The sequence below is a fragment of the Sorex fumeus genome, unplaced genomic scaffold, assembly GCF_029834395.1.
Source record: "Sorex fumeus unplaced genomic scaffold, SorFum_2.1 ptg000072l, whole genome shotgun sequence".
In the NCBI taxonomy this organism is placed as follows: Eukaryota; Metazoa; Chordata; class Mammalia; order Eulipotyphla; family Soricidae; genus Sorex; species Sorex fumeus.
This window is the reverse complement of record NW_026606129.1, coordinates 41,949,746-42,093,924: the sequence shown is the minus strand read 5'-3', so window position 1 is coordinate 42,093,924 and position 144,179 is coordinate 41,949,746. Positions and strand designations below refer to the sequence as shown.

At 41.9% G+C, this 144,179-nt stretch overlaps 1 protein-coding gene across 1 annotated transcript; it reads right to left on the bottom strand.

Annotated features, from left to right (window-relative positions):
* Positions 1-98,777: 98,777 nt before the first annotated feature.
* MOBP (myelin associated oligodendrocyte basic protein) lies at positions 98,778-142,602 on the bottom strand. Its single transcript, XM_056129885.1, has 5 exons — positions 142,524-142,602; positions 118,809-119,018; positions 108,752-108,971; positions 99,186-99,267; positions 98,778-99,087 (listed from the first exon to the last, which is right to left on the bottom strand). The coding sequence occupies exons 2-3, from the start codon at positions 119,012-119,014 to the stop codon at positions 108,932-108,934; spliced, it is 246 nt and encodes an 81-aa protein (XP_055985860.1). The 5' UTR covers positions 119,015-119,018; positions 142,524-142,602; the 3' UTR covers positions 98,778-99,087; positions 99,186-99,267; positions 108,752-108,931.
* Between the last annotated feature and the right edge of the window lie 1,577 nt (positions 142,603-144,179).

Here is a 144,179-nt window from a genome sequence, read left to right as displayed (position 1 = left end):
CTCAGAGAGCCCGGCAAGCTACCAAGAGTATCCTGCCCACATGGCAAAGCCTGGCAAACTCCCCGTGACATATTCAATATGCCAAAAACAGTAACAACAAGTCTCACAATTTGTTGTGAGACTTTACTGGTGCCCGCTCGAGCAAATGAATGAACAACGGGAGGACAGTACTACAGTGCTGCAGTGCTATCTAAAGTTCTTTGATTTTTCTAAATTACTACAATTAGTTTAATATATCAAAAGTTCTTTTAATTTTTCTAAATTAAAAAATTTTATTTCCTTTTTTTTGTGTAGGGAACCCACACCCAGCAGTGATCCTTACCCCTGGCTCTGTTCTGAGGGATTACTCCAGGTGGTTCTCAGGGGTCCATATAGGGTGCCAGAGATTGAATGTGAGTCAGCTTTGTGTAAGGCAAAAATGCCCTACCTGCTGTACTATTCCTCTGACCCCTCGAATGTCTTATTTTCCAGTCCTTTGTTAGATTTATTACAATATGCTTCATATTTTATGTCATTGTCAATGGCTTCTTAGTATATATGTACAGTTTAACTTATTTGGGAGTTAGCTATGTTGGGGTGAACTTCTTGCTAATTGCTTGGCAATTGCTCTTCATGGCACTCTGGGAACCATGTAGTACCAGGAATCAAACCCAGGGCCTCACACATGCAAGGCAAGTGTTGCAACAATGGATCACATCCAATCCCTAAATAGCTTTTTTTTTTATCATGCATGCTGGTCCATACCCAATCCAAATTGTGTTGATTTTTTTCATGTGTCTGCTTGCTTACACTTGCACTGCAATTCTGTTATTCAAACACTAAGTGTTGCCATGAAGAGATTTTGTAGATATCCCTAACTGATTTTAATTTAAGTAAAATAAGTATTTTCTAAGGATCAGTGAGAGAGTTCAATGGGCTGGAGCATGTTCCTAACATGCACAGAGCTCTGAATTTGATTCTCAGTACCACCTGGCCTCCTGAGTTTCATTAGATATAACCCTAGTGGTCCCCAACACCACTTGAGAGACCCAAAGACATAAAGAGAGGGGCCAGAATAACAGTGTAGGAGCTAGGCATGTCTCTTGCATGTGGTTGAACAAAAATCTCTGGGAGCGGCCACTGGGTGGGAGGGAGGAAGGAAGGAAGGAAGGAAGGAAGGAAGGAAGGAAGGAAGGAAGGGAGGGAGGGAGGGAGGGAGGGAAGGAAGGAAGGAGGGAACTGGCAGGAGGGGAAGGAGAGGGAAAAGAAGGGGAGAAAGAAGGAAGAAAGGAGAAAAGAATAAAAAGAGGGAAAGAAAGAAAAGAAGGTGGAAGGAGAAAGGGAAGAAATGTTGGTTACATGAATGGTTATAATTAAGAGAGACCTTTGCAAGAAGATCAGTCTACTTGGAGGGTGGTTCTTTTGTCAGCCTTCTTTTGAAGAAGAAACACGTGTTTATGAATACTGCAGCTGTGATAAATTAATTCTGCAGGAGTGTGAAATGCGTTTCTGAGTTTCAGATGAGACACAGTCCTGGCTGATAACTGCATTGAGAGCCTCAGCAGGAACAAACTAAGCTATGCCTGGGTTGCTGGCCTCAAAGACACTGAGATCCTATTGGGTACTTTAAGGTTATTTTAAGCTGTTAGGTGTGTGGTCATTACACAGCAATTAAAAAACAGAGGATTTAGATTCTTAGAGTCAAACATATTTGGGGTGGAGAAAACCTTGTAAACAGTGTTCAAAGTGAACACCGGTGATAACCAAGTGTGAGGGAAATATATATATTATATATATTATATAGGTAAAGGCCCTCCCGTTGATCATCGATTTGCTCGAGCGGGCCCAGTAACGTCTCCATTGGAGACATTGTTGTTACTGTGTTTGGCATATCGAATACTCTTGGTAGCTTGCCGGGCTCTCCGAGAGGGGCGGAGGAATCGAACTCGGGTCGGCCATGTTGGCCGCTTGTAAGGTGAACGCCCTACCCGCTGTGCTATCGCTCCAGCCGTAGCACTGTCCTCCCGTTGTTCATCAATTTGCTTGAGCAGGCCCAGTAACATCTCCATTTTTGAGACTTGTTGTTACTGTGTTTGGCATATTGAATATGTCACAGGTAGCTTGCCACGCTTTGCTGTGATATATATGTATATAAAATATATATAATAAATCTTGCAAATATGAACTTAAACCACTTTTGGTCAATGTGTATTGCAAATTTAAAATAGTACAGGACTCAGTTCACTAAAATTTATGTTACTGTGTCTTTATTGATAAATTAGATTTCCTTGAACTGCAGAGATAGTAAGAAGGATAAGGCGCTTGCCTAGCTTACAGCAGCAGCCACAGCACTAGTTTGAATCCCAACAACATATATGGCTCCCTAAGTAATGCCAGGCATGGCCCATAAACACAGCGTCATGAGTTGTTCCTAAGCACCTCTGGGCATGGCCTGAAAACCAGCAAAAAATGTGATTTCTCTACACATTTATTTCTTATAAGACCTCTATTGGATTTGGGTATGAAGGTTTGGGTGGCCTCATAAAGTAAGTTGGGTTACATCTCTAAACCTTAATGGACTCCTGATTCTCAGTTCAGTCGTTTTTCAAAATCTTGTCATTTCTTATCTTTAAAATTCTTTCCCTTTATTCTAGTCTTCTCATTGTCTTCAGTTTGGGCTCAGGGGAGAATCAAACAACTTATTCTTTTATGATCAAAAGTGCAAAGCATTTCAATTTTTACACCACCCTAAAACATATATTTATTTGCCCTGTCCTGTATATTTTCCCTTTGTGAGTTAGCAGTCTAGGTGTAAAAGGGACCAGGATTCATTTGTAGTCTCATATGGCAAGTGCCTTGATGGGTTGCTGCAATACATAATGCCACATCTCAGTGACTTAGAGAAACCTCAGTCAGCAGCAGTTAGACAGGAAAGGGGAAAGAGCACTTTCAAGAGAGGGAGCAGGTCTGCAAAGAACTGGATCTGAGGAGAGGTGGCTTTTTGGAACATCCCTAGTTCAGGCTGGCAGGAGGGAAAGGATCCAAGCAGAGAAGAGGCTGGGTCCCAACTGAAGTACTGGGCTACCATACGTTTTTATTGGCACCTTATTCTCAAGGTGACAAGGAATCTCTGGTGAGTTCCTAGCAGTCGCTTGATATCATTTGACTTTCCTAGTTGTTTGGAGCATAGAGAATGCATTGGGATAAAGTAATGAAGGTGGAAGGAGTTTTGGAGAATTAATAGTGACTTGCTTTTGAGTAGTGCCACAAAGTTAGATAGGAATAGATTGAGTCATGCGGTATTTCAGAAGCAAAAATTGGCAGTCATGAAATCAGAGGGCAGGGAGAAAAAGAGCACAGCTTTTCTAGTTTAGATAAGAGTGTTGGCATGGAGAAATGGAGCCAGCCCTGTTCTTTCAATTGCAAAGGAGAAATTTTGCCAAAGACCAGGTGAGCCTGTATTTAAATAATATGAGTGATTGACTTTTCTAAAATAGATTTTTTAAAGTAATTGGTTGACTTTTGATAGTCAGAAATGATTACTCTGGACAAGAACTGAGTGCTGAAAGAAGATAAAAGAATTTATATGATAATCTTTCAATATCTGTGTTGCAAACCATAATGCACAAAAGGGAAGAAAGAGAGAGAGAGAGAGAGAGAGAGAGAGAGAGAGAGCAGAGAGAATGGGGTAGAAGAAAAATGCCTGCCATTGAGGCAGGCTGAAGTGTTTGGTGTGCGGCGGAAGGAAAACTGGGGACATTGGTGGTGGGAAATGTAAATTGGTGAAGGGATGGGTGTCAGAACATTGTATGACTAAAACCAAATCATGAACAACTTTTTAAGTGTGTACTTCATGGTAATTCAATTAAAAACAAGAAAAGATAGTTGGTCGCTTGATCTGGTTTCTTCATAGCTTATTCTGCTCTCTGGACACAGAGCTCAAGAAGAATCCACTGTTTTCAATTTGCATCATTCAAAGCCACCTACAATCACCAACCAACATCACCAACAATAATGACCCAATAGCACCCCAGCCTAGCTCAGGGTCAATTAGCTGAAAGTCAATTTGTCATAAACAAATAGTTTTTAGTTCATTCATTCAATTACCTGCTAATCAGTCAATGGTATTTTAACTAAATAACAATTGCTCTCAGGCAAAGAAGCTGGAGTAAGACACCCCTGTGGGATTTTCAGGGAAATGCAGAAGACACAAAAAAAAGTACTGTAAAACACCATGTCTTTTGCTAAAAAAAAATGTCATCCAGTTCTATACAAAGTGTAGAGGCAGTAAAATGTAAGTGTTGGAGCATATGCCTGGCATGTGTGAGGCCCTGAGCTCCATCCCTAGCACCACATGCTCTCTCCACATCCCAAGTACTGAAAAGAGTAATGCCTGAATTTGGAATTATTGCAAGGAGTAAATAGAAACTGCTAGTTCTTGTGCTGAGCACAAAGAAGGTGATCAACGAAGACATGATAGCTGATACCACAGCTCAATAGTATTTTAATTGAAGATACAAAAACCTGACTGCCAAACAAAATCAATGAATGAATGAATGAAGACTGACTTTTATCTGTGAGACATTCCTCTGAGCTCCCTAATCAGTTCATTATTGTATGGTATCATGTCTGCTTGTAGGTGAAGGATATGAGATTTAAACCAGTGAAATGTGTCAGATGGTAAAGATACTGCCCTTTTGACCAAGGGATAAATCCTAGAGCTGCTTCACATGTCAATTAAGTCATACTTTAGAGTTAGACAATTCTGTCTTCTGTATTCCTATAAATATTAGCTCTTTTCCTCTGAATAGTTTATTAACTTTGTGGAGTTCCAGCTTCCAGATCCACACCAGTGGTATCACCACATCCGTCTCAGAGCTAGTGTAAGGTGCCAAGAAGAAAATGGGGGTGTAATTTGGTTCATTATGTGGAGTCTCAGTTTAGCATACCTTCCCCAGCACCCTGCACATAGGCAGACACGTGTGTTCCCATCAGGGTAAAATAAGCTTTTATCATCAACAGGCTGTTCTGTCACTTCATCTGTGAGTGGGAGATCATGGGTGTGAAAGAGTGTTGGCCTTTTCAGCATTTCCTGGGGATGTTCAGAGGCAAGTGCCACCTCCTAGTACCAGGTCCAGACCCCTGTCATATATGCAAAAAAAAAAAAGAAAGAAAAAAAAAGATTGCTCCAACTTCCAATCAGATTTTTGTCCCCAGCTGATTCACAATGACAAATTCACTTCCTCTCCTTTGTTTATCCATGGTAGGACCACGCAAATCCCAGGATTTTAAATGTGATCCTTTTCCTCAAGTTCCCATCCCCATGGTCCTCTGAAGTGCTCCAAAGTCAGGAGTCTTTCTTAGCTAAAAGACTGGAACCGGGGTGGCGAATGATTCATGAGTGTCAATAAATAACAAACAGATTTAAGAACTCCCTTCCACACAATTAGGAACTTCTGACTCCTAATATGCCCTAGAACCTTTCTGTTATTATTATATGGTTGAAAATAAAATGTGGGTTCATTTATGCCTGCTTTCAACCTTTTACAACCTGCAGACCAGTAAAACAGGAGCAATATTTTGTAGACTACTTGGGGAAATATAAAAATATTATTTACAATAGCAAATAATATTGTAGTAATAGTATTTCTGTAGTAATGTTTAACGTTTTAAAATTTAAAAAAGCACCGTTAAGGGCCAATAGCTCCCACAGAGCATCAGAAAATTTCTGCTGACCATCACATTTGAAAACTATTGTTGTACACTAACAACAACCTTGCAAGGAGCTAGCGGACAGTGTAGTGTACATTTATTTGAGAATGAGGAAACATGAATCATAAATCTAGGTTTTGCAACAAGACCTTCAACAAGTCACTTTATTTCTCTTGATCTTTATTTTGTGAAAATAAAACACTTTGAGAATGTCCATCCTGCTTTATGCAATGAGAATGGGTCTGAAGGGATCAGGAGTTTGTAAGGGTGTGTGGGGAGCAGTGGTGAGGGGGGTCTTGATGGTGTTACCCTCAATCTCAGAAGCATCACAATTAGAAAAGGTTTTCTTCTGATATGGAGAGCATCAGACCAGAAGGGAATTCAAAATTTGTTCAAGTAGACAGAAATTTATGGAAGCCAATTAGCAAGAAGCAGGAGGGAATGTTCTGGAGCCATTTTTAGCAGGTCTAGCACAGACTTCCAAAAATTATGATTCTGAAGATAAAGCATTTATAAAGTTCTGTGTCAGCAAAAGAAGTATATCTAACAGAATGGCAGTTGTCCATGACAATGAGGAATTTTATCTCAGCACAGTAGTAGGGGTTCACAGCATTAAGTAAGGGAGAATATCTGGACCCTGATTCTTGACTCTGAAACTGCTTTAAAACCAATATTGAGTATACTAAAAACAAAGAAAGCCCAAGAGATATCAATTGCCTAAAATGCATGTTATATTATTCCAGTGAACTGAATCTTCTTGTTAATTAAGGATTGAATGTCAAGCCTGGTTTCAAAAATCACAGAACATCAAAATTTGGAGGAATCATAGCAAACCTTAAGTTTAGAGTACTTGAAAAAGACATCTCTTTTACATAAAGCCACAGTGATCAAAATAACACAGTACTGGAATAATTATACGCTCTCTGAATGGGTCAGAATAAAACTATGGTCAGCTAATATTTGACAAAGAAACTAAGGGCATGAACTGGAGTAAATACAGTCTCTTCCCCCAAAAAATGGTGCTGAGAAAACTGGATAACCATGTATAAAAAGAATTAAAGTTAATCCATACCTCACACCTTTCACATAAATAAATTCAAGGTGGATCAAAGACTTTGAGATCAAACTAGAATCTGTAATAATCCATCACTTGATCACTTGGTTTGCTCGAGCGGGCGCCAGTAACGTCTCCATTTGTCCCTGTCGTGCGCTAGTGTAGCCCAATGGCGTCTCTTCGCTCTAGGAACATGAAGAGCCTCAAACCGATTGTTCATGATCTTGATGAAGAAGTCTGACCATCTGGTAGGTGGGCGGCCACGCCGTCTTTTGACAACCCGTGGAATCCAGCCGGTAACAGCTCTAGTCCAGCGGTCGTCTTTAAATCTCATTACTTGACCAGCCCATCTGATTTTTGACACCTTGGCAAACGAGACAGCGTCCCTGATTCTTGATCGTCAACGGATATCAGAACTCTGGATTCTTTCTCTCATTTGAGTGAAACGTGATATTCCAAGCATAGCTCTTTCAATTCCTCTTTGGGAGACCTGAATAGCATTCTCATCCTGTTTGCGTAGAGCCCAGGTCTCTGAGGCATATGTTAATGCAGGAGGACAGTAGAATCAAAGAGATGTGCCCGGAGCCTGAGGTTCTTTGTCCTCTTAGCAATTTATTCGACGCTCTTGAAGGCATTCCAAGCCGCTCTCTTCGTCCTGCGCAGCTCGGGTGCCAGGTGATTTGTCATGTTGACTTCTTGACCTAGGTACACATAGCTGTTGCATTCGGAGATGATCGTTCCATTGAGAGCGAATGTGGCATCAGGAACGAGGCTGTTTCTCATAAACATTGTCTTCATAAGATTCAGCTGTAGACCGACCTTTCCACAGTCACGGTCAAAGTCGGCCAGCATTTGTGCCGCTTGGCTGATGTTTGGTGTTATTAAAACAATGTCATCAGCAAAGCGGAGGTGGTGTAGTTGCCGACCATCTATCTTCACTCCCATTCCTTCCCATTCCAGTCGTCACATGATGTTCTCGAGGGTGGCACTGAAGTTTCGGTGAAATGGTAACACCCTGCCGAACCCCTCTCTTGACATCGATGATCACTTCTTTGTAGAATGGTGAGATCCTGGTAGTGAATCTGCAATACAGCTCATGGAGGATCTTGATGTATTGAACTTGAATGCCCTGATTGGCTAGGGCCTCAATGACCGCTTCCTTCTCAACAGAATCAAAGGCCTTCTTTAAATCAATGAACGTTAAACAGAGCGGCATCTTGAACTCCCGAGAAACCTCAATGAGCTTGGTTATCGTGTGGATATGGTCGATGGTGCTGAATCCTTTGTGGAACCTGACTTGCTCGCATGGCTGTCCTTCATCTAGTGTTCTGCCAATCCTATTTAGGATGACTCGAGTGAACAACTTGTAGATGACAGACAATAGGCAGATCGGGCGATAGTTGCCAATGTCATGGATGTCTCCCTTCTTGAACAGTAGTACAGTCCTGCTGGTTTTCCATTGGGATGGAACCTTGCATTCAGACAGGTAGCATGTGAAGAGCCGAGCCAGTGTATTGATGAGTACTGACGGCAGGTTCTTCAGGTGTTCAAGTCTGACCTTGTCTGGGCCGGGTGCTGTTCGTTTCCTTACTGACGAAATGGCGTGTCGGATTTCGGAAGGGAGAACGTTGGGAAAGACATATCCATCCTGTGGAATTTGGTATGTTGGCAAGTGGACATGGCTATCGAAGAGATTTGAGTACAAGTCATGGATAATCTCCATTGCTGTTCTGGAGGATGTGATAGATCCATCAGGATGTCGGAGGGCAGTCATCTTGGTCTTGTAGTTGGTGAAGGACAGGTGGGCGTTACAAATACTTTTCCCGGCTTCTGCCGCATCTACCAGCACTTCTGCTCTTCTCTCTTTGAGGTCTTCCTTGATCGCATCTCTGCACTGCTTTGCAAGCTCGGACGTTTGCTTGCGGTTGCCTGAGGCATGCGCCAAACCACGTTGGTGAATAAGCTCAAGAGTTTTCGAAGACAGGCATTTTTTTTGTGGCTATCTCTCTCTTGGCGTTCCTCGCACAATCATGGAGGTGCTGAACCAGTCAATTGTATTCCTCGTCAATGTTGTCAACAATGGCATCTTCCCATGTTGCCTCAATAGTGCCAAAGAGCTCCCAGTTGGTGGTCATTCTGGGAGTTCTCTTTTTAAACTTTGCAGCCCTTTCTCCCCACTCTGTGAAGTAGAATTTTGCATGAAGGAGACGGTGGTCCAATCCCGTTTGGAATTTTGGGACAACAGCGACATCAGTCAGGCAAAACCATCGATTGAATATGATGTGGGCTATTTCATTGTGGAATCATCCACCGGGAGACTCCCATGTCCAACGTTTAGATTCAGCCTTCTGGAACTGTGAGTTACCATGGATGGTCTTGGTCGACATGATGAACTCAGACAGTCTCTCACCTTGTTCGTTCCATTCTAGGCCATGGGTCCCAATGTGAAGATCTTCAGCTGATCTTCTCGGTCCTATCTTGGCATTAAAATCACCCACAATGATCTTGTAGAAGGTGTGGTCTTCTTTATAGAACTTCTCCAGCTCCATGTAGAACTTGTCAATTTCTCCTTCATCATAATTAGATGTTGGTGCATAGACAACAAAGATAGAAACTGCCAGCAGTGATCCCAGGGACAGAGATTCTCTGCTCGCTCCCACCAACCACAGGTGACAAAGGGATTATAATCATGAGCCCCACCCTATCCTGCCCTGTCTGCTTCCACCAACCACCAGGGATCGGATTGTGCACAGAAGACCCACTCTACCCCTACGGGAACCAGATAAATACCTCACTGACAGACCTCCACTACCAACACTACCTCCACTACTCAGCCGCCGCCACACTCCAGGATGTTTTCCGGACCCGCGCGGCCGCTTTGTGGCCGCGCGACACATTATAAGACACTAAATACACATCTTCCGGAATTGCCATACCATATTTGTTAGGGTTCAAATATGGTAAACCTACGAGGGCGATTAGAGGTCGTCCCAAAAGCCTCTATCCCTCTTGGAAAGACTGGCAAGCTACCGAGAGTATTCTGCCTGCACGGCAGAGCCTGGCAAGCTATCCATTGTGTATTCGATATGCCAAAACCAGTAATTACAATGGGTCTCATTCACCTGACCCTGAAGGCTTCAACAACATGGCAGCACTGAGAAGGATGAGAAAGGAGAGGCAGATAAAATCTCAAGGCCGAACTAGGCTGCCACAACGAAGGAAGACAAAAATGATCGTCTGTACTTTTATTTATTTTTTTTATAATTTATTTCTTTATTGAATCGCTGTGGGAAAAGTTACAGAGCTTTTGGGTTTAGGTCTCAGTCATGTAAATATCAAACACATTTCCCTTTACCAATACTTATTTTTAACCGCGAACCCCAATAGAACCCCACCTCCCACCCCTTCCAATTCCTGTGAGGCAGATGAGTTCTAGTTAGTACTCTATCTACTTTGACTAGATACATTGTTTCGATAGAAGATGCACAATTATTGTTTAGAGTTTACGACCCCCCCCCCAATCAGACATGCTGAAACAGCGTTGTGAAATGATTTGCTTTCTACAACTTGGCTTAAGAATAAAATGATGTCCCGCGCGGTTTTGGATTTCTGCTATTTTACTTATTAACCCTGGAAGAATTTCTATTAAAAGTTAGATAGTTAAGAGATTGGTTTCTGTGCTCTGGAGTCGTGGCCGTGCCGCAGAGCCGCTCGTGGGGGGCAGCTGGCGACCTCGGTCGGGCGTCAAGGACGGCCCATTACGCCCCCCTTCCCATGAGGTCCCTGCCACTCCCACCCCCGGCTCAAACCTGCTGTCCACAAGGCTCCCGTGTGGCCGCCATCTTTCTTTCCAGAGAGGAGCAGGTGAGTGGGTCAACAGTCAACACACTTTCCCCTCCGGGCAGGCATGCTGGCGCAGTTTAACACATAGTCCATTTGCTTTTCTGCTCCAAGAGGGTGGCTCTCTGTGCTAAGTCCTTGTGCCTCCGGGGCCGTGGCCATGCCAGAGAGCCGCTCGTGGGGGGCAGCTGGTGACCTCGGTCAGGCGTGAAGGATGGCCCAGTACGCTCCCCTTCCCATGAGGTCCCTGCCGCCCCCACCCGCGGCTCAAACCTGCTGTCCACAAGGCTCCCGTGCGGCCGCCATCTTTCTTTCCAGAGAGGATTGGGCGAAATCCGTCTGTACTTTTAATGCACATACACTAGCATCAGATGCATTCATCGAGGACCTGATGGTACAAGCGCGAAAGATCAAGTACGACATCATTGGTCTGACCGAGACAAGAAGGCACCAATCTCATCATGCCGTTTTTGACACTGGAGAAGAATTGATCCTCGGAACATGCGATAGAAGAGGTTTTGGAGGCATCGGTGTCCTTGTCAACACAAACTTGGCCACGAGCATTGATTCATTCGAATGCCTAACAACCCGAATCACAGTAATCCATACATTGAGGAAAGTATAGGCAGAACACTTTAAGGTCTTAACCCCAAAGTTTTCTTAAATGGTACAATGACACTGGCAAAGGCCCAGAATCAAAAACCTTTAAATGGAACTATATCAAATGAAAGAGTTTCTGATGGCAAAAGAAACATAGGCTAAACTAAAAGACAGCTAGCTGGGAAAAAAAGTTACATTCAACACATCAGATAAAGGATTGATATCCACGATATATAAAGTACTCATAAAGATCAATAACCAAAGATCAAAATTTCAATCAAAACATAATGGGGAGGGTAAATGAACAGGAACTTTTCTGAGAAAGACCAATGGGTGGCTAACAGAAACATAAAAAATGTTTTTCATCACTTATTATTAGGGAAATTCAAGTTAAGATGACAATGAGATACCATCTCACATCAGTGAGTATGGCAAATATCAAAAAAAAATTGGGAACTGTGTTGACAGAGGTGTGGTGGAAGAGGAATTTTCATCCTTTGCAAGTAGGAATGTTGTCTGATTCAACCTTTATGGAAAATAGTATGGAGAGATCTCAGTAAACTAAGAATTATGCTGCCATCTGACCTATCAATTTCACGTCTGGTTATCTACCCCAGAGATATATTCACTCAAAAAGATATATGCACGCCTTTCATTCATTGCAGTATAGTAGCTAAGCTATGGAATCAACCTAGGTGTCCAATGATGCATAAGTGGATCATGAAGATGTGGTATATATAGACAAAGGATATTAAGCTGCTGTAGTAATCATGCAATTGACTGTAACTGGAAGATATATTGTTGAGTGAAGTAAACCAGAACATGGGATAATCTCACTTATATGTGGTATATAGAATAACTTAACGAGGGAATGCAATGTTTTAAAGGAAAGCAGGGGTCAAGGAGATCCGAGTACATTGGTGGTATAATCCAAACCACAGCATCAATAACACTAAAAACAAAAGGTCCAAACTCTTAACAACTGAACTTAAAAATGTGCCTGTCAAGGATGCAGATGGGGGTGTGGGAGGGAATCTATGGACACTGGTGGAAGGAAGAAGACACTGGTGGAAGGATTGATGCTGGGAAATGGTATGTCTAAAGCCCAATTATGAATAACTTTGTAAATCATGGTGCTTTAATAAATTTTTTTAATTAAGAAAAAAATGTCTGTGTAAGGAGGCATGCTAAGGAGGAAACCGGGGAACACTGGTAGAGGGAAGTTGACACGCCTAGTGGTATTGGTGTTGGAATATTGTATAACTGAAACTCTATTGTGGGCACAATTGTAAGTCACAGTACCTTAATTAAAACTTTTGTATGAAAAATAAAAGAATAGCAACTTCCCTTAACAGCAAAACCTCTTTGCTGAAGGTGCTGCATTGTGATCTTCATGAAAGACACATTTGCAAGAGGAAAGGGAGGGGTAAGGATGAGGGATAGAAGATGAGGAGGGTGGGAGGGAAGTGGAGGGGAGAAGAGGTAAACTTAATCCCTAGAGGTGATCCTGATAGTCTCAATCTGGAACCCTGGGGTTTGGGGGAAAGTGAAGGGAGATTTGGGAGCTTCTCAACTGGTGAACACATGAAGATTTCTGGAGCCAGAGCACCTGAGGAAGGTATGAAACCTGGGAAAGGTAGTGCCTTTTCCTCATACTTTACCCTTCTCTGAGTTACATCCTATTGCAAAGCTTCAAAGTTTCTTAAATTATTTCCATTTGCAACCAATACCTGAGAAATGTTTATGTAACCCCAGGCATATGGGTATATAAAATGGGTCTACAGAACAAACATATACCAATAATAATTCATGAAAAATTATTTTAATATCAATTATTTAAAACTATGAGACCTGCCATGGGGTCATGATCTACACTTTCAGAAGCTAGACTCTAATGAGTAAACAGATTTCCTAGGTTCTGTGAGGTGTTCCAGCAAAATAAGTAAACCTAAAGAGGGGGTCATAAGAACCCCAATCCAGGTAAGTCTATACTCTAACTGATATCTAAAGTGGAGGATGGTCCTGGGAAACTGAACCCTTCTTAATCTATGGAATCTCATGCTGTCTCCAGGTACATAGTATCAGAATTGAATGGACACCTTGAAAAAGCAAACACACATACATACACATCTAACCTACACGTACACTCACATATATACTCACCCCTTACACACATGCTCATAAAACAAACACACACACGTGCGCGCGCGCACACACACACACACACACACACACACTCATGTTGTAACTGAATCTAGAATCTCTAAGGAATAGACCTGTACCCTTGTTCCACACTTGCCCCTCCAGAAAGTGTGCTCTGCCTAGTCTTCCTGTCATTCGTACAATCTCTACTTGGGGTCCTACTGACTCATTGTTGTGCTAGGTCACTGGTGACTCAGCCTTCTTCCTTTTGTTAATCTAATGAGGAAGTCTCTTCACAGAGTCATGGTACTCATTTTTAGAAGAAAACACACTGAGATTAGTTGATGAGTACATTTTAATTCATTATGGAGAAAGGTCACTTAAAACAGAAAACTAGAAAATCAGAAACTATTTCATAGGTACATCTTTTTTCTCCCTGAAGGGAACAACATGATGCCTAACATAACCACGCCACTGGACTCTGTGTCAGGCTGCTTTACTTGGGGAGCCCCAGAGAGGGGGGCGGTTGAGATCCCTCCCTGCCTCAAGGGACCCAGCCCCAGAAGCCGAAAACCCCCACAACCCAACCACCGCTATGCTCAAGGCCGCTCCCCACACACTTGGGCTGAGTCTCACGCATGAGTGAATGTATTCCTGGACCACGAGGCCACCCCTTACCCATTATCAAGAGTACCACACCGCATTTGATGGGGTTCAAATACTAGGCAACCAATCATAGAGGGAAATATACATATGCATATAGACATATTTTCAGATATATATACGAAAGCTTACATCACTCAACCTTTAACAACATGTTAGTGATATCCTAAAGAATATCTTAATGGTCCCTGCTGAAATAGAACAATCTTCACAGTTTCCTCTATGGATTTTTTTGTAGCACTTTCAGCGATTTTTCATAACAGACAATACAAAAAATATTATTTTGGTTGTGCTTTGGGACAGGGATTGGGGCTTGGGATGGAAACATCCCAAATATGGTGGTGGGAAGGTGTGATGGTAGAGGGATTGGTATTTCAATATTAAATGTAATCAAATATTGTGAACTACCTTATAAGATAAAAATAATTTTTTTTGCTTTTTTGGGTCACCCCGGCGATGCTCAAGGGTTACTCCTGACTTTGCACTCAGGAATGACTCCTGGGGGTGCTCGGGGGACCATATGGGATGCTGGGAATCGAACTCGGGTCAGTCGCATGCAAGGCAAACGCCCTACCCGCTGTGCTGTTGCTCCAGCCTTGATAAAAATAAATTTTTTAAAAAGAAACTATTTCACAGGGAGTCAAATAGACCAACATGTCCTCTTTGAACAAAACCAAATTATTCTCCTCAAGTGAGAAGTAATAACTTCAGAAGCAGATGAATTATTGAACTAGAAATGCCACTGTAAGGTGGGAGCATCACAAAAAGCTATTAAGTGTGATTTTAATCTCTGACACACTAACAGGAATGACACCAAAAGTGAATAGCTAATAGTTACACATTTGATTAAAATCAAGCACCTTCATTTGAATTGTTGATGAACAAACTCTTTCTTTTTGAAATCTGAACATTGATCACCATCATAAATCACCTGGGGAAAGCAGCACTGGACCACACTTAGTTCTCAGGGGCTATTTCTCATTCCAGAGTCACTCCTGTCTCTGCTTAGGGACTACATGTGGTGCTGGAGAATCAAACCATGGTCAGCAGATTCAACGCAAGCACCTAAAACCCTGTACTATCTCTCTGGCCTCTAGAATAAAATTATTTGAGGGGTAAGTTTACAATACGAACACAGCATTGTTTAAACATGGGAAGTCAAAAAGTTGGTATCTACTTTTTTGAAACTCACAATTGGCTGGGTCCCAAATCCCTGGACACATTTCTTCATTTGATACTTTAGAATCACCCAGGTAGCAAATGTGCTGAAGGCAACTTCAAAAGTAAAGAACATGCTGTCTGCTGTCACTGAAGCAGGAAGGGTCTCCTGTTTCAGTCACGTTATAGGGTGTCGGCATGGCTCACAATATCCCACACACTTTTTTGCATTACCTGATTTGGTTTTTATAGGACAGTGATGGAGGTGTTGTCATCTTGTTGGAGGTTAAAAAAAAAAAAAGCAAACTCAAGATTGAGAGATGTGACCTTATTTTCTCAAAGTGATACCAGCCAACTGTCAAGTCTGGGATTGAAAACCAGGTTGTCTCAACATAAACCCAAGTTGGTTTTTCTCAGTATGCCCTACTCTATCACTGGAGTGATAGCACAGTGGGTAGGGTGTTTGCCTTGCACGCAGCCGACCTCGGTTCAATTCCTCCATCTCTCTCAGAGAGCCTGGCAAGCTACAGAGAGTATCCTGCCTGCATGGCAGAGCCTGGAAAGCTCCCTGTGGAGTATTCAATATGCCAAAAACAGTAACAAGTCTCACAATGGAGACGTTACTGGTGCCCTACTCTAGAGATTGTTCAAGGAAATTTTCTAAAATGCATGGCACTGAGTTCAAGTGGAAGCAGCCTCTTCCCTATAGCTGCAGAATTCATTACCCTGAAAATGAAATCAAGTCAGGTGGGTATTTAAGTCACCAGACTGCCAGGATATGTATTGTCAGTGCTTCAGAATATCACTGTACTGAATGGCAACACCAACTGAGGTTGGTGTGATGGTTAATTGTATGTGTCAACTTGATGAGGTTATGAGGGTCTCCTGTTACCTGGTCAGATATTATGCTGGGTATTTCCATGAAGGTATTTTCGATGAGATTAATATTGAAATGATAGACAGAATAAAGGAGATTGTTCTCCTTCATGTGGGTGGGCCTCACTCAATCAGATAAAAGCCTGAAAGGAACAAAAAATCTGACTCCTCTTCCTACTCCCCTCCCACTTCTCCTGCACCCAAGAGAAAATGCCTCCTGACTGATGCCTTTGAACTGGGGTATCAGCTATTTCTCTGCTTTGGGACCCAAACAAAAAACTTATTCCTGGGATTTGAGCCTCTAGTTCACAGGCCTCCTGGTTCTCGGACCTTCATACTCATCCTGAGCATGATGGCACCATTGGTTCTCCTGAGTCTACAGTGTCAGCACTTGTCAGTCTCCATAGTTCCATAAGCCAATTCCGTATATTAAGTCCTATACATAGAATGTCACCACATTTATTGACATATTTATTTGTTTTGTTTCTCCAGAGGACCCTGACTAAGACAACAGAATAAGCTTAATAATAAAGAAGAATTGAGCTAGTAACAGAGACAGCTAAGCCAGAGGAGAGCTCTTCAGTAGCTTTTTCTGTGATGATAAAATATTCTCTATCTGCACAGTTCAATACAGTTCAATATGCTAGCCACAGAAGGATATTGAAGCCATTAAATTACCAGTGTGGGAGAGCAAAAATTTGTTATGTTGCTATGTCTTTGGCAAAAGGATATTTTCGTGGAGATCCTGGAGGCATGATGTAGCTTTACCTTCAAACATTCTTGTTTTTAGTTGTGGTAAGATTCCCTTACAAGATTGTTTGTATCTTAGGGGTGTGATGTTATAAACTTCACCTTTTGCTGCATCATATGCTAGAACTATTTTTAATATTTTGAGAGGCCTCTGCACTACTTTTCTTTGAATCTGAGCCAATTTAGATTCCTACCAATAGCGGATGAAGGTTCATTTTTCTCTGCATCCTCAGCAGCTACTGCTTTACAAGTAAGCTCTCTTGAGGGCATCTCTTTCACTGTACCAAAGAAGACCTAACCCCCTTATTTATTTTCCATGGAGGAAAGGAAACTTGAACCTTCAGACCTTTGTTCTATTTTATCTTCTTTAACAAATACTCTGGCTGTTCCATTCCTTCTCAATCTTTAACTTAGCTTTGTCTAAAAACCATGTGCGTTACTCAATTTTGCTGGGTCTCCCCCATGTCTGTAGCCAGCATACGTGCTCTCAATAAGTTTTTCTTTTCTCAATATGCCTGATGTATGTCCTGTATCTGGAGAACCTAGGGGACTTCTGGATGACTTCTTTTGAGCACTGACACAAATAAGACCAAGAAAATGATTTTTAATGTAATGATAACTCATTAGATTAATGATTTAATTTAATCGATTTGAGTCTTTTAAATTAATTTGAATGTTTACATTCCTTTGAATGTTAAAATAGTACTTCAGGCTCATTGTCAGCAAATGCAAATCAAAATCACTAGGAGATAGCACCATCAAACAATATCTGAAAAGTGGCTCATAGCAAAAAAACCAGAAACAAAAGACCTAAAGAGAAAAGGAATCCTCATTCATTGTTTGTGGGAAATTTAAATGGTATAGCTCTATGGAAAATAATATAAAGATTAATTCTCAAAATTTTTTTTGATTTTTTAATCACCATATAATTACAAAATTATTCATGATTGGGTTTCAGGTATACATTGTGCCAACACTGATACCATCACCAGCATCCACTTCCCTCCCCCAGTTCTTCCCTCACCCCCCTCCATTACCTCCCACCAACCAGTCTGCCTCTACAAGAAACACTTTTATGTATATATACATATATATATATATATATATATATATATATATGTTCTTTCATTGTGCTTTACTCTCCTGTTGCTGATTGGGTTTCATACAAAATACTTTGCTGTTTTTCAGCATTACCACTTCCTTCCATGTAATCTTCCCTTTACTATAGTCATGGCCCCCTCCCTATCTCCCAGCAACCTCAGGTGATATGTTTCCTACTGACTATCAGTTCTCAAGGTCTTTGCTTCCATTATCTTTTGTGGTTGTTCTGGAGGTTGGGGGTCGCCATCTGTGAACCAAGGGTCCCCTGGTGCATTCGGGACTGATCACCATCCCCCCAGCCAGCCAGTGATGGATGAATGAAGGAATGGGGGTCACCAGGCTGGTTGGTAATCAATCAGTGGGCATTAATTCAAGTCTCACAACATTAGTTATGGAGAAACTGTGAAGGGTTGGGGGGTAGCAGTTACACATAGATATGGTTGAACATTATCATAAACAATGAGTAGATGTAAAACCCTTCCTTCAGGGGAAGTTCTTGTAGGAGATCCACTCATGGACAGAATCTCATCTAGGGTCTGCACTCTAGATTCCTGCTTACGAGATCCTCACAAGGGCAGAATTCCATCCAAGGGTGTATTTCTTTCTCCTTTACTTTGCTGGCAATCTATTTAAACAATCATATTAAATTTACTTCTTAATAATATTTCTCATCTCTCTCTCTCTCTCTCTCACACACACACACACACACACAAACACACACACACACACACACACACACACACACACCCTATGTCCAGCAAGTGTGCTCCAGGATCTAGTCAAATAACACAAACACACTATTTGAGATTTGAGAAAGAAGACATATACACACCTGTGTTTAATGAATTTCTAATTTTAGTTGCCAATTTCTGGAAATAACCCAAGTGTCCAATAACTGGCGAGTAGATAAAAAATACATGGGTCTATATACACATTGAAAAACTAATCAAGTATAAGATAAAAATCTTGCCATTTGTGTTAAATAAATAAATCAAAAAGATAAAAGACAGATAGTAGATCACAAAACCAAAACAAAGCAACTCCTTAGGGCCAGGTGGATAGAACAGAGATGAAGACACTTACTTTGCATGTGGTCAACCCTGGTTCAATTTCCTTCACCACATATGATCTCCAGAGGACCACCAAGAATGAACTTTGAGTATGGAGTAGTTCCTTACTACCACTGCATTTGGCCCCAAAACCAAATCAAACAAATCTTGTATTCTGATTTCAGAGTGGAAACTTTTAAAGGGAAGAGAGTTTTGAAAAAGTGGAGAGTATCCAATGAATTTTTGTGGAAGTTACTTTGATCGTAAGTGTAAAGTGGCATCATACATCTGACGAGATTTGAAACTTTACTTTTGACCAGTGAATACCATACTGGTATATAGAATTTTATTTTTATTTTTATTTATTTATTTATTTTGCTTTTTTGGTCACACCCGGTGATGCACAGGGGTTACTCCTGGCTTTTGCACTCAAGAATTACTCCTGGCAGTGCTCAGAGGACCATATGGGATGCTGGGAATCGAACCTGGGTCAGCTGCCTGCAAGGCAAATGCCCTACCTGCTGTACTATAGCTCCAGCTCCAGTGTATAGAATTTTGACACTCCTTATTAATGATCCACATTAACTAGGAGTGTAAAATATTATCTTCCTATAAAATAAGGACACTCAGAGAGAAGGAGGTTGTCATTTACTTTTGTTTTTTCTCACCAAAATATAAGTTCATTTAAAGAAAAGAAGTTGTCTACTTCATTTCTTACTCTATTCCCATTACTTACAATAGGATCTTGAAGGAAATTTATCTTAACAAAAACTTGTTGGAAACTAGTGTTAAGAAAACTAGAAAATGGCAGATAGGACCCTTGCCTTGCATGTGGCCAACATGGTTTTGACCCCAGGCACCCTGTATGATAAACTGAGCCCTAGCAGGAGTGATTCCTCAGCACAAAGCCAATAACTAAGCCCTGGGAACTCACAAATGTGGCCCAAAAAGAAATAAATTCTACTGAATAGGAATAAATATTTGTATACCATACATCTAACAAAAGGCTAATATGAAAAATATATAAACAATTCACAGAACTCAAAATCAAATAGCACTATATTTTTAAATGGGGAAGAAAAGCTAAAGAGACATTTCTACAAAGAAGACACCCAGATCTGCACCAGGCATGTGAAAAAAGACAGAGTACCACTGATTATCAAAGACATGAAAATCTCAATAACCATGAGATGTAGCCTCATACTACTGATACTGACCTATATGCAGAAAAGCAGGAACAAGTAATTCTGCCCAAATGCTGGAATCTGAAGGGAAAAAATCTTCACTTAGAACTGGGGGACATGCAAACTGATTTAATCTCTATGGAAAACAATATGGAATGTTATCAAAAAATAATTTAAAATAGTTTCCATATAATCTAACAGTTCTACTTACAGGTATTTACCCAAAGAGACCAAAAACACTATTCAAAAAATATGTGTATGCCAATATTCTCAATTACAATAGACAAGCTCTGGAAACAATACAAATGTTCAATAAGTAATGAATGAATGATGTGGTATATCTACACAATGAAATGCTGCTCAGCTGTTAGTCTTGCTTCTTTATACAATGTTGATGGAACTGGAGAGTGTTATGCTTAAGTGAAATAAGTCAGAAGGATAACTACAAATACCAGATGATCTCACTGCTGATCTCAATTCAGTGTCTAAACAAAGTGCATAAATTTAAAAATTCTATATATTTATGCACAAACATAAATATACTATGTCCAATCTAAGGTTACTAAGTTGGAGCTTTGTGGTAGGCTGAAAGAATCCTTTAGTAGAGGAATATAGGCATTTTAGTGGCGGACATGGTATGACACTATTGTATCCCTAAAGTATATGAACATTTACATTCTTTCACCAGTGTTACCTCAATAAAAAATAAATTTTAAATATATATATATTTTAGTTATTTGCCTTTAGGTACTTAAAAACAATTAAATGCAAATATTCTCCAACTGCCCAGAGATTAATATTGGTCCAATGAACTGTTTTAGTTAATGCCGGGCTGGAGCGATAATACAGAGGGTAGGGTGTTTGCCTTTCACCTGGCCAACCCGGGTTCGATTCCCAGCATCCCCTATGGTCTCCTGAGCACCACCAGGAGTAATTCCTGAGTGCAGAGCCAGGAGTAACCCCTGTGCATCTCCAGGTGTGACCCAAAAATCAAAAAAAAAAAGATAGATTATTAATGCTTATGATTTCCCTAATTTTGCTTGACTCTGAGTCAACCCTCTAGTTTGTAAAATTTAACCAAAACTTTGGGATCTTCAAAAGTGAGATGATATTGTTAGCAGTGGGAGCTCTGAGGTCAGAAAACATTTGGGGAAGAAGCCCAGGGACCTATGCACAGCCTGGAGATTGTAAACCTGAGTGCTGGGGATTTGGACTCCACCTCTCAATGAGAAGAGTAGCAAGTCATCTTTGACAGTTTTTCATCGGCCAACTTGGTGACAATTTAATGACTTATCTTCTGAACCTGTCATCTCTAAGTGGGTCTATTCTTTGCTTGGGGGTCTAGTAAGGATCACCCAAATGACTTGTGTTAAATGGAAAGACACACTGCAGGGTTGCCTTTCCATTTCTATGTGAAACACAGGTTGAGTCTGGGGGTTAGAGTCGAACAGAGCTCTGGAATTTCTTCCAATTCTCTTTCCTTAGCATGGGGGAGGATCAAAAGCCAACACAACTCCCCAAATCCTGGTCCCAATTTTTGTTGACTCTCCTTAACCTACCCATTTTTGATTTTCCCATCCCTGCCAGGAAGAGGATGGGTCACTGCTAAAATCATCTTAGGCACCCCTGGCTTGCTTTCTCCACAAGCCCAGGCATGAAGAGCTGACGCAGAGGGCTGCTTTGGAAAAGAAGAAGCCTGCCTGCGCTTTTCTCCATCCGACAGAGCCCGGAGGATTTTGCTAGAAAATGTAAGGCAAAATCAATAGAGCTATTTCAAGTGTAGTAGTTTCAGCTAAGCAGTGTTCTCCAACAGGGTTGGAGAATTCCATGCCCAAACCTTTGGCGATGTAGGAATGTTCCGGGAAGCAAACATCTAGAAAGGTGAGATGCATCTGTCTTCCTTTTAGCCTCACTTCCCGGAAGCTTTCTAGTGGGCTTGCCTGTAGGAGCGGCAGCAGCCGCAGCTCTCAGGCCTTCTTGTAGGCTGCTGGGTCTATTCAGCGTCTACCCTGTCCCGGAACACACACGGAGCACGTCCCACAAACAGAAGGCAAAAATAAAATAAAATAAAATAAATAAAATTCTCCCTTGTACATTTTAGGACTCACATACTCAGAGAGATTACGCAACTTTTTCACCATCGCACAGCTGGTAAGCAGCAAAATTCAGCATACACTGGGTTCTGATTTTAGAGTGCCAGCTTTTTGCTTTTTTGCATCTCGGCGGGGAAGCTCCAGCAAGAGTCCCCAGAGGGCAGGTTAGCAGGTTCTCTTGAGTGGGACTTGCTTAGTACTTCTGGGGATTCTCTTAAGTATCTCACAGGGGTGTTGGGCTGTGATTCAGCCCTTGTGCTACTTTTTGGGGGGTCAATTCACTAATTGGCAAGAAAAAAAATGGGTGCATGAGGTCTAGGCTGCACAGTCCTTGGTGATTCATTGAAGTTGCATAAAATTGGTGGTCCGAAGAGCCATTAATCTGTTTCCCCTTTAGGAGGGGACTGGTGCATGCTGGGAGTTTCACATCCGACAGAGAATTTGAAAGGAGACTTGAGGTTCTTTCTTCCACCTGACTGCTTTTCCCCCATCACTATAAAGACATTCTGAGCATGAGGCTGACAGTAGGAGTGAAGAGAAGGTTAGAAAATAGCAGCAAGACTGATGTGATTTCAGGCAAGAGAAAGACGGAGGAGAAGTAAAGGGCAGAGCTGGGGGAGGGTGAGTACCTGCTTTAATGCCTCCGGGGGCTGAGGGGGAAGATAACTGCCATGAAAGCACTGAATCAGAGTTTGGGAGGGGTTCCATGTGTGACTGAGAATTCTTGTTGTGAAGCTTATCATTGGAATTGGACTAAAGGCTCCGATGCTGTGTTATTTTGATGTCGCACCTTCCTCCCCCCCCCCACCCCCATTCCTCGTAGTATTTACAGTGTTAAGTTTTTATCAGGATGGATGTCTACAGTGATGAGCCAAGCATACATATGGAGTGGGAGTATCCAACAAATCCCACTTTGAACAATTTCATTTCATTTACATCATCATTATTATAATTAACAACTGAGTTGCCCAGAACACCAGTGATGCTGTTAGGAGTCTGTGTCCATTTAAGATAGCTGCATCGAGATGTGCTTTCCAGAGGACTCCCAGAGGGCAGGAGAAGGTGTCACTCCCATCTTTCCTCTGACCTCTGGTGTGTCACTCATTCTGGGCATTGATTGCTTGGTGTGCCCCTTGAGTGAGACTTGAGGGATTTCTGGGGTGGAGCGGGTGAGGGATTAGTTATGGCCCTAGATTCCCCCAGCCTAAGTGTCAGGTTCCCCAGACAGCTTGGGGGAGGAAAATGATCCCCCTTTCTTCTCTGTGGTTATAGAGAACCCAGGGGCGCTCATTCCTGCAGAGGGACCTGCAACTTGGGGTGTGGAACAGCAGTAGGTCTTACAGACATGAGAGACAGAAAGTAGATTTCCTGTTCGCAGAAACAACAAACTCATTTTTCTTAAGCCCTGGGCCTCGTGGGCCTGCCTGAAATCTACCTTTAATCCCTCCCACTAAATCCATGAGGGCCATAATTTTATTTCTTTTATTAAAAAATTTCTTAAAATGTAGTGTTAAAAATCAACAATGCACCAACAAAAATGTAACCACATCTTCAGAGCACAGGTGAGTTCTGTTAATTCAATCCCATTGCTTAACGATCAGCACAATCCACGTGTCCAGAACTTTCCAAACTGAAGCTCTAGGACTGGTTCCACCCCAGCACTGCATATGGTCCCTGGGCATCACCAGGCATCATTCTGGAGCACAAAGCCAGGAGTATCTCAGTCAGTATGTGACCCAACATATTTCCTCCATGTCCCCCCCAAAAATAATGAAACTCTGTCACCACTCTGAAGTTCACCCAGTCTGTTGCCTTGATACCACCCCCAACTTTCCGTCTCTTAGGGACCATCGGATGCCTCAAATAAGAGAGACACACAGTTCTGGCCTTCCCATAACTGGGGTGTTTTCCTAGCATACTGCTCTTGGGCTCCTCCTGTTGCTTACAGTTTCCTTTTTTTTCTCGTTTTCTTTAAATTTTATTTTAGGCACCATGGTTTACAAAACTGTTCTTGGTAGGATTTCACACATAAGGGGCTGGAGTGATAGCACAGTGGGTAGGGTGTTTGCCTTGCATGCAGCTGACCCAGGTTCAATTCCCAGCTTCCCATATGGTCCCCCTGAGCACTGCCAGGAGTAATTCCTGAGCACAAAGCCAGGTGTAATCCCTGAGCATCGCCATGTATGACCCAAAAAACAAAAAAATAAAAAAATTCCAGCATCACATCCTCCACCAGAGTGTCCACCTTTCTCCACAACTGTCCAGTGTCCCCACCCCATCCCCCATAATAAGCTTCCTACTGAAGACCAAGCTCAATTTCTGCTGCCTGTGGGCATTTGTTATTCCCCTCTATGTTTATTTATATCCCGCATAAGAGAGAAATCCTCTGTGTCATTCCTTTCTTCTCCTTCTGACTAACTTCACTCAGCATGATATCCTCCAGATCCATCCACTTAGCAGCAAATGGCATGATTTTGTCCTTTCTTAAAGCTGAGTAGTATTCCATTATGTATATGTCCCATATACATATTATGTATATGTTCCATATAGTGTCTTTATCCAGTCATCTGTTCAAGGATACATGGTTTATTTCCAGATTGGACTATTGTGACTAGTGCTGTAATGAACATAAGAATACAAATGTCTTTTCTGAGTAGAGCTTTTGGGCCCTTCTGGTAGATGCAGATGCCAAAAAGTGCAATTGTTAGATCATAGGACACTCAATACCTAGTTTTTTGAAAAACATACATATTGTTTTCCAAAAAGGCTGGACCAGTCAACATTCTCATCAGCAGTAAATTAGGGTACCTTTTTCTTCAGATCCATGCCAAAACTGTTTTTGTTTTATTTGTGATGTGTGCTAGACTCAGAGGTGTGAGATGATATCTCATTGTTGTTTTGATTTGCATTTCCCTAATGATTAGTGATGTAAGCATTTATTTTATATACCTTTTAGCCTTCTGTATGTATTTTTTGAGGAAGCTTCTATTCCTCTTGTCCTGAAATTTTTTGATGGCATTGAGTTTTTTCCTTGTAAAGTTCTACCAATTCTTTATGTATCTTGGTTATCAGTCCTTTATCAGATCAAGATTTAGTCTTGCCATCTGCACTTGTTTGTTCATTGCAGCACTCTTTACAATAGCCAGAAACTGGAAGAAACCTGAGTGCCCAAGAACAGATGACTGGTTAAAGAAACTTTGGTACATCTACACAATGGAGTACTATGTAGCTGTTAGAAAAGATGAAGTCATGAAATTTACATACAAGTGGTACAATATGGAAAGTATCATGCTAAGCGAAATGAGTCAGAAAGAGAGGGATAGACATAGAAAGACTGCATTCATCTGGGGGATATAAAGTAACAAAGTATGAGATTAATACCCAAGAATAGCTGAGATCCGCACCAGGAGGATTACTCCATAACTTAGAGGCCAGCCGGGTATCCTAGAGGAAAGGGCAGTTCAGATAGAGAAGGGAGCACCAAATAAAGGATGTTTGGAGGATCCTCCCAGGAGGGGAGATGCATGTCGAAAGTAGACTATGGACTGAACATGTTTGCCACTCAATGCCTCTTTTGCAGACCACAACACCCAAAAGGAGAGAGAGAACACAGGGGATTGCCCTGCCACAGAGACAGGGGGGATGGGGGGATGGGGGTGGGAGGGATATTATCCATGGTGGTGGAAAATGGGTACTGGTGGAGGGATGGGTATCTGATCATTGTATAATTGAAACCAAAGCACAAAAAATTGTAAATCTACAACTGTAAAAAAAAATAAAATAAAATAAAGGGAAAAAAAAGTTAAAAAAAAAAAAGATTTAGTCTTGCATCTGTGCCACATTTTGTGTACCCATTCAGATGAATGTGTACCCATTCAGAGACACTTTTTGTGTACCCATTCAGAGACACTGGTGTGAGCGCCCCCTTAGGGGTATCGTGGGGCTCCCTGACTAAGGTATGTGGTGTGGTTGGGTTTCTATTTTTACAACAGAGGGCACCAAGCTTCAGAAAGGTGGGCCAAAACCTGGAGAAATGTTTCACCTATACAAAACATAACACAAAAATGTGAAAACCTCAAAATGACCAACGAGCAAAGTCCAGCTACTGTTCCCTGGTGGCCCAGGTCTCCTGGAGGGATCAAAGGAGGCAAGAGAACAATTTTAGGAGGCAGGACAGGATCTGGCTTCTATAGGTGTTCTCAAGGGCTTTATATTTCCTTCTTCTGCTGCTCCTCCTCCTTCTCATGGGTGTCGTTCTCTCCCCCAACAGCATTCATAGCTCAGCAAGGAAGTAATGGAGATTGTGCCCAAAAATGTCCAGGCCCCTCCTGAAGAAATAGGGGGCCCCTCTGAGCATCTATTCAGGGGGTATGGACAAAAGTGGGGGAAGAAAGGGCGGAGGCAGGAAAGGGCTGATTCTTGGCCATCATGGCCACTGTTGGGCACGGGGCTGCTTTGGCAGGTACAGGCTTTGCAAAAGCTGCTGTGTCTTCACCAGTTTTAGATGAGAAAAATAAATCGTGGAGAGGTGAAGTGCTTCTTTACCTGGTGTCACACAGCTAAGTGTCTCAGCATCTGGGGATTGGTTCGGAAATGAGATTCCTTCTCTCCCTGCTTATAGTGTCAGGTAGAGGCTGAAGTCTCCGGGTCAAGACCTTGGCCACACGATTTTAATTTTTATTTTATTATTAGTGAATCACTGTGAGGTACAGTTACATACTTACAAACTTTTGTGTTTGCATTTCAGTCATACAATGATCAAGTACCCATCCCTCCACCAGTGCCCATTCTCGACCACCAATGATCCCAGTATCCTTCCCACCACCACCCCCCGCCTCTGTAGCAGGGCATTCCCTTTTGTTCTCTCTCTCCTTTTGGGTGTTGTGGTTTGCAATGGAGGTATTGAGTGGCCATCGTGTTCGGTCTATAGTCTGCTTTCAGCATGATTTTAGGACTTTGGTTTGCAACTGTCAGTCTGAGGACAGGTGCAGGCTCACAGATATGTTCTGTCATCTGAGAGTTAGTTATTCAAATAAGTTTTGCTGATTAAAATTTCCATTTAATAATTTTATATTTTAAAGTGAACACACAAAGTACTATTGTAAGTAGTGGTTTGACTTCTGTTCTAAGTGTCATGATTGTCAATACTGTTACTGGCATGGTTTTATGGGTACAATGTTCCAACACACACACTCTCTACCAGAGTACCGACTTCCCTCCTCCACCATGATTCCAATTCCCTCCCCATTTCCAACCCCCCATACCGCAGGCTCAGTTCTGTTGACCAATCTCAGGTTCTATTGTTTTCGGGTACTTGTTAATAATTTGTTTTTATTTCTGTCTGCAAAACATTTCTCCTAGTTTTCACCAAGAAGGGAATCAATGAAAACTGTGGCCAAAATGACCAGGCCCCATCTGGAGAGACAAAGGGTCCCTCTGAACATTCCCTTCAGGAGGTGTGGACAGAAAGGGAGGCAAGAAAGTTTGGAGGCCATGGATGGGCTGACTCTTGGCCATTATGGCCACTGTTGGGCCTGGGGCTGGTTGGACCAGGTGCCAGCTTTGAGAAATGTTTTGAAAAACATTGAAATTGTTGAAAATTTTCCTCAGACATACAAGGTCAGTTGTCTCTCCAGGGTCAGGAGTTCAGTGTGTGTGTGTGTGTGTGTGTGTGTGTGTGTGTGTGTGTGTGTGTTTTTAAGGATGTTAAGTGTGAAATAAATCTGCACTTCATCAATTTCCTAGTTCCAGACGCACATGCATCACCCAGTGAATGGGCTGGATGAAGACACCGAACAAAGCACATGTAAGTGGGCTCTTCTCTCCTTCCAGGGAGTTTGGAAACACCATGATGCTGCTTCCACCTTCCCTGGGGTGCCTGGGGTTTATGCCACCAGAAACGGTTCTTCCTTCAACACATTAAAAATGCAAGTCTTCAACAAAGCTTTATGTAGTCTAAGAATCTAAAGATTTGTTCCCATGAGAGCCTACCCACACCTTAAGCACACACATTTTTGAAAGGAGGTGTGATTCCCAACAGTGCTGAGGAAGTCCAGTGGTTGGAGTCTGAGAGCAGTTTTCCACTAGCCCAGCCCACAACTCAGTGCAAGGTGCCAGGATGCAGTGTTGCTCAGGCCCTGTAGTTCTCAGGGTACCACTAAGAGCTGGAGACCTCCAGAACACACCCAGCGGTCTGGGGCCTCCAGGCTGAGATGCTAACTGGAATGGGCTCTTTCCTCCTAACTGCGTACTAATTCCCAGTCCTTCCCTAGACACTTTTTTTGGTGAGGGGTAGGAAATGGGGTACTCAGGAACCAAAAACAAACCAAAACAATTAATAATTATAGATGTCCTTTATTTGTCCTGGGTTTTGTTGTAATTTTATTTGTAAATATTTTGTAATTTTATTGTAGTTTTATTTTGTTGTAATTTTATGCCATCTTCTCTCCATGGTTTCCACACTTCTTTCCTACTACAACAGAGGCAATCCCTGTGTGGATTGTTTTTCTTTTCTCCTCTCTAGTCTTCTTCGAAGAGAACTTTCCTGTCTCTGAAGATAGGGCTGGAGGAGGAAGTGTGGGGAAACCTGTAAAATTCCCACCCCCCCCCCCCCACACACACACACAACTTTATCTTCCCTTTTTTGTGTGGGAAATCATCCTTTAAATGCAGGCCCTAAGGTATGGACAGTATTCTGGGTTAAGCAAGTTTAAGGGAAAGCTCTGGCCTCAGCAGGAAGCATCCTACTGGAGTGAGCACAGGCTTAGACAGACTTATGGGAACCGTGACTGAAGACAGCTTAGCAGGGAAAGTCCTGCCAAGAGCAACAGAGCATTCTCATAGTCTCAAGGCAATTCATTATCTATCCCGTGCCCCCCATGCCTACACCTGCACTAACAGTTTATCTTTTGTTCTGTGCACTTATTCACTACTAATGGTGTAAATGATGAGAGGAAAGAGGGAAATGGTGGTTATAGCTAGTAGGAAGGCCATCGAGTCTTTTATTTGGCTCTGTGGAAACTAGCTTGTGACCAGGACAAGCAACAGCTTCTGTCTCATTCTCTGCAACTGGCCAGACTGTACAGAGTTAAAGGTGCCAATCCAGTTGGCTTTATTGTAATGGTCCCCACAGCTATGCTTAGAAGACAGTCCACATTATAAGAAAATCTCTTTATAAGAATCAGGAAAAAGGAACCCCTAAAAACTGAAAAATATGGGGATATGCTAGAAAGAAGATAACATTTCTTTGGAGCCTCTGCCTGGTGGTGAAACTATTTGGTTATTTCCATTAATTTGTGTAATTTCTAAGTTTAGGTTTTTAAAGTTTCAATTTGCATTTCCCTGATGTTGTGTGTATTACTTATATAGCAAAAATTATAAAATTATATATAAAAGAAAAATTTAAGTACATCTGTATGTGTACATGATGAGAGGAAAAAGGGAAATACATATATGTGTGTATGTGTGTGCTTACTTAACTTTTGCTTTTTTATTTATTTTTTTATAATTTATTTCTTTATTGAATCACTGTGGGAAAAGTTACAGAGCTTTCAGGTTTAGGTCTCAGTCATGCAAATATCAAATACATTTCCCTTTACCAATACTTATTTTATTTATTTGTGTCCTTTTTATTTTATTTATTTGTGGAAGTTCTTTATGTTATGTTTAAATGATACATTGCAAATACTTTCTCCAGCTGTCTATTGATACTTTTTCACTTCCTTAATGGAGTTTTGATGGCTTAGAGTTCTTAATTTTATTTATTTTTTTGATGTGGAGAGATTAAATAAGAGCACTCTTTAAAAAGTTACCTTCAAGAATTCCAATTGATTCATCATTTCCTTAAGCATCAATTCTTTGCGTGTTCCACTGAAGACACTGCCTACTCTGACATCATGAAGGTGTTCTCCCAGGCTACTGTCCACAAACATGGCTTATCATTCACACTGATTTCATCAAGTAATGAATATATCAATAATCTACCAGCTGTAGTTGTTACAAAGTCAAATAAGTCACTTATTGAAGAGACTTGTTTACTGCAGGGAGCCAGTGTTATCTTGGAGACAATTGGGTGGCACCTATGTATGGATCTGTTTCAGCCTTCTCCCTTCTCAATACCCTCCAAATTTATTCGTCAAAATTGAATGGCTATTTTTGTCTCTTTGTTTTTTTCTTATTACACTTAAGTCAAGCCAATTTCTCCTAAGAAACATCAATCTGTGATTTAATATCCTTCTATTTGCTTTAAATCTATTGGCCATATGGGGGAAGAACTGACATTTTCAACTATTGAGTGCTCTACTTCATGAACATTGTATATTTCTTCATTTTACAGTTATGCTTTAAACTCTCCTATAGTGGGCTGGAGCAATAGCACAGCGGGTAGGGTGTTTGCCTTGCACATGGCTGACCTGGGTTCGATTCCCAGCATCCCAAATGGTATGGTCCCCTGAGCACCGCCAGGAATGATTCCTGAGTGCAGAGCCAGGAGTAACCCCTGTGCATCGCCAGGTGTAACCCCAAAAATTAAATAAATAAATAAATAAAAGAGTCCTCTATGGTGATTTTCAATTTTCAATATTGAGATCGTAGTCATCTTTCATGATGTTTATTCCTAAATCTTCAATATTTTATATTATAAATCATATCTGTTAAATAGGGCTGGAGCGATAGCACAGCAGTAGGGCATTTGCCTTGCACACAGCCGGCCCAGCCCAGCCGGGTTCAATTCTTCTGCCCCTTTTGGAGAGCCCAGCAAGCTACCGAGAGTATCTCGCCCGCACGGCAAAGCCTGGCAAGCTACCCATGACATATTCAATATGCCAAACACAGTAACGGCAAGTCTCACGATGAAGATGTTACTGGGCCCGCTCGAGCAAATAGATGAACAACAGGAGGAGCGTGACAGTGATCTGTTAAATAGAACTTTTACTTAATTTTTGATATATTTTTTTGTATAAAGAGGCTGACATTTTCTTTTTAATTTTATTGAATCACCGTGAGATAGTTACAAGCTTTCATGTTTGGGTTATAATCACACAATGATCAAACACTCATCCCTCCACCAATGCACATTCCCCACCATCAATATCCCCAGTATACCGCCCCCCTTTCCCAAACTCCCCCTGCCTCCATGGCAGACATTATCCCCCATAATGTCTCTCTACTTTGGGGCATTATGGTTTGCAATACAGACAATGAGAAGTTGTCGTGTTTGGTCCTTTATCTTCTTTCTGCACACATCTCCCATCTCAATCGATTCCTCCAGCCACCATTTTCTTAGTGATCCCTTCTCTATTCCAGCTGCCTTCTACCCTTTGCTCATGAGGCAGGCTTCCATCTATGGAGCAATCTACCTGTCCTGTGTATCTACTATCCTTAGGTGGAGGCTGACATTTTCATAGTGACTTTGTAGCCCAATGACTTTATAGATTTACTTACTAATTCTAAAAATTCACTTGTTAATTGTAGTAATTGTATACAATTGTATACAATATTGTATAATTGTGTTAATTATACATCTCTATCTTTTTTCTTTTTTTATCCCTAATCCCTGATCCATGCGTTAAAAAAAATGAAACAGTTCAACTTATCCTATATCCCCTAATAAGTCCAAAGAATAATGCCTGTTAGAGAAAAATATCGTCCAAAATGTGTCTGGAATTAATGAACACATTTAACCTGTGTGTCATATTTTATTAGTAACTTATGTTAGGGATTGAATTTCTGGGGTGGCTATTTAATGCCCTCTGGTGTGATATGGAAGATACTTGGCCTGACTGTTATTCTTAGATTTTAAAAAGAATTGATGAGGAATCTAAAAGAGATATTTGGTAACTTGATGCTGACACAAATATAAAAGCGAGTCGCCCTATCCACGTGCTGCAGATCTTCACACAGATTATTGCTTTAAATTGGCTGCAGGTTCCCAGCTTGCACAGATTCATTAGCGGAAGCAGTCCAAGCACATGCAATCCAAGCTCTAATTTATCTCGGTCTGTTGTCATCCTGTGATTCAGGCAAGAGGCTGCATTTCTGTTTCCAATTAAGGCTTGATTAGCTCCTAGGCAAGAAAACCAATTGAAGAACTAGTACTCGACCAGCCAGAGGAGAGCCAAACTGAGACCTTTAAGCAAGCTCAGGCTATTCTGCATCGGGGTGCCCTGTGCCTGTGGCTCAATCTCAGAACAGCAATAGGAAAAAGAGCAAATATGAATTTTTCAGTCTCCAGGATAGTTCTGCCCACCTCTTCACTCCCCTGCACCCCCATCCATAAGCCATTCATAAATGTTTGTGTATGACCCAGAAGTTGGGACACAGTTGTATAGTGGAAAGGACTATAGTTTGGGGAGGAAAACTCTTAAATTGGTGTCTGACTTCTTACCTATTTGCTGAGTTACTGTGAACCCATTATCTGCTTTCCCTGAGGCTGTTCCTTCACGTTGGAAGGGTAACAGTGATAATGACAACACCAGCTCCACACCCCAATATGGCGCTTTTGGGCAAAAACTGAGTGTTAGCTTGAGTGCTGGGTCTGCTTTTACTTGTCCCCATTGGCTTCTGATTCTTCCAGAATTGAATTTTGTAAGCCCTGACCTTCTCCAAACACAGTCATTTCTGCTTCTGTGAGGAGACTGAGACTTAAGTGAGAGGGGGAGTTGATTGGCAGCAATGTTTTTCTCAAGTTCTACTTAAAATAGCCTCATTATCTATGCCCACTGCTTGTGGGCAGAGTGTCAGGAAAAAGAGTCTTCCTGAGAATCTAACTTAATGGTGACCTCCAGTCCAGGTATCAAGGAAGTTTTGTTAGAAATGTGCATTCTCAGGCCCCTTCTCCACTCCGCTGAATGAGAATCACTAGGAGAGTAAGCAGGGTATCTTTGAGCTAGCCATCTGGTCACTCTACGTCATTCTTTATAGAAGATGAGTGGATAAAGAATACTATTCAGCTATTAGAAGAGTTTATATTGGAGATGTGATCTTGCACATGTGATTTTAGATTGTGGTAAGACATGTCACTGTCACTGTCCTCTGGTTGTTCATCGATTTGCTCGAGCAGGCCCAGTAACATCTCCATTGGAGACTTTGTTGTTACTGTGTTTGGCATATCAAATACATCATGGGTAGCTTGCCAGACTCTGCCATGCAGGCAAGATACTCTCGGTAGCTTGCTGGGCTCTCCGAGAGGGGCAGAGGAATCGAACTTGGGCTGGAGCGATAGCACAGTGGTAGGGCGTTTGCCTTGCACGCAGCCAACATGGCCGACCCAAGTGGTAAGATGTACAAATATAAAATCTGCTCCAAACTTTCACACAGCACTGGCCATTCTCCTACCTCAGATGGAAATTTTTGACACGTTGCTGTTGTAGCAGAGTTTGCTTAGTCAATCCCATTGTGACTATCTTGGGCAAGAATGTAAGGAGATTTAATTATTTAATTTCAAGACAGATTGCAATGAGGCAAATCATCTGAAATTGTGGTCCTGAGCAGAGTGCCCGAATAGAAAGATTTCTGTCAACATAGCAAACTTGTAGGACAAAGAAATGCAAAAGAATGGAGTTTTTTAAAAAAAATTTTATTAGTAAAACACCATGAGGTACAGTTGTATACTTACAAATTTTTGTGCTTGGATTTCAGTTATACAATGATCAAATACCCATCCCTCTACCAGTGCCCATTTTCCACCACCACGGGTCCCAGTGTCCCTCCCCCCATTCCCCACCTCATCCCACCCTGCCTCTGTGGCAGGGCATTCCCTTTTGTTCTCTCTCCTTTTGGGTATTGTGGTTTGCAAAAGCAGCATTGAGTGGCAATCATGTTTGATCTATAGTCTACTTTCAGCAAGCATCTCCCATCCTGGGAGGATCCTCCCAACACCCTTTATTTGGTGCTCCCTTCTCTATCTGAACTGCCTTTTTCCCTAGCGTGTGCGGCTGGCCTCCAAGCCATGGAGTAAACCCCCTGGTACTTCTTGGGTGTTTGTCTCCTATTTTGTTACTTTATATTCCCCAGCTGAATGCAATCTTTCTATGTCTGTCCCTCTCTTTCTGACTCAAGAATGTAGTTTCTTGATTGGTTATTTGGTGACAAAACACTGAGGCAGGAGGAACACAACCAAAGCAGAACTTAGAGTGGAGTGTGTGGGGGGGGGATATTCCCTTGTTTCTGGGAATCTTTGTAGTGGGTACCTTCTATTTTAGATCTCTTGTATATGTTTATTAATCTACTAACTATTTTGGTGACCCCGCTCCCCTTCCCACCTAGGTAACAGGTTGGTTTGGGTCCCTTTTATTCTGTTCTGAGTCATAACTTATGATTTATGACCCATTCGTTGCTACCTCGCCTCTAGAATGGGTTACTCAGAGGTTTTGTCCCTCAGTTATCTGCCTAGCAATTTGTTTATGCCCCTAACTTTCCTACTGCACTCATATGTGATGATTTAAATCAACAATGCATTAGGATTTTCTAAGCAAAAAGTAACAATATTCAAAGAGTACCTGAAGATGAAAAACTGCAATTTTGACTCTTCCGTATCATTACATCACAAAGAAACCTTAAGGATATTATGCCAGCTGACATGAGCCGTTCACAAAACCACAAATACCATTTGATTTCACCTAGATGAGGTATCTTGACTAATAAAATTCACAGAGACAGAAAGTTGAATGGTTTTCCAGAGCTGGAGGCAAGCTAGACATGGGGAGTGATTTGGGGCAGGGGGATGGGGGCAGTGAGGGGTGGTGGCACACCCAGCTGTGCTCAGGGTTTACTCCTGGATCTATACTTAGGTATATTCCCTTGTGGTACTTGAGGACCATATGTACTGCAGGGATGGAACTAGATTGGCCTTGTGCAGGGCAGGAGCCCTAAACCTCTCTGCATCCCTCTGATTATTTAAAGGGGGGCAAACTGTTAGTTTCACAGTGAAAAGTGTTGAAAAGTGTTCTGGAGATGAATGATGGTGATTTCAACAGCAATGTGAATGTGCTTCCTGCCACCAAATGCACATATATAGCAGGTGAACAGAGGGACCAGGAGATGAGACAGCAGTTAGGGCTCGTGTGTAGTATGCAGATGGCTAGGGTTTAATTCTGACATCATATGGTATCCTAAGTAGCACATGGCAGTACCAGTACCACAAGCAGCTTTGTATTCTTGGGCCCACTGGTGGGGCCCTTTGGGCCTCCTAAGTTCAAAATAGCTGTGAGAGTAAATTTGGTATCTGCATGTTTCACCACAATCTAACATCACTTTTTAAAGGTCAGTGCAAAAATGTTAGTGTGTGTGTTCAGAGAAATCAGTGGGAGAAGAACAAGAGCAGAAAGCAGGGACACAGACAACCCAGTGCTCCTGTGGGACTCTCCACGGAACAGCCTTGGGGCATCGCCCAGCTGACCAAGGACTTATTCTTCAGGCTCACCGATGCTGGTGGCCAAGGGACAGTCTCCAAAATGGCCAGAACAGTGATCAGGGGGAGCTTCCTCAGAGTGGTCTACCGACCGCACAGCAGATTTGTTGTTTGGTATTTGCATGGGTTCCTGAAACGTCAAACTCACCAGAGGTTTGAGTGTCCCCCCTTCCTTCTTTGTGTTTGTCCTCACACAGATCTCAGTACTCCAGCTTCCGACCTTGCTTGCCCCCAAATGCAGCCACTCAGAGTCCGACAACTACAGCAGCTCTTAGTCCAGCAACCCACTGCCCGGCCCCTGAGGCTCCTGGTCTCCATTCCAGAGGGTCACATTATTCATTACAATGGGCCAAAGCACATTTTGGAAGGTAAATGCATTTTGCCTGAAGGAACTGCAGAGTTGACACTTAATTAATTAGAAGTGTAGATCCTGGCATTAAGCTTCCAAAGAAATCCATTAAAACGTATCTAAATATAATCCAAATGCAGAGAAAGAAAGAAATACTTTCAGTGGAATTCCTGCAAATTCATGACCTAAGAAACCAAGCTCTGTATCCTGCCAGTGGCTCTTGTCCATAAATGTAAAGGGCCAGTTTGCTTAGTCCAGCACTTTTTGTTTTGAAAAGTGTAGCTATTTATCTTAAAGGTAAAACATTTTTATTTATGGTATCATACAATTCATCTATTTTTAAAAATAAATCAACAGGCACTGAGATAATTGTGTAGGAACGCAAACACTGGTGGGTTGGAATTCTGTACTCATGAAACCCTATCATTAACATTATTGTAAATCACAGTGCCTCAAATAATTTTTTTTAGTTATGCAGTCTATAAAAATATAAAAAAAAAATAAATGGATACTTCTTTTTAACATCCTATTAATTCCAAACATGCTAGGTAGCAATAAATGTCACCCATTTAAACAAGCTTTTTTGCAGGCAGTTCAGATAAAGAAGGGAGCACCAAGTAAAGGGTGTTGGGAGGATCCTCCCAGGATGGGAGATGCATGCTGAAAGTAGACTATAGACTGAATATGACTGCCACTCAATGCCTCTTTTGCAAACCACAGCACCCAAAAGGAGAGAGAAAACAAAAGGGAATACCCTGCCAGAGGGGTGGAGTGGGATAGGGGGGATGGGGGTGTGGGAGGGATACTGGGAGCACTAGAGGTAGAGAATGTGCACTGGTGGAGGGATGGGTACTCAATCATTGTATAACTGAAACCCAAGCACAAAAAATTGTAAGTCTACAATTGTACCACATGATGTTTCACTAATAAAAATGATTAAAATAAAATAAAATAAATTAATTAAAATTAAAACAATAAAAATAATAAAAAATTTATGTCACTGTGAGAATTAATTGTACGAAAATGTAGTTATTAACATAAAAAACCTATGTTGGTGCCTGGAATGTATTAAGTACCTAATTATTATTAGTTTTCATTGTTCAATAAATAGTGAAAAGGAAAAATAAATAAATAAATAAACAAGCACTTTTGCATTTTCAATGATTTGTAAGAATTAAAGGGGTCCTGAGGCCAAAGTTAGGAAGCCTTAGTGAATCTGAGTCCAGGAAAAGAGGAAAGATGCAACTGAACATGCTCGTGGTGAGCCCCCAGATTATGCTGGCTGTAACCAGAGGAACAACGCACCTAAGATGTGAGAAAAGCCACACTGGACACACAAGGACAGTTGGGGGATGCTGGTGCCTGTAGCCCTGCTTGGATAGTGAATGTGGCCGGTCAGTCCTGCCTGGTGTTCCATTCCCTTTAGCCCCCACCACCACTAAAACTAATGGCTGAGTCCCCACTGCCCCCATTATCACCCCCTAGAGAAATCCCTAGATCTTGCCGGTCTCCTCTCTTAGGGGAGCATCTGTGTGACCTTGGCTCTGCAAAGACCACTCTCTTGGCCTTTTCAGCATGCTCTGCAGTGCGAGTGGTCAGTTACTCAACAAGAGACTCATTATTACCCCTATCCTTGTTCATAAAAAATAACAGCCTCTCACGTGGTTTCCCATTGTTCAAAATAAGGGCAGTATCCCTAACTTCCATTTCCCAGGTGAGTTCAAGGAATATGCTGGTTAATGTGGCTGTTCCTTGCCCTGCCCCTGAAAGTGACATGAGATTAAGTTCCTCTCAAAATCAAACCAGCTATCTTGGTCCCTGGAATGTTAACTGCCATGATTTACTAGCAAGCTAAGCTGCAAAATATTAATGATTCTCAACGCCAGCACACATCAACAGTGGCCCATGCTTGGATGTGGCTTAATTAAGCCACAAAATTGCTGTGCTGGTGTGTGTCAACATACAAGTGAGATTAGTATAGAGTACTGCACACATTCAATGGAAACTCTTTCTTGTAACAGGATAGAGACACCTGCAATCATCATACAGCTTCACTAGAAAGATATCTCTCAGTTTCTGGTACTCTTTGCTCTATGAAGATGGAATAAACTGATTACCAGGTCACACCGGGGCCAGAACAGTTCCAATCTGTCTCATCCTGCACACTTCCCCTGTCCTCTGGCCCCACTTCCATGATTATCCATGTTGATTCTTCCCTGCCTGGAATGCTACAAATTAGGTCCAACTTCAAACACAGTTGCTGCTGACCATGAATGGATGGTAAATGAAGAGACCAGTTCTAAAATTTAAGATCAGAACATTCTAACTAAATTCTGCATAGCTCTTGCCTACTGCACTTGAATGAAATCCTCCTTCCTATTGGCTGTAATTCTACTTCACAGACACTCCTGGGGACCCCGCACCCTTGAGTAAATAAACCAATTCCATTTTAAATAGAAGAAGAGAAATTTGGCCAAGACAGGAAGGAAACTCGTCAGATAAGGCATTTTCTTCTCTATTACACTTTTCCTTATCCATAATCATCTCCTTAATGAGTAAAAGTGGAAGAGTTTTGTAAGATCAGTTTCCAAGAAAATCTTCTGCCAGGTCTCTGGGAACTGGAGCTTTTCAGGCCAGCTGCTTGGGAAAATGCATTTTCTGCACAAAGCAGAGAGTAAACTGCACCCTGTCTTGTGGGAGCTGCTAGTTTCCTGAGAGCCAACACCACCCTCTTTGTACCAGCAGTTAACAGTAGCAGTGTAGTCACTGATTATGCTCATTCAATATCTCCTCACTTGTAAACTTGGCCACAGTAAGTGACAGGGCCTAGCCTTCGTCACTCAGCCCATGTCCACACAGCTCTTCTTATCACATAGATGCCCTGGAAGATCTCCTTCCTGTCACTCTTTCTACTGACCACGTGGTGGTTGACTTGCCAAGTGTCCATGACTGTGTCTTCGGTTCCAGTTCTCAAAAACTCACTAAGCCCCATATACCAGTTTGGTAAATACCCTAGTATCAACCCTAAAGAGATTTGCCTTTTGTTTTTATGTGTCTTTTTGGGTCACACCCGGCCACGCTCAGGGGTTGCTCCTGGCTCTTCACTCAGGAATTACACCTGGCAGTGCTCAGGGGATTGCATGGGATACCAGGGATTGAGCCTGGGTTGGCTGCGTGCAAGGCAAATGCCCTACCTACTGTATTATTCATTCCAGCCCTAAGATCTATCTTCTTAAACAGGACACTGGAGCCTCAGCTAAATGGTTTGAAGAAGACTAATAAATTTGCTCATCATCAGAGCAACAAAGTCACACCGTGTTTTGTAAAATTCAACCCTGGGTACCAGAGAGATAGTACAGGGATTATGATCCTTGCTTTGCATGTGGTTGGCCAAGGTTCCATCCCTGGTACCCCAGATTTTCCCCCAAGTCCCACCAGGAGTGATCCCTGAGACAGAAATAGACTCTTGAGTATCATTAGATATGATCCCGAAACCAACAAAAAGTAAACTTTGATCTAGGCCCTGGGATGGATTCCCATCTGTCCCTATGGCACCAGCAGCCATCATCATCATCAATATTATTATTATAGTTGAGGTATCATGGCTGGAGCAATAACATCACGGGTAGGGCATTTGCCTTGCAAGCGGCCAACATGGCTGACCAGAGTTTGATTCCTCCGCCCCTCTCGGAGAGCCTGGCAAGCTTCCTAGAGTATCTCGACCTCATGGCAAAGCCTGGCAAGCTCCCTGTGACATATTTGATATGCCAAACACAGTAACAATTGTCACAATGGAGATGTTACTGGGCCCGCTCGAGCAAATCATTGAACAATGGGAAGACAGTGACAGTGACAGTGACGTATCATGCTTATAGTAGTGTTAAAGTTTGTGGCAGTGATGTACACGGTCACTTTACCCAATGACCACCCAACTGCCCATGATCCTCCACCCCATCCCTATGTCAAATCTGGTCCCATCTTCATCACTCCCTCAAAGTCCCTCAAAGTCCCTCAAATTTTGTGAAGCAATTTGGTGACCTAAAGCCACTGGTGTATCATTGTTAGGTCCTGTCTGGTCCAGGATGAGGCATCACTGCAGAATGATGGCTTGGATAGCCTGGCACTGCACTCACCCTGGATTTTCTCCTAACCAGGGCCCCAAATAGGAGCTGGGATTAGGTCTCTAATCTTGACTCCTTTAGTCTAGAAGTTTACCTACTGGTGTAGAGCAGCATGCCACACTCCCCGAATGGGGAGAAGGAGGGAAGGGGAGACAGGAGCTCCCACAAACTGAAAACAAGAGAATGGGAACAACTCGCTCACTTGCATCTCAGATCTGACTGACTCCAGTGCCAAGGCCACAGAGGAGTTCCATGCTCCTCATGCAGAAAAGAGCTGCAGTGCCAGACAGGCAGGCAATGGTTACAGAATTCTCAGGGTCCCCAAACCTGGACCCTAATCCACGCCACCTGCCCTTGCACATTTCTGTGGTCATTATACTTTCCTTCCTTCCTTCCTTCCTTCCTCCCTCCCTCCCTCCCTCCCTCCCTCCCTCCCTCCCTTCCTTCCTTCCTTCCTTCCTTCCTTCCTCCCTTCCTCCTTCCCTCCCTCCCTCCCTCCCTCCCTCCCTTCCTTCCTTCCTTCCTTCCTTCCTTCCTTCCTTCCTTCCTTCCTTCCTTCCTTCCTTCCCTCCTTTCCCCTTTCTCCTCTTGGCTCCTTCCTTCCTTCTTTCTCTTCTTTGTTTCTTGATTCCACATTCCTCTACCTGCTCCAAACTTCCCTTTATGAACAAGATCTAGATGAGGAACAGAGAAATAAGTCAGGAGGCGTAAGGCAACCTTGGATGCCCATTCCTCCTGCCTTGGAGTGCTCCACTCTGAAAGGCATCACCAGTGTTAAAGAGAGGAAGTTCCTGAACTTCCTCTCAGGAACTTGATCATAGGTTGTTCCAGGAATTCATTTTCTATGATCTTGCCAAGAAGAATCTTTCCACAAGAGGGGTTCCCAGGGTCCCTTAGAGCCCCATGAACGCATGGCCAGGGGATGGCAGCATAGTCATGGCTGACAGTTAGGAATTCTCACCAAACTGTCCCAACTGGAAAAACCTGAGTTGACCGGAACAGTCAGCATCTGCAGGAAACAGGGGTCTGTCTATTGGGCTGAAGCGAGTCAGTTTGGTTTCTTCTCTGTCAGCAGGGGGAAAAAAAGATACCATGAGTAAAAACCAGTCTTGGGCAGAGACAATCCAGGGAACTAAGGCAGAATTCCAATCATGGGCAGGGGTCCTGGCTAAACCATCTGAATGGTGATGATAATCTCTTGGGCCTCTTGGTTTCCCTCATGCAGCATTCTTTGCAGGCAGGGAGCTGCCAGCAGGCCAAGAGGCCACCATTTCCATCCTTTTCATGGAAAGGAAGACACACTGGATGTGGGGACATGGCCAAGATGATCATAGATCTGTTACAGAGGCAACTTCCTACCATAAGGCTGAGGCCCTAATTAACCATGAGCAGTCCCAGGACATTTGCTAGAGATGCCACTCATCCTGAAGAGGGCCCAACTGAAGAAACACTGTGAGAAATTTTTTTCTAAAAAAAATGAATATTTTAGAGCTGAAGAAGTAGTGCAGTGGGTAGGACACTTGGCCTTGCACACAGCTGACCTCAGTTCAATCCCCTTGTGGTCCTCCAAGCCCACTAGGAGCTAGACCTGAGCATAGAACCAGGAGTAAACCCTGAGCACAGCTGGGTGTGGCTGAAAAAAACAAAAAAGTAATTTAAAAATCAATAAATATTATAGGGGTTAGAGTGATAATACAGCAAGTAAGGCACTTACCTTGAATGTGGCTGGCCCAAGTTCAATCCCCAACATCCCATATGGTCCCCTGAACACCACCAGGAGTAATTGCTGAGCACAGAGCCAGAAATAAACCCTGAGCACTGCCAGGTGTGGCTCAAAAACAAAGGAAAAAAGAGGAAAGAAATATTCTGCTGTTGGGGTTGGAGTGATAGCACAGCAAGTAGGGCGTTTGCCTTGCACACGGCTGACCCGGGTTCGATTCCCAGCATCCCATATGGCCCTCTGAGCACCACCAGGGGTAATTCCTGAGTGCAGAGCCAGGAGTGACCCCTGTGCATTGCCGGATGTAAACTCCCCCCAAAAAGAAATATTCTGCTGTAAAGTTTACTACACACTGATGCACAACATGGAAGTAGACACACACACACACACACACACACACATCCATCCCACTCTCACTTTACCACCATCCTGGCATAATAGAATTCCAAGTGGAGACTCTGACAGACGGGTGGTGGGCTGTCTCAAATACATCTTTCGGTCCATTGGTAAAACATTCTCTGCCTGATGGGTTTAGAAAGGATTATAGCAAACAAAAATTAGTCACATTGAAACTAAGAATGAAACCAGGCCCATGTCCCTGCTTCTCTTTCTTTGTCATCATCAGGCATTCAGTGGCCACCACAGATAGGCTCCTAGGGAAGTTGAGATTTTCCTTAAGATTAATGGTCAGACTCTCCAGTATGGCTATGCAGCATCTGTGGGGGATTCCCATCAGAAGTGAAAGTTATAGCACTCCTGTCCTGGGTACGAAGTTGTTACCTCTGCACCCACCTCACTTGGTGGTGAAGAGGAGCAATCACCTTCATAATCCCAACTATGAGGGATAGTCTACCATTGGCCCATTCTTAACTAAAGATGGATATTTGGGGTGGCAAAGGTTGGAGTGGAGAGCAAATCCATGAAAATCCTTGATTTGTCACCATAATATGGATTTATTCCTGAGTTCATGAATCCCTGAGTATTTTGTCAACAATTCGCATACAAAGCTCCAATGCTTAGGGTTGTAGTTTGTTCCGTGGTATAAGTAGATGGTTCCACATCCCTTCCTAGTGCCCGGGTCTCTTACCTTTTATCTACGTGCTTCTCAACTTTCCACTTGCCTTCATTGTATGTTGGTCTGTTTCTCTTTCCTCATAGTTCTTGGTCTAGTGTAGCCTTCTGGATCTGAAGTCTGGAATCCGGTAACTGTGTCCCCTTGCTGAGTTTGCTACTGTGTATTCTGTCACTGGGCCTCTTAGGGTCTCCCTGTCCACTTACTTTTCTTGTTCCCCAGTCACGTGACTCAAGGATGGGAGCCACTGCCTTCTCACCATCCACGTTGCTTGACTGGGGGCTTCCATTCATTTCTTACTGTTTCACACCCCCAGCTTTCCCTTAATCTATTTGGACTGGCTACCTTATTAATGGGTGGGCAAATTTTTTAGATAATTTTTATTTAATTAAAGAACCTAGATTTACAAGCTTATTGGTAGTTGAGTTTTAGACATATATTTCAACACCAGTCCTACCACCAGTATCACTTTCCCTCTTCCAGTGTTCCCATACTCCATCTCCCCTACCCCTGCCTGCCACCTTAACAAGCACATTACAAAATTTGGTGTTTGGAGCTTAGAGCTCCTGTTTTCAGGGTTGCTGAGTCTGTGTTTTATGTACCGTTCACTCATATCACTGGTATAACTGAAGCACCAACTCCTGTTGCCCCATTATGTCTCTTTCTCATCTTCTTAGCCACCTGATTTCTTTCCTTCTGTATCCTTCTCCTAAACTCTGGGGTCAAGGGTGATCTAGGCCCCTCCCCCTTTTACTAGATTCCAATGGGTGAGAAATTTAAAGTCCCCATCTGATTCACTACATTCCCTGGCACCCCTCTCCATCACTCATCTTCCCCCATCACACACCTTTGTCCCAGTGTCCCTTTTCCTTCCCTACCCCCTCTCTGTGATAAGCTTCCTACTTAAATTCTCAGTTTCTGTTGCCTTTGGGCATTTGTTATTTGCCTGCTGTGATTCTTTATATTTCACATGTGAGAGATCATTCTCTCTGTTGGTCCCTCTCCTTTTGATTGATTGCAGACAAACAAAGATTACCAGCAGTCCATAGGAAACAAACCAAAAAAAAAGCCTACTTAAAAGCCTAATTTTAAAAATCATTACAATAGAATAGAAGAAAAGGGAAAACAATTCAGGGACTCTTAATACCAGTTCATATCTTTAACTTCATATACCTTTTTGTGTAAATTTACTAAATACTTGTTTTTCCATTAATTAAATGGCATATTGTCATCTGAAAATAAGGGCCCAAGTCATTTGGCTGTCTTATTCCCCAAAAAAGTTTGCTACTTTTCAGAAAGGTTTTTTTCCTTGAAAACAAAGTGTTAGGAAACATCTGAGCACCCCACTGGACATATTCTAGATAGTGGACATTCAGTCTCCTATCTGTGTTGCCTCATGAAGCACCAGTGCAATCTTGAAATTATGCTCTTTTGGAAACACTAGAGATAAAACTCTTCATGCTTGTCTCAATGTAAGATAAAGTAATCTATGAGTTTGCTTACTTTTCTTGTAGAGCCCTGCCTTAGGGAGGTATTAGAATTGGTGCATAATTTGTACATCCATTCACATTTTGTACACTTTTTCTCATTTGCCTTTAGGTTTTAAGTCACTTTATCGCAGAATTTGAGCATAATCCTGCTTGATGAACTTATACTGGGTAAATTGACAGGTAAATTTTTATTTCAAAACTAGGTGAATGATATATTTGTAAGTATATTTTATTCTAAAATGTAGTAATATCCAAAGCACTTAAAATAATGAAATGTACATTTGAAATCTAGAGCTATTAATAATTCAGCAGAAATCATTTTTAGTGTATAGCTCTTAAGGATTTTCTTAAATTCATTACAAGAGATCAAGAATCAAGGATTCCTAAGGGTAGCAGCTATAGATTCTCATTAATCACTCACTAATGGATTATGCTCACTAACCCATTTATAATAAATAGATGTTGGTTAGATATTATGAATTATTAAACACATAAAAATAATGCACATGTGCAGTCTCTTGCCTTGGAACAACTTAAAATAGATTCACAGGTGTTGATAACATTAATATTAATGATATTCATACAGGGATACATGCATATAGTGCAAATAGCACAGCATTAAGGGGCTGCCAATTCCTCTGCAGAGGAAAAGTACCCAGCCGTCATTTCAGAGCACTGGATTCTGGTTTTGCTAATGTCATATTGTATAACTTGAAGTAATAAACAAATGCTATGTATTTGTGTGCCTGTGTGTATTTCCCTGTATGTATGAGTAAATTTCTCAAACTGTTGAAAGATACCATACAATTTCCCAAAGTGCTCTGTAGGGTAAAATTAATTCAGATGACAGATAAGAACATATATAGGAGATGACTAAAGAGTAGGACTGCACTGTAGTACTGTCCTTCCGTTGTTCATTGATTTGCTTGAGGGGGCACCAGTAACGTCTTCATTGTGAGACTTGTTGTTACTATTTTTGGCGTATGGGCTGGAGCAATAGCACAGTGGGTAGGACGTTTGCCTTGCACATGGCCAACATGGCTGATCTGGGTTAGATTTCTCCACCCCTCTCAGAGAGCCCGGCAAGCCACTGGGAGTATCCCGCCCATATGGCAAAGCCTGGCAAGCTCCCCGTGATGTATTCGATATGCCAAAAACAGTAACAAGTCTCACAGTTTGTTGTGAGACGTTACTGGTGCCTGCTCAAGCAAATCGATGAACAACTGGAAGACAGTGCTACAATGCTATTTTTGGCATATCTAATACCCCATGGGGAGCTTGCCAGGCTCTGCCGTGCAGATGGGATACTCTTGGCAGATTAAAGAGTAAAATATTACCAATGTGGATGAAGAACATGGGGATTGCCTCATCATTTAAAAGCACAAAGCTACTGTTGTTTTCCCAGTGGCATGAGCTCTCTCCCTGGCCTGGATATAAGGATTTTAAATGCCTTTTCACTGAGATGAAAACACTCCATGAATGTCAATACATGATCAGTGGTGTTCATGTTAAACTCTCCTCAAAATGAAGTAACTTTTCTTCTTTCTGGGACTATATTCTGGGATCACGACATTATCCAAAATGTAGCACTTGAGAAAGAGGAGCTATACTGATACTGGTGAACCAAAAAATCAAAGTGTTTATTTGATCATATGTTTTAAAAAGAAGATAAAGCCACTTCTAAGAGGGAACACTGACATTTGCTGACAGCATGATTTGTGTCCTGTCTTGACTCTTGACATCCTCACCTTCACTTTTACCGTTGAACAAAGTAAAATTCAAAGACAAGTAAAATCAATCTGTTTGCCTTCCCCTGAGCAGATCTCCTACTAGCTTTGAGCAGCTCCGAGCTCCTTCACGTTGGAATGTGTCACAATCAGTGAAATCCCCTTAAAGGAAAAGTGAAGAGAAGACAAAGTCCATTCTTTTGAAAAACGTCTGTTTCCCTCTAGAGACTACTGTCCTGTAATATTACTGTAGGTCTTCTTTTCCCATGCCATGCACTATCTTGATGTTTTCAAATTCCCGTTAAACTTGACCTGTAACACTGTAGTACTGTCATCCCGTCCCATAGATTTGCTCGAGTAGACACCAGTAACGTCTCCACTGTGAGACTTGTTACTGTTTTTGGCATTTCAAATATGCCATGGGAAGCTTGCCAGGTTCTTCCGTGAAGGCAGGATACTCTCGGTAGCTTGCCGAGCTCTCTGAGAGGGACAGAGGAATCAAACCCAGGTCAGCCGGGTACAAGGCAAATGCCCTGCCCACTGTGCTATTGCTCCAGCTGAAACTTGACCTATTTATGATATTTTAAAAGTTAACTTTGAAGGGCCCGAGAGATAGTACAGTGGTTAGGGCGCTTGCCTTCATGTGACTGACCTGGGTTTAATACCCAGCATTCTATACTCATCCCTCAAGCCACCAGTCAAGCCATGAGACACCAGACATGATCCTTGAATGCAGAGCCAAGAATAAGCCCTGGCACCACCGATCACCACTAGTGTGGCTCAAAAACAACAAAAGTCAACTTTGAGGTTTTAGCTAAAATCACCCCCGTCGACCTTGGAGAAATATTCTGCATCAAGAAAAGATCCCCCTAAAATACAGCCCAGACCAATTCTCATACAGTTCACATCTGTGAATCATGGCTGGGGGACAGGGCGGTGGGGGGGGGGGGGGGGGGGGGGGGGCGTGGTGGAAGGCTATCTGATCAATCTGACAGTGGTAGTAAAAAGTAAAAAAGAAAAAAAATAAAGGAAGAAGGAGGTCAGCATTGTATCTACTGTTTAGAGTGGAGAACTTTATTTTTTTATTTTTTATTAAATCACCAGGACATACACAGTTACAAAGTTGTTCACAATTGGGATTCAGTCACACAATGTTCCAATGTCTAAAGTGAAGAATTTTTAACAACCGGGTCTGGAAAGATAGCCCAGCTGCTAAGATGCTTGTCTTACACACAGCTGGCCTGGCATCACTTCAGGGTTCCTGAAGCACCATGAGAGTCAGGAGTAAGCCCTGAGTACAGCAAGTACAGGCGGTAGGAGCACATGCTTTCAACCAAATAGGAATGAGGGAGTGATTTTTCCATGCCCTTTTTTTTTCTCCAAGACCCCAGTGAGCTCTCCCACTAAGAAGGGTATGATCAGTGGTGCTCAGGGATTTCTCCTGACTCTGCACTTAGAGATTACTCTTGTGGGGCTCAAGGAACCATATGTGCAAGGCAAGTGCCCTACCCACTGTACTATCTATCTGGTAACACTGCTTGTTTCCCTTTTCTGTCTACACCCTTCCCAATTACAAGTTTCCCATCTGCATGAGGGTCAGTATTCCTTCCCTGATAAAATACATTTAGAAGGAAAAGAGAGATTAAACTAAACTCCCACACACATGCATGCCTTTAGTGAAACCAGATTAAGGTCAAAAGAAAAGACAAAAAGAAGTGGTAATACTAGAGGGGTTAACCAACTTTCTAAGTCTGCATCGGTAGTATGTGAATTTGAAGTATCGATATTTCATGGACAAACCCAGGACATTCCTGGGATAAATGGTCATACACGTACAGGTGTCTACCTTATAGGAGAAAACTTGGTATATTCCTAACTATTGCTGACATAATTGATGTTAGGACTTAAAAATAAACCATGCCAGAAATATAGTACAGGGGTTGAGGTACTCGCATTCTGCCAATCCCAGTTCCAATCTCTGTTACCATGGCCAGGGTTCACTCCAGAGAACAGAGCCAAAAAACAGACCTGGGCACTGCCCAAAACAAAACAAAAATCCCCTAAAAATAAACCAAAAGTATTACCTTGTTGTTTTATAGGTTACATATATGAGGTGAGGACCAGGAGAGATAGTACAGTAGGTAGGACATTTACTTTGCTTGTGGTCAACCCAGATTTGATCCCTGGTCCCCCAAGTCCCACCAGTTGTGATCCCTGAGCTCAGAACAAGGAGCTATTCCTGAGCACAGCCAGTGTGGCCCCAAAACAATACAGGAAGAAAATAGGGAAGAAATATAAGCTGACCTGGTTGGGTTTTCTGCTTCAGGCTTCCTAAGTCAGAAAACCAGGTGATAACTGAAAGACATTTGATGGGAGGCTCTGAAAAATATCCTCCTGCAGGCCCAGATTGTTGGCAGAATCCAACTCCTTGCTGATGCTAGATTGAGGTCTTGTGTCCTCAGTGACTGTTAGCTGAGTCACGCACACCCTTAGTTCCTGAGAGCAGCTTTGGCATGTAGCCCCTGTATCTGAGAACCAGCAAAGGGCATGTTTCTTCTCTCTGATCTCTCTGACAGCTCTTTCTGCCCATCTCTCTGACTTAAGCCAGAGAGAGTCCTTTTGCTTTTAGATGTGCATGTGATTTACTTGGGAGAAAATCCAAGATAATCACTCTAATTTAACATCTTAACCTTAATTACATTGTGAAGTCCCCCTGGGCATAGTCACAAATTCTAAGATATTATTCTAGGATGTGGACCTTTGGGCAGAGGGACATTCATTGCTCCCATACTTCTCATTCTCTGTTTGCCCAACATCTTCCTATTTAATTTGAGCCTGTTAAAATGCCTCCTCTCTCCTGAAGCAAATCCTGGAGTCCCCAGGACCTTGGCAAAATGGTTTCTGTGAAACATTAGTTAGTGTCTTGTCTTTTGCAATTTATGTTCAGGTCTTATCTGCCCAGCTAGTCTGAGCTTTCCAGAGGCTATGCTGCATCAGCTCAGTGCTCAGCACCTGGCATGGTGCCTGAGATGAGGGGTGCTGGGTCAGCACCAGCTGAAAGTCACCGAATAAATACTTCCTGCTCCCCATCTGCACTGACAGGGCTGACTTGGAGCCTTGCGGGCCTCTCCAGGGCTCAGACCCCTGCAGTGCCCCTTGGGGTGCACTTGCTGCCATTTTTTTCTCTCCATGCCCATTTCCTGGCATCAAAGCTTGTCTTTCTTCCAGTAATCACTCCCAACTCTGGATTCTCTACCCTCACCCAGTCAGTTTCATAAATTGCATTTGTACAAGTCTAGAAGTTTGAGTTTCCAGAAAGCAAACAGAGCAGAGAAGCCAGACGCGCCATCTCTCCCACATCAGACCTAGCAGAAGTCTGAGAGAAGCACCCCTTAATTAATTACTGTTGGGTTTGATGCTTTAGCAGGGGTGGGGGCAGGGAGGCAGGGAACACCCAGAAGTGTTCAAGGCTTACTCCTGGCTCTGTGCACAGGGATTGCTCCTGAAAGTGCTCAGAGATCTTACGTGGTGTTGAAAATCTAACCAAGACTGGCTGCATGCAAGACAAGTGACTTCCCCACTGTACTATCTCTTTGGCCCAATTAGTTTTAATGCATGATTACAGGGCAAAGTGAGAAAGAGACTGTAAATTCTCAGCTTCTCTGCCTTCCCCTTAGCAGGCTCCATTATTATGCAAAAGAGAAGGCAGAACTCCAGTCAGCAGATCATTGCCATTGTTTTTTGTTTGTTTGTTTTCATTCAACAGCCCCCCACCTTCAGTATCCTAAGACCCAAGTTCCATGCTGCTGATGAGCAAGTAATCCTCTAAGCAAGAGAACCAAACATGCAAATCAAGACCAAAGGTGCTAGAATTTAGGTCCATCTTTTGCTATCTGAGTTCTGTCTTTGCTCCCCACAGGCTCGGAAGGTAAAGGTAAAGGTAAAGGCCCTCCCGTTGATCGTCGATTTGCTCGAGCGGGCCCAGTAACGTCTCCATTGGAGACTTTTGTTGTTACTGTGTCTGGCATATTGAATACTCTCGGCAGCTTGCCGGGCTCTCCGAGAGGGGCGGAGGAATCGAACTCGGGTCGGCCATGTTGGCCGCTTGTAAGGCGAACGCCCTACCCGCTGTGCTATAAACGCTGGAAAAATCACTTAGCCTTTCATAGTGTGTGTGTGTGTGTGTGTGTGTGTGTGTGTGTGTGTGTGTAGAGAGAGAGAGAGAGAAAGAGAGATAGACAGAGACAGAGAGAGAGAGAGAGAGAGAGAGAGTAGACTTGACTACCAACATGAAGTTCTCAAGTGTATCTATCCTGTATGGAATGTGAGTCTCAGCTGACATAACTGATGTGCAAATATCTTGAAAGCTGTTGGGACCACACATGTTAAGAAAGTTATTTCAGTCTCAAGTTCACAGAGAAAGAGTCCAGAAGTTGCTTTCTGGATCCCTGAACAAGGAAGATGGAAAAAATGGTGATTGGGATGGGGCAATGAGGGTATAGTCAAACAGACAAGGTTCCTCATAACAAAGCAGTCATGCCTTTGTAGTCCTTGATTCATGCCTTTAGCTCTGAGGCCACTGATGTCTCCTATATGCCACTTTTCTAGCTGCCAAGAACAAATCTAGGCATTCCAAAAGAGGTGGTTTCTGTCTTTTAGAGTGACAACGCCCTGAGAAAAATGACTGCAGGACTGAAGAGCAGTACACAGAATAAACTCATAGTAGGGAAGTAGAAGTAACAGTGTGGACATTGAATACAAAGGGGACATTGGTAAAGGAGGAGATGAGACCCATTGTCTGACTTGAGCAAAGGGATAGATCATAGAGCCAACCACAGAGAAAGAGAAGCACTGTGTGTCAGGGAATGTGCTGCATTCACATGAGGGTCTCAGTTGAATTTTAATTTCCTGCCAACCTCAGATGGTAATTGTGTGTTAGAGGACAAGACCTAGAAATTAGAAAAGTAACTGGATTCAGCAGAGATATTTTGAAAAATAGAAACATGTAGGTGGAAGTGAAAGGGGCCATCCACTGGGTGTATCAGACAGAGAGATACAGGAAGATCTCTTCACTCCATAAGTTCACAGACTTTTCTAACATGATAATTGTACAAGGCACAAAGGGAGTTTCAAGTATTGTGTCTTAGAAAAGAGATTTATTGATTCTGCTTTGAAAGCTTCCAATAGAATGGATATTTATTCTTAACCGAAGGGTGTGTCAGAAGCTGAAGAGACTAGGGATAAAGAAGTGATCAAAGAGCCAGAAGAAGAAACTTAAACAAGAAGACCAAAGCAGTGTTGATCTCCATGGCATTTATACATATGCTGGGGGTTGGAGGGTTGGAGTCAAGAAGGTACAAAATGGAAACGTAAAACCAAAATGGGGCACTGGAGCAATAGCACAGTGTGTAGGGGTGTTTACCTTGCATGTGGCAGACCCAGGTTCGATTCCCAGCATCCCATATGGTCCCCCAGGCACTGCCAGGAGTGCATGAGCCAGGAGTAGCCCCTGTGCATTGCCGGGTGTGACCCAAAAAGAAAAAAAAAGATGGGAAAGGCATATTGAAATCCAGGTACTTTGGCAAAGGAATGCGGTGGTGATTTTGTGCCCCCTGGAGATTCCTTTTGTTTTATAATTTTAATTTTAATTCATTTTGTAAGAAATCAACAGTCTGTTCTACTTCTCCAAAAGATCACCCTGTCAACACTATGTAACCTGGATTAAAGAAACAGAGTTGGTCTGAAGAAATGGTTCAGAGGCCTTGAATGCTTCCCTTGCAAGTGTTTAGTCTATAGTTCAGTCCCCAGTGTCAGCACGTATGCCAAGCATGGTCCTGGGAGCTCTGCTGTCTGTGGTCCTTGGTGATACAAGCAATTTTGGCCATATCACAACCAGGTATATACAAGCCCCTCAACAAGTGGTGGCTGGCCCCCCGCAAGTTCCACACCTAAAAGATGTGTGAGCACGACAGCCAGTCAGAGTAACCCTTGAAAAGTACATGTGTAAGCACTGAAGCAGCCCCTGGTGAGCACTTTAACAAAAATATGAGTGAGCACCACATCTAAAGAGTATGATGCACAGTGAACCTATGGGCATGCCCCATGGCTAAAGGGGTACAGCCTTGAATGCCATCCCAAACCGTGGAAGCACAGTAACCTGATGTGGGAAACATGGAGAGCATCACAGCTGGGTGTGTATACGAAGATGGCCACTGACGCAACAAAGGGAAGAGGGGATTAAAAATAAATAAATAAGAGTTTAAAACTGTGATCTATGTGGTCTTCAGAATCTTCAGAGTATCATCTCCCAGATGATAGTTCGTTGAAAGTAGTGAGGATGCTGGCACTGGAAAATATTCAGGGAAGAACTAGAGAGATAGCACAGGGGTTAGGCACTTGTCCTAAACTCAGATAACCCTAGTTCAACCCCCAGCACTACTCATTCTCCCCAGAACACCATCAGGAGTGACCCCTGAGTGCAGAGCCAGGAGTAAGTCCTGCACTGAAGGATGTGGTCCACCAGCTCCCTATCAGTGAGGTCTTGGCGTGGAGGAGAAAAGAGTGATGAATATCAACTCCTCTTCTAGAGGGCTTTCAAAGGGACTGAAAAGTAATTCCATAGGAAGAGCAGTGTTATATACATTTGTCAATGTGTGAGACTATACTTCTGAAACTTAAGCGTGCTATCAACCAATGTTACCTCAATTAAAATTAATTAACTAATTTATCTGGAAAGATTTCATACATTAAAATATGCCAAATTGCCTCCCCAAATTACTAATATTTAAAATAATTGATAAATTAGAGCATTGATTTTCAACCAATTTGCTATAATGCCTAATGAAGTTAATACAAGAATTGAGAAGCTAAATATCAAACACTTGATAATGTTGACTTATCCACCGGCCTGCTCTACTGATTCCCAACTAAATCTCCAAGCAGCCAAAATTCATGCAAACAACTAAAAAGCTCTTTTCTCCCATAGCAGAGCTAACCAATGAAAGTATAATTCAAAGTCATGCGTCATGTTTCACTTCTTATTCCCCACGTTTTTTAGAGTAAAAAGAAATGGGTGAATCCAATGTTTTATTTAGTAGAATATATTCAAAATATTATCATCTCTTGGACAATGCCTGATAGTGCTCAAGAGTTATTCTTGGTGAGATGCCTTTGAGTGGCCCAGGTGGTGATCAGGAAGGCAAGCAGTGCTGGGGATGGAACTTCAATGCCTTCAGCCATTTGAGCTAACTTCCCAGCCCCATCAAAGTATTATCACATCAACATGTAATTATATGTTTAAATTGTTAATGAGCTTGGTCACAATCTCTATACAAAGTCCTTTAAATCTGATGTGTATTTTACATTAAGAGTATCTCATTTAATGCAAGCACATTTCGAATGCTCAGTAACCACTTGTGGCTTGATTCTTGGTTCTCTCAGGCACAGCTCTAGGTTGTATATAATCTAAGTCATCTAGTGATAAAGCCACACACTCTACTTTTAGAAATAGATTATCTCACTTTTTTGTAGACATAACTGCAAGTTACTTATATTGCCTTCCAAGCAGTGACTGTTTCGGGGGATATTCATAAGTGTGACTGGACATGCTACAACTCGCCTTCTAATTAAAACATATCTCATGGAAAAGAAATTGTGCTTCAGCACAGGAGATATGACTCGGTAGTAAAATGCACACATGTCTGAGCCCTAGGTTACATAAAGAGAGAGGAAAGAAGGAAGGGAGGGAGGGAGGGAGAAAGGGAGGGAGGGAGGGAGGGAAAGAAGAATTGTCTTTCACTCTTTCATCACTAAGCCCAATCCATGTTTAATTCAGAAATTGGACATGAGAGTGGGTTTCTATGTTTAAAATATGATGCAATTAATACATTAAACAAAATAAATTATCCTTTTTAAGGTATTTGTGGCTTTAGCTCTTACATCCCCAATCCCATCTCAATTCTACTCTTCTGTCTTCCCAAAGAGTTAATTTACAATTTTTTGTTTAACATTTTTATAAATAAATTTTTCTCACACACAATATTGCTCCAGTGAAACATCTGTCTGGGAAAGGCGAGGCTATAAATAGCTCTGTGTCAGTTCTAGTCAGGTTCTCCCCCAGCGAGTTTAGCTCAGACCAGCTAAACAAGCTTTCCAGAGAACCTTTATGGATTTTACAATTACGGGCATTTCCAAGTGTTAAACCTTTGAGGAGGATTATAGGAAAATCCACCTCACATGGCTCAATAACTCTCCAACAGTCACTGCATCATTGAACCTAGTTATAGGGCGCTACTCTTTCTTCCTCTCCCGTGCTCAATCTGGTCACTAAATTTTGGTGAATTTAGCCCCCTTTGTACTTCTCTTTGCTCATATGGACTCTCTGGTTTTGCTTTCCTTTGTCAGGGTGTTCAGAGGATGAGGAGATAAAACTACATAATGAAATCTCCCTACCTACTCCTAAGCCCTGCATTTTTGTCTCCTGTGTTCTCCATGTCTTGATACTTTGCTTTCTGTATTTTAGGGAAACTCAGCCAATGCTGTGCAAGTCTTAAGGAAAACTCAAAGAGATCTTTCAGGTACTGTTTTAGCTGCCCACTATAGACTCAGTGCTGCTGCTCGTGGGGGTACCCTCCAAGGTCAAGAATCAGAATTGCCCTTCAAAGATGGAGTGTGACTGGGGCAATAGAGTATTTGCCCTGCATGTGTGAAGCCCCTGGTTTCATTCCCAGCACCATACAAAGTGTTGAGTTACCACACCTAACTTGCTGACAAAAGACCTTCTTTCCGATGTTTCCTGCTACCTGGCCACAATAAGGAAATCTTTCCATTCTTCTGGGTCTGGCATTGAGTCCCACAAAGAAGGAAGTCAACGATGCCTACTCTGGGGGAAGTATAAAGTGAACCTCAGTGCAGAGGGACAAAAAAGGGGGGCTCTAAGAAGAAAGGACTAGGGTGATAGGTAACAGGAAAGTTTGAGGGTAGTGGGACTGGCAAGTCTGAACAGCTGCACCTGGGGGACCCAGAAAATGCTTCTGATCTGTTTTTATCACAGCTAGTCTCTCTCGAAGGTCAGGGCTGGACAAATAACCTGGGTGCCCTCTAAAATAATATTCTTTAAATATTTGTTTTATATGTACTGAGGAAAGGTTGAGTATGAGGGTAAGGCAGAAGGGGGAAAGGACTGGCAACATCAGCTTGTCTTACAGGGCCCTGAGAAACACAGCCTGTGCCTGAATGTTGATACCTTCTTCAGCAGAACAAAAGGTCTGTAAGTACCACTCCACCCTCTCCTTTGATTGTCCGGGGAATCTGGTGCCCCCTTACTGCCTTCTCAAATGGAACTAGATAAGTCTCTTTCCTTTAGTTTTGGGGGCATCCCCATCAGTGATCAAAGATTACTCCTGGCTCAGGAATCACTTTGGGTAGGGCTCAGGGGATCATATGTGGTTCCACCTGAGTCAGCTGCATGGAAGGCAAATGCCCCTACTTGCTGTACTATCTCTCTGCCCCTGTATATTTATTACTGATTGTTTGTTTGTTTGTTTGTTTTTTGGTCACACCTGGTGATGCTTAGAGGCTACCCCTGGCTTTTCACTAGGAATCACTCCTGGTCATGCTTGGGGGACCATATGGGGTGCCAGGGATCTAACATGGGTTGGCCACAAGCGAGGAAGGCACTCCACCTTCTGTACTATCTTTTCAGGTCCTATATATTTATTTATCTGTACTATATTTCAGGTCCTATATATATATTTATGCATAATTGATCATTATGCTTCCTGAAATGCTGGGGCAGAGAGAGACTGCCCTGTTGACCTGCCCTTATCTCACTGTAATGGTGAGAGTTGAGGGCATCAGCAAACAATATTAAATCTGGTGCTTTGTTGGCTGAAAACCAAATTAGGTCCATCATCTTTAAGTGGGTCTAGAAAGAACTGGATTGAAATTAAACAGAGAAGAATGAGAAGAGAATGACAAACTCCTGCCACTCAGGTTAAGAGCTCCTTCCTCCCTCCCACCCACCCCGCCCCTTTCTCTTTCTTTCCCTCTCCCCACTCCGGCCCACATCAGACTCAGGGTATTTGCTCTGAGGACAGAAAGCTATATGAGGGTAGCACTGTAGCACTGTCCTCCCATTGTTCTTCAATTTGCTCAGGCAGGCCCAGTAACATCTCCATTGTGAGACTTGTTGTTTCTGTGTTTGGCATATTGAATACGCCACGGGGAGCTTGCCAGGCTCTCTGTGCAGGCAAGATACTCTCGATAGCTTGCCAGGCTCTCCAAGAGGGACAGAGGAATCGAACCCGGTCGCCCAGTTGGCCTTGTCCAAGGCAAATGCACTACCTGCTGTGCTATCACTCCAGCCCATATGAGGATAGCTGAAAAAAATCCAGAACTATGTCTTAAAGGTTGAGTGGGTGCCAACCAGGACAGGAAATTGCAGGTGTGAACCAAAATCGGAGACTGCAAGGATAAAAGACTACAGGTGTGAAGCAAGATAGGAGACTGAACTTGTAAACAGGATAGGAGATTGCATATACAGAGGAGGGGTAAACAGGGGCGGGGCCCCGGCAGTGAATCATTAGACTAAGGGAAGGATGTAAAGAAAACTCCAAGGAGGGGCTCAGAAGGTGGTCAGAGGGTTAATTGCAAGCAGGGTTGGGCCTGGTTAGTACTTGGATGGGAGAAACTGGATAATATGCCCTAAAATGTAATATGACTAATAGAAACTGCAATCAGGCATATCTAAATCTATGGAAAGGGTTTAGGTGGGAAGAGGGGATATAAGGTTGGAGATAGGGATATAGCCTGGCAGAGGCCAGGTCAGGGGAATCCTGGGTGTATAAAGGTCTGTCCTGCCACAATAATAATGTCACAAATATCTTCTCTTCAGATAGAGAATAGAATTTCCTTCTGGAGAGAAAGTGACCACTGTAGGTTACCTCTAGTCCAAGAAAGGCCAGGTTATATATAGGCAGGATGGGTAGGTGACTGGTTTCTCTGTGACATGTAGCATTTATCATTGATCAAATTAGAACAAATATCCATGCTGTGATCAATTGTCTGTAGAATTCAGTAGAACCTCAAGGGAGAATTTTTCTCTTATCCTCCCTCTGAATTTTTCTCTTCAAATTTTGACTTTTTCTCTTATAGAAATAAATATGTGTGCAACATTAAAGGTTTTGAATAACTTCTGCAGGTTTTCAGGAGAAAATGTTCATTTTTGCAGACAATGTAACCAAATCCTAGGAACACAAATAAAATTGGTTTTTAAATTTTTCATGAGGTAGTCTGTTTTTTTATTTCTCTCTTGTTAACTTGGGGATTTGGCGAAGTAATCCTTGAGTCATGTTTCTTGGGCATTAAATTCATCTATAAACAAAGATTGTCCCTGATACACAAAACATTGGAATGGAGTGTTCTAACCTGTTTACAGGAAGGTAAGAGTTCTTTCTGCTCCTGATTCTTGGAGGGAAGCTCTGAAATGAGTCTTTTGCACAAAGCAGGCTTTGGTCATAGTAACGGAACAACTGAGAATAAAACTAATAGGCAAAACCCTACCAAGCCCCAAAGGGCAGGCAAAGCCAACTATGCTTGCAACAGGAAACCACTTGCACATGTTTGCTTCTGGATAATAGCATTGGTTGATTTCCCCTGAGTTAGGTAGAGAGCCAGGGATACTCTGAATTTCCTTCGTATAATCTTGTAGACCCACACAAGCCTGAGACCCAGTTTATTAAGGAGTTACACTTCATGATTAACCTCAACCAGACCAATCCACTGTGCAGCTGTTCACAGCTCAGCTTGATCACTCCAAAGATCTTGCAGCTATGGAGAGAGTAAGTGGAGAAGAAGCAAAGCAGAAATGCAAAGCCCACCCAGGGCTGATTTCTTGGCAAAGAATTGAGTGTGCCTGTGCACAAAATTTTGAGGTTTTTTTTTTTTTAATTTATGGAGACACTTGTTAAGTCATTATAGACTGATGCCTCCTTATGCTTCTCTCACTAGGCACCGAGAAACTGGCAAATGAGCAAGCAGGATTCAACCCAATTCAATTTCACCAAGTATTTGTTCTTCACAGAATGTGAAGAACTTCCTGTGATCCTTGCTCTCACTCCTGGGGCTGGGGCTAAATACAGAATGTGACACACACCGGAATAACTGACTTCTTTGATGGAGGGGGCTATTTAATCAAATGCTCCAGAAGCTCCTGGCAGGGCAGTTATGTAAGACACAAAAGGCTGACATCTGTCTCACAGGTCCCTTACATGGGGTGGCCTCAATTTCACAGCCATGAGGAAAAACTGAGGTAGATTATTTATCATATTTATCATATCATGATTTAACTTGAAATTTCAGGGCCGCTGACTCAGTGGTAAAGCACATGCCTGGAATAATGGGGGCTGTGGGGGACTGGAGGCGGAAGATAGAAAATCTTCGCCCAACCTACCACCCAATTTGTTGAGGATAAAGTCAAAGAAAGTAAAAGTGGAAAGGGTACCTTTGTGTGGTCATTAATGCTACCATTAAAAATATGTGATTTTTGTGATTGTGGAAAGGTTTCACAGATGCAAACATTTCTGTTTTGTTTTGGGGGGCTGGTTTTGTTGTTGCTGTTGTTGTTGTTATTTTGTAGGGGGTGATGGGTTGTGATCACACCTGGTGGTACTCAGGCCTTATTTCTGGCTTTCTATTCAGGGATTATCACTGGTGATGCTAGGAGAACAGTTTATGGAGCTGGGAATTGAACCAGGACCAACTGCATATAAGACAGGCACTATAGTGTCTTTCTGGTGCCTGCATATGTTTTAAGTGAATAAAATCAGGATACGAATTTCAGATAGCTTTTGAGTAATATATTGTTGTGTCCAAATTTTCTTCTATTTTTACTACACTAGATATAATAAAGATACTGAAACTCACTAACCTTTATTTTCTTATCTCTAGAATGGAAAAGGAAAAATTAATCCCACAAAATTGAGTTAAGAGTTAAGTACCGAATTAAGTGAATTAAACACCTTTTATCTGTAATGTTAGTGTCTCCAAGTCTTCCAGCTCCAAATATTTATGATAGAGTTGAAAAATTAGTACTCACTCCAGTGCTTTCCTGCTAATAACTCTGTGTGATCTCATCTTTTCTCTCCACCTCTCTTTGCTCCAAATAAGTAAGAATCTTTTTTTCCATCCATTCCTCAAAGGGCCACTAGCTGAAACCAAGGTGATCATTGCCTTGCTGAAAATTCTAGTAATAAATAGTGGATAAGGAGTTAGAGAGAGGGGGGTATGGTGCCACCAGCTGGTAAACCTGTACCTGTGGGGTGAGTGCATTAGCAGCCTGATGGTGCCTTCAGACTTCCAGATACCCCAAAATTGCTGCTATGCCTTTGGCCAGACCCCAACAACTTGGGGCCAAGTTTACCATGAAATTAAACATAAAAGTTAAATTAAACTAAAAGTTAGGTATGTGGGAGACACACCCACAAACCACCTCTGGCTCAGCTATATAAGCTCATTTATTGGCCTTATTTCAGAAACCCACAAATCTCAAAAGAGATCAAAAGATGCAGTTAGGGTCTGTAGTGCAGAGGTAGGCGGGAACCTGTAACTGAGAGCTCCAGGCCTACTTAGATTGGGACTGGGCCTCCTCTCCCCAGGTCTCCAGTTTTCCAGTAGCTTGGCAGTCATGTCCACAAACTGCCCCCAGCACCATGTAATCTTATCATTGGCCAAGACCCAGGTACTATAAACTAAAACTCCCGAAAGAGAGCACTGCAGAATGTCCTGACCCTGCACCAGGCTGTCTTCACCGGGGCACCCGGGGAGGGGGGGGAAAGTGAGAGCCCTCCTGCCCCAAGTTACCCAGCACCAGCAGCCAAAAACCTCCACAACCCAACTGCCGCCACCCTCAAGGCCACTCCCCACACGCTCAGGCTGAGCCTCACATATGAGTAAACATATTCCTGGACCAAGCAGTCACTTTTGCAGCCGCACAACACATCATAAAACACTCCCTACCCATTCTCCACAATTACCACACCACATTTGATGGGGTTCAGATATTAGGCAACAAATCATAGAGGGAAATATAGATATATATGTGTATATATATGCATATTTTCAGATATATATATACCAAAGCTCACATCGCCCAAACTTTAACAACATGTTAGTGATACCCTCCATTACCTCCACTACCTGCCCGCCAACACACTCCAGGACACTTCCCAGACACTCAGGCCAAGACTCACGCATGAGTGAAGCCCCACAGAGCAAGCAAGGGAAGCAGAACTCTGAACCTCGAACTCCAGGCTCGATGGACCCGGGAACAGAGATCCTCTGGCTGCTCGCAGCAGCCTGGCAGACCTCCATTACCTCCACTACCTCCACGACCCGGCTGCCGACACACTCCAGGACGCTTTCTGGACCATCATAAAACACTTAATACAAGATTACTGCACCATATTTGATCGCATTGAAATATGGTTTGAACCATGGGAACATCTGCAAGGACGATTAGAGGCCGCCCTAAAAGCCTCTATCCCTCTCAGAGAGTCGGGCAAGCTACCAAGAGTGTTTCATCCATATGGCAGAGCCTGGAAAGGTATCCGTGGTGTATTCGATGTGCCAAAACCAGTAAATACAATGGGTCTCATTCTCCTGACCCTGAAAGAGCCACAAATATGGTAGCATTAAGAAGGATGAGGAAGGCGAGGATGATAAAATCTCAGGTCTGACCTAGGCAGCCACAATGAAAAAAGACAAAAACGACTGTCTGTACTTTCAATGGACATACGCTGGCATCGGATGCATCCATTGAGGACCTGATGGTGCAAACGCGAAAGATCAAGTACAACATCATTGGTCTGACTGAGATGAGAAGGCATCAATCATATCACGCCATTTTCGATACTGGGAAGAACTCTTCCTCGGGACATACGACAAAAGAGGCGTCAGTGGTGTCGGTGTCCTTGTCAATACGAACTTAGCCATAAACATTGATTCATTCGAATGCCTAACAACCTGAATTGGACAATTACACTTGAATAGATGTGCCTCACTGCCGGCAGTTTCTATCTTTGTTGTCTACGCACCAACATCCAATAATGATGAAGGAGAAATTGAGAAGTTCTACATGGAGCTGGAGAAGTTCTATAAAGAAGACTACACCTTCTACAAGATCATTGTCGGTGATTTTAATGCCAAGATAGGACCAAGAAGATCAGCCAAAGTACTCCACATTGGGACTCATGGATTAGAATGGAACAAACAGGGTAGGAGACTGTCCAAGTTCATCATGTTGACCAAAGCCATCCATGGTAACTCACAATTCCAGAAGGCTGAATCTAAACGTTGAACATGGGAGTCTCCCGGTGGACAGTTCCATAACGAAACTGACCACATCATATTCAATCGACAGTTTTGCCTGACCGATGTCGCTATTGTCCCAAAATTCCAAACGGGATCAGACCACTGTCTCATTCATTCAAAATTCTACTTCACAGAGCGGGAAGAAAGGGCTGCAAAGTTTAAAAAATAGAATTCCCAGAACGACCACCAACTGGGACTGAATAGGATTGGCAGAACACTAGATGAAGGACAACCATGAGAGTAGGCCGGGTTCCGCAAAGGATTCAACACCATCGACCATATCCACACAATAACCAAGCTCATTGAAGTTTCTCGGGAGTTCAAGATGCTGCTCTGTCTAACCTTCATTGGTTTAAAGAAGGCTTTGATTCTGTTGAGACTGAAGCAGTCATCAAGGCCCTAGCCAAACAGGGCGTTCAACGTCAACATATCAGTATCCTCCATGAGTTGTATTGCGGACTCACTACCAGGATCTCACCATTCTACAGGGAGATAATCATTGATGTCAAGACAGGTGTTCAGCAGGGTGATACCATTTCACCGAAACTCTTCAGTGCCACCCTTGAGAATGTTATGTGACAACTGGAATGGGAAGGAATGGGAGTGAAGATAGATGGTTGACAACTACACCACCTCCACTTTGCTGATGACATCATTCTTATAACACCAAACATCAGCCAAACGGCACAAATGCTGGCCGACTTCAACCATGAGTTTGGAAAGGTAATACTACTGCTGAATCTCACAAAGACAATGTTTATGAGAAATGGTCTCGTTCCTGACGTTCCATTCACTCTCAATGGGATGACCATCTCTGAATGCAATAGTTATGTATACCTAGGTCAAGAAGTCAACACGACGACTGACCTGGAACCTGAGTTGCGCAGGAGGAAGAGGGCAGCTTGGAGCGCCTTCAAGAGCATCGAAGAAATAGCTAAAAGGACGAAGAACCTCCGGCTCTGGGCACATCTCTTTGATTCCACTGTTCTTCCTGCATTAACATACGCCTCAGAGACCTGGGCCCTACAAAAACAGGATGAGAATGCTATTCGGATCTCCCAAAGAGGAATCGAAAGAGCTATGCTTGGCGTATCACGCTTCACTCAAATGAGAGAAAGAATCCGGAGTTCCAACCTCCATCGACAGTGAAGAATCAGGGACGCTGTCTCATTTGCCAAGGTGTCAAAAATCAGATGGGCTGGACACGTAATGAGATTTGGAGATGACTGCTGGCCTAGAGCCATTACCGACTGGATTCCATGGGATGTCAAAAGATCTCATGGTCGCCCACCTATGAGATGGTCAGACTCCTTCATCAAGACCCTGAATGATCGGTTTGAGGATCTTAGTGTTCCTAGAATGAGCAGACGTCATTGGGTTACATGAGCATGCGACAGGGATGAATGGAAACATTACTGGTGCCTGCTCGAGCAAATCGATGAGTAACGGGATGTCAAGTGATCAAGTGAAAAAAAAAAGTGATCAAGTGATACCCTATAAAACGTCTTAATGTCTCCTGCCAAAATAGAACAATCTTCACACTGTTTCCTATATGAACACTTTATTGTAAACATGTTCAGCAGTTCTTCATAACAGACAATACAAAATATATTATTTTGTTCTGTGTTTTGGGACAGGGATTGGGGTTTGGGATGGAAACATCCTGAATTTGGTGGTGGTAAGGTTTAAAGGTGGTGGGATTGGTGGTTGAATATTGAACATAATCAAAAATTGTGAACTAACTTATAAAATTTAAAAATAAAAAAAAGGAGAAATAGCACAGCAGGTAGGGCATTTGCCTTGCATGCAGCCGACCTGGATTTGATCCCTCCATCCCTCTCAGAGACCCCGGCAAGCTACTAAGAGTATTCTGCCCCCACGGCAGAGCCTGACAAGTTCCCCATGGCATATTCAATATGCCAAAAACAGTAACAACAAGTCTCACAATGGAGATGTTGCTGGTGCCCGCTCGAGCAAATCAATGAACAACAGGAGGACAGTGCTACAGTGCAATGTGGAGTTCATACCCAGTTGAATCAGCTTAATCGATAGCTGAATAAACAGCAGTGCTCCTACATTCACTTGATCACTTGACATCCTGTTACTCATCAATTTGCTCGAGCAGGCACCAGTAACGTCTCCATTCATCCCTGTCACATGCTAGTGTAGTCCAGTGGTGTCTACTCACTCCAGAAACATGAAGAGCCTCAAACCAATCATTCAGGTTGACGAAGAAGTCTGACCATCTCGTAGGTGAGCAGCCACGTGATCTTTTGACGTCCCATGGAATCCAGTCAGTAACGGCTCTACTCCAGTGGTCATCTCCAAATCTCATTACGTGTCTAGCCCATCTGATTTTTGATGCCTTGGCAAACAAGACAGCATCCGTGATTCTTGATCATTGATGGAGGTTGGAACTCAATGAGCTTGGTTACTGTGTGGATAAGGTCGATCGTGCTGAATCCTTTTCAGAACCTGGCTTGCTCGCATGGTTGTCCTTCATCTAGTGTTCTGCCAATCCTATTCAGGATGACTCGAGTGAACAGCTTGTAGATGACAGACAACAGGGCAGATCGGGCGATAGTTGCCAATGTCATGGATGTCTCCCTTCTTGTACAGTAGAACGGTTCTGCTGGTATTCCCCTAGGATGGAACCTTGCATTCAGACAGGTAGCATGTGAAGAGCCAAGCCAGTATATTGATGAGTACTGACGGCAGATTCTTCAGGTGTTCATGTCTGAACTTGTCTGGGCCGGGTGCTGTTCACTTCTTTACGGACCAAATGGTGTGTCGGATTTCAGAAGGGAGAACATTGGGAACGACATATCCATCCTGCAGAATTTGGTATGTGGACAGGTGGACATGGCTATCTAAGAGATCCGAGTAGAAGTCATGAATATTCTTCCCCATTGGATGTTGGAGGGCAGTCATCTTGGTCTTATAGTTGGCGGACAGGAGGGCACTGTAAGTGCTTTTCTGGGCTTCTGCTGCATTGGCCAGCACTGCTGTTCTTCTCTCTTTGAGGTCTTCCTTTATGGCTTCTCTGCACTGCTTTGTGAGCTCGGACATTCGCTTGTGGTTGCCTGAGGCTCACGCCAAGCCACGTTGGCAAATGAGCTCAAGAGTTTTTGAAGACAGGCATCTTTTTTGTGGTTTTCTCTCGGCTTTCCTCACACAATCATGGAGGTGCTGAACCAGTCTATCATATTCTTTGTCAATGTTGTCAACGATGGCATCTTCCTATGTTGCCACAATAGTGCCAAAGAGCTCCAGTTGGTGGTCATTCTGGGAGTTCTCTTCTTAAACTTTGCAGCCCTTTCTTCCCGCTCTGTGAAGTATAATTTTGCATGAAGGAGAGGGTGGTCTGAGCCCGTTTGGAATTTTGGGACAACAGCTACATCAGTCAGGCAAAATCATCAATTGAATATGATGTGGTCAATTTTGTTGTGGAACTGTCCACCGAGAGACTCCCATGTCCAGTGTTTAGATTCGGACTTCTAGAACTGTGAGTTACCATGGATGGTCTTGGTCAACATGATGAACTCAGTCTCTCACCCTGTTCGTTCCATTCTAGGCCATGGGTCCCGATGTAGAGTTCTTCAGCTGATCTTCTCAGTCCTATCTTGGCATTAAAATCACCAACATGATCTTATAGATAGTGTGGTCTTCTTTATAGAAATCTCCAGCTCCATGTAGAACTTCCCAATTTCTCCTTCGTCATTACTGGATGTTGGTGTGTAGACAACAAAGATAGAAACTGCCGGCAGTGAGGCACATCTATTTAAGTGTAATTGTCCGATTCAGGTTGTTAGGCATTCGAATGAATCAATGCTCATGGTCAAGTTTGTGTTGACAAGGACACTGACACCACCGACACCTCTTTTGTCACATGTTCTGAGGAACAGTTTTTCTCCAGTGTCGAAAATGGTGTGATGTGATTGATGCCTTCTCGTCTCGGTCAGACCAATGATGTCGTACTTGCTCTTCCGTGTTTGCATCATCAGGTCCTCGATGGATGCATCCGATGCAAGCGTACGTGCATTGAAAGAACAGACAGTCATTTTAGTCCTTCTTTGTTTTGGCAGCCTAGTTTGGCCCTGAGATTTTATCAGCCTCTCCTTGCTCACCCTTTTTTTTTTATTAGTGAAACACCATGAGGTACAGTTGTAGACTTACAAATTTTTGTGCTTGGGTTTCGTTATACAATGATCAAGTACCCATCCCTCTGTCAGTGCCCATTTTTCAACACCACGGGCCCCAGTATCCCTCCCACCCCCCATCCCCCCATCCCACCCTGCCTCTGTGGCAGGGCATTCCCTTTTGTTCTCTCTCTCCTTTTGGTTTGTGGTTTGCAAAAGAGGCATTGAGTGGCAATCATGTTTGGTCTATAGTCCACTTTCAGCATGCATCTCCCATCCTGGGAGGATCCTCCCAACACTCTTTATTTGGTGCTCCCTTCTCTATCTGAGCTCCCTTTTCCCCTAGAATATGTGGCTGGCCTCCAAGCCATGGAGAAAAATTCCTGGTACTAATCTCAGCCACTGTTGAGTGTTAGTCTTCTATTTTGTTACTTTATGTTCCCCAGTTTCCTCACCCTTCTGCCATATGCTGCCATATTGGGGGCTTTTTCAAGGTCAGTGGAATGAGACCCATTGTATTTACTGTTTTTTGGCATATCATATATGTCACGGATAGCTTGCCAGGCTCTGCTGTGCAGATGGGATACTCTCAGGATACTCCTCCACTACCTCCACTACCCAGCCACTGCCATGCTCCAAGCTGCTTTCTGGATGCTCGGACCAAGCCTCACAAATGAATGAAGCCCCACAGAACCAGGTAAGCAGAACTTTGTGACCTTGGACTTCAGGCTCAACGAGACCCGGAAACAGAGATCCTCTTCCTTCTTCCACCAATCTCCAGCGACCCAGTGATCAAACCCAGAAGCCCCACCCTCCCAGTACCAGATAAATACCTCATCGGCTGACCTCCATTACTTCCACTACCTCCACTACCCAGCTGCCATCACGCTCCAGGCCACTTTCTGGATCGCGCAGCTGCTTCACAGCCATGCAACACATCATAAGATACTTAATACCCATCTTCCAAGATTACCGCACCATATTTGATGGGGTTCAAATATGGTTTGAACCATGGGAAAGCCTGCAAGGGCGATTAGAGACCGCCCTAAAAACCTCTATCTTTCTCAGAGAGCCCAGCAAGCTCTTACACTATTAAAAAAAAAGTTAGAGAGAGTACATTTTCTTATACCCTGACAGCCTCATTGCTCCCTAATCCCCTATGCGTCTGTCCTGTTAACATCTGGTCACCTTCTCCCCACCCTGTTGCTTTCTCTCCTCCCTGCTTTGTTCTCTGTGCAGAAGGCCACAGAGTTCCACACCAGCTTCATGTGTATCATGTCTTAAGAGGCTAATTAGGGAAAATGAAGATGATGTGAGGAGACAAAGGGACAGAAAGCATCAGCAATAGCAATGAACATTTACCATTCCTTAGTCATTCCCAGAACAAAAATCCAGCTGGGTTCTGCCTTTTTCCAGGGATGTTGCTTACCAGCATCTTTGTCAAGATTTTTCCACCTTAATTCTTTTGGTTTCCAGTTGCCCCCAAATCACTATTTTTCTTGAGCTGTCAAGAATAACTCCTCAATGTGTAGCTTTATTCCTCAGAGAAATTAGTTTTTCTTCTGTTCCACATTTCTAAGTTCTTCCACAAGCGTAAGACCCATCATGATGTTTTAATAAACACAGAATGACTTATATTTACACTCATCCTACTTATTATTCCTTTATACTCAATTTAATAGGACTTTCCAGAGGAATGAAGAAAACAATTGTTTTCTGTTTCATTTTTCTAGATCCTTTGTATATTATCAGGAATTTAAAATTACATTTACTCACACCTTCACAGTCATAAAAAAGACTTTTGTGATCTCAGCATATTTTATGTTATTTATTATGAGTTTGCTTTTTTCATGGTTACACCAAAGAATCTCCTTTATCCTTGGGTATAGAGTTGCCAAGTCCCATTACACAAGATACAAAGGATTTCTCAAATACAAATCTCTAGCTGAAAACTCTGGGGCACCCCAAGGAAGGGCACAAGTCAAGTCCCTGCCCTGCTAAAGCCCCAGCAGCTACATTCATACCCCCACAGCTTCCTCCATGCCAACCACCCAACTTCACTGCATCATAACTGAGCTCTGCAGAAATAGCAAAGTCCCCAAAACTTCAGGTGCATGGGTCTTTTAGCTGAGAACTCTGAGTTCGGTTCATGGATTGGGGATGGGCAGCTTTCCCACATCCCACCCCAATACTTCTGGAAGCCCTGGTAGTGACACCCACATTCCACAACCACCACCATATAACCTCACCACCCTGGTAAATATTCTGGAGTTTCTGGAACACATGGCCGCATTTGCAGCCATGCAACATTTCCAAACTCTACAACACTGACATTCCAGTGGGAGCACACCAAATTAGATGGGAAAGTAATATAAAAGCCAAGAAGCTCAATAAACAAAAACATTAACACAGTAGACTCATCTAACAACAACAGTTTAGCAAACCCTCAGACAAAGACTTAATTTTCCCTTGGTGAAATATAACAATTTCACAAATTTTCTTTTACTGAAGTACTTTTTTAATAATTGCATTAGCCATTTAGTTGAAACAAGAAATAGCAAATAAATTATTTTGTGCCTGCTAAGGGGAAAGACTGGGTGGGGGGCTGTTTGGGAACTGGAGACAATGGTGTAGGAAAGGTGGGATTAGTGTTAGAATATTGAATGCCTATAACAAGTTCATAATGAATAACTTTGTAACCCATAGTTTTTAAACAAAGAGGGTAAAAAAAGAAAACACATACCCACAAAAAAAAAAAAAGAATAGGTTTCAGCTCCCTAGGAACTCTGCTCAGGTCAGCTCAATAATGAAATCTGGGGTTGGAACAATAGCACAGTGGGTAGGGTTTTTTCCTTGCACGTGGCCAACCCTGATTTGATTCCCAGCATCCCATCTGGTCCCTGGAGCACCAACAAGAGTAATTCCTGAGTGCAGAGCCAGGAGTAATCCCTGAGAATCACCAGGTGTGACCCAAAAAGAAAAAAAGAAAATAATAATTAAAAATGAAAAAAAATAATGGAATCTGCTGTTTGCTGCTTTCCCAAGTGACATGGGGTGGCACTTCACTTTTGAGCCGATAAGTCTGATTCCTGCTTCCTGTAAGTCAGAACTACATCAGATCATCCTGTGCTGCTGTCTTCTCTGGGGGTAATTCCCATGAAGTTCTGCTTTTTAATCAGAAGAGGTCTGCCTGGGGGTTAAAGACTGGGTTCAAACTCCAACCTTGACACTGACCAGATCTGACAAGACGTTTGGCCTCTCCATAGCTCCCTTCTCTTGTGATAATCTGAGGGTTAAGTGATCTCACACAGATTTCATGGGGCATAAATGGAATAACATATGAGCCTATGTGTTCTAAGATGGATTTAGTGATAGCACAGTGGTAGGGCATTTGCCTTGCACGAAGCCTGGCTGGCCAACCTGAGTTCGATTCCTCCACCCCTCTCAGAGAGCCCGGCAAGCTACCAAAGAGCATCTCACCCGCACCGCAAAGCCTGGCAAGCTACCCATGATGTATTGGATATGCCAAACACAGCAGCAAAAAGTAACAAGTCTCACAACGGAGACGTTACTGGGCCCCCTAGAGCAAATCAATGAACAATGGAAGGACAGTGCTACAGTACTACAGACTTATTAGAATCTGGAACTGGGGGCCAGGGAGATGGCTCAAAGGACTAGAGCACACACCTTGCATACAAAGCCCTGGATTGATTTCTGGCACTGAGCTCTGATCCAGGAGTGATGTCTGAGCACTGCTGAGTATAGCCCAAAAGTCAGCAATAAAACAAGGCAAAACAGTACAAAACTGTTGCATGCCCTTTTATTGAAATGAATCCACACCAGTGTATTATGACTGAAAGTTTTTAGACTGATGCTCTTTTCTCTCTTTTTTAAAAATAATGTGATAATAAGTACTAAAATTTGTATCACCATATAATTGGTTAACTAAGTAGATTTGAAAAAAATTTCTCAGACTTTGATGTTCATACTAGTCACCCATGGATCTTGCTGAAATGAAGATTCAGATTAAGAAGTTAGAGTGGGGCACTGAGGAGATAACTCAAAGGGCTGAGCATATGTTTTGCATGCAAGAGGCTCAGGTTTGGTCCCCAGCATAATTATTCCGAGTCCCACCAGGAGTGACCCTAAGAATAGAGATGAGGATAGCCCCTGAATACTGTCAGTTGTGACCCAAAATAAAAGGAAAGATATGGTGGCCAGAGTTCATTTTTATAACTTCTGTATTATGGATTTTTATTGTTGTTCATGTCAGACAATTCAAGGGGTTCAGTTTAGATGCCTAAACTCTGCATCTCTTACATGCAATCCATCAGGCAGAATGGATCAGGTGAAAGAGGGGCAGGCTGATGCAGAGTTTGGAAGACGAAGGTAGAGAGTAGGGAAGGCAGGGGATGTGGTAAAGAGAGAGAGAGAGAGAGAGAGAGTGAGTGTTAGGTAGATTTGAGGTTGAAAGCGATAGCTGCCACTTCCTAGTTGTATTAGACCTTTAATATATTACCTAGCCTCTTGGAGTCTCAGTCTCCTTATCACCAAAACGGGTATGATCATCTCTACCTCAAAGTACTGTTTCTGAAAATTAAAAAAGACCGTATTTCCATAACTCTGCCACCAAGTATCTAGGAGTTCAATAACATGTGAGTATGGAACCAAGGCTTCTTCACTGTGCTCTGGTCACATACATTCAGTCCATCCAGAGCTCATCTGAAACAAGTGTTCCAAATCTCTTTTCCTTCTACTCCTGTTACAGCCAAAGGAAGCTGGTTCTATCTTTTGGCAGTCCTTTAGTGAGAGAATTAATGTCAACATGTTTCTGGAAGAAGTAGAAATTCTATTTAATAAAACAGTTAGATTGAATCCTTCTTCTAGAAAAAGTTAATAAGAAAAGACTTCAACAAGGCTAAGAATTGGAAAGAATAAAGACAATGAAAGAAAAGAAAAAATTCTTTCTCCTACAATGAAACTTCCTACAATCCAGCAACAAGGAAGACCCTGTGACCCCCCAATACTCATCCTTACCCTTTTTTGTTCCAATTATTACCACAATTAAAAACAGCTACAAAGCACTTTCTCTAATTCCAAGCACTGTTTACCATCTTCTGGCATATCTTGCCCTTAACATTTTTTGTCTGTGTAATATTTGTGTCAAGACTTCATTGACTTAAGGTCTAGCTAGAAAAAGAAATTTAAAGGTACATTAAATTGCTAAACACCTTCAGTTTTCATTCACAATAGTCATGCTCTTTAACAGGAAATACTAGGATGCTGAGTCAACACAACACAATCCATTTCCCTGTGTTCTGTAAATGGATTAACCTTCTGTAAATGGATTAACCTTGAAGTACCTTCCTGTGGATCTCAGAATTTTTTTTTCCTTCCACTGGGTCAGTTTCTAAACCTGGACAGGGACAACAGGAAGAGAACTAAGACTAGAAATCATGTATTTCTAGGGGCTATGCCAAATGTACCTTAGTGGTCAGCAAGGACTCCTGACATGGAAGGAAAGGTAATACTCGTGACATAATGTGCTCCCTAGATCAGAGACTAGAAACAAAACTACAAAACTTCATTTATTCAGATTAACAACTCTAATGCAATAGATGATGCTGTTTGTCTAAACTTCAGCATTGATATTGGTTTAATAATAAAAAAACGTACAGTATTTGTGAGGTCATTTAGGGTTTTAAAAATGTGTTGGCCTACTTAATTTTTATCTTTCAATCATGCTGAATCATTTCTGTTTTTTCCATTTAATTATGATCTATTATTGTAATGAACCAATCAATAAAAGCATGCAGTCTGAAATAATGAGACTATATTGAAAATCTTCATGGCTACTGCAGCTAAACTAATCTTTTATTAATAGCACAGAAAACAAGACCTGCACAAGACTTTTCCTTTTCATGAGTATACTTCTGTCTGCAAAAATCTAGGTATTTTTAATGCGTCTTGTTTACCACAGGAATTTCTTGAGGACCCCTTTTTTTTCACCTCTTTTCTTTGCAAAACACCACAGTTCTTTGCCGTATGTGATCACACAGTATATTGTCACGTGGGTTTCCCTAGCATAGATGCATCAGTTATATAATATTGCTTTGTTCTCATCTCATTAACCCAAGAAATTAAATCAAAGTAGTAAGTACATTGCTCTTCTGCAATAACTTCCACTATGTGAAATCAGTTTGCAAAATGACTTACAATTCTAAAGCCTTACTCTATGCTAATGCTTTCAGCTCCATATTATTTCTGTTGAAGAAAGAATTGTCTTGAGAACATGTGTGTGATAGTAATTAGAAGTCAACTGTTGGCATTTTGACAATATCAACCAAAAATTTATCCAGAAAGGCTTAGTAATTCAATAAAAGTTCAATGTCAGCGCTTAAGACAGGGGTCACTCAGTACTAATGTAATCATCAATACAACTCAGAAATTAAAAATGATTGTGAGTGTGATATATCATTCATGTGACTGGAAATGTGGTTAAAATAATGCTTTCAAGACCATCAGCTTTTAAGAATATAAACATTTGACAAAAAGTGCCTGTATTAAAGAAAGTTTAATTCTAGAATTCTCTCTTTACAGAAATCAGTGTGTGATAAACATTAATATCCATTACCTTTATTAATTCAGTTAAGTAAATGACCAGAAGACAGAAGGAGCTGACTGAACAATGCATAGCTGTCTCTTGAGACAGTCAGTTGACAAACCCCATGCTCTAAGTATTCCTTGGTTCCTCTACTCCAGAATTCATTTATTCTCCTATTATATACACATTAGCTATAGAAAAGAATACCTAGAAATTTCTCATTTAGATTTAGTTTTGCTTTCAATAAGTTTTCTGTTTGTTTGATTGGTCTGGTTTGGGGGACACAACCCAGTAGTGCTCAGCATTTACTCCTGGCTCTGCACTCAGGGGTCACTCCTGGTAGGGTTCGGGGGATCATATGTTGTGCTGGAGTTCAAACTCAGATCGGCTGCATACAAGGCAAGCGCCCTACCCACATTATTGCTCCTGCTCCTGTTTTTGTTTTTTAAATTATTTTTTCTCCATTAAAATATGAAAACTTGTAATTCTACATTAACATCTATAGAGGATAATTTTGTTTCAAAGCTGCAACCAGAGCTCCCTCTATTGGCTACTTTTTGGTAAGCGAATTCTTCAGAAAATGAAATAGCCCTATTCTTTTAGATCTGAGGAATCCCTTTTTATTATCATTGCTTAATAAGTCATTGTTTGCCATTGTCTTTGCAACCAGCTCATACATGTCTTATTTCAGTCTACAGGTTCTAGGAAACCATGAAATTTACTCCTCTGATAATACAGGGGGTAGGGCATTTGCCTTGTACGTGGCCAACCTGGGTTCGATCCTCGGCATCCCATATAGTCCCCCAAGCACCACCTGGAGTAATTCCTGAGTTCAGAGCCAGGGCAAAACCCTGAGCATCGTTGAGTGTGATCCAAAAAGAAAAAAAAGAAATTTACTTCTCTGGAAATGATGTCAATGTCAGCAAAAATAAAACTCCCTTGATGTGAGGGTTACTTTTGTGTTGGCTTGACTGTACCATGGAATTCCCCAACAGTTGTTCAGGCATTATTCTGGATATGTCTATGAGTATGTTTTTGAATGATATTAACATTTTAGTACATAAACTGAGTTACATAGATTTCTCTCTCTAATGTGGATAACTTATCCAATCAGCTCAAGATCTGGGTAGAACAAAATGGTTGACCCACCTTCAAGAGGGAACTCTTCCTTGCCTGACTGTTTCAGCTGTAATAGCAGTGTTACATGCCTTTGATATTGAATTGAAAAAGGTTTTTCTTTAGTCCTGAGACTGCCAACTTTGGGAATGAAACTAACAGTGCCAATTTTCTTAATTCTCATGTCTCAGGTCTTTGAACTCAAACTAGATCAATGCCAGCAACTCTCCTAAATATAGAAGCTTCTGATCCTGGAGCTTACAAACCTCTGTAATCATGTGATTCTTTCCATATATTCATATTTATAAGCAATCATACACACATATAAGAATATATATGCATGAACATATATCGCATACATATACATGGACATATACACATACACACAAATTTCTTTGATTCTGTTTCTCTGGAGAACTCTGACAAACTTGATTTCCAAGCACTTCGAAAAAACATGACAGCAAATATGTTTGAGTCTTCTTTCTACACAGTCAGTAATAGTGTAGTTTTTTTTAAAGCATCAATCAGTCATCATGAATAGTTTTGACTAATTAGTTGTCAAATCATCCTGACAATGAAGAACACAAGAAAACTTGAGATCTGTGATCACTGATGTTTTTAAACCCCACATAAAAAATATTATAAATTTTTAACTAAAATGTTGTATAATAAAAATATATTTAGTAAAAGTAATATCTGCTCTACAATATTTCTTTTACATTTCAAATTTTTATCACATTTGATTGGACTCTCACAATTCTAAAAAGTAAATATCTCAAACATACAGATCCCCACCAATAGTAACTGATCCCTAACTCCATACCTTTTCATTATAACTGCAATATCACTCTGAGCTATTCTCTGCTTTAAAATAGTAAGATAGCATCTCCAATTATTTTCTAACCACATAGACTATTAATGAGTTTCAATCCAACAGTTGCCACCCAGTGACTATTTTCTGGCTGACAAGGTTCAATAGCCTAGAGCAAGATGGAAATAATTCAGGCTTAGGGTTAGAATTCTTGTTGAAAACAAATAGCTTCCCTTTATTAAATGGATATTAAATTTATCCTTCAACAAGAAACTGATATGGATCCCAAAATTGATTGAGGCCTAAAATGATTTGGAGTCTCAGTAAAACAGTCAAATTGTATCCCCTGAACCAATGTCAAACTTCCTAAGAAGTTAGGAAATATGTGTCAAATTTGTTCCCAAATTCCTGTCACAGGGTAGATTCCTATAAACTTGAATAGATCAACGATTAAATATGTAGCACTGTACCACTGTCCTCCTGTTGTTCATCAATTTGCTTCAGTAGGCACCAGTAACGTCTCTATTGTGAGACTTGTTACTGTGTTTGGCATTTCAAATACGCCACAGGGAGCTTGCCAGGTTCTGCCGTGCAGGCGAGATACTCTCGGTAGTTTGCCGGGCTCTCGGAGAGGAACAGAGGAATCAAACCCAGGTCAGCCATGTGCAAGGCAAACTCATTACCCACTGTGCTATTGCTCTAGCCCAACAATCAAATATATAGACAATAATTATGACTACTACCTGGTTATCATTTATTGTGCCCTACTAGATAGCAGAGCCTATGGCATATATTTTCAGGTTCCTTACTTCTAACCTTTCAATCAGTCTCTTGAGTGAGAAATCTTGTTGTTTGCAGATGAAACAGACTTAGAGATGTGGTGACCTACTTGGGGTTACCTCACAGTTGAAAGTGATGCTACTATTTTCAACTCTTTGGTTTAAGAGTCCTCATAGTTTCTCCACTATTCTGAGAGGTACCCACCATGTACGAGACAAATGAGTACAGTCCACAGAAATTAAATGTGTATAATATAGTTTATAATCTTCAGAAATTATCAAATAACATTTGGACCAAGACCAGGACCATTCATCCTCTCAGATCTTAGTGACCTAGATAGTCCATTCTACTTCATCTGGGATGTTTGCACTAAAGTTGTCCACAGAACTAAAAGCATAGGAAAACTGGTGTGACTCTGAGATAGGGAAACACCACCTGTGTTCCAGGAGCATGATGAGTGTCTGTTCCCTTTCCTAATTTTGTACCCCACGCTTTCCTTCGATCACCTGGCTTTCTTGGAGATAATGCCTAAGGCTTTGGAGATAAGCCAAAGAGTCTCTACTTTAAAAGAAGCCATTGTGAATGTTAATATTTGGATTTTATGGCCTTATTTATAATCCATTAGTAAATCTAGACTTATATAGATTCTCACCAATGTTCATTTACTAAGGGTTCTTTTTGTTTCTAATCTTTCCCTCCTAAATCATATTTTAGCTACTGGTGTCATAATAATCAAAAAGAATCACTGGATTTTCACTACCTTCCAAAGAACATTAATATATATAGAAAGGATTTGGCAGAAAACAAAGGAGCTCTCCTTCCTGGAGAGGAGAAATCACAAAGGAGCTTTTTATGGTTATATTATACAATTAGGATAAAATTATTACTAATACAAAGCTGACCACAAAGAAAATCTTACTGCCATATTTTCAATGATATTTGTACCTTTCTAATCAGCTTTGATAAAATGAGTATTCTATCATCTCTAGCATATCACATGGGCTTGTTCCATGGGGAATTAAGAAATATTATGTATAAATAGAAGTCAGTGGACAAATCAATTTGAGAAATATGACAGAAATTCTTTTTATTTAAAAACTGGGTTTTCTTTGGTACATTTACACAATGGAGTACTATGTAGTTGTTAGAAAAGACGAAGTCATGAAATTTACATACAAGTGGTACTACGTGGAAAGTATCATGTTAAGCGAAATGACTCAGAAAGAGAAGGATAGACATAGAAAGATTGCATTCATCTGGGGAACATAAAGTAACAAAATAGGAGACTAACATCCAAGAATGGCCGAGATTAGTACCAGGAATTTTGCTCCATGGCTTGGAGGCCAGCCACACATGCTAGGGGGAAAGGGAGCTCAGATAGAGAAGAGGGCACCAAATAAAGGGTGTTGGGAGGATCCTCCCAGGATGGGAGAAGCATGCTGAAAGTAGACTATAGACCAAACATGATTGCCACCCATTGCCTCTTGTGCAAACCACAACACCCAAAAGGAGAAAGAGAACAAAAGGGAATGCCCTGCCACAGAGGCAGTGTGGGATGGGGGATGGGGGGTGGGAGGAATACTGGGATCCGTGGTGGTGGGAAATGGGCACTGGTAGAGGGATGGGTATTTGATCATTGTATAATTGAAACCCAAGCACAAAAATTTGTAAGTCTACAACTGTACCTCATGGTGTCTCACTAATAAAAAATTTTAAAAAATAAATAAAAAGAAAAAATAAAAACTGCGTTTTCAACTAATACCCAAGGACAATAGAAACAATGGCCAGGAGTACTGGTCCACAGTTGGAAGCTTGCCACAAGCAGTGGGGAGAAAGCAGTTAGGTTAGAGAAGGAACCACTATGACAGTGATGGTTGTAAACAATCAAAGAACTGAGTGCTGATAGGAGGTAAAGGGACAAAACATGTTAACTTTTAAATACCTTTGTCACAAACCATAATGCCCAACCAATTTTTTAAATTTAAATTAAAAAAGAAATACTGTCAGCAACATAAAAGTAAGTTTAAAATAAATTTTAAAAATGGGTTTATGGGACTGGAGCGATAGTACAGCAGGTAGGGCATTTGCCTTGCACGCAAAAAGCAAAAAAAAATATGGGTTTCTGTAGAACTTCTAACATGTTAAATGGGCATCCTTGCTCTACACAAATGGAATATAATATGTAATTTTGTAGACAGGAGTCTCTAGAGAAACAGCACCTGTAAGATACATATACCAAAAAGGAGATATTATGAAGAATCAGTTCACATAATAATGGAAGCTCAGAGTTCTTCCAATCTCTACAAGATGCAGACCCAGGAAAGCCTGTGATGTCATTTAGTGCAAGTTTTGAAAGCTCAGGAACCAGGGGAGTAGATTATGCAAATCTCTCAGAGCAGAAGAAGCTGAGATGAGATGATCCAGCTCAAACAGTGGGACAAAAAAAAGAGAGAGTACAAACTAGTCTTTCCTTCATTAGTTCTTTCCAGGTCTAAGACCCACTGGATAACGCCCACCATATTGAAGAGGGCAGTCTTCTTCACTCTGGCCACCAACTTCAAGGCTAATCAATCTCATCTAGAAACACATGCTCACAGGTGCACTCAAAAACATGTTAATCTGGGAACACTATGACTAGTTGTTTTCACAAGCAAAATTATCCGACATACAGATTTACCCAACATTAGTCAGTCGCAGAACCAATTTATTTAGGACTAGGGAGATATTACAGAAAGTAAAGTGGCCTGAATTCAATCCCCTGCACCCCAAATAGTCTCCAAGCCACAGAAGGAGAGATCACTTAGTGCAGAGCTAGTAGTAAGCCCTTAGTACTGCTGGGTGTGGCCCCCCAAAAAACCCCAAAAGTAATATTTAAAATTGAGTGGGGTGGAGTTCTAGTGTTTATGAAAAGTGCTTCTAGGTTTCTTAATTTTTCTTTTCCCAGTTCACATCATCTTTGACATTTTATTGATACTCCAGTAATGCTTTGGGACAAACCTGAAATATGCTGTTGACCAAAATTCTCTTTAGAACTCTGCAATTTGCCAATTGGCAATGAATTCAATTAACAACTGACTATATGAACTATGTTGGACTTTTTATTCGGTTTGATACAAACTTTGGGGGACCGAACATTATTTAAGCTTGCTGATCCAGGGAAGCACTGAGTAATGGCATGTTCACTTTAAAGCATATTTTCTTTCTCTTAATATTCTTAACTTTAAAAAAAAGTATTCCAATAATCTTCTTACTGAAAACAATTAGGAAAATTGAGCAAGTAATAAAGACACCCAGAATTCTTCACTATTGGCATTTTGATGAATACTTTTTGGTTGCTTAATTTTCTACAAATAAGAGTGTGTATGTGTATGTATATATGTGTGTGTGGATATGTGTAATTTTGTGTTCTAGTTTTCATTTAGCTTTGCCACAGAAATTTCCCTTGTGAATACGTGCATTGTATTTCACTATGTAGAGGTAGTTTTACCATAATTTTTAAAATTAATTTAGGTAGCTTTGATTGCCTTGCACACAGCCAGTCCGCCGAGCCAGGTTCGATTCCTCCTCCCCTCTTGGAAAGCCCGGTAAGCTATCGAGAGTATCTCGCCCTCAGCAAAGGCTAGCAAGCTACCCATAATGTATTCAATATGCCAAACACAGTAACAACAAGTCTCACAATGGAGAAGTTACTGAGCCCGCTCGAGCAAATTGATGAACAACTGGAGGACAGTATTTGTTTGGTTCTTCCATTTTGGATACAAAACTTTTCCATTTTGAATAACTTTGCAATTCATTTCCATAAGCAAATTGATAAAGTGAATGATAGAGCACTATAGCACTGCTCTATCTTCCCATTGTCCATCGATATGCTCGAGTAGGCACCAGTAACGTCCCCATTGTGAGATTTGTTATTACTGTTTTTGGCATATCAAATGTGCCACAGGGAGCTTGCCAGGCTCGGCTGTGTGGGCGGGATACTCTCGTTATCTTGCCAGGCTCTCCGAGAGGGATGAGGAATTGAACCCAGGTCAGCCACATGCAAGGCAAACATCCTACCCCCTGTGCTATCACTCCAGCCCAGTGATAGAGCAGAAAAAAATTTTTCTGGGTATAAATTTTTTAAAAACTGTTTTGGGGGAGAATAGTCGAGATTAGTAATAGGAGGTTTACTCCATGGCTTGGAGCCAGCAACACATGCTAGGGGAAAAGGAAGCTCAGATTGAGAAGAGAGCACCAAATAAAGGGTGTTGGGAGGATCCTCCCAGGATGAGAGAAGCATGCTGAAAGTAGACTATAGACCAAACATAATTGCCACTCAATGCCTCTTTTGCAAACCACAACACCCAAAAGGAGAGAGAGAACAAAAGAGAATGCCCCGCCACAGAGGCGAGGTGGGATGGGGGGTAGGGATACTGGGATCCGTGGTAGTGGAAAATGGGCTCTGGTGGAGGAATGGGTATTTGATCATTGTATAACTGAAACCCAAACACAAAAATTTGTAAGTCTACAACTGTACCTCATGGTGTTTCACTAATAAATATTTTTAAAAAAATTTTTGGGGGGGGGCTCACACCTGGCAATGCTCAGGGGTTACTCCTGGCTCTGTGCTCAGGAAATACTCCTGGCGGTGCTCAGGGGACCATATGGAATGCTGGGATTCGAACCAGAGTCGGCAAAAGTCCTACCCGCTGTGCTGTTGCTCCAGCCCTTTAATTTTTATTTTTAATGAATCACCATGAGGTACAGTTACAGACTTACAAACTTTCATGATTATGTTTCAGTCATACAACGATCAAATACCCATTTCTCACCAGTGCCCATTCTCCACCACCAATGTTCCCAGTCTCCCTTCCGTCACCACCACCCCCAACACCCCTGCCTCTGTGGCAGGCACATTCCCTTTTACTCTCTCTCTCTCTTTTGGGGTGTTATGATTTGCAATATAGGTACTAAGTGGTTATCATTTTCTGTCCATAGTCTACTTTTAGTACACATCTCCCCTCCTGAGCAAGCTCTCCAAGCATCATTCACTTAGTGGACCCTTCTCCATCGCAGCTGCCTTTTCCTCCAGCAAGTGAGGCCCACTTCCAAGCCATGGAGTGATCCTTGTGGTACTTCTCTCTACTATCGTTGGGTGTTAGTCTCCCATTGTGTTACTTTGTATTCCACAAATGAGTGCAGTCCTTCTATGTCTGTCCCTCTCTCTCTGACTCATTTCACTTAGCATGATACTGTCCATGTTGATCCAGTTATATGCAAATTTCATGACTTCACCTTTTCTAACAGCTGCATAGTATTCCATTGTGTAGATGTACCAGAGTTTCTTTAATCAGTTGTCAGACACTTGGGCTTTTTCCAGATTCTGGCTATTGTAAATAGTGCTGCAATAAACATAGAAGTGCTGATATCATTTCTACGATAACTTTTTGCATCTCCGGGATATATTCTCAGAAGTGGTATTGCTGGGTCAAATGGGAGCTCAATTTCTAATTTTTTAAGAAATGTCCATATTGTTGAGCAGAAAATTTTTAAATAAAATTCAGTTTTAGGTCTGAGTAAAAGAATTTCTAATAGTAAGAATAATCTATACAAGAGCTGGAGCAATAGCACAGTGGGTAGAGCATTTGCCTTGCACGCCGCAAGGCCAACCCAGGTTCAATTCCCAGCATGCCATATGGTCCCCTGAGCACCGCCAGGGGTAATTCCTGAGTACAGAGCCAGGAATAACCCCTATGCATCGCCAGGTGTGACCCCAAAAAAAACCAAAAGAAAAAAAAGAATATTCTTTACAGAGCTGTTATTCATGGCGCTAGATTTATACACTAGTCATCCTACTAAATATTAAACCATTAACTTAAATCTTCATAATTAACCCTATACTTAACTCTTGATTTAAAAAATTCCTAATATATTTATATGTGTGGGCATATAAACATTATTTGCATTTAGCACAGCAGTAGAGCATTTGCCTTGCATGCAGCCAGCCCGGCTGAGCCGGGTTCGATTCCTCCGCCCCTCTCAGAGAGCCCTGCAAGCTACCGAGAGTATCTCACCTGCAGGGCAAAGCCTGACAAACTACCCGTGATGTATTCAATATGCCAAACACAGTAACAACAAGTCTCACAATGGGGAAGTTACTGAGCCCGCTCGAGCAAATTGATGAACAACGGGAGGACAGTGCTACAACCACAATTTAAATTCTCAATTGATAAAATAAAGGTAATAGCATAGGATATTAAAATCATATGCAGGTTTTGGCCAGAGTAATAGTATGGTGGGTAGGACACTTGTCTTATACATGGCCAACTCAGGGTTCAATCCCCAGCATCCCACATGTCCCCAAGTACCACCAGGAATAGTTCCTGAGTATCAAGACAGGATCAAGTCAGCCCAAGCATTGCTGATTACCACCCCCCCCCCAAAAAAGAAATGATAGGATTTTCTTATTATTAATATTATAATATAATTATATGTGGTAGATATTTGTATTTGTATAATTTTATAATAGTACAAGCGTTACATGCAATGTTACTTTTGTTATATTTTTAATAATAGCACTGTAGCACTGTCCTCCTGTTGTTCATTGATTTGTTCGAGTGGGCCCAGTAATGTCTCCATCGTGAGACTTCTTGTTAATGTGTTTGGCATATCAAATACGTCATGGTTAGCTTGGCAGGATTTGCTGTGTGGACAAGATACTCTCCGTAGCTTGCCAGTCTCTCTGAGAGGGGACGGAAGAATCAAACCTGGGTTGGTCGGATTGGCCATGCAAGGCAAAAGCCCTACCCGCTGTGCTATATAACAATATATTACCATATGATATTGGTATATTACCATATACCAATAAATATACCATATATTTTTATCCATTGTCATCTGTTTTTATATTCTGACAATTGTGAACAGTTAATGTGGAATTCAACTTTCTCACTGAGATTGTGATTTCATTTCACCTGGAAATATTTTAGAAATAGAGTAGTTGGATCACATGGCAGATCTGTGGTTGATTCCCTGAAGAAATTTTATAATTCTTGACAGTAGTTATACCAATTTACATTTCTACCAACAAAGTATAAGGAGTGCCTTTTCTCTGCATTCTAACCAACATTTGTTTTACTTATCTTTTTGAAAATAGGCATCCTACTGGGATCCATGGTGGTGGAAAATGGGCACTGGTGGAGGGGTGGGTACTTGATCATTGTATAATCGAAATCCAAGCACAAAAATTTGTAAATATACAACTGTACCTCATGGTGTGTCAATAATAAAAATTTAAAAAATCAAAACAAATAATTATAATAATAAAATTAGTAACTTAGAAAAAAAGAAAATAGGCATCCTAACATATATATGAAGATATTTCATTGCTGTTTCTATTTTGATTTTCCTGATGATTAGTGATCTAGAGTATCTTTTCAGGTCCTTCTTGGCCATTTGTTTATCTTCTTTGTAAAATAATCTATTTTCTCGCCCTTCACACCCTACCGAGGCCACCGGTTGCCCCCCCGCGAGCGGCTCTCCAGCACGGCCACGACTCCAGAACACAGAAACCAATTTCTTAACTATCTGACTTTCAGTAGAAATACTTCCAGGGTCAATAGGTAAAATAGCAGAAATCCAAAACCAACATTTAATTCTTGAACCCAGCTGTAGAAAGCAAATCACTTCACAATGCTTTTTCAGCATGTCTGATTGGGGGGGGGGGGGGGGGTAAACTCTAAATAATAGTGGTGAATCTTTTATTGAAACAATGAATCTAATCAAAGCAGATAGAGTGTTAACTAGAATTCATCTGCCTCACAGGGACGGGGAGGGGTGGGGGGTGGGGTTTTATTGGGGTTCTTCATGGTAAAAAATAAGTATTGGTAAAGGGAAATGTGTTTGATATTTGCATGACTGAGACATAAACCTGAAAGCTTTGTAACCTTTCCCACAGTGATTCAATAAATAAATTAAAAAAAAATAATAATCTATTTTCTTCATCTTCAATACTCACCTAAATTTTCAGGAATCTATTTACTTCAGTGATATCTTCTTAATAAATGTGTTATTAAGACTTCTACATGCTTGTTTATTCTTTTTTTTTTTTTTTAGTTGATATGGGAACCACACCTGGAAATCCTCAGAGACAACAGCCACTGCAAGTAGTGCTCAGGATACACCAAGGACACACCTGGGGACCCAGGCAGCACAGTGGATTAAATCCAAGGTCTTGCATATAGGTAAACCACATGCTCTATCAATTTGAGTCACATCCCTGGTCTTATCCTTACTTATTTCCTTATTCTGTTATGAAACAAGAGAAATAAATTTAAAAATTACTTGATTATTTTATTTTAATTAGTGAAACACCATGAGGTACAGTTGTAGACTTACAAATTTTTGTGCTTGGGTTTTAGTTATACAATGATCGAATACCCGTCCCTCCACCAGTGCCCATTCTCCACCACCACTGATCCCAGTATCCCTCCCTTCCCCCCATCCCCCATACCATCCTGCCTCTGTGGCAGGGCATTCCCTTTTGTTCTCTCTCTCCTTTTGGGTGCTGTGGTTTGCAAAAAAGGCATTGAGTGGCAATCATGTTCGGTCTATAGTCTACTTTCAGCATGCATCTCCCATCCTGGGACGATTCTCCCATCCCTTTACTTGGTGCTCCCTTCTCTATCTGAGCTGCCTTTTCCCCTAGTGTGTGATACTATATTTATTAGTTTTTCTGTTCCATAATTTCAATTTAGTAGGTGTTAACATTGTGTTATTTCATGCATAGATATTCATTAGTTTTGTGTCTGTTGCACATTAGCGTTAAATAAAAAGCACTAGTCTCACTTAACTTTACAGAATTAACTATTATTGATATTTAGACTCTGACCATTCTTACCTTTTATAACTGAAGTGGGAGAAGCAAATTATGAGTACGTCTTTGTTCATCTTTTTAAGTCTTTCTGAATCATTCTGCTTTAGGTGTTTTTCTCATCTACAGTTTGCTTCATGATCCAATCTAAACATCTTTTTAATAAATGAGCATAACCCATCTACACTTATCACTATAATAAATGTGTTTTGCCTTTGTTTTTCAAAACCAAGCACTGTGTGTTTTTTATTACTTAAAGCTTTTCTGTTTACAGTCTATTTAATTTTTGAATGCATTTCTTCTTCAGATGTTGATAGAAAGAATAGAATTATTGCAGGTTTTCCTTCCTCCTTGGAGCTGCCTGAGACAGTTTGGACCTCACCAGAACTCTTATCTAATTAAAAAAACAAATAAGATTATTGCATGGTTATTTTGTATTTTCTTTTGCTTATTTTGTGGCTCATTTTATTCCCTCCTTTGGATTCTTATACTGCAGTTAAGTAATTCCTCGTGGTGTTAACTGACTTCTGAGGATTTTTTTTTCATTTTAGTTAATGACAAAAATAGCTGGCTAGAATATTTATTTGGTTTGTTCCAAGTACATATGGTAAAGTAAAGTAAAGTAAAGGCCCTCCCGTTGATCATCGATTTGCTCAAGCGGGCCCAGTAATGTCTCCATTGGAGACTTTGTTGTTACTGTGTCTGGCATATCGAATACTCTCGGTAGCTTGCCGGGCTCTCCGAGAGGGGCGGAGGAATCGAACTCGGGTCGGCCATGTTGGCTGCGTGCAAGGCAGACGCCCTACCCGCTGTGCTATTTTTTGAAATAGTCTTACTTAAGAAGTGATAAAGATAGAGCTGGAGAGATAGTACAGAAGATATTGCACTTGCCTTGCATGCAGTTGACCTGGATTCAACCCCCAACATCCTATATGGTCCCCCAAACTCCTCAGCACAAAGCCAGGAGTAAGACTCAAGCACCACCAGGTGTAGCCCTCTCCCACAAAAAAAGAAAAAATGAGAGAGAAAGGAAGATGGAAAGAGAGACCTATAAAATAAAATGAAGGAATTACCACTGCAAGCAAGATGGGATGTGAGTGATTCTAAAGTACAATGTCTTGCCTGGCTTATTTGTAGGAATTGGTTTGGGTTTGGGTTTAGAGGCTACACTCAGTGAGACTTGAAAACTACTCCTCGATGCAAATCAAAACAGCAATGCGATATCATCTCACACCACAGAGACTGGCACATATTCAAAAGAACAAAAGCAACCAGTGCTGGCCTGGATGTCGGGGAAAAGGGACGCTCTTTCAGTGTTGGTTGGAATGCTGACTGGTCCAGCCTTTCTGGAAAACAATATGGAGAGTCCTTCAAAAACTAGAAATTAAGCTCCCATATGACCCTGCAATACTTCCTCTGGGAATATATCCTGAGGGTGCAAAACAGCACAGTAGAAATGACATCTCCACCTATATGTTCATTGTAGCACTATTCACAATAACCAGAATCTGGAAACAACCTAAGTGCCCGAGAACAGATGACTGGTTAAAGAAACTTTGGTACATCTACACAAAGGAATACTATGCAGCTGTTAGGAAAGGTGAAGTCATGAAATTTGCTTATAAATGGATAGATACGAAGAGTCTCATGCTAAGTGAAATGAGTCTGAAAGAGAGGGACAGACATAGAAGAACTGCACTCATTTGTGGAATATAAAATAACATAGCATGAGACTGACACCCAAGGACAGTAGACACAAGGGCCAGGAAGATTGCACCATAGCTGGAAGCCTGTCTCATGAGCTGGGAGAGAAGGCAGCTGGACTAGAGAAGGGTTCACTAAGACAATGATGGTTGGTGGGATAGATCCGGGTTTTGAGATGTGTGCTAAAAGTAATTAAATGACCAAACATGATAACCTCTCATTATCTGAATTACAAGCCATAATGCCCAAAAGTAGAGAGAGTATGGGGGAAATTGTCTGCCATGGAGGCAGGGGGAGGGTTTGATGTGGGGGTATACTGGGGTGGTGGTAGGTAATGTGCACTGGTAGAGGGATGAGTGTTTGATCATTGTATGATTATAACTCAAACACGAAAGCTTGTAACTGTATTTCATGGTGATTCAATAAAATAAAATAAAGGAAGGAAGGAAGGAAGGAAGGAAGGAAGGAAGGAAGGAAGGAAGAAAGAAAGAAAGAAAAAAAGAAAGAAAGAAAGGAGGGAGGGAGGGAGGGAGGGAGGGAGGAAGGAAGGAAGGAAGGAAGGAAGGAAGGAAGGAAGGAAGGAAGGGAGGGAGGGAGGGGAAAGAAAGAAAACTACTCCTAGATCTATGCTTGTGAATCACACACACACACACACACACCCCATGGTGCTGAGGTGATGGTGCTGGTGCCAAATATTCAACTTGGGCCTCCTGCATGTAAAGAATGTTCCCAGCCCTTTTAATTCTCTCTCTCCAACTCTTGTTTAGTTTTTTTTTATATGACTCATTTTTCATACTTTTTCTTATTCTGTCTCTCCACTAGAGCTGGATGAGCAATTTTTGCTTTTCTCAGCATCAAATTAATTGAATTTTCCTAACTCCACAGGAGGTGGGCTTTTTTTGTTATTGCTTTGGGTTGTGTCTGCCGTTGCTTGGAAATTGCTGAGTTTCGTCACTGTTTGTACCTCTCTGTACATTTTCATTGCCTCTCCTCCCCCATCTGCACAGTTTCCACTCACTTTCCACCCTGGTTTCTCATTGTTCAACTCTTGATGTGTATGAGATGTGTAATTTTATCACCTAAGCCTCTGATATTCCAGTTTTTGAAACCAACTGTCCTCTCTAGCTTTCCACTCATTTTCCTGAGCAACTTCTAAGCTTGTTTTCATTGCCTTCACAGTCCTAATTATTTTAAATTGTGATCACATCTGTCTGTAGTTTTGTTTAGACGGTCTTTTATAGACTTCTTCATTTGTTATTTTTCTATAATACAAAATAGAAAAAAGAAGTCACTGTCTCATACAAACAAGTTTGTATTGAAACTCCAGGTGTATTTTTCTTCAAGTAATTTTACTTTGATGCTTTCTTTCCCAGAAGTTCCATAATTAGCCAGCCAATTATATGATACTTATGAAGAGTTGGCTGTATCTTTGGCAAGGAAACATAAAATGATATGTATTTACCAGTTTTAGCATTTCATGTGAAAATAAGCATTCAAGGTTATGTATATAAACCAGTACTTCCCTTTAAACTTATAAGTAAAGGCCCTCCCGTTGATCGTCGATTTGCTCGAGCGGGCCCAGTAACGTCTCCATTGGAGACTTTGTTGTTACTGTGTCTGGCATATCGAATACTCTCGGTAGCTTGCCGGGCTCTCCGAGAGGGGCGGAGGAATCGAACTCGGGTCGGCCATGTTGGCTGCGTGCAAGGCAGACGCCCTACCCGCTGTGCTATTGCTCCAGCCCTTAAACTTATGGGGACCAAGAAAACCTTATTTGGGGCTGGAGTGATAGCACAGAGGGTAGGATGTTTACCTTGTACACAGCCGACCCGGGTTCGATTCCCATCATCCCATATGGTCCCCTGAGCACCACCAGCCAGGAGTAATTCCTATGCATCATCAGGTGTGACCAAAAAGAAAAAAAAAGCTTTATTCACATCTGAAGGTAGAAAAGAAAGCACTAGTAAAGAATGACAGTTAAAAATTAATAAAAAGGGGGTATGGTGCCGCCAGCAGGTCAATCTGTACCTGTGAGTTGAGTGCATCAGCAGCCTGATGGTGCCATCAGACTTCCAGATACCCCAAAATTGCTGCTGGGCCTTTGGCCAGACCCCAAAAACTTGGGGCAAAGTTTACAAGAAAGTAAATGGCCAAAAGTTAGGTGTGTGGGAGACACACCCACAAACTACCTCCTGCTCAGCTATATAATTGGAGGCATGGCCTCTCTGGTTCCTGATTGAACTGGTTAATGGCCATGATCCCAGAGACTCAGAAACAAATCTCGAAACCCAGCAGCTTTTGGCAGAAATGCATCCGGTCCCTGCAGTAGGTTACCAGTGCTGGGCCAACCCAGGTGGGAATAGGTTTCGTGCCTTGGCCTGTTCCCTCTGGTGTCCCAGTGGCCACCATCCTCCAGAGGTCACTGGACAGTCAGGTTTGGGTCCGCAGTGACAAGACACGCAGGGCCTCACGGGATGGAGGTGGAGCCGGTCCTGTACTCCCCACCCCAACGAGACCCCAAGTCATCACCCACAAATGGCCTCTCTGGCTCCTGATCAAGCCGCTTAACGGCCATGATCTCAGAGACTCAGAAACAAATCTCGAAACCCAGTGGTTTTTGGCAGAAATGCGTCGAACCTCACAGTAGGTCACTGTTGCTGGGCCACCCAAGAGGGGAAAGGGTGTTGTCACTCTGCCTGAGCCTTGGCAGCTCAGTGGCCGTCATCCTCCAGGGACCATTGGACAGTCAGGCTTGGGCCTGCAGTGACGAAACTTGTTGGGCCTCATGGGATGGGGGTGGAGCCAATCCTGTCCTCCCCGTCCCAACGAGACCTCAAGTCATCATCCACGAACGACCTCTCTGGCTCCTGATCAAGCTGCTTAACAGCCATGATCCCAGAAACTCAAAAACAAATCTTGAAACCCAGCGGCTTTTGGCAAAAATGTGTCCGGACCCCACAGTAGGTTACTGTCACTGGGCCACCCCAAGGGAGAAAGGGTGTTGTCCCTCCGCCGGCTTCCCCCTGGCAGCTTGGTGGCCGTCATCCTTCAGAGGCCATTGGACAGTCAGTTTTGGGTCCACAGTGACGAGACACGCAGGGCCTCGTGGGATGGGGGTGAAGCCAGTCCTGTCCTCCCCACCCCAACGAGACCCCAAGTCATCGCCCACTAACAGCCTCTCTGACTCCTGATCAAGCTGCTTAACAGCCATGATCCCAGAGACTCAGAAACAAATCTCAAAACCCAGTGGCTTTTGGCAGAAATGCGTCGAACCCCACAGTAGGTTACTGTTGCTGGGCCACCCCAGGGGGGAAAGGGTGTTATTCCTCCACCTGCTTCCCCCTGGCGGCTCAGTGGCCATCATCCTTCAGAGGCCATTGGACAGTCAGGTTTGGGCCCACAGTGACGAGACATTTTGAGCCTCACAGGATGGGAGTGGAGCCGGTCCTGTCCTCCCCACCCCAAGGATACCCCAAGTCATCGCTCATGAATGGCCTTTCTGGCTCCTGATCAAACTGCTTAACGGCCATGATCCCAGAGACTCAGAAACAAATCTTGAAACCCAGCAGGTTTTGGCAGAAATCCCTCCAGGTTTAAGTGTTAAAATTTTGGAATTTCAAAATCACGCAGCCACTACTACAGCCATGCGACATCATATGTTATTCATAACCAGCAATAGAAAACAAATTGTCTACTGTTGCCTTTTCGGCAGATCTGAGTGTTGGTAAAATCTCAAATAATAATGGTGGGTCTGGTGTCAAAATATTGAATGTGATCAAAGTAGAGAGAGAGTAATGTGGAAATCATCTGCCCCACAGGTAGGGGGAGGGTGTGGGATGGGGGTATAATGGGGTTGTTGGGGGGTGGAGAATGGGCACTGGTGAAGGTATGGGTGTTTCATTGTATGACCGAGACATAGACCCGAAAACTTTGTAACTGCTCTCATGGTGATTCAATAAATAAAATTATAAAAAATTTTTAAAAAGTAAGGTGGAGTTCATGCACAATTCAATCAGCTAACCAGTGGCTGAATAAATAGCAGTACTCCTACATAAAAAAATTAATAAAATTACCCTGAGTTATATGAAACATTTATAAATACATTTATTTTTATCTGTCCTGTACGCTGGGGGTGGGGTGGGGGGGATTGGGAACTTTAAGTAAAATTCAGGTAACCAGGGATGACTACATTGCTCAGTTTCTATATCTGTTATAGGCTGGGCAAGTTGTTGGTAAATATTATTCCAAAAGGGTGGAGCTCTTTAGACATTACCATCCACTCTGACACTTTTACCACAGCCTTCTATGTGTCTTCTCTATGTGTCGTTCTCTCCTCTCTCAGCTCTGTTCTCACAATCTCCAGAATAATGTCACTTACTAAATTGATTCTAATGATAGAAAACATCTCCAAGACTAGGTTCTGGAATGTGATTTCCAAGCCAAGGATATGGCTCAGATGGGAGGGTGCATGTCTACCAGGCCAGAAATCCATTCTCGGCGTAGAAGACTCTTGCTCCACAGCACCACCGGAGGTGGTCTCTATTTCAAAAAGCAAAAGGAAAATGATTCCTGCAGTGTGTATCTGAAAGACTTGGGGTAAAGCATTTACTCTCTGAGACTCTGCTCCTTTAAACTCAGCATTTGGACTATATAAACTTCAATATCTGTGCTTGCTTTGTAGATATGGGATTGCAGATTTGCTGTCACACCAGCTGGGTAGTACTTGTTCATGGAAACATTTCTGACTTTAAAATTTCACATTCTTTTGTGAGATACTGCAGAATCCATTTAGTATAATGCTAATGTTGGTGAGGAATTAATTTGGGTAAAAATCTTTCTGGCATGTAAGAGAAAAGAGAGATTGAACTCATAGTGAGAGAGGGGATCAATATGGTGTACTTGTACCTTGAAATGGTGGCAAGGAGGCCCACAGGTATTAGAATTTAGTTAGAAGATCAAAACCCAGAAGCAGAGGATGATTAGGCTTCTGATCAGTGTCATAACTCACTGCCCAGGCTAAGAAGGAGGAGGGTTGAACTAATAGAATGCAAATAGGAAGGATCAGAATCAGGACAAAGCCAGGAAGGAACAAGATATAAAAATTCATTCCATTTGAATAAAGAAACAGAGCCATGTAAGTGGGAGCATAGAGGGTGGATACGAGTGAGTGTATGTGGGTAACATTATTGTGACTCATCAGCTTATGATTGTACAAATGAAATAATATTGTAGTAATGTTCCAAGAAAGGACCTTAAGTCCTCAACTTATGAAGGAAAAAATTTTGACCTCCAGGACTAACACTCAAGAATAGTCGATATAAGTACCATGAGGTTCACTCCATGGCTTGGAAGCAAGCTGCACATGCTTGGGGGAAAGGCATCTCAGATAGAGAAGGGAGCACCAACTAAAGGGTGTCGGGAGGATCCTCCCAGGATGGGAGATGCATGCTGAAAGTAGACTATAGACTGAACATGATTGCCACTCGAGGACTCTTTTGCAAACCACAGCAACCAAAAGGAGAGAGAGAACAAAAGGGAATGTCCTGCCACAGAGGCGGGGTGGGATGAGGGGGATGGGGGTGGGAGGGATACTGGGATAATTAGTGGCAGAGAATGGGCACTGGTAGAGGATGGGTACTCGATCATTGTAAAACTGAAACCGAAGCACAAAAATTTGTAAGTCTACAACTGTACTTATGGTGTTTCACTAATAAGAATTAAAACAAAATTTTTTGACCTCCTGGAACCCTTCATTTTCTAAATGTTCTCAATGATGCTGACAAACCAGCTTTGCTCACTAACCACCTTCAACAGCAGCCTCTTCTTCTCTTCAAGTTAATGGTCACCATTTGCAAGGGCAAAAATGCTCACCAAAATGACAGCCCCTTTTGCCACATTTAAAAAATATATAGATGGCGATTCTGTAATTGCAATTACAGAATCACCATTAAGAGTAAATTTACTCTTTGTAAAGTCTTATGTAATTTGTTCCTGCACCATACTCATCACAGTTATATCCATACCTCCCTCCATTAAGGGCCCCCAAACCCTTCCCTTTTAAACCTCTTTAACTTAGTTGTGTGAATCAGTTCTCCCATCGTGCTCCCTTTTGACCCTTTTGTTGCTACCTTGCTGTGTAGCTGTAAGTCCCACATCTGAGATATCATCCTGTATCTATTTCTTTTCTCTGACTGCTTCATTCAGCATGATGTCCTCTAATTCCATCCATATCATGAAAAACTGCATAATTTTGTCCTTTCTTTGAGTTGCAGATTCTGTACTGTACATGGACCATAACTTCGTTATCTATTTACCCCTAGTTGGGCATTTTGGTTGTTTCTTTATCATGACTATTATACTGAGTGCTGTGATGAACATAGGTGTGCATATGTCCTTTCAAATTAATGTTTTTGTAGTTGAGGGATAGATGCCCAGAAGGAGCATCACTATTTCATCTGGTGATTATACTCCTATTTTTTTAAAATAGATCTCCGTATTTCTTTCGGAGATTTCTAGGGTAGATCAGGTGACATTTCCACCAACAGTGGATGAGGATTCTTTTTTTCACCACAACACCACCAAACACTGTTTCCAGATTTTTTAATATGCGGTATTTTGACATGAAATGAATGACCTCTCCTTTTAAAAGAAACTTAACTATGCCAGTGATTGAATAATCTCACATTTACAAGACCAGTGCTCTACTGCTCTCTACATCCCCAGCCCCAAGACCCTTTTTTCCTCCTGATTATTTATGGTCAAGAAATGGAACTTTTCTGTAATTTTTTCTCTCTAAAGATCCCAGACCAAGGGGTTTCCAGGAATGCTCCATGCTTATGTATGTCACCTAGGATTAAGCTCACAGCCTTACACTTGGCCTGGGTGCTTTTTATGCCACTTGGTCATCTACCAGGCCCTTTCTTACTAGGGATCCCAAAGACAGAAGCTGTCAGGATCAGCTCAGCTAGTATGGGGTTTACACTACAGACTTTGCAATTCCCATGCAATTTCTGTAAGTAACTGAGTTGTTTTCTGAGTCTCTCTGGATTTTTTTTTTATACATGCACACAATCAGTGTTGAATCGTGTCCAAAGCAGCATCCGCAAAATTTCCACCATTACAATCCATGGTTTATAGAGCCAAGAAAGGAAGAATATATGTAGATATATGTAGGTTGATGTGGTTTCTTTCTCTCTCTCTCTCTCTCTCTCTCTCTCTCTCTCTCTCTCTCTCTCTCTCTCTCTCTCTCTCTCTCTCTCTCTCTCTCTCTCTCTCCTTGTATCCAAAGCTGTAGGAATAAGGACAATTGAGAGCCGTTGATGTCTCTACAAAAAAATTCAGTTTGACTCCTAAACCCCAGATGGGTTTTCTCAGTGATGCTCACAGAAGAGCAGAGGCCAGAACTCAGACTTGCTAACACTGACTGGCACTGACCATAGCAGGTATTCACAAACACGTAGATTTGGATCAATGTGTGCTATAAGGCCAGGAGCTTTCTTTCTTTTTCCATCCTTAATGCTTCTCAATTCCCACCCAATATTCCCATCCTGCCAGCCACTGGACAGTCCCAGGGCTGCTGAATTCTTATGTTTTTTTGGGGGGGGTGGGGGGGGGAACCACACCTGGCTCTGCACTCAGGAATCACTCCTGGTAGTGCTCAGGAGACCATATGGGATGCTGGGGATTGAACCTGGGTTGGCCATGTGCAAGGCAAACGCCCTACCCATTGTACTATTGCTCCAGCCCTGGATGCTGACTTCTTGCCCAAAACAGGCCTCCACCACCACCTCTTTGGGGGAAAGTCATTTGGTTTTCTAATTTTCTGTGTTTGACATTGCTCTAGCCAGTGTTGATAAACCTGCCGTCAGTTTATTTTCTTCAAATGTTGTGTAAACCATAGTAAGTGTCTGAGTTACAGATTTTTGCCAAGAATTGAACTTTGTCATGGCACCAATTAGTGATAAAATGGACCTTTTCCCTCTTGCTTTATTGTACATTTCATTCTTAGAAATATTCACTGCCATAAGGTTAACTGTTTCTCCGCTTGATTTTTCTGTTTTCGGTTGTGTTTAGTGCAAATGTTTTTTCTTTAAACATTTGGGACCCAAACTTACCCTTTATCATTCTTTCTGTTCTTTCACTTATTTTTCTATACTTCTTTTAGAATCTCCTCACCAAGAGAAGTTTGGTCTAAATTTACATTTTAATGGCATGTTTTCCATTCATTTTGTCTTTCTCTTTTACTGCCCTTCACCCAGATGCATTTTTTTCTGGTGATATTGCCTGCTGTTTTTCTCTTTGTGAGTGTAGGTTTGACATTTTCTAACATCTAGGATTTTCTTCCCTGGCTGTAAGGCCTAGTGAGATCTGCTGAACTTAGATATGCTGAGATGACAGCTAGCTAATCAAACTGGTATAGGAAGAGGATAGAGATTCCAAGCCTATGAAAAGTGATTCTTCAACTGAGGAAAATGGCCACATGCCTTAGAATATAACTTTAATAATGTCCACGCACTGGGTAGCTGATGAAATTCAGCACAGTTTTCAGGGTATGCCTCTGTCCACTATGGAATTACTGCTGCCAGTGCTTAGGAAAGATTGTCATTTACTACTACAGAGACAAAAGAAACAACTCATAAAATGTATCCTGGATCATCCGAAGTCCTCATTCTCTCCAACATTCTTGTATCTCTTTCTTTTCTTTTCAAATAAACCATATTTCACAGAAGTCTGATATATTAATAATGTCCTGTAGCACCCCTTATTATTGTGTCCTACTACAGGTTCATCTCCATGCAGACAGCAGTGAGCATTGTCAAACGATTACTTAAGAGGGGAGCAGAGCAGAGCAGGTAGGGCACTTGCCTCACCCAACACCAAGCCTGATTCAATCCCCAGCACTTCATATGATCTCCTGAGTCCCACCATGATGATTTCTGAGCACAAGAACCAAAAGTAAGCCCTGAGCACTGCTGGCTATGACAGAAAAAAAAAGAACCACCAATAATAATCGTAATTTAAGGAGTCTGGAGAGATAGTACAACAGGCAGGATATTTGCCTTGCACATGGCCGACCCAGGTTCAATTCCCCAGCACAGTATATCGTTGCCTAAGTACCACCAGGAGTGATCCCTGAGCATCACCAGGGGATCATACCCAAAATCATTAATAAGATTAAAATTAAATATATTGAAATCAATTAAAAATAATTAGTAAGAGGGGTAGGTCCCTACAATTTGTTTTAATATACAGGTATCCCCTGCTTTTCAAAATTTCAGACTACACCCTTTCATTTTTACTCAAGACCTAGTCTAGCACTTGTTCTGCCTGCTGGGTAAAAAGGATTTCTGCTTTTACAACAAACAGCAAAAATCTAAAATAGCCTTATAGAGCATTTGTTTTGCAGCAGCTATTTCAGAGGCAAGTGTGCCTAGAGCTTCAGGTGCGGTGCCAACTGGTTCCTTCCCCGGGAATTACTTTCCACAGGCTGAGTGTTTTTCTTATAATTCATACTTTTGCTGTATGTAGGTGTTATTTTTTATTTTATATGTCAGTTAGTATGCTTTTGATGGCTGTTTTTGGGTATGGGACTATGTTTTTAAATTTCCATATAAGTAATTGGATTTGTTTCTTCACTTTATGCCATTTCATATCACAGGAGTCTTCACAGAAATGCTCTGCTTGCAGATAGTGGGGGAAGCCCATACAACTTTATCAAAACCACATATGTTTTCTGGGGAATTCTTCTTTACCTTCTCTTTTTTTATCATTATGAATTAGTGCTTCTCTGATGCCCTAATGCTACCTTGTTTTCTTTGGACATCTATAATTCACAAACTATTTTTTTTCCCTTCTCAGAAATGTGAGATCGACTCCCCTCCAAGGGCATTTGTTCTTTCCAGTGAAGAGTAGTTTTAAAAGCCACAGGCACTAGTTGTACAAATAAGCTTGTTCCATATTCTGACTTGACAGCTTGGCAGCAAAAATATCTGACAGCATAAATCACTACGGGGACAAAACAGATAAAGGCTTCTGTTTTTAAAAATACCTATGGCTTCTTACTGGAATTACTAGTCCACGTCTACCTTTATCTTAATGACTTTTTTTCTCCCTAATCAAACAGAAGAGATGGTTAATCCATTTTCCTCAATTTTTTTCTGTTTTTTTTTTTCTTTTTGGGTCACATCCAGTGATGCACAGGGGTTACTCCTGGCTCTGCACTAAGGAGTTACTCCTGGTGGTGCTCAGGGGACCCTATGGGATGCTGGGAATCGAACCCAGGTCGGCCTCGTGCAAGGCAAACGCCCTACCTGCTGTGCTATCTCTCCAGCCCCCATTTTCCCCAATCTTTAAGTAACTTATTTTTCTTGTTCTCATTAATGTTAATGAAAAAAATCTGTGTATTATCATTCTAAACCATAGATGTTAATTTTAATATTGTCTCCCCAAACTGAGTATCTTTTCTTCTGTATTAAACCATGGACCCTTCATCCTGAAGCTGACTTCAGTAAGCCAATTGCATCAATTCTTTGATCGATATCACTTTATCACCAATATCTGCAAAGAAAGAAGCCTCAGTTTCTGTCTGGAGAACACTGAATAAAAATAAGCTAGAGTTCAGAACAGTCCATATGATATACATACCTTACATATTTTGCTTAATAAAAGATAATAATTAAATGTAGAATGTGGACAAATACCTTTTCTCAAAGATTAAAAAAAAAAGTTCTGTTATTTTCTCTATTTGAGCTCCCAGTTTGAATTTATTTTATTTTCCTTTTATAGTTTTTCTTTCACTAGTACCTTTGTATGCTTACGAAGCAGTATTTTTAGTAAAAGGCTGTAGTTTCTCACAGACTCATGAATATATACAGTGTCTTGCACAGGGTAATCTCTGCATATCTCTTCCCAATGTCACATTCAGTGGTAGCACATTCAGATCTTGAAACCAGACACAAAGTATTGACACCATAGATATGGCAAATGCTGTAAATGAGGACTTCTCACTCAGAGAGCCAGCTGGAAAGCATTTACCAGAACAGTTCTCGATATACATCTCAGTTTTTCCAGAACCAATCAAAATGTCAGAACATAAAACAAGTAGCATTCATATTTATCAGAGTAATATACAACTAACATTCATAATTATCAGGGAAATATACCAAGTATTATGGCAAAGAAACAAAAGAGAAAGAACTCAAAAGGCTGGAGCATATATTTGCATGCAGCAGGTCTTTATTTGATACCAAGCATTGTATGTCCCCCAGCACTGCCATGAACAACCCAGAAGCACTGCTCAAGGAATAACCTCTGAGCACTGCCAGGTGAGCGCCTCTATTTAAAAAAAAAATCCCACTCCTGAATTTATATAGAGTAACTTTTGGAGTTTTACCCAATTTTGGCAATATCTATCTAGAAGTGGTCCTTGAAATCAACCCTTCAAAGACAAAAAATACGATTACAGTATATTTTAGTATATTTAAGGCATATTACATTTAGTTTTCCAGGTTTCAAGTAATTCCCAGACTTTTTTTTAATCCATTACCAAAAGTTTTATTTTCATAACAGAGAAAACTCAGTAATTTCTAGTAATTAACATGTCTGTGCTATTACCCATTTTTGGCTGAATTAATATATACTGTGCCCCCCACCTCCCCAGTTTGCATTCTGTGGTGAGTGTCTTCTGGATGATGTGGTAGTTAAACCCCAGCAATCTATCTAGCTTGGAGAAAAATCTATCTGGGTTGAAGAAAAATCTTTAAAAGGTTGAAGGGATCTTATGTTTCCTTACGGGCTCTTGGTGGATTGGTATATTAATCTGTTCTCTCTAAGGGTCTGTCAGGGCAGCCCTGCTCTTTTTCACAGGAGTCTAATGACTTCAGATAGCTCATCATTGTTAAATGTTGGTGGTGGAGAGTCTCTTTCTGTTGTTCATTTAGCACCTAATTTAGACAGAAAAACTTTTTTTTTTTTGGCCTAAAAGTTCTGTGTTGTGTAATCTCCCTACCTTCCCATTGCCGCTTCCACAGAGAGCCATGACTCCCCTCAGAGAGGAAGCCCAGATACTCTGGCCATGACCTACAGTTGTCTTATGGCATTAGGTAGCCTAATTCTTCTTTCTGGGGGTATGGCATTCTATGCTCTCATCTGTGTCTTGCTCCCTATTTGCCGATATCCCCTGCTTCCTCTCCATCCCCACACCTTGAGCAGAACTTTGTTTGCCACTGCCCTAGAGTCTGACTTACCTGTGAAACTTGGCCAGGTTTGGCTGTGATCTCTCAAGGACAGAGTCAAGGCCTCGGAGAGGCTCCAGGCTCCTGCGTTATACTTGATCACCCCTACTTCGGGCATTAGACTGCACTGCAAGTCCCTTTTCCCCTACACCCTCAGCTTCCCTCTATCTAATACTGTCCATTTTACCTCCCTCCACATTCTACAACATTCTGATATCTTCTGTGTTTCCCTATCTATTACTTAAAGCAAGGTTGAGAGGAAGAAACATAGTAGGTCTATTTGCCCTTGTCGGAAGTTGGCAGATAAAGTGGTGACTCAGAACAAGTGTGTTGTTTTCAAACACTAGTAACCTTGGAGAGGCTGATCACTAGCCTCTTCCACTTCTCCACTGGACACAATTGTGTCTAGAAAATATTCATTGGTTATTTCTATATAGCTTTTAATTTCTGCCATTCTTCAAACCAGGAATTATTTCACATTTTCTTTCTGATTTCCAAGAGGATAAACATTTCTTGAATTGCCTTTTGTTTTGCTATCAATTTAAAAAATTCTGTCAGAGAGAGAAAGAGAGAGACAGATATTATGGTTTCTACCCCTCAGAAAACATGATATTATAAAATTTTGTGCAGGGGAAATCATATTACATTGACTACTGTTTGTTTTTTATATTCTCCATTTTGTTTTCCCAATTTGCCTCCCTGGTATGGGCATATCTGTTTCGTTTACTTGAGATGCTGTTTTATATTTTATTTCTAAATATGTCATTATTGATTTATTCATTCTTTGGTGGATATTGTGATTAATTTTCTTGCTCTATTCTTTATGATACTTCACTGGCTGGAGCGATAGCACAGCGGGTAGGGCATTTGCCTTGCTCGCAGTCAATCCAGGTTCGATTCTTCCGCCCCTCTTGGAGAGCCCTGCAAGCTACCGAGAGTATCCCGCCTTCACGACAGAGTCTGACAAGCTCCTCGTGGCGTATTCGATATGCCAAAAACAGTAACAACAAGTCTCACAATAGAGACGTTACTGGTACCCGCTCGAGCAAATCATTGAACAATGGGAGGACAGTGCTACACTGAACAAAGTTATGTTTCCCTTTATTTCCCTTTTCTATGAACGCAGATTTACTTTAGGATGGATGCCTAAACTATAACTGCTTGAGCATAGATGATGTAATATCTTATATTGCTAATATCCCCAGATTGCATGCCAGAAGTGTTGTGACAACTTTAAAGTTCTCATCAGTAGCCTATGAGACTTTCCCCTTCACTCTTGCCTGCACTAAACACTTTTAATTTTTGCCATTGTGGGAGGTGTACAACTTTATCTTGGTTTTTGGAACTTCCCTGAAGAAAGATAGGTGTCTTCGCATTGAAGAAATTTGAGTCCTAAACAAAATAAATAGAAAATATATCATAGTGAAACTTTGGTACACCAAAGATAAAAAGTCCTAAAAGTAACCAAAGGGAAAATACTATTTACTTACAATGAAGAGACACAGAGGGAAAGAAGCGTTCTCACAGGTAATAATGGAGGTCAGAAGACAATAGGATGGTATCTTCAAAGTGCTGTTGGGGAAAATAGCAGTCAACCAGAATTCTCCCAGCATTAGTATTTGCATCTTACATTGGCCTCCCTCAGCTTATTCAGAAAGAGATTTTGCTCCCTGACCAATGGGTCATATAGGTGTCCCAAACTGGGAAAACCCTAGAACTCCATGTCCTCGGGTCACATGACTGATCAAAAGAGTAAGCAAATAAACAAAGACCAACTGCCCAGGACACTCTCAGCCTACGCTTTTCATGCTTTGGAAGGAAATGCAGCCTTGTTTTCATCCCTTGTACATGAGAATCCTGATCAGAAGGAAAGACAGAGACAGAGATTAAAAGGTTCCCATAAGATTTCACCTTTCCACTGACTGGAGTGAAGGAGTGGTGGGGGCAGGTAAGTGAAGTGTCTGGACTGAAGAAATGAAGCCCAGCCACTGAGCAAGATGGGAGATGGCAACCTGAAGAAATGATAGATAAAAGCCCTGCCCAGCACTGAATGAACTCCGATAGGTCTCACCTATCCTGCCCAGGAAATTCAGCTGCTCAACTTACAAATATTCCCTCTACAAGCACAGAAACCCAGATGGCTCTGAGTGACCTTGTGCTGTACATCTGTGTTCTTGTTCAAATGCAGCATAATCCCCTTAACTCACAGAATTTCAGGATTGTTTGAGAAAGTCATTATATAACATGAATCTGCATCAGACAAATCCCAACGGGTGTGTAAAATGTTCCCAGCATAGAGCTGCCTTAAGGACCAGCTTTACATAGCTTTGTTGTGCACAAAAGCTTTTCCATTTTCATAGTAACTTGAGCTTCACAAGTCAGAGAAAGAGAAGAAATAGGAAATATATTCTAACCAACCCTCCTTCTGTTTGGATAGGGAGCATCAGAAGGTTTTCCCACATGAAATACCATCTCTCTCCCATCTGTTTATGATTTTGAGACAGGGATGAAGGGAAAATATCTACCTCATCCAGATTGTATGAAGCAGCAAAAGAAAAATTCTGTCTGTATGTCTGTCTCTCTGTCTCTCTGTCTCTCTCTCCAACCCCCCAACACACATACACAGTCATACCTACACAAACACATTTGTATTTGGTACTAAAAACTCCTAATTCTTTTTCAAATAATCCAAAGAATTTTTTTTAGTACAAAAGTTTCAATAAAGACAAACTTACAACAGAATAAAAGTCAGTACTTTTGGAGACTTAAAATCATGCAAGTAATAATAAGTTAAAATGGTAGATAAAAAATTATAGTCTAAAAATGATACAAATGACATAAGCTTCCTAACACAGGTAGGCCATGGTGACATAGTATGACATGATCTTGGCCTCAGGCCATTGGAAAGACTTGGAAACAAATGCTTTCACCAGTTTTAAAAAAGAAAGAAAAAAGACTTGGAGCCACAATACAACTAGCCATCAGTACTCCTGCTTACGGGACCTGCTCACCTCACCTGCATGAGTCATAGTGCTGGCTTGGGCAAAATCTCAGCTGCTTAGAACAGACTCTGGACAAGGCAGTGAAGATGGTGTAAAACCCAGAGAAATAAAAATATGGAATGTTTGGGGTCAGAAAAAAAAGAAAAGAAAAAATTTGCGGCTCAAGTTGTAGCCCAGTGTTAGAGCATGAGCTTTGCATGTATGAGACCCTGGGTTCAATCCTTGACATCACAAATATATACTCCTATATGAATATATAAGGCCATTAGTAGTTCTCCTGGAAACAGTCAAGCCAAGATCTTTTGTGAGTTTAAGATAGAAGAACATGTAGAAGAATATGAGTGAGAGAAAGACATGAAAGAATATAGAAGCTGGAAGAATAGAGGGTAGCAGTAGCTTGGAGGAAGCAACAGATTGAGGGACACATAGAACAAGGAGTCCATTCCAAACTCTTCTTGCCCTCTTAGCCCGACCTAACGAGATTATGAGAAAAAAAAAAAACACCTGTCTCAGAAGGATGCTGTGGCTTATTAAAAACAGTGAACTTGGAGTCCTGAAAGAATACGCTAAAAGCTGAAACTGATCTCCGTCTTTACATCAGAAAAGAAAAAATACAGGAAAGGAAATGAGAAGGATCACTTTTAAATAATTAGGTTGGCACATTCCCATAGTAAGAAGATGAAAAGTTAGGCAAGTCAGAGGATACCAGAATCTACATCAACAAGAGTTAAGAAAACAAACACCATTTGCATTCCAAGTCAAATAACAGAGTGTCATGAAGGCATCAGCTGAGTGGGAAAAAAAGCTGGAAAATCATTTTTTTAGAGCTCACAGCTAAAACTCAAGTTGAAAATAAATGCAAAATCTTGCAGCTGGCAGTAGAAATCCTTAACGATCTCATCAGTGGAAAAAAACAGTCTCTGTTAAAGGGTCTGACTCAGAAAGTTTATAAGCCAGAAAACAAAGAACAGAAACTGTCAGCTGCAAAAGAATTCAAGAAATGGAAAGTGAAGTCTAGTGAAAATTTATTATGTAAAAATTTGTTACATCATCATGCAAAGGGAAAAAAACAGGACCCCAACCTTTTTCTTTCTGGTGCTTTAAGATTCCTTGCTGTAAACAAGAGAGAAAATATCTTCCTGAGACAGAAACTGCAAAGTAAACCCAAAGATTGCTATATGGCAAAGTTCTCAGAAATAAAACCAAAATCATATAGTAAATAATTCCCATCAAGAAGGAGTCTTGGGGAACTGGAGAAATGATACAGGCACTTGCCTTACTTGCAGCCAATCTCATTTTATCCCCAAAACAGCATATGGTCCCCTGAGCATCATCAGAAATGTTTCCTGGCCCTAACCTACCTACCTGCCCCTACCTCCAAAAAAAGAAAAGGGTCTTAAAGCTATGCTAGTTTTCATGGACCTTCTCAGTGAGCACTGGGGCACACTGCTCTCTACTGTGTCATTCCCCTTTGCCTAATGGAAGAAGCATACTGGAAGATAATTAGTCGTGAATGGGTTTCCACATGGAGAGAAGCATGGGAGGTCATAGGAAAAACATCATCCTCTGATGTGCACACAAGCATGATATAATAGATGAAAATATGGCAGTGTCCCGTGTGAGCCATGTTCTCTGAATGACTGAAAATCCAATACTCACTGGTGGTGGCAGCGCTTAGTAAGGATATCACCATTTCAACACTAATCAAATATATTTGCTGAAGGACAACATAGGCCTATTTTTAGCATCTAAAAAGTTGCTGGGGCCTGAGAAATAGTACTGGGGTTGAAGCACATATATGCTTTAATATGTTCATTGCTGCATTTAGTATAACAGCCCAGACATGGATATAACTCAAATATCCCACTATGGATAAATGGATAAAGCTGTCATCTATACACACAATAGAGTACTATGCAGCTCTAAGAAAGGACAAATCCATGTAATCTGCTGCAACATGAATGGAACTAGAGGATATCATGCTGAGTGAAGTCAGTCATAAGGAAATACATATAAAGAATGATCACAATTTTTAATACAATAAATTAAAACTCTGTTTCTAATTCTACTGTGGCCCTGGGATCAGAGACGGTTCAGTGGACTGGAGAGTACACACACACAGCATGGAGAAGGCTCCATTTGACCTCTTGCTTTCAATAGTCTCCTGAGCACCACAGGAGCAACATCAGCCATCAAGCCAGGAGCAGTCCCTCAGTTCTGCCAGGCATGGCCCAAAATAAACAAACAAATAGAATGGTATTAAAATCTCTTGCCTTTAGACCAGAGATAGTACTGTGGGTAAAATGCTTGCTTCGCACACCACTGACTGGGGTTCAATCTCTGGCACCCCATATGTCACCAGAGCACTGTCAGAAGTGATCCCTGAGCCCGGAGTCAGGAGCAAGCACTAATCATAGCTGGGTTTTTCTCTCCCCACCCACCCACCCCTCCAAAATAAAAGGGGAAAAAAAGAAAAAGTCATAGGAAATAAAAACTCTTACTTTCTGTAGCACATGCTGGTGTGGCTAATGCTGATGCGGACAATTTCTTTTCTGTATCATGAATATCTGTCACTAACTCACCCAGAAAGTTTCTCCACTACTGTCAGCTATGTTCTACATGCCCTTACTTCATGGTGAGTTTATATCTACTAGCTAAGGGATGGTCACGGTCACAGTCCTCCCGTTGTTCATCGATTTGCTTGAGTGGCCCAGTAACGTCTCCATCATGAGACTTGTTGTTACTGTGTTTGGCATATCGAGTATGTCACGGGTAGCTTGCCAGGCTCTGCCGTGTGGGCGAGATACTCTCGGTAGCTTGCCGGGCTCTCTGAGAGGGGCGGAGGAATTGAACTCAGGTCACCCATGTTGTCCACTTGAAAGGCAAACACCCTACCACTGTGCGAAAATTAGGCTCTCCAGTCCTAAGAGTACCTTAGTTCTAGACACAATTACTTGAGATTATCTACCTTTCTCCCTCAAAATATAGTATGTAGGGCCAAGGAGATGGCTGGAGCATGTGCTTTCCATGTGGGAGCTCTCAGTTTAATCCACAGCATCTCATGAACCCTCTAGCACCATGCCAGGATTTGGTCTTGGTATGGCATCCAAACAAACTTAAAAAGTACTTATTGGGGCTGGAGCAATAGCACAGAGGGTAGGGCATTTGCCTTATACGCGGTCAACCCACGTTCGATTCCCAGCATCCCATATGGTCCCCTGAGCACAGCCAGGTGTAATTCCTGAGCACAGAGCCAGGAGTAACCCCTGTGCATCGCTGAGTGTGACCCCCAAAAAAAAGTACTTATGGTCTGTGCTTTGGTTATAGACATAAGTTCCCCTCGCCCCTCTAGACAACACTGCCGGACCCTCAGAATTTAAGCTTCCAATTAAGAATGGGTTCATAGAAGGATGGAAGATAGAGCGTTTGCCTTGCATGCAGCCAACCCAAGTTCTATCCCTGGCATCCCATATGGTCCTTCAAGCATTATCATGGATGATCCCTGAATGTAGAGCCAAAAGTAAGTCCTGAAAACCATTAGATGTGACAAATAAATAAATAAATAGATAGATAAATAAGTATGAATGGGCTCTTGGAAGCTGGAGAGATAGTACAGAGATTGACACTCACCTTGCTTACAGCTGAAGCTCTGACAGTGGTTCAAATCCTGGCATTACATATAATCCCCTGAGCACCACCTGATATGGCCTCCGAGCTAGAGCCAGGTTGATCCCTGAGTACTACCAAATGTACCCTCCCACCAAAAAAAGAATGTACTCTTGCTTCAAAATAGAATTTGAATGTTTCTTTGGTAGTTAATTTTAACACTTATTTAGAACTTTATTACTACGAGATGTATTTCAATTAAATCATTCAAATCTGTTAGATATTTCATTTGATCACTGTCACTGTCATTGTCCTCCCATTGTTCATCTATTTGCTCGAGCAGGCACAAGTAATGTCTCCATTGTGAGACTTGTTACTGTTTCTGGCATATCGAATATGTCACAGATAGCTTGCCAGGCTTTGCCGAGCGGGCGCAATACTCTCAGTAGCTTGCCGGGCTCTCCGAGAGGGGCGGAGGAGTCGGCTCTCCCAGCTGACTGCGTGCAAGGCAAGTGCCTTGCCACTGTGCTATCGCTCCACCCATTTCATTTGATATAGTATTCATTTCTTAAGTTGTAGCCTTCCATTTTCCCTACAATCCTCAAACACATATTATATGCTACTGTTTGTGTAGTTAATATAATTTATGCAAAAATGAATTTTAGTGCCACGTTGAATATAAACCTAATATGAAATTTTTTAAAGTAAAGGTATAATTGGGGCTGAAGAGATAGTACTGTACAGAGGGCACTTGCTCTCCATACAGCTGACCCAAGTCCAATCCCTGACACTCCATGTGGTCCCCCAAGCCCTGCCAGAAGAGATCTCTAAGTTCAGAGACAGGAGTAGACCCTGAACACAAATACTCCTAGGAGTGATCCCTTAGCACAGAGCTAACACTGAGCACAGCTGCATGTGCTCAAACACCTCCCCACAAAAGAGTAGTTTATCATTTTTCTTAATCAACATCCCTGAAAGTGTTAATCTGTTTTACAAACAAGAAGAATCAGAACCAAAATCTTCCCAAAATAGAACCATGACCTCTATTTTAGGTCAACAAAATCATTTTTAATCCATGTAAGACATTTCATGTTATGGAAGTAGAGCTAAGTATTTCCTAGGTGTTGTTGATGTGAATAGGATGTGTGCCACTGAGTCAGGAGAGAAGCCCTCACAGAACCCTCCAGAATTTGCACTGAGGTGTTACAACTGCTGATGGATATTCAGCAAATCCCTCTCTCACGGCACAGCCTCCCTGCACTGTGGTCTGTTTGCAGCTTCTCAGAGTGAGGGCTTCCTAAACATTCTTGGTTCCCTGGGAAGATCAGACCCTGCCTTTCTTTCTCCTACTCTTTCATCTTCCACAGACATCTTCCACCATCTCAAGTTTAGATCTGGAGTTTATATATGAGGTTGAAGCAATGACTTAAGTGGCAAAATATTGTCTTAAATTTTTAATGAATTAATCATCTTAATTCATCTGAAGACAGGGTATTTTAGGAGATTTCAAAGACCCGGGATGAAGCAATTTTTCGATAAGTCTCTCTGTTCTCCCTATTGCTTTGACCCTCCTAATGCCACTACCTCCCACTGCAAACAGCCCATGTTACCTGCTTCACAGACAAAATCCTAATCTGAGGCAGGAAATGCTTCCTATCACTGTAAATTCACCCAAACCTACACTCTTCCCCTTTTCTTCCTTTTTTTCCACTGCAAAGTCTCTCTTGCTATGTGCCTGAGCCCCTCACCTGTAACCCAGATTCTCCACAACCCCCCACTCCTTTATTCCCTCCCCAGCTCTTGGATGAATTAATTATCCCTTCTTCCTTCAATATGCACACACTCCACTAGTTTCTTCCCAAATTTACGTTTGCTCAAGTGTCTCCTGAGTTAGTGGAACAGCCACTACTTCCCTTTACCAAGCTTAGAACATCTACACTCACAACTTTCCATTCCTCACCTCCCACTATTTCCACACAGAACCTGTTATGCAACACCACCAACAGGTCCCTCTTGCTAAATACAATAGGCATCTTTGATTTTTCACAAGCATCTCAGCATTTAAAAAGAATTATTCCTATTTTTAAAATAACAACAAACAAACATCCATTCAGTCAGCAAGCATTTATTGCGTTCTTGCTAGTGCTGGGGAGAGAGGGTGCAGCTGTAAATAGGTGCTGGTAATGCCGGAGCTTCTTTCAGGAGGGGAAGAACAGCCAAGCAATAAACAAGTAAATGAAAGAATGACATCATTCCAGAAGGTGAGAATGCTGCAGAGGCAAACAAAACTAGAGTGATAGGATGGAGAGTAACCATGGAAACCGCACTGGATTTCCAAGGGGAGAATCTCCGAGATGATACTTGATCTGAAGGCGCCTGTGTGAAGATCGTGGGGCAGATGATTCTCAGGCAGAAAAAACAGCAAGAGCAGAGTTCCATGGTGAGCACAAACACTGAGCAGGAGTGCCAACATGTGGCTGCTTACCCACACAAAGGCAAGAACAGGAAAAAAAAATAGCAAGAAAGTGTGGTTCTACTGGGTAGAGGAAGAGCTCTGGGTCCCAAGAGAACAGTGAGCCGTGGTGCCCTCATGGACTGACCTATCTCCCCACTCTGCAGGCCTCTTAAGTATTAAAGCATTGGAGGGGTGAAAGGAAGAGCAAGGAATCTGCTTCTCTGCCCTTTCAATCCCAACTTTAGTAGCAAATCAACCGATCAACCACATGGGCACTTAAAATAAGCTGGGCTGCTTATACAGCCTGAAGAAAGATGGAGCCCTTCAACCTGTCTCCTCCCATTCCCCTAATCTGAGTTGAGTACAGAAAGTGGCCTAAGAGAGGCTCTGATAAGGCCACTGTTGAACAGACAACAAACCCCTAAGTCAAGGGAAGATCCCTGAAGTGAGTGTGTAAGGTTATTATCTCAGCCATGTTTCAGTGGTCCTTGGGGTCAGGCACCCACATGGGTCTTCTTGGAAGGCATCTCTGGTGTTTGTACAAAGCCAAATTTCTACACACACACACACACACACACAGAAATAGAGAGAGGAAAGAGAAAGAGAGAGAGAGAGAGAGAGAGAGAGAGAGAGATCTATGGCAAGGTGAGATGATTGGAAAATCCATGTGTGGGTGTGTAGGGGTTATGGTGAAACCAAGATTGAGTAGAAGGGGAGGTTTGTTTTTAAGATTCTGATAAAACACACTCAAGGCCAAAGCCTTCCCAGAGTCTAAATCCTCTGGACCCAAGCCCTGCCACTATGTGTGTGCTTAGCACTGCCAGGGCCTCTTCTCCCTCATTAAAAAAAAAAAAAATAAGAAGAAAGCCAAGAATGTGGGACTATAGATATTGGTAGTCAAACAGAGAGTTAAGAAGGGAAGTGAATGTCCACTATAATTAAGACCCCACAGTCTGGAATGACCTCCAGAAACCTTGGGATGTTTATCCTTCCCACCCTTCTCCCCAGTTCTCTTCTCCCCCAGGCTAGCTTCTCTTTCATTTGTTGATGGTACTACATTGAGGGGCTGCCAGAGAGAACACTGAGGAGCCTGACCTCAGCCCTTTGCAGGAAGGAGGAACTCTAATGCCATGGAAACAACTCTCCTCACATCTCTGCTGGTCCTGAGAAAGTGTCCTGAACTCATCTTCCTGGTCCTCAGGGAGGGAGCTTTGGAAAGGCAGCTCTCCTGCCACACAGAAGGCCTGTCCTAGCAGCCCTGCCTTGGGACACCTCAGAAAAGCAAGCAAGGTAGAACACCACCACTGGGGCCTGATAACTTGCCAAAGATCACACAGATTGCAAAGCAGTTAATTCTGGGGTTGGGACCATCCAGATGGCCCAGACAAGGTTCAGAGGCCAGACAGAGTATTTGCTCTAATCTCTGTGGGAGAATGCAGAGAGGGTTCTGGGAAGTGGAAGGGAGTTACTTCTTGGTGTCTTTTCTCCTGCCTTCTGACATAGCTACATCTGGCATGTGGAAGTAAACTACATGAATAGCGCATGGAAATTTCCTTGCTTCTCTGAATCATTTCATAGCCTAATTAACCTTACTGGGTCGAGGGCTGGGGCTGCAGGCGAGGGGAGAAGATGTGGGGGTTGGGGGGAGTGAGAAGGGTGTTGGTTTTTCCCCAGAACTACCACTGGACCTCTGAAGGAAATACAGTGAGCTGATCAAGAGGCCCAGTGGAAATCAACTGGGAATGAAGAACCCAGTCTGAGGATTAATTACAAAGAAGGTCAAAGATCAACCGTCAGCCTCAGTCACAGGATGCCAGGGCCAGAGAGGAATAAAGTGTTAGTAGAGAACCCCTTATGGGCACAGGAGCCCACCATATCTGAAGCCCACTCAGGTCCCGTGAGAGAAACAGCATCGGGGGATCAAGGTGCACAGCACTCCGCTGCCCCAGGCGTGTGGCTAAGACCTGGAGTGACCGCACACAAGGCCTCTCACCTCCAGGGAGGCTGCCCGGCGACCCCAGTGCCACGGACAGGGTGGGCATCGGTGGTGGCCGCCTCAGCAGGTGTCAGCCCCTGCGTCATATCCAAAGCCAGAGAACTTGCCCAAGGACACCGGGGTCAAGAAGCAGAGAGTCCAGGAGCTGGAGGCATCCATTCACCGGAAACGCTGCGCTCACTTCTTCCGGGGGGTGGGTCTGATCCGCCTTTTCAATCTGGTTCACAGAGAAACACACATCAAAGCCCTGGGTCAGTGAGGAGTGGTCACTCAGAGCTCAGTCAACACCACCGCGAATTTGGAGACTGCCTCGGAGGCTACTAGCCTTCTTGGAAATTGAACCTAATCACTCTTTAATTTCCTTAATTCTGGTAGGAATATGGCTTTATCATTTTTTTTCTTTTCTTTCCTTTTTTTTTCCTGAGTCAGAAATATGGAGTTAAGGCGGTCGTCTATTTTTACATACAGTAATTATTGCTTCTCTCTGAACACTAAACAAATAGGGCCCTTGACGTCAAACTAACACTGCTCAGAGCCTCCTAAATGAAAAAGGGAACTAGAGCGTGTCTTCTATGCAAAGTAAATTCAAGACCTGCTTATTGACCAACAACAGTTAAAATAATAATGATTTTTGTTTCTCTCTCAAATCATGGCAGATCATGAGGGTGGGGTCACTTCTGATGCAATGCTTGGAAGTGGCTCTCGGAGCTGCTGTGGGGAGCAAGCTAGGCAAGGGCTTGACTCTGGGGTCCCCATATGCAAAGATGTGCTCCAGCTCTGTGAGTCACCTCCTTGGTCCCTTGGAGATAATTTTGAAACACTGAAATACAAGAAGAAAATCAAAGGACCATCCACTCCAAGGAAAATACCCGTTTTACTGCCCATAGACAGAAAGGTCTGAGCACAGGTTCATGTACAGATGGCGTACAGGACTCGCTTTGTAAAACTGGGACGACATTGATTTGTTTCTATTTTGATGGAGAACAAACTCTGTTAAAGGAGATAACAATACTCAGTAAAGACTTTCTAAATAGAAGTCCCCAAACAATTATTGTTTGCAAGCTTATTTCTTCTCCAGTTGAGACACTGCATTCCAATGACTGCAATTTAGTTGAACAGCAGAGCTCTTTGTGACCTCCTTTGAAATGCTGCCATGCTTAGGCCAGGAATATAGCTCAAAGAACTAACATGTACCCCGAGTTCAGGGCACCACATGCCCAGTCCCCAGCATTGCTGGGTATAGCCCTGGTAGCCCCCATTTACCACCAGGCCTGAGCACAGCACTGTCAGGCTCTCACCCAGTATCGCCAGTACCCAGCTGACGAGCCCCCAGGAAAACAAATGATGCTGTGCTCAATCACTGCAGAATAGAAGAATCAAGAAAAAAAACAACAACAACACAAAGAAGCAAGCGTTAAAGTTGAATCCTACTTTTGGACTGGAGAGATAGTACAGAGAGTAGGGCTCTTGCCTTGCATGCAGCCAACCCAGGTTCAATCCCCAGAACCCCATATGGTTCCTCAAGCCCTGCTAGGTGTGACCCCTAGATACAGAACCAGGAGCAAGCCCTGAGAACTATGGCTCAAAAACTAAATAAATAAAATAATTAAAAGTGGACCATACTTTTATGCTAAAGACTGAGCTTATGAGACTCATAGCTCTTCCCATAATTTGTAAGGGAAAGGGGGCAGGAGAATTAAAGGTTTTAAATTAAAAAGTTTCTATTCAGTTGTTAACAGTAGCATTTTTCAGAAACCCCAAATTAGATCTCATGTTAACAAGACTAGCGTCCTTCAGACAGGGTTGAAAGTACCAAGAAAAATACATGAAGAATACTTTATTAAAACTTGTTGGGGCCAGAGAGATAATAGAGTGGTTAGGGTGTTTGCTTTGCATGCAGCCTACCTGAGTTCAATCCCCTGTACCCCCATATAGTCCCCCAAGCTCCCCAGGAGTGATCCCTGAGCACAGAGACAGGAGTACAGGAGTAAGTCCTGAGCATCACAGGGTATGACCCAAAAAACAAAAAATAATAATAATAAAGCAGAATTAAAAATAAATCAGTAAAGGATAGCCTAGAAGGTCAGAGCAGATTGCTTAGGGAAATGGAGAGGGGATCACTTTACATTATCTAAATTGCCTCCTTGACCTGCACATATTAGAACTCACCATTAATGCTGCTGACTGTGCAAGCCTGGGTGCCAACAACAACCTGGGAAACCCACAGATCTCGAGCATCCCCTCTTATTTGAAGTAATCCAACCAACCACTCATCTCATCTCATTGGCACATCACCGACAATGACAACTGATTGCCAAACTGCAGGCCCTGAACTCCAGTTCAACCAGGGCAAGCAGCTGAATGGAGGATAATCTGCTAGTAGTTCAGATTAAATTGCACAGTGCGCCCAGTAAGTAAGAGTTCCAATAAACTCCACTTGGCTAATCTAAGAAGATGAATGAAGCATTTTCTGGTAATAATAAATGAGGTAAATAATACACTCATAGGTGAGTGGATTTGAGAGAGCAATTAACTGACACAGGCAGCAGAGCTCGGACGCAAAACTATAGCCGAGTCTTGGCTCTTCTCACTGAGATAGCTGGGCTGCTGTGGGTGTTTGGTGCCTCATTCAGTCCATAGCACCAGCCAAGTCCTGATTTAGGGCCTGGGGAAGAGGAATGGAAGGTAATGTTCCTGTTCCTGACTCAGCAACACACCCAACAAAGAAGGATGGATGTTCAGGTGTCTGAAATGTAGCAGGGGAGGTCAACACTGAGCCCAGGGAGGAAGTGGCCTTCTGCTCAGCAAGAAGTGTGATGACTTTTACATAAAAGGACTATGCCAAGTCAACCAATCAATCATGAGGAAAGAGGAGTGATATCTTGAAATAAGATCTGAAGGAAAAGACAAGTATATACTTTGAACCCAACCCAAAAACCTTATCTCTGTAGGCTTAAGTCTTTGGACTCTAACCCCTTTTTCTAAAAGTCACTTGCAAAATATTTAATCTTGTTAAAGTATTTCTTTAAAATATTTCTCTATACATCAAATGTTCTAAATGAAATAACAGTTTAACTTATACATAAACTAAGCATACATATTGAAAAGGGGAAAATTTCTATTAGCAGATGTGAGTGTTAGTGTAAAAAATTCCATTTTATACAAAGGAACGAGTGAGTTTTAAGATCACAGATACATAACCAATATGCATAAATCAATTACATTTGCATACACTAGTATTGAACAATTAAATATCAAAAAGTAATACTTTTAATAAAATCTACATGCATAAAATAGGTATAAATCAAGCCAAATATGCTAAATAAGACAAGCAATTTTTCATAAGGAAAACTATTTCCCAAGCCCTAAATGAATGGAGATACTTATCATGCTCAAGAATTCAACATTGTTAGAGTGATTCCCAAATTGACCTATAAAATTAACACATTCTCATGCAAAATTCAACAAGGATATATTATAGAAATGGACATAGTGACTCTAATATGTACATGGAAAAAGTAGAGGAACAAGAAAGCCAGTTAATTTTTTAAGTGAAGAACAATGCTGCTGTATTACACTGATTTCAATACTTACTATAAAGCTACACTAGTCAAGTACTAGATTTGTGAAAGAAAAGATACATAAATTAAAAAACAGAATAAATTTTCAAAAATAAATTCACACATGATTAATTGACTTTCAACAAAGTTGCAAAAGTGGAAAATCTTTTCAATAAATTTTATTCAATGACATAGAACTAGAACAATTGAATATGCATATGAAAAAGCTACACTTTATTTCTCACACCATTTATAAAAATCATTCAAATGCTAATAATGTTACTGAATTATAAATTCAGTAGCATTATAAATTTTTTGATTTCTAAGAAGACAGGAGGAAACCCATGACTTAGGACAAAACAAAAAATTGTTAAATATGATACAAAAAGTATAACCTATAAAAGAATAAAATGACAAAATTTTTCAAAATTAGAAACTTTGGCTAAGTTTGAAAGACACTATTAAGAAAACAAGAAATCAAGTCCCAAACTGGGAGAATATGTTTGAAAACTTTACCACTGGTAAAGAACTTGTAGCTAGTATATTTCTAAAACTCCCAAGACACAGTAATAAGAAAACAACAATTATTTGTTTCTTTAATTATTTGAAGCCACACCTGGCACTGCTCAGTTGCTACTCGTGGCATTGCTAAGGGATAACTCTGTAATGTTCAGAGTATCAGCAGTGCCAAAGACTAGTAACTATGTGATGCCAAAGCTCAAACCCAGGCTCCTGTGTGTAGAGCAAGCATCTTAATCCCTTGAGCTCTCTCTCAGACCCTTTTATAACGTCTTCCTTTTTTTTTTCCCTTTTTGCCTCTGAGCCAGTAACCAGATCTTATGCATAGATCTCATGCATGCAGGGCATGTGCTTTGCCACTAAGTCATCTCCATGACCCCTCAATAATCTATTTATTATAAGAAAAAATATATATACACATACCTCACAAATACAGAAGAGTCTTCAGTGGGTGGTGTATAAATTCAATAAAAATGCTCAGCATCATTAGTTGTTAAGAAAATACAATATTTAAAACTTTAAGGGATACCACTATACATCTTTTAGAATGTATTAAAGGGGGAAAGCTGGGGACCACACCGGCAGTGCTGGGGGCTACTCCTGGTTCTACTCTTCTTGGAGTCAATTCCAACAGTGCTCAGGGGATCATGTGATGCTGGAGATTAAAGCCAGGACTGCTGCATGCCTTGCCTGTGTTTCACCTTTTGAGCTCTGTCTCTGACCTCTAAGATGATGACACTTAAAGCTGACAATGCCAAATACTGACAAAAATGCAGGGCATCTCACGCTGGTGAATGCAAAATAGTGCAACCACTCAGAAAAACAATGTATTGGTTTCTTAATATTCAAACAAACACCTAGCTTATGTCCCAGCAATGCCATTCCTGGTTACTGACTCAAAGAAAAAGAAAACCTAAGCCCATATAAATGTTTATATTAGTTTTATTCGTAGTCACTAAAAACTAAAATTAACCTGAATTTATTTCAACTGGGAAGTGAAAAATTGATAGGTACCGTGGAATACTTGCTTAGGAGTAAAAATGACTCAGGTAAGAATATGGTTCAATCACAAAATATGAAATCAAGTGGAAAAAATCAAACTCAAAAGGGATACACTGTCTGATTCCATTTACACGACATTCTGAGTAGGACCAAACAGTAGAGACAGAGAACAGATCAATGGTTTTCAGTATCTTAGAAGTTGACTTCAAAGGATAAGTGGAAAATTGGAATAGGGAAGCAGTAATGAGAATATTATATGCCCTAATTATTCAGATGCCTACATGACCATGTGCATAGAACATACTAGAAAGTTTTAACTGTATCGCATGCAAACTATATTTCAGTAAATCTTCTTTGTGTGAGATACCTGTGTGTGAAGTGTTATACACATATGCATGGCAGGTTTGGGGCCCATGAGTCCCCCTTTGTCTTTAATCTGGTACCTTAAACTATCATGTCCCAGAAGCAAACATGTTTAGTGATATGATGAACATAATTCTGTTTATACCCAACTAATTACTACTCCCTTACTATATGCTTTGTCAGGTGAAATTCAACTTCCTGAAAATAAATATGAATAGAAATGGCTGAATTCACCAATGGTTGGAGTTTTCCCTTGGATGAGACATATATTAAGAGCGTGGGAGGCAAAAGTAGAGAGAAAGTATGGGGAATATTGTCTGCCATGGAGGCAGTGGGCGGGTGGGAAAGGTGGGGGTATACTGGGGATATTGGTGGTGAGAAATGTGCACTGGTGGAGGGATGGGTGTTTGATCATTGTGTGATTGTAACTCAAACATGAACGCTTGTAACTATATCTCATGATGAATCAATAAAATTTTTAAAAATTAAAAAAACTCTGGTTTAAAAAAAAAGAGTGTGGGAGAGTGGGCATTATCAACAAATTAAGAAGCTGAGCCATGATTTCTTTGGGAATGGAAGAGAAGTGAAGAAAGGAGCCAGGTAGATGGTAAAAACAGGTAGTGTTAACAGCCAGGGGGTACTAGTAAAACTTAGTGACAATTATGAGGATATTTGACAAAACTAGGCTGAGAGGAAAAATCAGCTCTTGATGTAGAGTTGAATGACTCAATGGAGTCAATGAATAATCAATGGATCATTCTAAAGATGATCAATGATCATCAATGATCAATGGATCATTCTAAAGAGGCACATTTGTTTTCCCTAGTAGAGAATGACCTTTCTAAGAACTTACAGTTCTCATATAGCCACACTGACCAGAGCTCAACCAAACCTCAGAACTCTCTGCTGACTACTATTCCAGCCCTACTCTGACCTTCTCAAACCTCCTCAAACATCCAGCTTTCTTGTCATCTGGAGATGTCTTCCTTCATTTTAATACTAATTAAAGGATCTCTCTATATTTCAAACCCCAGCAGCCTTTCCTGCCCCCATCTCAGACAAGTGCTTTCACACATCTTTATCAATTCAATATCTCCATTCACTCTCTCTTGTTTCTAGTCTGGCTCTCATACATGTACCTCCTTCTTTCCATTTTTAATGTATTGTAAGCTACAGCTTTTCAGAAGCAAAAATCTAAAATGTGAATTTTTCAGCCACTTAGGATGGAAGAAGAGCAAGACTGGAAATTAGGGTGGTGCTTAGGTTTCCAACATGAGACAACAACAGTGTTGTTTGCTGAGGTAGCAAAAAAAAAGAAAGAGAAAGTTTCCATTGGAACTAAGTCTAGTGTAAATGGCTTCAGTCTCACACACCCAAGGAGATATGCTGTGCAAGTAGTTCATATGAGTTTAATGTCAGAGGGTTAGTAAGATTTGAAAGTCACAGTTAAAACCATGAGAGAAGGCAAAGCATCCCAAGCTAACAGCCTTTGTCAAACTGTTTACCTTCTAAAAGTTAAACCTCAAGGATAGTATTATTTCAGAAAGAAAGCCTGCTCCAGAAAGCCATTTCTGACCCTTTCTTCAAGTGCAATTTTCTGGTTCTGCTTCAGAGTGAATTTTTTCCATTAATTTTATCCCACCCTTTTGATAGTCAATCAATATCACTGGCGAGAATAGACAACATAGTAAAGCAATGGCTTAATGCATTACTTAAAACCTTTGGGACTCTGAGTAGGACAAATTAATTTCTCAGGAATGGCTGAAATGGTGCATCTACAACACTAGGGGTCCCTATGACCAAAGCTTGAGAGGTCCATGAATAATAGCTGAGGGCACCGTCACAGTTTGGGAAGGGGTTTCCTCTGACAGCTACTTACAGGAGTTAACCAAGGAAGTCAAAATATGTCAACATGGGACTCTCTCTTGAGTTTAGGTGAATAAAACCAGCAAGACTACACCCAGACAAATTTGTGATTTTAATCAGTATTTCTGAACCTTTTTTCTGATTGTGGCCTTCCTCTAATCTTCTTTCCTTCCTGCGGCCCCTGTCCTACTAATTGATTTCCTACTCTCATGTCCCCAGTTGACAAACACTGATTTTGATAAGATTTGTTTTCATTATTTCTACTTCCTTTCTGTCTCCTTCTTTCGACTCCTACTGCCCAGTCACCAGGTAACCCACCAGAGATAGCGGCTTGAAGTCTCTTTTGCAGATGACACTTCTTCTACACAATCAATTTCCTCTGCTTTGCACATTTCCTAACCACTCCCATGTAACAAACCTTAACTGATCTAGAATCCTTTAGAGGGCCTAAATTAATGATCAGTTAATTTAATGCACCTCCTACTAAAGTTTTAATGACTAGTAAACTCTTAACTTTCTTTACAAATCAGCCTCACCTGATCTTGGATTCTTTTGAATGCATTCACTTTCACTACCATCAATCAGCACTTTCCAGGCCAGAGGGATAGTACAGAGGGTAAGGCACTTGCCTTGCATGCAGTTGACCAGGCCTTGATCCCTCACATCCCATATGGTGCCTCAAGCTTTGCCAGAGTGACTCCTAAGTGCAGAGCCAGGAATAACCCCTGAGCATGGCCAGGTATGGTGCAAAAATAAATAAATAAAGCACTTCCATATTTCTTTATAAATAAGATCACAGATGACATAGACCATTTATCTCTATTAGATACTTCTCAAAGTATGATCTAGTTACCACCTAGATCATTGTGCTGGAGAGGGAGGAACTGCTTGTTGAAATACAGATCCTCAGACGTCACAATGGCTCAGGGAGTTAGATTCTCTGCAGGGAGTGATTATCTTTAACATGACCCAAGTTAATTCTTCTGCATACTAAGTCTATAAATACCATGTAACAGGCACAGAGTAACATGCTGTCCAAGTGCTGGTGTCATAAGTAAAGACTCTCATATACAGTTAACACCTGCTATTAACATAAAAAATAGGTAGCACTGTAGCACTGTCCTCCCATTGTTCATCGATTTGCTCAAGCAGGCCCAGTAATGCCTCCATTGTGAGACTTGTTACTGGTGTTTGGCATGTCGAATACATCACGGGTACATGTCCAAATATTCTTAAAAACTAGAAAGTTAACCTGCCATGTCTATAGGCAGTATATAGGACATTGCTGTTTCTTCTACTCACAGTTTTGCTGTGAACCAAAATTTGCTCTAATAAACTTTTTAACAATGAAAGATAAATAGAAAGAAGAAAGGGAGAAAAGGAGGGAGGGAACGAAAACGGTTGACCTGTCTTATAAAAAATAGGTACAGGTATGTCCAAATATTAAAAAAAAATTAGAAAACTGACCTGCCATGTATTTAGACAGTATAGAGAACATTACTGTTTCCTCTGCTCACAATTTTGCTGTGAACCAAAATTTGCTCTAAAAAATAAGAGAAATGAAGAAAAAAGCAAGGAGGCAAGGGGAAAACGCTGACTTGTCTTAGATAAGCATTTGCTGCTCCCTTCTTCCTCCACTCATCCTCTCTAACGTTAGTGAGGCCCCAAACTCCTAAGGCAGAGCTGGTAACTCCAAGTTGTAGGCTCCCACAGCCCTGAAAGATTGTCACAAGATTCGGGCATTTACATCTTCCATTGGCCAACTATCCTCTTGCTGGTCACGGAGTACCACACAACTTGATGACAGGCACACTCCTATCCCCCAGTCTGGCACTCTCTAGGTATGCAGTCAGGTTGGCTAGGTAACTGACAGATCAAATAATGGAGCAACATTGGGCCATCCTTAGATGAAGGGTCTTGGGAGGACGTCTGAATGGAACCGCAGAATCCCTTCTACACATCCCCAGATGCCCCTACGAGTCACATTACTCCTCTCTCCTCTCTCAGGGAATCAAGGTCCTCGTGTCCACTGCGTTAACTGTGAGCGATGCTCTGAATCCGTCAATACATCGCCTCCAGTCCCATCGGAGGAGGGAAGCAAGGGACGCTGCCATCAGAGATACCGCACCCAGTGTTCGTTTCATGCGGAAAGCAGAAGCCACACGGGGTCTTTCCAACAGAGGGGGGTTTAATGCACAGAACTGATTACACGGGTTTGGTAGGGCTGAGCCGGAGGGGGCCACGGAGATGGGCCAGATAGTTAGTAAACACAACGAGGGGCTACTGACCTTAGGGCAGGAGAACGGAACAAAAAGGGAAGAGATGGTGTTACCAGAACCTAGAAGTTTTGACGGGGGACCCCCCACGGCTGGACCCCCCTCTCTGGGGGCTGCTCTTCGGCTGCTGCTTGGGCTTCGGAGGGGGCCGCTGCTTGGCCGGTGGCGTCCGGACCTCCGGGCGGGGGCGTGGCTGCCGCTCGAACCTCGGAGGGGACCTCGGAGGGGACCGTGGCTTGGCTGGTGCTCTGACCATCGGAGGGGACCTCGGAGGGGACCGTGGCTTGGCTGGTGCTCTGACCACCGCGGGGGGTGCCGCTGGCTGGAGCTTGGGCCTCTGGGGGGACGGTGAGCGGCGGCGGCGGCTGGGTCTGGGAGGGCCAAAAGAAGCCGTGGCTCTCCTCCGCAGCTCCGCAGCTCCGGGGGGCTGCCGGCCCGGCTCCCCCGCCCACCGGCCCGAGCGCTTACCGGGTCTTCTGGCAGGCGCAGCAGATCCAGTCCTCCTCCTTCTTCTGGTAGAAGCAGCCGCTCTTGCAGATGCTGTACTTGCGGTCCACGATCTCGCGCTTGGAGTTGAGGAACGTGAAGGGCGGGCAGCAGTGGATGCTGAAGTGCTCCGAAAACTTCTGGTTCTTGGAGAGTCGGGGACCCTCCTTGCCCGTCTTCTGACTCATCTCACTGATGTTCGTTCATCCGGGTGGAGGGAGCAAGGGGAGACAGCGAAAGGGCACGTCAGGCACCCAAAGTTTCCCGTGGGTCCCCCTCCCCCGGGCTGTCCTTCCCCCCACACACACACACCAATCCACAGCCACCTGTGGATGTGTCTACATCCCGCGTCTGGCGAGCACCTGCGAGATTTTCTACCTGGATATATATATATATATATATATATATATATATATATATATAAAATTGAGGGGAGAGGTAATTAATGGGGGGGGGGGGCTTTGCATTTCTTATGTTTTCTGAAGAGGAACCCAGTTGTCCTTATTTTAGTGACCCGTTTAAGATAAATGCTGTGAGATTGAATCTGTTCAAAATAATATTCTAGATTTAGGAAAGACCTTTTTCTCTAAAACACACAAGCACACGCATATTTGTTTGTTTTGTTTGGTGGCCACACCTAGACATGCTCAGTTCTTACTCCTGGCTCTGCACTCAGGAACCACTCCTTGGAGGTTTCAGGGGACCCTACAGGGGTTGGGACTGGACCCAGTTCAATTCCTGTTAGCGTGTTCTAGCCTCACCTAGAATGAATGCGGTGCTAGAAAACAGAACAAACATGGTTTTGGAGAAGGCTCAAGGGAGCCTGCTGGGGACTCAATTCTGAATCTCAACCTAAAGTGATTCACAGGTATATTTGAATATAAAAATTCGATGAGATACACAATTTCTGTAGGTCTGGGGTCACAGAGATAGAGAGACAGACAAAGAGAGACAGAGACTGAGACAGAGAGAGACACAGAGAGACAGAGAGATCAAGACAGAGAGAATAGAAGACAGAGAGAGCAGACTAGAACACATGCTTTGCACTGGAAGGCTCAGCCTTGATACCTGGTAGCACATGGAGGGGGGGGGGGGAGGAGGCAGAGAACTGAACTCTGAGACAGAAGTAGCTCCTGAGCACCTCCAGGGGTGACCCTAAAACGAACAAAAATTCTGTGCATTTGTCTCTTCATCTTAGTTTAAAGAATAAAAAGAAGGGTAGGGGGGTACAAGAGTTAAAGTCATTCCAGAAGCGCTAGGAGATTACTTTTGGCAAGTTCAGGGATCGTCTGAGGTATTGGGGCTGGAATCTGAATCAGCAGCATGCAAGGCGAGCACCCAACCCACTGTCCCATCTCTCCAGTCCCACATGTTGACTTTCCCTTTGGTGTTTTAGCCACTCCGTACACACCATCTGTCCTGCCTCAGGCAGAAACTCTGACTTGGACACCTCTTAGTACCACTTTCTCCTCTGAACCTTGACATCCTTCAGAGGATGACATGCCTGCAATTATGCACACTCTAAAACCTTCAGATTGTTGTAGATATGGGGTTGTTTTGGTTGTTTGGTTGGTTTTTTGTTTTGTTTTGTTTTGGTGTGTGAGCAGTTTACAGGTTTTTTGCAAGAGTGTGACAGCAACTGGAGCTTTTTTCATCAGATAAGTGACACTCTGGGTTAACATACAAATTCCTTATGATAATGCCTAAGAACCACAAGTGTCTGTCTCCTAGCCAAATCCTACTCCATTCTCAGTTTGCTCAGAACTCACCAACCACTGGCTAGTTGAAAACACAACTGTCCTTTAGTGGTTTTTTTAAAAAATTAATTTTTAAAATTTTATTTAGTCCACATGAAATTATACAAAGTTATTCATGATTAGGTTTCAGGCATACAATCTTTCAAAACCAGTCCCTTCACAAATGTCCACTTCTCTACACCATTACTTTCCTCTCCTACTCGACTTCACCTCTCACCATTCAGACTGCCTGTATAGAGGCACTCTTTTTTATTTATTTTTTTATTCGAATCACTGTGAGATAGACCCTTACAAAGAGTTCATGATTAGATTTTAGTTAGTGTTCCAATACCCATTCCTCTACCAGTGTATTTCCGAGCACCAGTGTCCCCAGTTCCTTTCCATCACCCCCACCCTCTCCCTTATCCCTCCCAGCATACCTCTATGGAAGGGGATATTCTTCTCTGTCTCTCTCTTTGTCTCTCTCTCTTCTTTTGGGCATTGTGGTTTGCCATATTGATACTGAAAGGTTATCAAGAATATCCCTTTACAGACTTTTAACATTTAGTTCTTGTCCAGCCTGATCATTTCCAACTATTATTGTCACACTGGTCCCTTCTCTGTCTTACCTACCCTCTGACCCACACACTTGTGGTTGACTCCAATCATTGACAGTCCTCCTACCCCTTGTTTTCCCTGACCATGGATATTAGTCTTCTACTATATATTTTTATATGCCACAAATGAGTGCAGTCATTCTATATCTTTCCCTCTCCTTCTGACTCATACCACTCAGCATCACACTCTCCATGTCCATCCACTCATAGGCAAATTTTTCATGACTTCATTTTTCCTAACAACTGCACAGTATTTCATTGTGTAGGTGTGCCATGGTTTCTATGTGAGAGGTGCTTTTTTAAAATGTTTTTACACTGTGATTTACAATACTGTTATTAATAGGGTTTCATGTATAGCAAAGTAGCCTTTTGCCCAGTTTTCTTCTGCTCAATATTTCTGACCCTAATTCCTTACTCTCATGGTTGTGCTTTTTCATTTAAGTTATCATTTTAAATGTTAAAAGAAAGACAAAGATTTAATGCCTTAATAAATACTTAAAGAAGAAAAAGAAAGTCTTTCTATTTCAAATTGAGTTACAAAATATATATTGCAGCAATGCAATATCCACCCAGAAAAATGTCTTGCTTTGGTTGGTTGGTGGGACTTTTTCACATGTGTGAAATTGTTGATGTTACTTTGAGAATTTTTTGGTGGTGTTTTGTTGTTATTTTTAATTTAGTACAGATGTCTGTAAAAATATTGAGCTTTCATGCAGCTTGTACAAATGTAAATTCTTTATTCATACAACCAAATTGCATATCAATTGACCAAGGCAATTTATAACTATTCTGAGAGCATCATTAGCCAGGTTCTGTAATTTGAACTCTTAGAAATACATTTGTTAGGAAGGAGCACTGTATTTAGTCCTTTTTGTTTTCCTAGTAACAATAATGAACTTTTATTTTCTTTTTTTAATTTTTTATTTATTGAATCACCGTGAGAACAGTCACAAAGCCTTTCAGTTTAAGTCTCAGTCAGTCATACAATGATCAAACACCCATCCCTTCACCAGTGCACATTTTCCACCACCAAGGACCCCAGCATACCCCTCCTCCCACCACTCCCCCTGCCTGTGTGGCAGATTTCCACTTTACTCTCTCTGGCAGATTTCCACTTTTCTCTCTCTCTCTCTCTCTCTCTCTCTCTCTCTCTCTCTCTCTCTCTCTCGATCACATTAAGTATTACGACAAAAGACCCACCATTATTATTTGGAATTTTCCCCAACAATCAGACCTGACAAAAAGACATCATTAGATAATTTGTTTTCTATTGCTGATTATGAGGAGCATATGATGTTCTGCAGCCGCTATTGTGGCCACACGATTTTGGATTTCTCATATTCTAGTAATAAGTCTGGAGGGATTACTGCCAAATGCCGCTGGGTTCTGAGATTGGTTTGTGTGCCTCTGGGATCACTGGGATCATGGTCATTCAGGAGCCAGAGGAGGCATTCATGGGTGGCAACACAAGACCTTGTCAGGATGGGGAGCAGGGCTAGTTCCATCCCCCCATCCCATGAGGCCCAGTGTGCCTCGTCACTGCAGTCTCATACCCGGCTGTCCATTAGACTCTGAAAGATAGCGGCCACCTTGTCACCACCACCAGGGGGAAAAGGCAGAGGTACAAACACCCTTCCCCTCCTGGGGCGGCATAGGGCCATAGTTTAATGGACAGTCCAGATGCATTTCAGTTGGGCATTATATTTTGCTCAAATTTTCCCACCACCATTCAATCCTGCCTTCCAGGGACAGATGCTAGATAATTTACTTTCCATTGCTCACTTTGCATATCAGAAAAGGTCGCGCACAGCAGCATAAGAGGCCTCACCATTCGAAAGAATAGTCCTGGTGACCACATACTGGAGCCATACTTGTAGAAGCTCATGGTCGTCAGGGTTCTGTCTGGAGAAGGAGCACCTGCCCCATCTGGAACCTCCCGGCAACTTTGGCTTGGTACAGGGCCCAGAGAATTCTCCGGGTGTTGTGGAGCCTGCCGACCAGGTTTCTTCCGATAATGATTTTTTTTAGATGATTGAATGTATTTGTTACCTCTAAAATGTTACCTCATAAGAATGTTACCTCTATTTGTTTTGGGGTAATGGGTAAGTAGGGAAGACAGGAATTATTTTTTAATCTATTCTTGTGTCCATTTGAAAATGTCTCTAATTAAAAAAATATTCAAAGATCAAAAAAGGAGAGGTAAAAAGAAATTTGAGCCTAAAAATATGTTTCTAACAGGAATTTCAGAGCAAAAATCATAGTTGCTACATTATCTTTTCTGGGGATGCAAAAGCTACTGGACCTAATCTTCCAAAGTAAAGAAACACATAAAGATTCAAATGACTATCAGCAAAAGTCAACAAATAGGCATGAGTGATAGACATAGACTGGCCACTGAGAATGTCCCTGCTTGCAACAAACTCAAGAAGTCTGGGACTAGAGCACATGCTTTGCATGTGGAAGGCCTGTGTCTGACTAGGCACCACATGGCCCCCTGAGCAACATGGGAAGCAATTCTCAAACGACACACTGGGAGTAAAGCCTGAGCACCAGCGGTGTGACTCAAAAATAAAACAAACAAAAGGGGGGAAAAAAAAGAAGTCAAGGTGGAAGCATGAATGTGCAGTGCATAATTACAAAACAGCATCATGTTGACCAACAGAAATCTGCAAAAAAGTTCAAGGTAAACTTAAGAAGTTGAGAAGGAGAGAGGTATTTTTTTAAACACTGAATAGATGAGCTGGGTTTTTAAAAAATGAATACATTTAAAAAACAACTAAGCAGAGGATCTCTCAGAAATCAACAGAATAAGACAAGTCTGGAAAGAGGGTAGTGTTAAAGGCCCCTCTGATGGAAATATTCAAATATGATATGATAACCTTCAAGTCTAAATATCAGAACAGAACAAAACCTTGTGAAGAGGGCTGGAGACATAGTACAGCAGGTGATACATTTGTCTTGTGTGGAGCTGCGTAGGCCACCACTAGTTCAAATCCCCACCCCAACACCGCATATGGTCCCCTGAGTACCACCACTCGTGAGTTAATATGCTCAGTCAGATTGATTTCCTCATCTAAAGGAAGGCATCTTTACCCACTTATTTATCAGAGTCCTGGAAGCTGGAGAGTCCAAGATCAAGGGAACAGCAGATTCTGTCTGGTGAAGGCCTCTTCCTACTTCACAGATAATGGAGGTGCCCGGAGCCCCGTGAAAACTATTTTATAAAGGACACCAACGCTTTCTCATAAGGTTCCCACCCTAGCAGATTATCTCACAGGAAATAAATTTTGCCACATCAGGGATTATATTTAAATATGTAGATTTGGGGAGACATAAATATATATGCTATAACAGAGGGGAATAAACAAGTAATAACTCAAGACGACCTTTAGAAGCATTAAATAAAATCAAGCAGACAAAGCACCTAGCACCAGACTGAATGCAAATAACTTGGTTAATAAATTCCTTTCACTGAGAATTCATTCAGATGATCTATTTAATTTGGCTGAATTCTTCATCTTGCTGTATGTATCCACTGTTTTTCTGATGACATTTCATTCAAGCACTAATTGCATTTTTATTTACTTCCATGACTATAAACAAATTACATGATGTTTCCACAAGAGATATCACCTAATCTCAGAGCAAAGGCAATTATTAACTGGGTGGCAGGATGAAGAGAAAAATATTTGAAAATATAAAATATCATCTTCACACTTTCTAGATTGTTCCATCTGCTCTCAAATGAAAGTGAAGGGCCAATTATTTGAAAAGGGAAGAAAAGGATGTGAAGGAGAGAGAAATAAGGTAGAGAAGAAGGAATCTTCCCTCGAGAGCGCCAAATAAAGGGTGCTGGGAAGATCTGCCCAGGATGGGAGATGCATGATTGCCACCCAATGCCTCTTTTGCAAACCACAGAACCCAAAAGGAGAGAGAGAGAACAAAAGGGAGTGCCCTTCCACAGAGGCAGGGTGGGATGGGGGGATTGGGGGTGGGAGGGAGACTGGAATTGGTGGGGGTGGAGAATGGGCACTGGTGGTGGAATGGGTACTCGATCATTGTATAACTGAAACCCAAGCACAAAAATTTGTAAGTCTACAACTGTACCTCACGGTGTTTCACTAATAGAAAAAAAAGAAGAAGAATCTTCCCACGAAACATACCCACTATTTATTGAGCACATACAATTACATTATTGCCATCATGTCTGATTCCCAATCTTACCCTAGGCAATGGGGACCTACTGTTCCCATTTTACAGTGAGGAAATTAAGGATCTGAAGCTAAGAAAATTCTCTAATATTATGGATTGGTGATTAAAATTAGCAAACTCAAAATGATCACTATGACTTATTGGCATCCACAATCCACCCTGCCCCTGTACAATAGCAAACTTCGATTTGGTTTAGCAGCATCATAGAGCCATTAAGTTATCTACAACTCTGCCATGTGACCACATTTTGGTCACTGAGATGCAGGCCAGAGTCCATGGGAAGATAATATTTCTATATAGTAAGAATTTTATTTAACTACCACATATTACAATGGGTAGGATGAATGCCTTGGATGAAACCAACCCAGATTTGATCTCTGGCACCATATACAACTCCTTGAGCTAGGAGTGATCGCTGAGTCCTACAAGGTGTGGCTCAAAAACAAAAGAAAAAAATAAATTTTTTGCAAGAATCAGCTTTTCCCTGGAAAGTGCTTTAGCCCTACCCAAATGTTCCTAGGGGCTAAGAGGCAGGATTACTTCAAGACCTTGAATTTAGTTCCATAGGACAACTTCTGATGCTGCCTTCCACTTAACAAAACTCTTTCCAGAGGTCCCAGGCAACATTTCAAGTGGTAGTGCACATACCTCACTGGTGCAAGGCTAAGTTTGATCCCTGGCTCCGCCTCAAGCATCACTAGGTTCAGCCCTGGGGTACCAAATATATCTTGGTCTTGCACTAAACTGTCAGACCCACACCTGGTTGGCACCTGGTTTAACCCTCCCAGCACCAATGGGCATGACCTCAATTTTTTAAAAATTTATTCTTCTAGATGGGCCAGAATGATAGTACAGTGGGTAAGGTGTTTGCCCTTCATGTGGCCAAGCCCAGTATAATCTATGGCACCACATATGATTCTCCGAGCTCACCAGGTGTGATCACTGAGTAAAAAGCCAGGAGAGTAAGCCCTGAGTACTGCTGGGTGTGGCCACCCCCACCAAACTTTATTTTAATTCTTCTTCCTTCCCTTGACACATGAAGAAATGATCACCCCTCCTACTTCTTTGCCCAGATTCCATGCACTGTACATAATTCTAGAAACAAAGTGGAATTTTTTGTGCTACTTCATTCTTTCACTGATTCCTTCAATTTTCTGTCCTCAGAATGTTGTTCATTCCCTGCTTTAGAAGCTGTTCAGTAGCTGCTGATTAAAATGAAAGAATGAACAAAATGTGCCTCTCCTAATGATGCGAGGGCCCTTAGTCTGTCCACAGGTACTCTCTGTCCATCCAGGTACCCTCAAGGACCTACTCTGGTTTAAACAATAGTGACTGATTAATTAAAAATAAAAATGTAATTGCAAGAAAAGTGACAGGGAAAGTTATTACAGGAAAAGTGTGAAACTTACACTTTTTAGGGAAAAGCAGATTAACCTTTTACATCTTTTCCAAATTCATGCAAAGTAATTAGGAAACTTCAATAAGTACTTTCACATCTAATCATACATTCTGCAGTGTGAAGGCACCAGCATCTCTCCATAAACAACAGTAGAGTAAGATCTTATTCTCTAAGGAGACAGAAGTGGAAATTGGAACTCAACACACAAAATGGATTTTCTTCCTTCTACCGACCCTTCCTTCCTACCACCTTTTCTAAAGGTAAACCACTGGAATGCGGGGTGATCATTCATGGAAGTATCATATGGTGCCTAGTACTGAGCAGTTCTATGAAAAGAAGAGCCATGGCATGTAGTGAGCTTATGTGTCATAGCCCATGTGCTCAGATTTACACCTGGGATCACCGGAAGTCAAAGATGAGAGTAGATTAGACTCTTCGAAGAGAAAGGTAGATGCAGGTCAGTATTTGGAAAGCACAGTTCTTGCCAAATGGTTCCTTGAGCAAGTACCTTCCCTTACCCTATAAAAAATTCAACTTGGGAAGGACAGGAGGTAAACCTTTACCCCATTATCCAGAACCTGGACACTTTGTGAAAACTATCTCCTGGCTTCAGATGTCAAGACTCCAAAGGAAAACAATGATCTGTCCCAACCTTTTTATTTCCTGTAATTCATGCCCTATTACAAGCCCATAATGATTACTGGCTGGAGAAACAAGAGAAGTGTTGATCCCCAAGCACTGAGCAGAGCACAGAGCACAGAGCAGGGAGTAACTTCTGAGCACCACGAGGTATGACCCAAAAAAATATAAACAAAGAATGGGTGAGGGAAGAGAGGAACTTCTGAAGTTCTATGCTTGGTCACTTCTTGCTTAAGCTCCCTTCTTCCAAATAAGAAGTCAGTTAGGATTCTACCCCCAGGGTCTGGTACGATACTACAGCAGGTAGGGCCTTTGCCTTGTACACAGACAACCCAGGTTCAATCCCCAGCATCCAATATGGTGCCCTGTGCACGGCCATGAGTAATTCTTGTTGACGGGTTCCTTGAGCAAGTGACTGCCCTTGAGAAATATCCAGAGCCAGGAGTAAGCCCTGGATATTGCTGGGTATGACGCAAAAAGCCAGAAAAAGAAAAGATTCTATCCCCAGGCCAGAGAGATTTAGGCACTTGCCTTGCACAAAACCAACCCAAGTTCAATTCTGGCACTACATCTGGTCCCCTGGACACTACCAGTAGTGATCCCTGAGCACAAAGCCATGAGTAAGCCCTATGCACAGCCTGGTATGGATCTAAAAGCCTCAAAAATTATTTAAAAAAAATAGAGCAGAGTGGTAGTACAGTGGGTAGGGCATTTGCCTTGCACACGGCCGACCCGAGTTCAATCTCTGGTATCCTATTATGATTCCCCAAGCACTGCCAGAAGTAATTCCTGAGTGCAGAGCCAAGAGTAACTGTTAAGCATCATGGGTGTGACCCAAAAAGCAAAAAAAAAATTATAAAAAATTTGATCACTCTGATCAAGAACTGAATGTTGAAAGTAGATAAAAGGATCACAATAATCTTTCGGTATCTGTATTGCAAACCATAGGTAAAGGTAAAAGGTAAAGGCCCTCCCATTGATCATCGATTTGCTCGAGCGGGCCCAGTAACGTCTCCATTGGAGACTTTGTTGTTACTGTGTCTGGCATATCAAATACTCTCGGTAGCTTGCCGGGCTGTCCAAGAGGGGCGGAGGAATCGAACTCGGGTCGGCCATGTTGGCTGCGTGCAAGGCAAACGCCCTACCCGCCGTGCTATCGCTCCAGCGAACCATAATGCCTAAAATGAGAGAGAGAGAAAGAGAAGAGAGGTGCCTGCCATAGAGGCAGGCAAAGGTGGGGGATGATTTGGAGGGGTGGGAGGAAAACTGGGGACACTGGTGCTCGGATATTACACTGGTGGAGGGCTGGGAGTTGGAACATTGTATGACTGAAACCCAATCATAAAAAGCTTTGTAATGGTCTATCTCATGGTAAAAAAAAATTAGAAAAAATATAATATATGTGCTGTATGCATGTGATGTGTAACACATATATTAAATGTGCATGGCGTATTGGATATACCAAAAACAGTAACAACAAGTCTCACAATGGAGATGTTACTGGTGCCCACTTGAGCAAATCAATGAACAATGGGAGGACAGTGCTACATATAATATTTGTAACATATAATATATATGTATATATTATATTTCCTACTGTACTCTTAATCACTTCCCTGCATTCCTACTCAAGGAGGATAGAAGTAGGGGAAGCTTACTGTCCTTATGTCAATGGGGGAGGGTATCTGGGAGCTGTACCTCTGCTGACGTCTTCCAAACAAGTACCTCATCTGTCCTAATCTTGTCCCATGGTCTAAAGGTGCTTAGGGATAGTGCTGACCACTGGGCCTGAGCAAGGCCACTGGGGCACAGAGCACCTACTCAGCAGTCTCTTCTTATGCTCTATTTTGCTACTTACACAGCTCCTTCACATCCACACGGGGTATGTCCTGGTGCTCCTACCAGCCACGCACTGTAAGTGTGAAATCAAGGGCCCATCTTGTGAGCATTGGCCCAGACAGCTCCTCAACCAAAGCTGTGCACTCGCTCACGGTCACACTGGGAGTGGTGGAGGCTGGCCTCCTCTGGGGACCTGCACCCTGTTCCCACTACTACTGGTATGTGGCACTGAGACCCACCACCTTGCAACTTCAAACTTATCTGGGTGACTCTTTGGTGGGAGGGACAACACACTGGGATGCTCAGGGCTTACTCCTGGCTCTGTGCTTTGGGGTCACTCCTGTCAGTGCTCAGGGAACAACATGTGCTGGAGGTCAAATCAAGGTTGGCTGCACACAAGGCAAATGCTTTTCCCCTGATTTATCTCTCCGACCCTATCTGAATGTTTTCACTACACCATACCACACCTCTGCCATACTTTTGAGAATTTTAAGACTCCTTAGCTTCATTTCACCTCTCTCCTCCTTGAATGTGCTCTATAAGATGCTGGTTGTCCCAGAAATTCACTAACTAGGAAAGCTGTGACCTTTGCAGAAATGCCTTGTAAAGATTTTCTATCAAGGAGAAACATATCCCTTGTAGAGATTTTTTTTTAATTTTTCCCACTCCTTCCTCTTTGTAGCTGTAATTTCTCATTAAAACTCATACTGCCACCTTCTCTGCCTTCAGATGATTATGAATAATAATTTAAGTAAGAGATGAGATGGAAGTAATGAGCAATTTCAATTTTCATAGATCGGTGTCAAGAACAAGATGAAATGCATAGCATTTAAAATACTGAACTAACTTCAAGTGCTTAAAATATTTATAAATCTTCAATGAATTTCCGCTAAATCCTTGCCTCCATTTCAAAATTTTATATTTATTCCCTGAAAATCAAAACCCTTGAGAGTGATAAAATCCTTTAACCTACATTCTATGAGAGGAGATGGAAATAAAATATAATTCAGTAGTAATGAAAGAATATAGGTGAAAAACGGTAAGTAGAATTGTACTTACTAGCAGAAATGGGGGAGGAGATGGTAGCAACATTCAAACTTAACTTCTTCACATCTACCCTTTCAAAAAATTGCCAGAATAAAGTGAAACATTTATTTTTGGATGTCTTTCTTAAACTCAGGTTACTTTATGGAAGGAGAGAAAGTTGTTGATGGAATCTGTGCATTTTTGCAAAAAATTTATATGAACAGTATAAACAGTAAGACTCATCTTAATTTAACTATTCATCTGCTTGTACTTGATTAATCATGGAAGGATTAGTTTTGTTTTTGGTTTGGTGGGCCACTCCCTTAGTGCTCACAGATTACTTCTGGCAGACTTGGGGGGCCACATATGGTGCCCAGGATTGAACCCAAGTCAGCCTCATGAAGGCACCTTACTCACTCTATTATCTTTCCATCCTCCGGTCTTCATTGAAAGAACTGAATTATCATTTTACTCAATTCCTCTTTTGCAAACCACAACACCCAAAAGGAGAGAGAGAACAAAAGGGAGTGCCCTGCCACAGAGGCAGGGTGGGATGGGGGATGGGGAGTGAGAGGGATACTGGGATCAGTGGTGGTAGAGAATGGGCACTGGTGAAGGGATGGGTACTTGATAATTGTATAACTGAAACCCAAGCACAAAAATTTGTAAGACTACAACTGTACCTCATGGAGTTTCACTATAAAAATTTAAATAAATAAATAAATAAAAGTCCTTGGGGGGGTGCAGTGGACATTGGTGGTGGGAAATGGACACTGGTGAAGGGTTGGGTGTTGGAACATTGTATGAGTGAAACCCAATCATGAACAACTTTGTAACTGTGTATCTCATAGTAATTCTTTTAAAAACTGAGAAAAAAAGAAAGCAAGTACAACCTGATATTGAAAGTCAGTAGTTTATATGCGCTTATAGTTAATGTGATTAAACATTTTTTTAAATGTTCTAGGGTCTGGAACTGGAGAGCAGATAAAGCGGTAAGACACTTGCCTTTCACGCAGATGATCTAAAATTGATTCCCTTCATCCCTTATGCTCCCCTGAGCGTTGCCAGGAGTGATTCCTAAGTGCAAAGCAAGGAGTAACTCCTGAGCATTGCTGAGTGTGTCCACTCAAAAATAATTGTAAAAATAAAAGTCCTGGGATTAGAAGATAGTACAGGAGTTAAGGTGCTTGCCTTGAATGCAGCACACCCTAGTTAGATCCATGGCATTGCATATGGTCCCCCAAGCACCACTAGGTGTGACTCCTGAGCACCACTGGATGTGACCCAAACCCTCACCCCAAAATTGGTGTGAGTGCAAATAACAGGAAACCAGATTTTTTTTATGGTGTCCACTCCTGGTAGGCAGACAATGCTATCACTGAGTCCATGTGGCAGTTCACAACAAAAATCGCCACAGCAGCCTCGGGTGCCTTCAGCCACCTCCAGAGATAATACCCTAAAGAGCTGCATGAGCGACTCTGCCCTGCACAGAAGAGACACAGGAGTCCTAGTCACTCAGAAAGGCTCTCAGGGCTAATTAATCCCCAGGCTGGCAAGAGCCCTCCCAGTGTGTCCATGGTAGTCAGAGGCAGTTAGTGACCACAAAGCCCTGGACTGGTCGAAGAGTCCTGGTGATATCAGGCTACCCAGATCATGCTGGGCTATCAAACGTTTGTTGATGCCTTTCTGATGTCTGGCATTACCCAAGATGTAGGGAGCTTTGGATGGAATGAGGAAGAACTGAACAGATTATCTCATGATCAGCGCTGTCAGCAGGTAATTAAGGTGTCAGCAGGGTTCTCAGGGAGAGGAACTGGGTGCCAGTAAGAATACAACAGGAAGGCAAATATAGAGCCAAGGGCTGAGGAGGTGAGATCTGAAGGGCAAGTAGGAACCTTCAGGTGTAGGGTCGGAGAGAGTTCCTGAACAAGGTCTGACAGGTATGTGGTGGAAACAGAGGCGGCTGTGACAAGAGCAAGGGGATCTGAAGTGAGACATGGGCAAGGGGGAAACAAGCTTTGAGAATAAGGTAGAGCAGAGAGAAAGACCTTGGAAGATCTTGACTAGAGGAGATTAACACTCCTGTTCCGGTTCCCTGAAAGGTACTCAGTCAGACTCCTTACAACAACCATTGAAAGAAGCAAGAGAGGAAGCAAGAAGACAAGGGGAGAGAAATAATTTTCTAGGGAAGTTCAATGGAAGTACATCTTGAAAGCAGAATTCACAGGACTTGCAGACACACTGGAATCTGGAAATTGTTAGAAAAGATACAGCAAGGAAAACACTTGGCTTTAATGATGACTGAAGAAATGCCCAGTGGAATCAGTGAGCACTGTCAAGAGTGGCCCAGCACTCCCCCACAAAATAGTAATGCATTTATAGTAGCAACAAGAAACCGGATATACCTAGAAATAAAATGAAATTTTCTAAATCATGAGGGTGGGGGCTGGAGCAATAGCACAGCGGGTAGGGCGTTTGCCTTGCACACGGCTGACCTGGGTTCGATTCCCAGCATCCCATATGGTCCCCTGAGCATCGCCAGGGGTAATTCCTGAGCGCAGAGCCAGGAGTAACCCCTGTGCCTCACCAGGTGTGACCCAAAAAACAAAAAAAAAATCATGAGGGTGAAGAATTCAATACTCATTTATAATGGAAAGAAAAGGAACTGTCCATAACATTATCTCCTTTTTAGAATTAGCAATCATGGGCTTTTCCCACTCTGGAGAAGTTCACTTTCTCTCTTGAACAAGTCTGTCTGTCTGTCTGTCTCTCTTTCTCTCTCTCTCACACACTCTCTCGCTTTTTACCCTCACTCCCATTCATATTTCTCTAAATAATTTTTTGTCAATAAAACTATTTTGGAGGGGGGATGGTTGTTGAGAAATAGTACAGCAAGTAAAGAGTTTACTTTGCCATGCGGTCAACCAGGGTTCAATCCCCAGCATCCCATATTGTTTCACAAGCCTGCCAGGAGAAGTTCCTGAGCCAGGAGTAACCCCCCCACCACTACCACCAGCACCGTGTGGTCCCCGGCCGCTGCCCACCCAAAACAAAAATGCTATTTTTTAATTTTGAGTTTTGGAGTCACAACTAGTGATGCTGAGAGGTCACTCCTGTCTCTGCACTCAGGAATTTCTTCTGGCAGTGTTCAGGAGATAATATGGAGTGCCAGAGATTGAACCTGTGTTGGCCACATGCAAGGCAAGCACTTTAACTTAGCAACCAAAATATCTTCTATAACAGTTTGCTTCTGGTGAGAATTTAGGAACATTTTCATACAAATAAGATATCTCAAGAGGGATATTACCATTACTACTATTCAATATTGTATTTGAAATCCTAACCAATACAGAAAACAAAGTTAAAAAAAACTGTTAGACTCTATAATCCACTAAATCTAAAATTAATTTCAACAATATAGTTCTATAAACAAGGTTAATACACCAAGAACAAGATCAAAAATACCCAGTCAAAACATATAAAACTAAAAAAGCCACTTACACTCTCCGTAAATTGTAGGACACTCATAGAAAAATATATAACTTATGGAAAAATGCAAGTCCTTCATAAATAAAATGAAAATCCTTTTTTTTTAATGAAAATCCTTTTAAAAGGCTACAGATTAATATGCAATATTACAAGTATATTAAATTATATCTAATAAATCAATTTAATGCAACTCCAATAAATATCAGGTTTCCAAATAATTGACCTGACAACTCTGTATAAAAATATAAAGGACCAAAAGAAGTCAAGATTTTGTTTTGTTTTGTTTTGTTTGGTTTGAGGCTATACACTCTGTGGTGCCCATTAGCTACTCCTGTGTACCCTATATGATGCTGGAGGTTGAATGCAAGACGAGCACCTATGTATCTCTGTACTAGCACTCCACAGGGCTAGAGTGATAGCACAGCGGGAAGGGCGTTTGCCTTGCACGCGGACGACCCAGCATCCCATATGGTCCCCCGAGCACTGCCAGGAGTAATTCCTGAGTGCATGAGCCAGGAGTAACCCCTTGCAAAGCAGGGTGTGACCCAAAAAGCAAAAAAATAAAAAATAAATAAAATAAATAATAATTTTGAATAAAAAAAGATGGCCCCTCCCAGATATACAAACTCATAAAATTTGCTATTAAGACATCATAGACATGAGGTACCATGGGTCAAACCAGGTTCAGGTACATTCCTACACCCTGTACTATGCCCAAGGCCCCAGGGTTTATGTTTTTAACTCATTTGATCTTCATCTCCTCATAACAACCCCACTTCACAAATGAATTAACTGAAACACAGGGAAGTTCTATAACCCACAGAACTAGAAAATAGGGGCCTGGGGACCACAAACAAGGAAATATAGTCTGTACTCCTAACCCTGACCCAGTGCGGCTCTAACACAGCAAACAGGGAAAGAAAGAAAACAAAGCACCAGATTATAATTGCGTAGAATAGAAGATACCATGATGTTACAAGCAAAAGGCCCGAGTCAACACAGAGGAAAACAAACAAAAAACATAAAAACACAAGCTGAATAAAAAGAATGCCATTAGGTTGGTTTTTGTTAGGGGGAGCACGGGAGGAGGAAGCAGGTCTGAACTTCATTCGCATATGCAGTGACAGTGATACACAGTGTCAGGGACCAAACTGAGACCATTACTTGTAAGAAAAATGCCTGACCTCCTGTACTATAGGTCCGAAAACTTTAGAAGTCTGTTTGTTTTTGTACTGACGGGAATCAAACCCAGAACTTCACACTAACAAGACATGGGCTCTACTTCTGAGCTACGTCCCTTAATAAACAGTACGTTTAAGGAAAACATATAACAGACAACTTTTAAAACTGAAAAACAAGCAAATAATAGAAAAAAGAGAAACCTGAAGGGGAAAAAAATAGCAATCTCAAACAGATGTTTGATACTGTAAGGATTCAAGCAAAGAGAAGCAACAATAAAGAGATGCTTACATGCACCCATTCTGATTGACCCCAAAATTAAAGTGACACTGTAGACCTGCAGGAAAACACAGAACTTAGACCTTGGGTTTAATTCCTAAAATTACAAACAGAACCTCCCAGACAGCTACTTTTCCTACACAGCCATATGTGACAAATGCACATGTATTTCGTATGGGAGCAGTTTCTGGTGCAAAAACTCAGACCGACATTTCTTTCCAGCCCTTCTTCCCCTTTTGAAGGCTGCCCGGCCCCAACTCCCCTGGTTTGGGAGGGGAAAAGTACCACTGCAAAGCAAATTCATACCAAGTTCACCATCTCCCTTAGAGATCTTAAATAGTTTCTAAAACCTTACTAATTCTCTCAAGCCAGAGACTAATACTTTCCTATGAGTGAATTTACACAGATCTGGAGAGTCCCATGCTGAGTGCTGTGAGTCAGAAGCAGAGGGGTAGATAAGAATGATCTCCTCATATGCGGTATATGAAGTAGCATAGTAAAGAAACAACAAATGCTTGAAGGCAACAAAAACTGAGAACTGGTCTTGAGGAGGAAGCGAACAACTGTAGAGAGAATTGGGAAAAGATAGAATATGGGGGCACTGGGACAACGATGGAGGAGCGTTGACACTGGTAGAGGGTGTGGTGTTGAAAGATTTTTTGCATGAAACCCTGCCAATATCAATATTATGCATTATGGTAATTGTGTAAATCATGGTGCCAAAACAAAAAAAAAATTTAAGGTAGTTAAGCAATAGGTCAGATTCTTAGGTCAGACACACCGGAAAAAAAAAATTTTTTTATTTCCCTGCCATTTTAAAAAATAAACAAAAACCAGTCTGTCACTAGAAAAAGAAAATGTTCAGTTTCATGGAGCTGATATGAATGTTCAAAATTTCTCTTGAAAAAAAATTATAGGAGTTCTGTTCCACGAAAATGTCTGATACTACAATAAAAAAATTTTAATAAAAAAATATGACTATGGCTTCTGTGCTGCTCTGTTAAGCAAAACTACAAGTGAACTTTGGCAAATAGTTACTACACCTGTCTCCAAGGATATATTTATCCATTAGTCCATGGTTATCCATCTGTGTCCTTTGCAACCAAAATTACAGATTAGTACTAAATGTTCAAGAGCAGGATTTTGTTGGGAAACCAGTTCCAGGTAACAGAATATAGGGATAGAGAGAAGCACATTTCAAATCAGAGTGCGCTTCCACACAAAGCAGCATCTTGCCAAAATCCAGGCCTGATTCGATGAAGTGATGAGGTAAATTATAAAAGTAATGGTATCACAAGCCCCTAATTGTTTGGGGAGTTGACAACTCATCAGGAAGTCAAAACAAAGCCCCCATTGCTTTGCTTTGTTTCAGGCAATGAGAACAAATTTAAGTGGTTCTGGGGTCATACACCCACAGACAACTGTCAAACTTATGCAAAAGTCCTCTCAGAATGAACAAGCTTTACCTGATTCCAGCCCTTATAGGGAAGTAAGAAGTATGACTCAAGGATTGGCAATGAGTACACAGACCACTTAGCAATGTCTTAAGAGTAAAAAACTTATTATTTTGAAGTCATATAACCATGTAACAAGTACAACGATTTTCTGAATCCAATTCTAATCACAGGTAGGTCTTTATTTTTACATTTGTAACTAAGGTACAGTATGCATTTTCACTTACAGACATGTGTGAATAAATAATTTGTATTATTTGGGGCAAGACAGTCCAGGAACAGGAATCAAAAGCAAGCATTTGTCTCCACACTTATCTCCATATTTTTCTGTTCAAAATCTTCAGAAGCTCTTTCCAGTCACATAACAGAGTCCTTGATTCTTTCATTGATGTGACTCCATATGCATTTATACCCTTTCCCCCACTTTTTTTTTTATCTCACCACCATCAGTCACTGCACCGGGTCGAGAATGGCATTCTCTACTCCAAAGGTGCACCACTGAATATGCTGTTCCCTTGTCTTGGAATGCCTCTTTCCCATCATGGTTGTGTGGCAACCTCCTAATCATCTAAAATAACCCCACTAAAGTCTCACTTCATCAAAGGATCTACCAGGGGTCTCTCTGTAATTTGTACATACTTCTTTTGGTGGACGTAGCACACTTTTAATAATGTGTGTGAGCTCAGCCTAAACTCTTTGAGGGAAGGGTTTCTCTCTGAATGACAGGGTTCTGCAATGCCTACCTCATCCCCACCACCACCACTACACACACAGTCAATGAATGATATTTATCTGTGCTTGAGTTTAAATGGTCTTTAAAATCTGCAGGAGCTTCTGTTTTATGGGGTGTTATTGAGGATTCAGGCTGATTTTGTCAAATTCTCAGCAGGGATATTTTAAGAAATAAGGTTTTAGACATAAAGTGATATCCTTGTAAAAAGGATTATTTTGTCAAAGTCCATATTTTATCTATCTTTTGTAATTGTCTTTTTTATCTTACATATTACATCAAGTAAGAAATAAGGGTTGAATTTTTCTTTTTTAACAGAAATGATATGACTATGAGGTACACTTGCTTAGGTTAAACAAATCTCTCTTATATAATTCCTTCCTGAATTATAGAAGTAGTGAATGTTCCAGATTTGCATTATCTTGTAGAAAAAATACAAATGTTAACTTGGTCTATAGTCATAGGAAGGAACTAAAAAAAAAGAGAGAATCTAGATGATTTGATGGGCTGATTTTTTTTTTGGACTGGTACTGGACGGCTAAAACTGCTAGCTTGTCTTGTCTTAGACTCTCCAAAGCCATTAGTCTCATGAAGATAAAAAAGAAACCAGATCAGAGAAAAACTGAAATGAGCACTAGATTGTCAACCACTCTATTTCTGAATTTTGTGCGCCAAACCATTATCTGAGGCATCCAAAATAAGTAAACTTGCTGAACTTCCCCAAGTTTCATCTTGCAAGTTATATTCCTCCATCTTTAATTATTTTTATTCCTCGATATATTGAAATGCTATGTTGAATTAATAAATTTATCTAGTCAAAGAAACAAGAGAAGTAAAAGAAATGATTCAAGGTAGATAGAGCCATCAGATGGAGCTGTCGAGAGGACATTTCAAAGGAGAGTTTGGGTGGAAGATAAAATTAGAAAGTTGTTGGCAGTTGAATCCATGGGGATGGATGAGATTGGCTGCGTTTAGAATGTGCCTCAGTCCCAGCCACACTTACATGTCAGGTAAAGGAGGCGTGATTGGCAAAAGTACATAGAAGAAAAAGAGAGGTTAGAGAAAAACTGGAGAATATGATAACATGAAGGCCAATGGGAAAAAGTGTTTCAGTGGAGGAAGTAGTTGATTTTGTTGAATGATTCTGAAACATGAGGATTATAAAGAGAGCATTTGAGTAAATAACCCAAAAAATAACTGATGGCTTCAACAAGTGTGATTTCCATACAGTGGAAGAAGCAGAAGGTAGATTAGAGATTAAGGATTGAGGATTTAGAGAAACTGCAAGAGTGTCATTTAACAATGAGGATTTATTCTGAGAAAATAGGCAATTTTGTCACTGCACAAATATAGAGTGGAATTACTCAGGTCTAGATGGCTCGTCCCATTACATATCTAGGCTTTATAATATAGTCTTACTGTGACCATCTTCACATATGCTATCTGTCATTGACAGATACATTGTTAAGTGAGTGACTCAGTTATATAGGCAACTTTAGAATAGAACTTCAAGATTAGAGAAGATAGTGGTAGTAACTGTAGAAGTATATGGTTTCCAGAGAATATTTCTTTAGAGGGAGAGGGAGATCTGGCTGGATAAAATGTAATCCGTTGGTTTAGTTGGGTTTTGCTATCATGAGATAGATTAAACCATGTGTAAGTGCTACTAGGAATGGCCTAATAAAGAGGAAATAAAATAAGGAGAAAAGAATGAGTATTCTTGAGGAAAACCTGAGGTGATGGAATTTAGAATTAAGAAGATAAACTTTGTTGGAAAAAAAGGAAAGGATTTTACTGTACAAAATTCCCATCTAATAACGTCCATTTTTCCAGTGAAATGGGAGGCAAGATTAAAGCTGAGATCTAAAGAGGTTTTCAGGAATTTGAAGATCAAACCATCAGGTAGTTTTAATGGCCTAGAAGAGGTCACTGACCTTTAATTGATAGTGATTCCAATCTGCCAATTGTGTTTTGTTTTTCTCCAATTGTTCTAGGTATCCTGAGTTCTAATTTAGAGATGACATATGATCCATATAGAATTAGAAATTTCCAGAACAATAATTAAAATGAATTACTAGAGTCAAATCAGTAATAGGAAGAAAATAGGGGATAGAAAAAAGTGATCGATGGAGAGATGAAGGAGCAAGTCAAGTGAAGTATCAAGCAGAACAACAGTGGTAATAAAAAGGAAGGAAGAGTGTGAGTGAGCTGCAATATGTTTCTACTATTTGGTTAAGACATGGCATAGTTCCAAGTCCTACGAGTTTCTCAGTATCCTGAAAATGGATATAAAGCAGATGGACGGGGGTATGGTGCCACCAGCAGGTCAATTTGTACCTGTGAGGAGAGTGTATCAGCAGCCTGATGGTGCCTTCAGACTTCCAGATACCCCCAAATTGCTGCTGTGCCTTTGGCCAGACCCCAAGAACTTGGGGCAAAGTTTACCAAGAAAGTAAAAGGCCAAAAGTTAGGTATGTGGGAGCCACACCCACAAACCACCTCTGGCTCAGCTATATAATTGGAGGCATGGCCTCTCTGGTTCCTGATTGAACTGCTTAACGGCCATGATCCAGAGACTCAGAAACAAATCTTGAAACCCAATGGCTTTCGGCAGAAATGCGTCCGGTCCCTGTAGTAAGTTAGGTGCTGGGCCACCCCAGATGGGAATAGGTTTCGTGCCTTGGCCTGTTTCCCCTGGAGGCCTAGTGGCCGCCATCCTACAGAAACCAGTCAGGTTTGGGCCCGCAGTGATGAGACACATGGGGCCTCACAGGATGGTGGTGGAGCCAGCCCTTTCCTCCCCATGCCATCGAGACCCCGAGATGCCGTCCACGAATGGCCTCTCTGGCTCCTGATCAAGCTGCTTAACGGCCATGATCCCAGAGACTTAGAAATAAATCTTGAAACTCAGAGGCTTTTGGCAGAAATGCATCTGGAACCCACAGTAGGTTACTGTTGTCGGGCCACCCCAGGCAGGAAAGAGTGTTGTCCCTCCGCCTGCTCCCCCTTCGTGACACGGTGGCCGCCATCTTCCAGAGGCCACTGGACAGTCAGGTTTGGGCCCTCAGTAACGAGACACGTGGGGCCTCATGGGATGGGGGTGGAGCCGGCTCTTTACTCCCCACCCCAGCAAGACCCCGAGTCGCTGCCCACAAATGGCCTCTCTGTCACCTGATCAAGCTGCTTAATGGCCATGATCCCAGAGACTCAGGAACAAATCTCAGAACCCAGCAGATTTTGGCAAGAAATCCCTCCGGATTTAATTGTTAAAATTTTGAAATTTCAAAATTGCGTGGCCACTACCGCAGCCACACGACATCATATGTTATTCATAACCAGCAATAGAAAACAAATTGTCTACTGTTGCCTTTTCGGCAGATCTGAGTGTTGGGATAAAAATCCCAAATAATAATGGTGAGTGTGGTTTCGAAATGTTGAATATAATCAAAGTATAGAGAGAGTAATTTGGAAATCATCTGCCCCACAGGTAGGGGGAAGGTTTGGGATGGGGGCATACTGGAAATTTTGGTGGTGGATAATGGGCACTGGTGAAGGTACGAGTGTTTCATTTTATGACTGAGACTTAAACCCGAAAGCTTGTAACTGCTCTCACAGTGATTCAATAAATAAAATTATAAAAAATGGGGGAAAAAAGTAAGGTAGAGTTCATGCACAATTCAATCAGCCTAATCAGTGACTGAATAAATAGCAGTACTCCTACATTAAAAAAAAAGATAAAAAATTCACTGGAATCACAAATAGTTTGTTTACATATACATTAAAGTCATCTGCTGCTGTAACAACAATAACTGGAAATGATCACTCTGGACAAGAGCTGAGGGTTAAAAGTAAGTAAGGAATATGCTGGATAACCTTTCTGTATCGATATTGCAAACCACTATGCCCAAAAGGAGAGAGAGAAAGAGATAGTGAGAGTGAGAGAGAGAGAGAGAGATAAGAAAAGTGCCTGCCACAGAGGTAATCAGGGGTTGGAAGTTGAAGGATGATGGGAGGGCACCTGGGAACACTGGTACTGGGAAATGTATACTGGTGGAGGAATGGTGTTGGAATACTGTATGACTGGAATCCAATTATGAACAACTTTGTAGAAAGAAATAAATAAAATTAAAATAAAGTCATGTAAATTAATGGATGGAATTACAGTGGAAAGGAATATAGAACCTAGTGACAAAATCATCTATAACGAAGTAACTAGGAGGTCAGATAAAAGCAGACAAGAAATAAAACACAATGGGACTAGAGCGATAGTACAATAGGTAAGATGTTTGCCCTGCATGGGATCTACCCGGGTTCAGTCCCTGGCACCCCATAAAGTCCCCCAAGCTCCTTCAGGGATCAGAGCCAGGAGTAAGCCCTAAGCACTGTTAGGTGCAGCCAAAAATTAATAATAAATAAATAAAACCAGCACATGCTTCAACATGTAGAGAAGTAACTAGAAAGTGAAAGTGCAGTGGTTGACAGTATCACTGGGGAGGACGTTGGCCTCCACACTCCAAGCTGGAGTTACACGGAAGGTAAAGTGGCCTCCATTTGCGAGACTGCTAGATGAAGTCTTGGTCTCATCAACTGACTGAATTTAGGAAAGACAAAGAGGAATCTCCAAAGTATAGTTTGAAGATATTGGTGTAGAAATTCTCTTTTTTCACTTCACTGTACATAGTGCTTGGGTTTGCTGAGGTAAACAAATGTTGGCTTAAGAGGCTACAGCAATAATACCATGGGTGGGACTTGGCTAACCCATGTCCTATCACCTGCATCCCATATGGTTCCCTGGGCCTGTCTGGAATGATCCCAGGAGTAATCCCTGAGCATCACTGGGTATGGATTCAAAAAATATATATTTTTGGCTTTAGTCATGGGCTCTGTGATAGAGGAAAAAAATATTTTTATATTTTTGTCCCCAAACCTAGAATGCCATGAGACACCTGGCAATGTTCTAACAAGTATTTTACCTTTAATTGAATGTTTAATTCTCAGTCTTTTGCTGATTCTGCATTCTACTGTGACTTTCTGAATGCCAGTAATCATGATACAATAATTTAGATGCAGATCCCAAAATTAGAAGATTCACTGGTACCTGTATTTTCCTCCGCACACATCTGATGATTAGATCCCTGTTAGCAGCTTGTCTTGGTATCATTTGCTTCTTTTTCCCTAAAAGTGAAGCAATAGAATGTGTTCTGGTTAATTCAGTGCTTTAATTGCTTAGGTTCTAATTAATTCAAGTTTGTTATGTACATGGAGTATCACTTTCTTAATCCTGAGAAGAATTATGACATCTGATCTAGATGGCGTCTGTCAGTTGTGGGGAAGGAGAAAGTTGTAATCAAAAAATCACATGCAAGTCTTTGCGGCAGGGGAAAGAAGGGGACCACTCCTGATATTGTTGGGGGGGACCAACCATATGCAGTACTAGTCATCAAACCTTGCAAGTTGGTCACATGCAAGCCAAGAGCCTCATTTTCTGTACTCTATTCCAGTTCACATGGAAGTCTTTTAATATACACCTCATCACTGTGGAGGAAACATAAAATTATCTTTAGTCATTTCTCCTAATAAATATGAGTCTTACAAACATGATGGAGCTGGGGTGGGGTTTGGACAATATCAGCAGTGCACAGGGGTTACACCAATGCTCAGGGATTGCTTGTTGTGGACCGTGCAGTGCCAGGGATTTAATCCAGGCTCCCACAAGCTTGGTGTGTGGCATATACTCTAATCCTTTGAGCTATTTTTTCCTACATGAATATGATTTTTGTTTATAATACTAATAAATTAAATTCCAGAATGTTGTTATAAAAATGCAACAAATAAAAATTATCTTCACAAGAGGCTGGAGCAATAGTACAGTGGGTAGGACTCTTGCCTTGCACATGGCCAACCCAGATTTGATCCCTAGCAGCATATATGGTTCCCCAAGCCTGCAGGAGTGATCCCTGAGAGCAGAGCAGAGTAATACCTTAACACCACCGGTTGTGGTCCAAAAACAAACAAACAAAAAAATTATCTTCACAAGGCCAAAGAGAGAATATACCAGCTAAGGTATTTGTTTGCACACAGCTGACCTGGGTTCGATCATTGGCATCCCATTTGGTCTCCTGAACACACCTAGAAATGATCCCTGAGCACAGACCCAGAAGTGAGCCCTGAGCACCGCCAGGTGTGGTCCAAAAACAAACCAAAAATGTTATCTTCACAATAGAGAATTTCAAGAAATGAATTGAGGAATGTCCTCTTTCCCTACAGTTCTGGAAAGAGAGACTATTTTTTGCATAGTACACTCAATCAACGTATGCAACTTGAGGCATTACATTCAGAATTTCTTTTTTGTTTGCTTGTTGTTTGGGGACCATACCCAGATGTGCTCAGGGCTTACTCCTAGATCTGTGCTCAAGGATCAATCCTGGTGGTGCTCTGGGACCATATATGGTGCCAGTGATTGAACCTGGGTCAGCCACATGTGAGGCAACTGCCCTACCTCCTGTACTATTGTTCAGGCTTCTAAATTCAGAATTTCTACAGAATTATCAACTGTGTTTTCTCATGCAATATAGGAATTTATGTGATTATGCATAACCATTTGTCTTATTCTTTTAAATATAGATCGTATCTTAGAGCTGTTTGATAAGGTTATGAATATCTCTGAAAATAACCTTCTGGGCCAAGAGAATTTGCTTAAAAGGCTATAAATTACACTTTGCTGGAGGAGGCCCGGATTCGATCCCCAGCACTG

Coding starts and splice junctions, on each gene's coding strand:
- MOBP (XM_056129885.1), bottom strand. CDS start 119,014: ATGAGTCAGAAGACGGGCAAGGAGGGTCCCCGACTCTCCAAGAACCAG. Junction 108,972..118,808: donor TGCGCCTGCCAGAAGACCCG/GTAAGCGCTCGG, acceptor TCTGTGAACCAG/ATTGAAAAGGCGGATCAGAC.